The following is a 140,873-nucleotide window of genomic DNA, read 5'->3' on the forward strand; positions in this document are numbered from 1 at the left end:
CGTCCGAAGGCTTTGATGTTTGCTGCGGTTTTGGCTTTGAACTGCCGGGCGGGAGGGAAGGGGAAAAGTCATCGAGCGCACGGCAAAAATACGGCCATAGAAACGAAACCGCTCCTAGATCTTTATTACATTCCAGAAGACGTCAATATTCTTTTTTGTCCAACCCTCCCTTTGTGGTTTTGAGAGTTAAAATGGTGTTTTCTGAATTTGCACGTACACGAAAACTAGTTTACCTTCCTTGCCTTCCGTGGAACTTACGTCATTTTCAACCCCGTTCTTTTGCACCACCGTATCGATGGCTTTCCATCATCAGGGAAGCACATTTGCACTCGTTACACTCCAGCCGATTCTCGTCAGGACAGCTTCTGCCGGAACGAAACCCCAAAAGATGATTTTCTCTTTATTGCCGTTGCTACCGGAAAGTGTAATAAACTGCTGTCGCTTAAATACACAGCCGAACCAACTCACCCACCCCAGGAAGCCGTAACCTGGGAGCGGGAAAACCCGGGCATTAAAAAGCTCGTTTAGCTGTATCGCAGCGCTTCATCTTGGAAACGGTTCAACTCGAGTTGGACCGCGGCTAGACGGAGGCTAGATATAAACCATGACTTAATGCTGGCGTATGCTCCGATGGAAAGGATTCCGATGGGGTTTTTCCAACCCACTTCCCACCCCCAGAGTTTGATGAGACACTCTCGGCGCGGGGATGATCAAAACGGGCGCCAATGGTCGTCGTTCATTAAAAACCGTCGCTTACATTTAACAGCTGCGCGTGTTCTAACTCAAAACCCCTTTTTACCTTTCGCTTTATCTTCCTCTTTCTCTCTCTCTTTCTCGTTCGCAGGATCAAACTCAACGTTTTCAGAATGGCCTCGGGCCATTTCTTTTGTGCCATATTTTATTTCGCTTGCCTGTGCAGTGCGTCACTGTAAGTATCGCTCGGTGGGCCGATTAAATTCCCTTCTTCCCGGGCGCACACGATCATTGCGCCGATTAAAGCAAACGATGTGCTCAAGATGTGCTTCCGGCCGCAAGCGGTCGCACTCCATTGTGCGCCGGCTGTCAATTAACGCACAATGACGAGCCGGCCACGAGTCGTAAAGCTGGCGTTGACAGACGAGCCAACTTGCGGCCGAAAGCATTTCGCGAGTTCCGTTCGCACGAACCATTGCTCATCCGGTCGCACCCGTTACCTTTTTTTTCCCTTTGTTCTGGTTTTCCTCACCCCTACCACGATAGCGCCAACAATCCGAAAGTGAACTTCCGCGAGAAGGAGAAGAAAATCCTCGACCAGATCCTCGGCGCCGGCAAGTACGACGCCCGCATCCGACCGTCCGGCATCAACGGAACCGGTAAGGCAAGCTTAGTGTTCGGTACCGCGTACTTTTACTCTTCCGTTCTGGCTTGATTATACACTCTTTCGTTCGGTATCGGTTCGTTTTTTCGGTCGTGTTTTCCGTTGTCTTTACCCAAAAACCCTTTTAGTTTTTGGCTAATTTTCGGGGCTTTTCTTCACCCGGTAGCTTTTACGGTAGGCGCATTCTTTTGTACCAGTATTCGAAACACAGGCATCCAAACAAAATTCTCCGTTCGTAGTGTTGAAAGTTATATGCTGCCAGTATCTTTATACGTTCCCTTATTTTCACTGCAAAGCTAGTAATTTTTCTAATTTATTTTTTCAAGATTATTCCACTTTGTATTCAAACAGGTGATCTTCCACTAATATCCAACCACAATGGACGTGGTTGCTATTGTTTATTATTTTCCTTAGCACGAATTTAAAAATATTTCTACCATGATACCAACATTTCAAGGGGATACATTTTACAGATATTGGTGAAATGTTGTTTTGTCTTTAATCATTATCTATCAAACCAATGGAGTCGATTCAACTGGTGATCTTCAGCACGATCGTCAAGTGATTGAATAAACCAAAATAGGAGTTTTAGCTCGTTGATGACTGAAAACCCTATGTCGGTCCAAACGGCTACTCGTCGAAGGATGTTCGTCTTAAAGGTTTTGGGCATCTGATGAAGGTTCCTAAGCAATGGCAGCGATTTGTAGGTTTATGTAAAACCTCGAGAGAGAAAGGAAATGGGAGACGAAAAAAGGAAAACTCTGATTTGCTGCGTGGAATAATTCGCAACAAAAACGGAAGAATCGAAATACCGAAGCGCGTCTTTCGGTACTTTTTACCCAACCCCAGCTCGGATGACACAAAGTTTCTTTATCAAAATGCGAAATCACCACATTTGAAACCGAGGCGACCGAAACCTGCCGGCAACCTTTGGCTGGATCGTGGAACGAAACCTCATTAAAATAAAATAGACCAAAAACAACAACAAAAAAACACACCGTGCGCAGTCAATTTGGGAAAGTTTTCAATGGTTTTGTTTTTTTCTTTTGTAAGGCCAGATTCACCCTGACCTTTCGTTTCTTTCCATTTCCCCCCTTTTTCGCTGGCAGTTTAGTGATGCGCATTTTAATCGCATGCAAATGAGATGCCAAAATGAAGCAACTGGCAATGGAAAGCCACGGGAGGAAAACAATCCCCCTACCACAACAACAAACACACACACACAAATACCCTCTCGAGAGGAATGGCAGGACAAAATTTGCCTCAAAGGTTGGCCGGAAAATCCCGTCGAAAGGGTGCAGCACCAAATACACCGACACATTCCCAACGCTCAACGGGACAAATTGCTCGCTTGAGCTTCAAAATAGCGACTAAAAGGTGCTTTTCCTTTGCCTCCCTTTTGCTTCCGTTCGAGGTTCGGGGTGGAAAGTAAAAAGCATACAACAAGACGGGTTTTGAACGCCCGCCATGTCGATGATTCGTGCTGGGAAATTTTAAAACGTCCAAAGCAGCTTTCGCTTCCAAGCAGGTAATGGAGGAAAATCTTACGGCTCATATCGTTCGATCTACCCTTTTTTTCCGGGCCCAAAGGAATATTGAACTAGGCCGCCACCGCCACGGAAAGGTACCAGTTTTCGTAAGCCTCCGGAAAGCCTCGCCCATCCTTCAATCATACAAATTGCCAAATTAGGCACACATGCACAAAAAACAGCCCCCCAGCCAAGTGGAAAGAAACGCTCCGACCGAGGCTCAACGGAATCTAGACGATGGTTGAAGACTTTCCGACGGTATGGAAAGTCCTCTCCGCGAGCTCAGGGATTGACCGAACGGTTACTTTTGAGCCAGGTGCGTCCAAAATGGGCCCAAATTCTCTCAAAACGCTTTCCCGTCCTTCCGAGTTTGCTTGTGTTAGTGTATCTCCAGGTAATCGAGACATTTTGTTTTCCTTCCCCTTTGCGCTTTCCGCGCGGGCGACTTTTGTGCTCGCTGATCCGATACTGCCCGCTTCGGGATCGCAATAGGCCATGTAAATCATGAATTTGAATTTCTCTGCGACAAATCGATCCCCACTCGAGAACGGTTTGACATTTTCCACTGAAAACTTTCATCGCCTCCCCGTAGAAGTTCCACCTTGTTGTTGAAAAGGGGGTATGTAGCGGCGAGGTTGGAGGAGTGGGGTTGTAAAACTTTTCCCCATCTATCATCGAACCGTTCGCTCTGTCGCTTACTTTCGGGCTACCAGTTTGTCATCCGACGAACTCCACTTTTTCGACCGAGGCCATCAATGACCTTAAGCTCATCTTTGACTCGATTCTGAGGGGATGCCACTGCCAGCGCCCCCTCGCACCCTTGGTAGGAGTTACTGAAAGAATTTCTCGGACGCCTCGGAAGGGAAAACGGATGCAAAAGAACCAGCCATCGAATTTGGGTCGCTTCGGTGTGCTTCGCCGTCGCCTTCAGGGCGATGATGTGGTTGATTTGTTTTCACGGTATCATGCTCGCTTTGTTTTTTTCTTCTTGGTTGATTTTTCCAAGTATTCATTCCACTTTTTTTTTCCTCCCCTAAACTCGCAACACAAATTGTTCGACGAGCAGAACCAGCAACGGGAAAAAAGAGATTGGGTTGATTGTTGCGATGTTCGTGCCAGCGAAGGGACTGGCGGGGTCCCATTAGGGTTTAGCCGTGAACCGCACAAACGGGGCAAAGAGTTTCTTACAGAGTGCCCAGTTTTTGGCAGTTAGCGAAAAGTAAAACTTTGCTTCTGAATTAGTGAGTTAGGCAAATTGTCTGACCCGCCCGTGGTGGCCGGTGCGCGTTGGACACTTTGTTTGCCTTTGGCAACGCTTTTTCCCCCTTCTTTCCAACTTACACAAACCGGTTTCTTTGTGGACGCAAGTGGACATAAGCTTGTGTTTTTTTTCTTGGTCAAAAGTAGAACACTGCTCTACTGAACGAAATGGTTCAGGGTCTTCGAGGTGGAAAGGGAAAAACTTTCTACTCGGTTTCAAAATTTGTTCAGCAAATTTTTGACTAAAATTTGGAGAATTTGGAGGGGTGAACTGCTAGCACACTGTTGTCCAACCAAAAAGAACACCTTTCTCACGCTCGCTTGTCCTGTAGTAATGAATTTTCCCAAGCTCCCCCCACCCCGGCAACCATTTGCCCCATGACCCGCGCACCCGTAATCGACATGGATGGCCGGGCATTAATCTTTAAACGGTTCGTGCCAGCTGGAAATGCTCGCAACCGAACGCCGAAACGTTCGTCCGCACCATAAAGGATGATATTATTGCACTCTCAGACGAACATTTGCCTTAAATCGCTCCCATCAAGACAAGAAATACAAATCGTCCGCAATATACGAGTGAGTGAGTGTGTGTGTGTGTGTGTGTGCCCTACCACCACCACCGGAGGAGCCTGGCTGGGCAGCTCGTAAAACTTTCTTTTCTCAACCTCGTGCCGGGTTTTTGCTGTCCAATTGGATAGTTTTACTATGGAGACTATCGTAAAACACGAGCAAACCGTTCTCCACATCCTTGGTGGGATCCTCATGGTAGACGGGGGCTCACTCAACCCCCCATTCCACCTGTGCTGGTAAATTTTAGTGTCTGAACGACATAAAGTATCCATGAGCGCGGTTCAGTTCACTTCTCGTCTCCCGAGACGAAGGCACGAACTGGAAGGCACGTTTTAAAATAACGACAAAAACAAAAAACGAAGGCAATGTTTAACATGAAACTGACTTCATGCAAACACAGGCACACGAAGATACACTAGCAAAGGCAAAAGCTCACAAACAGTAAAATCCCGTTGAGGATTGCCGATGGATGCTGCCATTCAAGAATGTACATAGACAGCGATGAAGATAAACTTGGCGGCGAAATAAGCTGACCGAGGCTGACGGTTCACATTTACAGCCTTCGAAACACACCACGTCTTCGATTGTACAGTTTCTCGAGCGCTTGCTTTCGTTGTAAATAAGCTTTCCAATTAGTTTCTCGTTCGGAGTGGATGCGCATTCCCGAACGTAACACACCAAACACTGCCGTACGCAGTATTTGTCTTCTGTAAATAGTTCTTTCTGCAACACTCTGCTGCTAGAAGTAGATCAATCGGAACGCCTTTACGCCACAGTGTCAACTTGCGAGTGCAGCGACACTTAAAAGACACGCTTTGTCGCGCCCAATTGGACTCACTTTTAGGACAAATCGCGCAATCCAAACGTCACATCTGACCACGGATGTCGAGCGGTAAAGCAGCCAAACCGGACACCCGCTTACACCTAAATTTTGAACACATTTCCATCGTTGACACGCAAACTACACACTAAGCTGCCAAACTTTCAGCACACACGAGCACAATCGCTTCGCGGTGTCGATGTAGCCGCCCGCTTGCTAGGATCTTTTACATTTTTCTTTCACTCCCTTTAACAAATATAATCATATGTTTTCAAATGTACTGCTTTTCAAAAACTCCACCTTTTTCAGAGAAACATTTTTAAAAAATTACACCCATTTCACCGAGAGATGGAAAAACGGGGCAGACTGGTGTACGAAAGAAAATAATGCAAAAGCAGCTTTGGTCGAGCGCTACTTTCAAACCGGATGCGGTTATCATTTACTGCAGCTTCCAAAGATGCCATTTTGTGGCTTGCAGGTCATCGTTGCCCGTGCCCGATGTACCGATAAACTCAAGATCGATAACTGCCTGCTCGCTAGTGTGGAGGCTTCAAAACTCGATCGTACGATCGCGGATACGAACATCGGTGGGGTGGATCGTCGTCGACGCCGGCGGTTGCCTATTAATCTCGCCTTGAACAACCATGATTTTCCAATTTCAGCCGTGTCTAGACTATTGACTGTTTCTCTTTTTCAACTTTCTTTTTTTTTGATTCTCTTACGGTGTGGTACAACACAAAAAAAAAAAAAACAAACGAACACAAACACATTCCGCCGGCGCATTGCAAATTCGTGTGTTACATTCAATGCAATATCGCACCTGTTCGTTCGCAACCGCTAACGAATTCATCGAATCACGCTCGATACCGATAACAACGGGACAACCGAACAAACAAACAAACAAACAAACAAACGAACGAAAAAAAAAAACAATAATCGAAAATTACGGAAAACGAACAATTCATTGAAAACAAAAAACCTCCCCACATACACACACACACACATAACCATCCTTCACAATGCTATCACTCATTCAATACCACACAAAATCGTGTAAAAAATATCGAATCACAAACCCCTATTACACATCAGATGGTCCGGCGGTTGTTCGTATCAATCTGTTCGTTCGAAGCATTATGACCATCAGTGATATTAAGATGGTAAGTTACAGTTTGTCTTCTGTCAGTCTCACACACAAAAAAAATACACATGATTTCTTATACATCTCGCCAAGTCAGAATAGAATTAAAAAAAAAACAAAACAATCAACCGAATAGATCCACAAACACACACATACTCCACCGCCATCACCACCCAACGCAACCTTAGCTTTCACAATCGCTAGTGTTTCGCCAATGCTACTACTCCGCCACCAAGACTGCTGCAGAAAAATTAAACAAAACCAACAGTTACTGTAGCCGTAGAGTTGATTTGGGATTTTGCTCCTGCGACCATTTTCGTTTTTCGGTATCATTCAGTTTGTTTTCTCCTTTCACGTTCACTTTGGCGTTCGGTAGCTTTTCTTTAGCGCCCTTCATTGTACAAGTCCTTTTTCGCTTGCGCGTAGTTCCAGCGTACTATTGCATTACGACTGTGTGCAACCGTACGGACCGTGTGTGTGTGTGTGTGTGTGTCAGTGAGTGAGATCACCTACTAGAACTACCAGCGCCATTTGTTGGGTGGAGCGAATTCGCTACCGAATCAAAAATTGACCATGTTTCTATGGATTCGTCTGCTTATCTTCGCCCCATTGGGATGCGATGAAGATTCGACCAATTGGCTTCCCCCGATCTCACCGCTACCTCACACGCTGCGCCCGGCGTTTTGTTATCTTTCATTTTGTTTCTGAGTATATCTGAAATAAAACTAGTTTGCTAACAGTTCTTGCAACCCTATTTTCTGCAACCCGCATTCGGAGAAAACTCTGCAGACCTTAGGCGCTCGTGTTGGGTCTTTTCTCCCCAAGGTTAACATACGAATTTCAAACCAAAATTTTAGCTTTTCCCGTTTTTCACTACGATTTTCTTGATTTTTGTCTCGAACCTTGCCAGTTCTTCTAACACCGGTTAAATGCTTGGGCAAACCAGTTTTTCCTTCATTCCTCGTTTCGAGTGCGTGTTTAAACTAGTTTTATTAATTATTACTTTCTGTTAGGAATGTAACTCGAACTCAGCCTCAAACTTCTAAACTTCATACAGAGCAAAACGTACTTGCTCTCGTCACAATTCCGCTGGCAATCTCGAAATGGCAAGTGGAAGAAATGAAGATTAAACTCCCAGAAATTAAATAATCATAAAAATATCATAATTATCTTCACAATGAAAGATGCTTTAAAATGGGCGAAAAAAATCTCTACTTGCTATCTCGGGTGAGAAACAATTTTCTACCACCCTCGCCAACTCGTGACGTTGCCAAGAAAACCTCCGCTAGTTGGAATGACTGCTTCTGAGTTTGCTTAGGTTTGTTTTCGTAATTGTTTCGATCGGTTGGTTGAATTTCATTTCCTACTCTTTTGTTTCGGTTTGTGTAGTTCTGTTCCTGTTGCTGGTTAAGTTTTGGCTTTTCGCTAGCAGCATCCGCAGGCACTATTTGCGTTTTGCGTAGAACTGGATCTTTCTTTTGTTTGTTGCGTGGTTTGTTCAAACATTTGATTGATAATATTACGATTAAAATTTGTTCGTCTAAGCGAAGAAAATGTTCACAATGCAGAGAGGAAACTGAAGGAATGTTGCCATAGGTAGTTCCTTTTTCAAGATAGGAAAGAAATGAGATGTCCTATACTGTTAAACAAAACAACATTCAGTACAGCTACTTCAAAAATGTATTGTCTTGTGGACATTTTTAAGACGTTGCATAGAAAAACCAAGTATGAAAAACGAAAATCTTTTAAACATCTGCTTTCGAAGAAACATTAGCATCGAAGCGGTATGTCTGCAACACCATGGTCAAAGCTGAACACCAACAACCATCCGTATTCGCTAAACAAACGCCACCGTATCCGCACTGCAGATTACTGTACGTTCCCCCTCTTTCCTACCTGCGGGTTGCAGATTCGCTTCCCCAGAGGACCTGCATCGATTTAAGCCATCGTGTTATTAAAAGCACGCCTTCGCCGGCTTATGACACCAGCCTTCATCATCTTCACCACCCAAAATACCCACCCATCGACGCCCGAAGCAGCACTCAGTGGGATTAGCTGTGGGGCTCTTTTTGTGTTTTTGTTTGTTTGCGTTTTTTTTTGCCTTCAGCCCCTTTATGCTGCTCCAAAGCTCCAATCCTGCAGGTGTTGCCTTTTCCACCGCTATTCCAATTAGGCTCGCCCGTACCGACGGGAAAGCCAAGGCCCCGGCCCCGACAGAAGTCAAGCCGCACGGTCCGGGTCGACGCTTCAACCGCAGGATGCAATCTCCTGTTGAAAAGCGCCTCCTGCCGGGCGCTTCATTTATTCATTGCATTTCAGCCCGATGTGCCCTTAAATTTGTGCGGCCAAAGCCGGGGCTTCAATTTGGGCGGGCGGGTCCATCGCTGCAGTCGAATCCTATAAATAAATAAGGCCACGCTTCCCCGCACGGTTCTGGGGTCATCAGACCCGGACCCCTTGCGTCGAGCCGCCGGAACTCCCTTGTATGCAGAGCGCAAACAAACCCGTTAGAGCCGACAATGGCGCTTCCTTAATCCTCCGGGATTCTCACGGGATTGAGAGGCACGGGAATCTAGGGAGATTCGTTTTTTTTTGTTATTATTTTTCATCCCACTTTTCTCCCCCATTTTCCCAACGGTGGCTCCATAGTCGAGCGTGACGAAAGTCCTTGAATATTAAACAACATCCCCAGACCGCACGCCCCGCACTTTCCGTGTGGTCTACCGGGGCTCCAAATTGGATGCTTCATTTCGGTGAAGCTCATTTCGGTACATCTGTGTGTGATGTTGTGTGTGCACTGATGGCACCCATGCTGGGTAACCTAGGATGGGAAGAACGGTACACGCCGGGGGTTTGCCAAATTGACATCTTTCAGCAGTCGGGAACCGCAAAATAATGCTCCGCTTATTACGATCATCATCCACCTCGTCAGTGCAAAGTGAAAAAAAAAACAAAACAAAATGGCAACAGAGAAAGCGTTTCACCAGCACTCCTCTTCGCAATCCCTTGCGTTTTAATGAAACATCTGTCCTTCCGACGTCCGTTCAATGGTGGACGGGGGGGACAGTTGTCATAACCAACACATGTGGCAAACCGGTAGCTGGTTGACCAAGGAGGTTTTGTTCCGGGAATCATTCCCTTTTTTTAAATTCCTTTTCTCTTCACGGGAAATTCGTTTGCTGTGACTGACAAGTGTCATAATTTTAATTTCATCCTCCTTCTTTAATTTTGAGTCTCATTCTTTTCACGGGCCACAAATATAATCCCGTCACATTGAAGAATGGTTTTACGTTAGTCTGGTATAATGGTTGTACTGTCCAGTTGTGTATTGACATGGTGTTTAAAATTTTGAATTTAAGGTGCATTCAAGATACACTTTAAACCACGGCTTGCAAATCTTCCATCCTCAATTATTTTTTTCGTAAACGTTGTGTCAAACACTACCATCCGTCGAGTGGGATCGTTTCATGTATAACTATGTTGGTTATGTCACCATTAAAACGAGGGAAAGAAAAAACACCCCAGCGTGTCCTTTTCGGTGCCCGTGTTAGTACAACGGGTAAGCATGTTCGCGAGTGCAAATCCTAGGAGCAAATAAACAAATCACGCAAACACATGTTGTGCCGGTTTCGTGCTCCACCTGTGTTAGCCCCGGTAAAAATACGTACCGGTTGTTAAGAAAATCCCAAACTCCGTACATTTGTTTTACCTTAACCTACCCCTATTCCCCCCTCCCCCTGGCCACACGCTAGTGTACCACATTCTTTCCTTTTTCAACACAATTTTCATTAAAAGTCCAGCACCAGCTTGGCACACGAGTTATGCGCGTGAACGTGCAACAGCTTGAAGTTTGCAGTCCTTGTCGTTAAGCTTTTCTATTCAGACCGCTTTACTGGATCTGAAGTTTTTGCTGCCATTTTAACAATTTAATACATTTTTGTCGTTTTATAACTCACCCGCTTCCAAGCGAAGGAAACAAAATCGACCAACTGGATTACTAACGGCTGCTCGTTTCCGCCACGTTGTTTGTAGTAGCGAGTGGGTTGGGGTTTTTTTCTTTCCTTACGCTCAGCAGTGGTACCCGCATTGGCCAGGAAATGTTCTGCTATGGTAAACGGAAAACGCAATTAGACGGTTACAACTAACAACATGCGGCTTTGCTCAAAAATGAAAACACGCATTGACCATGGTGTTCAGTCATACTTAACGCATATTTCCTTGCATAATCAATGTTTTTTTTAAAAAAAGGATCCCTCTTACATAAATTCACACAAACCATCTCATTTGTGGTGGTGAAGCCAACAGGTTCCAGTTTACAGTTTATATTCCACCGTACTTTCTTATCGCTTATGCTAATGTTTTTAAAACACGCACTTTTCCAATTACCAACATGCTGCCCGCCGTTTCTGGTTCTTGCGTAATGGTTTGAGCTGTTGACTAGTTCTTTTGCTTTTCTTCTATTTTCGATGGTAGTCTTTTTGAAACCTGTTTTTTAGAAATATTTTAACTCATAAGCTTTGCCTGTTGCAAACATTCATGCCTACGGGGTGCATAAAATTAATATAGTCATCAAATCATGACCATAGCATGATTTTAATTTAATCGCAACTTCTTGATATGTTTTATCATTCTTCGAACTGAAACAGAAAGTCATTTTTAAAGGCATAACAGAAGCCGATGATCATCCTTCTTGAATTTCAATTGAAAAGTTTACAACTTACACTTTATTGTAAATGATATTTTGACACATTGTTTTGCAGTCTATTATATGAGGATACTTTCATATATTTAAATGTTTTACAAACAAAATTTTTAAAAAAATTAACATTAACACTAATTTACTATGAAATGAATCTAAGAAAGTACGATTTCAATGAAAATACACAGTCTTTCATTAATGCAGAACTAAAACTACAATCAATCCATTCTGAATTAAATTAATATCATACTATACGGTTTTGAAACTATTGTACCAGATTTGATAAATACGAAACGAAAAGAAAAAGCATCATCTTCTCTCATGGTTTAGTTTTTCATCCCAACTAATTTTTGCTTTTACCCTTTAGCGCCAAAAGCAATATATTGCGGGTCAACCAACTAGCTTCCATTTATTCTCGATTACCTGGTGTTTCAAGCTCGTTGCAAATAGGTTTGTTTATGATGAGCATTTATTAAATGCCTGTGTTCTGCATGTCGCCCTTTCCATACGACACGTTTTCAGAGTTTGATGCATCCATAACAAGTTAACCAAGATTTCTACCCTCTACTTTCTTTTCTCTTTCAATAACGTGTTGAAGCAATGAAAACACTTATAAAAACGGTTTTGCGCTATCGATATGCTTCCCCATTGTTTATCCGCTTCCGTTCGAGTTCCGTTTGCCAAACTTTCCACACGTTTCAGGCTAAATATATTTCAATGTCGTTCCATTTCGATTGCTAGCAATTACGAGAAGGCGGCCTTAATGGCATGTAGACTTTGTCTCATTATGGTAAGTGACAGTGCGGAAAAACTTTTCGGCTACACCCAAATCGAGAACGCCCCATCCCGCCTGAGTGGTCATTCGTCCAATGGAAATCCACTGGCCGAGTGTTTATGCTATGTTAAGATGTTCAATGGAACAACTGTTCTCGGTGGATATGGCCCTCGGGTGCGTCCCGTCAGAAGACAACGGTTGTTATCTTTCCTTTTTACCACCCGGACGCCCACGATTGTACTGCGTGGTGTTAATTGTCCTCTGCCAGAATCCGAACCGGACCATGGACCGGAGAGACTGCGCGAAAGACAAACTCCCCCCAGAACCCTACTACACACATGCACAAACAAATGCACGAGTTCTGAATGTCCTCGAAAGTCCCCTGGCACGCCCAAGGGAGCCTGTGTCGTGATTCTTTGCCGCTCGGCGGAAAGTTTGCCGATCGCCGTCAGCTGTCGAAAATGGATTCGGACTATTTTCGTGTCGTCGTTACCCTGTGGACGGGAACGCTTTTCACCAGCGGTCTAGGACGTGGAAAATGGATAGGACGAGCGTTGGTTCCCTTCCACCGGGGAAACGGGGAAAGAAAACCTTTCGATCTAATGCGCCCTCCTTGACATGCCGGGCCGTTTCGGCTGTCGGTAGAGAAAATTTTCACATCTTGTCGTCCGCTCGGACGCATCCCCGGGGAGACCATATGGCACCAGGCCGGAAAGAGCTCGCCCTGGATGAAGTGCAAATGGTAGCGTGGAAGGCATGTTCTCCCAAGGTCGCTCGGCTATGCACCGGCACGTACGGGACGTTTTCCCCGAAACAAAAAACTTAAACACGTGATGGTGCATTCAGCTGACGATGGTTTGGCGCTTGACAATCTTCGGGACGTGCGAGAAATAAGGTTGTCTAGAATTGGAATGTTTTGGAATGTTCACGTGAAACAATATGCTATATTTATGCACCCATTATTTAGGTCACCATCTCAATTGGATGGTGACAGTTCGATTAACATGAACAGGAAATATATGATCGGAATATTCACAAGCAGAATTACCTCAAATGCGGTTTTTTGGACATTTTCTAGACCAAGAATAATAATCAAATACATACGAAATGAACTAAGCACAACGAATCAGGCTTCCTGGACATAATAAAAAGAAACAAAACCCATCTCATATGCCACTTCCATCCGGTGCGTATCAATTACATTCTTGAAATTGCTACAACACCTCTTGGCTTAGGACAATCCTTACTCCATCCCCCCGACGGAAGGAAAGCTAATTTGGGGTATCTTCCACGGGTGCAAGAGAGTGAGAAAAGGAAACAATACCATGTCTGCCAAGATGGGTTTTCATAGAGCGAAAGACAAAAAGAAAACAACATCGGGTACAATTTCCCGCTCGGAGCCAAATTATTTCCGAAGATTTTGGTCGCCATCAAATCTGAAAGACAATCCCGATGGGCGCCTAACGAGAGCCTCCGGGCTATATCGTGGTCCTTCAAGAGAACGCAATAAGAACAACCGGAGCTAGCGATAAAAATAACACGATAAACGTTGAATATCTCCCCGAAAAATGTCGTCGGTTGGAGGACAACTGTTTTGTTCTAGGATAAAAAAAACCTACGTCGGTCACTTGAGGTTTAATATATTGCATATGTTTGAAGTGGTTGGTAACAGATGCCCGCAAATGGAAGAGTGGAACTGTAGCGTTTCAGCTATGTGGTGCAAAGATACATTTTTGTGCCAAATTTGCCAAACGATTGCATGAAGGAAAATATATTATTCTTTTGCAATATGTTCATTATTCCAACTGGTTAAAAACGTTATAGATACACATGATCTTAACAAACTAATTTTGATATCCAGTTTTTAAGGGGATGAGGAAATAGTCATAAAGTTTCCTGCACTGTCACTTATCACGCGATTAGAATTTAGCATGAAGTCTTTGATTCCAAAACATGAACCCCTCATTGCAGCCATCTGTTCGCATGGTGCAGGTAGCGAAATATTTCCTTCCAATCGTCTCGAACGGACAACTATTGCGTCTACGAAAATACGCCCCGCGCGGCGCTTTGTGCTTTTTAGTGATGGCGTAATTGACGTGCCCTTACATTCATTCCACTGTGCGTCACCATGTTTTTGTTTTGTTCTGTTCTAGAATAATAGCAACATATGCACCAACTATCTTGCCACCTTGAACGATGCATACTAATGCTACCCCTTTCGATACATCCGAAAACTTCTAGCGTAAAGGATCGAAAGCCGTGCAGCGTCGAAAGCGACATTGTTCCACTCATCGTCTCTGCGTGCGTGTGTGTGTGTGTGCTGCTAAGAATAATTGTCCTTCCCTATCCAGCCCCGGAAAGTGTTCAAACTTTCGACGAGGCGACAGCCTTTCATCACACCCGCACACATACACCAAATACGAAACCTTTACGATCACTGTAGGTAACACCATACACAAACACATTCACAATCAAATATCACCTAATCAGACGGTGCGAAAGCAAAATAAAGTTTAAGTAATGTAATACCAACAGACCACAACCAAACACTAAGAGATTTGTAAACGAATTATAGTCGAGCTGTCAAAAATGTTGACAGTTGCATTCCGCCATCGATCGCCTCCATTACTTGTGAGCCGTGAGTCGTTCAATGTGCAAGCAAGCGTATCATTTTTTCTCTGCCCTTCACACAGTCCATTCATCATCAGCAAGCTGTTTCCTGAGAATGGAAATATGTCGATTGTTTTGACGATTCTTTCTAATCCGCCAACAGCAGCAAATTGAATTTTGTAGCGCAACAAAGACGTTCTTTTCGTTCCTTCTTTCCTTCTTAAGTTTTAATTCGTGCGCTTATGTTTCAGAGCTCAACCGAGAACGAAGCCTAACATCCTTTCGAACCCAGCACCAAAAGCGTTATGTTACTTACTCAACTCAACTGCCAACATCTCTTCTCTCTTTTCATTGTGGGCATCGTCGTCATCCGTTTGCAACTGTTTGCCTCGCGAATTTTGTCACATACCGCAATGATACTCGCAAAAAAAAAACAATAATCCTGCACGATATTTTACGCGCCAAATACCTGTAATATACGTGATTGCGTAAATCGGATCACCGAATACGGCTGCCATTTCCGATATATTCCGTTCGTTGCGACTCGATCGATGCATCGGTAACGGGACGACCGAAAAACGTCAAAAAAAAAAAAACAAAAACGTCGACTGCAACCGACTGTAAACTGACGACCTGATTCTAAACAAACAAATCGAATCCAAACCGCCAAAACCAAACTCTACTCAAACCATGCAAAAACGCGCCAATTAACTCACTCCGTGCACAGACGGGCCGGCCGTTGTTCGCGTCAACATTTTTGTAAGAAGTATATCAAAAATCGATGACGTGACTATGGTAAGTGTAGAAGTGCAGCGGTATATGGCTCTAGCAAAGCGTTAAACCGCCCTTGCACACACAGTATCGTTAAACAAATACCCAAATGCAACCGTTGGAATGAATTATTTAAACAAAAAAAAACAAAGCAAAGGAAACAACTACTCCCCACCCATATATAAAACAGCATACCAACCATCACAATCACGGTACAATCCCCCACCACTCCCGTTTCTCGTTTGACTGCAAGAAATCTAACCGAAGTTTTTGTTTTTCTTCTCAACAACAACACCCCACCTTTTTGATAACTGATGAAGTATAAGTAAATTTTTGCATTACCCACCCCAAAACCGCCCCGCCCAGAACAGAACCAACCAGTACAGGGACCAGAAGTGAATGCAACCGAAATCTTTTGCCCACGTTTTTCCGCTCACTATTGGTTTTGTCGCCATGTTAAGTCTCCTTTGATTTACCTTGGTTTGCGTCTTCACTCACGTACGATCACTCCAGTGATTTTGTGTTGTTTTTGTTTTCCTTTTTTGGCGTACCGTAGGAAAAGTAACCCTCCTCCATACGGCTTGAGAAACATTTTCACACTGTTTAATTTTTGTGATCCACTGTATTTGCTCACAGTCTTAACGAATCCTCGAACTGTTTACTACGTGTACTGATATTCACTTTTATTTCACACCGAATCGAGATTTTAATATTTGTTTTTTTCCGTGTCGATTTGGCTTACATAATTGGTTTCCTCTTTCTTGCCTTTCCCCCGTGGATCGTCTACCTCCACCGAGTGGCCTATTCTAATGGCAGCTCAATGCTCGGTGTGATTAATTGACTTCTCCTTCCCACAACTTTCTTGTTTGTTAGTAAAACTAATGTTAAACGGCCTGTGTATATTGTTTTACTTATTTTTATATGAGCCATAGTTTGGAACCTTTTGTTTGGTTTGGTTGTTTTGGTCATTTTCACGGTACACAGTTTTGTTTTATTTTTATAAAATCGGTACATCTCTTCGGTGTGTTTCGGAGATACTCATCCCCTTTGTTTTTTGTTCCTAGCACGAACGAATGGTTAGAAATATATGAACAACTAATGCCTACTCCGTCATCCTCTAACTCGACCGTTCCGAACGAGTGTGACTTGTCCGCATTCTTTTTCTACTGTTGTACACTGTACTCCGGCTGGTTTGAAAGGTGCAAACTAAAAAAGAAAGGCACAATAGTGGTCCAAGGATAATGCGACAAAATTCGTGCAGAATGCAATGATTTTTCAAATATTACTTTAAGGCCTGTTACTTACCAAGTCAACGATTAGCTCTAGCTGAAAAGAAAAAAAAACAGAATGATTCACGCATCGGCTATGACGCAACATGTAAATCGTCCCTCTTTCTATCTTATTACTTGCTTTTCTTACGACTTTCTTACAGTACTATTTTTGTAGTAAATTAATTTTACTGTCGAATTGCTGCATTTGTACGATATTATTTTCACTATTTTGATTAACTTTAAATCATTCCTGTGTACTTTTGCCAGGCTTTATCGTGTGTTGCTTTATTAATAAATTATGTTTTGCTCTATCCGTAAGCTTTCATTTGGGTTTTCATTATATTATAAAACACTGATCTAATAATTATAGTTAATTATAATTACTTCTCACATATCTAACAGCTTCTCTGCAGCTTTTGAAAATGAGTAAAAAATAACTCTCCCGGAACTCACAGTTCACATTGCACTCACAAGCGCACAAACATGTGAGGAACATTCAGTGAACTAATCGTTGGCTTTCCTCTCGGAATGATCTTGCTTGACGAGCCGCATTTCGGTTCATATATTTTTCGCTGCTTGGAAAGCAAAACACGACTGTGCTGGATATATGCTAACTTTTCCTTTTACTCTATCTAACCTAACCAACCCTTTAACACTACAGATTCACTACCTTTGACAATTGCCCTGTAGTTATTATCCACTTTTAGTTCGTTCGTACGTTCATCGCAGAACAGTTCTTGCGTAGCAGTCACATTGACTTTCAAACTGTTACACTGTTTGTTTTGTCCCTTTTTGTTTTCAACCTTGTTAATATATTCCCGTCTTAGGTTTGGATTTCTTTCGGTTCTTGGCAGCTTTAAGTTAACTTTGCTTTACCCAAGGATTCGTGATTTGGTTTTGGTTGATCCAAGGTGTGTATTGTTGGTGTTCTGTACTCGCATTACTTCATTCTTCTACCACTGTATACCTTGTGCTCATCTACTATAGACTGTGTCTGTATTTTTTGTGTTACTTTCTCACGTTTTGATGATTTTTCCCATGTATCTGTGCTGTTCAGTTCAATTGGTGGTGATTAACGTTTCACTCTTCCTCTTTTTCTATACCATATGACTCGATTGTGAATGTGTTTGTCGTTATGGTATACTATTATGTTGATGACTAAATATATATTATCTTTCGTATCTATTATCTTTCGTATTCCGTATTTGGCATTTCAACCGAAAAAATACAGCTGCAGTTTATTTCCTAAATCGAAACTCGAAATGTATCATCATTATTGTTCGATATCGTATCCAAGGCACTTTTTTTAACGCCAATACTCGAATTAAACAGAATTAAATCAAGCTAAGCTGATTATCTCGACCCACTTCACAGTCAAGACGACACAAACACATATCACACACACAAAAATGTACACATACCCACAGTGACGAACAAAACATTTCTTGTAACATGCTCTAACTACTCACTTGCCAGTAGAAAGGTAGACACGCGTGAAACGATCGTTGTTTATATGTGTTGTGTATAGCAATAGATTCTGGACATTTCCTTTCGTGTAATAATTATCATCTTCAGTCAGTCATACTTTAGATCCTCTTCATCGACGAACTTTCAAAGTGTCTTTAGATGTTGTAGATTATACATTTCCTACCATTTTAACTACCATCCTTAACAGCTCTTGAATGTATACAGTCATCGTCGGTGTAGATTCATTCTTCTGTCTTTAATCTGTTGTCATACTTGTGGGTTATAACACTTTTATCAATTTGACATAAATTTTTCTTAATTATTAACATCATTTCAATGGTTTTGGAGTTTATAAAATGACGATTGTCTTTCTACACCCTACTGAAAATGACCAAAAAGTATGTAAAAATAATATCAATGCCAGTGAAAATGATTTTCCACTAATGCTAACGCATTTTCTCAAACAACACTTCAACTGTGTGCTACTAAAACAAAAATAGCCGTCAACTCAATACAAAACCAATCGCAGTTAACTCACTTTGCTAAACTGTTGTATTTTCTCACTCTATGGAATGACAATGGCGAACATCGAACGTAGTTCTCTAGCATGAGATTTGTTTCGCCATTTGAAAACACGAAGAAATTAAAAAAAGATCAATTCCGAAGTAATTTTAAAACAAAGAGAGTAAAACACTTGCTTAGTTCACTGAATGTCAATATATTTGCTGCTGTCTCTTTCTACATCGAATGCCTCATTTACTCTAAACATCAGTTCCGTTTCACATTTATGATTTGGATCCGGCTTGTATTTTGCTCTTCTCAATCTTTAAGCTAATTTGCATTCTTCCATCTTTTCATCCTTATAACTCTTTCTCACTTACTTTTGCCTTTGTGTTTATTTGCAACTACTTACTACTAGCTGTTGTGGCACCACTGAGCTGAAATTTTTCCATGGTTGAATATTTAAATTTTGTAAAACTAGAACAAATTTCTAAATTTCTACATGTTTGATAACTCTACTACCATCTGTAGCGTGAAGTAAATGAACAATCCTACGCTGTAGGTTGTCCATGCGACAATCATACTCTTCCCGATGCATTCTTCTGCTTACCTATTCAAATGTGTGCCTTCAAATCAATACCTTTCTATTCTTCAGCATAGTTTTAGCGCTTTACTTGGTCGTAATAGTTTCTGGGAGGGTGCACATGTACTAGATTGAGTTTTGGTGTGCAATACAAACAAAAAATACAATAACATAGTGGAACGATTTTGTTGCTGAAGTAGTGAAGATCGGAAATATCGGATAAACCTGGCGTTTGGGCTAAACGAACGTGTCGATGTTTCTTCGAACATTAAGCTGTGGGAAGACGGGCATCCGATCGGGGTACAGTAGATTGGCCAACACCCTAGGACCATGCGTACTTGCCTGCTATCCTCTTCTTCATCTCACCATACATTATGTAGTTACAGAGCTAGAGCACTTGAAACGCTGCTAAACGAGTGTCTGCCCTATTTCTAGAACACCGGAACACTGTTCCTTCGAGATTCGAAAGAATCATAAACGTAGAAACAATGCAGCAGCAGCCAAAGCAGTAGCAAACGTGTTCGGTTGTTGTGCAGATATGGGGCACCACGGTTGGTGCAATCAAGGTGGTTTGGATCGCTCTATCGCTTTAACTCGTATTCTAGTTTCGATGCATCCCGGCATACATTTGCAGATTGTTTTGGTTGAGTTTTATCACTACTTTCGTTCGACGATGGTCAAGAAAATTACGTCGTTATTATTCCTTTCTTTCTCTTACTCGATATTAGTTAGTAAGTGTATTTCAAAGCTAAACCATCCAGCCCACTATCTACATCTGTACCAATCAATCGACATGCAGTGCTAATTAATTTTCTCTCTTTTTTTACCACCTCGTACCGTTTGCATTCCGCTTTTCCCATTCGATCACACCAAACGAAAACCAAATACAAACCCGGGTAAACCCACGTGAAACGATCGGTGTGCGAATGAATCATCGTGAAACACGTGAACGAACCGCTCGCGAACGATTGACTCGCGCCCAATCGTACCGCCCGTTGTGGTCCCCCGTCCCCGAACCCAACATCGCCAAAAACCAAACACCGTCGCCCGAAACGATCGATGCCACAAACACTCTGAATCGAAAAACCCACCCGATCGGTCACCACAACTCAACAATCCATCCATAACGTACGCAAAATCTGTCCCGAAACTGTACCCCGCCACTGGTATTACCCGAAACACCCTGTCGGAACCAAAATGAAATGAAAACAAACCAAAACCAAAACTCTGTCCGATCCCGTAGACGATAAGGCCACACAAGTGTTCGTCAACATGTTCCTAAGATCGATCTCGAAAATCGACGATTACAAAATGGTGAGTTAGTGTGCTTTTGTTACTGTCCTCTGGGGGGTGTCGTTAAAGTTAAACCTTGTCCCAAGCCACTGTACAGTATGTCTCGTTCATGTTCCCAAAACCCACTTACGATCGCCACCCAGGACAACGGAAGTAATTGTGTTTACCAACTACCACCGCAAGCCGATCGTTTACCATGCGCGCGCTCGGGACGTCAGCTCCAGCTGTACAAATAGGGACGAATTTGGAGCTGCGTTCCACATCTGCCTTACAGATCATTGTCTCTGCCGTTGTTCCGTTTTCCCCCCATTTACGGTGTTACCAAAAGAATCCGAATTTCTCTCTCTCTCCCTCTCTCTGTTTCTAAAACACTCTTCGTCCGATGAACCTAATAGAGTTATGCTAGCGCAAAGTTGAGTTTTCAAAACGAACATCAAAATAATTACAGATCTATCATGCGAAACAGATTCCCCAACTGCATCCAACCGGTTTCATCTACATTTCCCCTCCCGCTCTTACACTGACGTACCCTGGTAACAGTTTTCCATGTTCATACTTCCTAGTTTTCCCTCAATCGACAAATCATTTCCTTGTGTCATTTCGTTTCTCTACCACAACATAGCCATACTGACTTTGCTAGAGCTCCAGCCGATTGGTTATGTTTATTTACCTTCGTTAATGCCCATTTAATATGCTCTTTTGTTAGTTGACGTATTGTTTTGTTTCTAATAAGTACCGTTAAACGTCAATGATGTTTGAAAATGTTGAACAAGTGTGTAAAAGTGTGTGTACTTTACTCATTCAAATGATACACGGAAACGGTGAAAGTTAAGCCTTCCGACACAATAATTCCGAACAAGTTTATTACCATTCAACATCGAAATACTGCTACAATTACAAATACTTTAAACATCGAACTACGCAGCACCGTATAATTTCAATCGAATTTGTGACCTACGGTGTTTTCCGAGCTTTCAGAAGTCATTAGAACCAAAGGTGGACCCTTTTTTAAAACAGCTCACCAAACACACTTCAAAGACTAATTTTCTCTCTCGATCAACTTTATCCAACACCGTGGTGAACACACGGTTGTAACAACACACGACACTCAAGACAGCAGATCGAATTAGACCGTGCTTTGCTCACAATTTGCTTCGTTCAGAGTTTGTGTATAAATTTCTTGCCACCAACCGACTTTACCTTCATACTTGCTAGACCACTATTTGTTGTACGATACCGCGCTTCGTGCTTCCACAAACCGGCCCGAACGCATACATGCGGAACCGTGCGACAAACCAACAGCATCGTGATGACATGTTGAAAAGCACCCAGTCGGTTCTACGCTCTCTCCCCGTGAAAACGAAACACCCGTTAATAAGAAAACACTTCAGCATAACACACTGCAATGCACCAAAAGCTAGACTTATTTTGGAGCAAATGTGCCGGAAACGAGTCCTACCATTTGTTTGAACTTCATTTTACTTGTTTTAACATCTTTACTTTATCTGCCTTTTTGTTACATGCTTTCGTACATCTTTTTTAATTGCCTTTTAATTTATCTACAATTTAAGCCGTTGATGATTCTTAACAATCCGTTTAATGGTTATGTTTGCAACACATTACTCACCTCATTTTAATACATATCTAGCTTGTATGTACTGATATTTCTAATTTTACCTTTTTGTGTTTTTATTTTATTTCCGTTTTCTCCCGGCCCATTCATACATCATATATCCAACCGTTTCCCCGCAATTTGCTGTCGTTAGTGAACCCACCATTTCCACTTATTTTACGCTTCATATACAGATCCATTTGGTACCCGCCCGCCTACACGAACATTCTCGTTCACTATTGAGTATAACACACAGTTAAAGTAATTCCATTTATGTATATTTATCTATATCGTCTAACTATAATCCCATGTGTATTACGTACAACGCGTGATCAGTCGTTTTAAAGCATTTATTCTAACCGTTTGTCGTCGTCCACGTCTTCGTCGTCTTCGTCGTCGCCTTCGTCTGAGTTACGATCGTCATCGCTCTGATTGCGCAAATAATCACAGTTCATTGCAGTATTCGATTGATGTACGTATGTAAATTCGTTCTTGCCGTGCTGTTTCGTTTCAACGTGTTTCCATTGCCTCTCCATGTCACCCTCGTGTGTACACTCTAGTGTTCTCTTATCTCTCTCTCTGTCTCTCCCTCGCTATCTCACACACACACGAACATACTTTCTCCGTCCCATATTGGGATGTCTATCTCTATCCTTTTCGCTCCCACACTCTACTGAGTAAGTATTTTATGATTCGTAACATTTTTGCGTTTAACATTTTTGTTTGAATACTCTTTGTTTTATTTATTAGTTGGATAGAATTAGCATTGTTGCATTATATTTTTACATAATTTCATAAAGTGAAAATGTGCACTTTCCATTTATTAAATGGCCCTGAAAATGTTCACCTCACGCAATCACACACAAACGTTACCAGCAGATGGGTCGAAATTAAATACTCGTGCTGTTTGCGATATTTTATCTGCAGAGTAATCGAATCAAAACGTGCGGCAGGTAGAAAGCATTTCGTATGCAAAATTGCGAGCACAATTAACTATCGTCAAACTCAGGCGTCAAATTGGAACAGCAGCATGGAGCGAAATGGCCTCGGGGCACCAACGGTGACACTGCCACCGTCCAACGCGCTCGGAATGGACGAAATAATGCTAATCAAATCCAAGGTTGTGATTTGATGAGCACATTTCCATTTTTGTCTATGCCGTAGACCGACTGTGTGGCGACGGTTTTTCCCTGCCCCCGCACGAAAACCCGCCTCGCGAAGGCAAAGTAATTCAAAAGCATTCCCATCAGCTTCATCAACCGCCATCCTGTGGCGTCGCACATGGCACGCATACAGTACTCCCCACTTTTCCAGTGAACGCGCCGCCTACCAGGGTTTCCCTCATCCTCGTCATCGTCATAGGGATCAACTACGTCGTCTGGCAGACGAAATGAAGGCACAGTGTACGTTGGTGTGCGTGTGTGTGTCGGTGAGAGTTTCGAGCACTCATACGAAACCGGTGCGCTACCAACTCCGGCCACTTGACACGATTGTCAAGCACTGCTGTTGGACGCTTCCGCCTACGAATGCCATCATTAGCTCACCCGAAACGATGATTTCTCCTGACCTTCGCTGTTAGAGGATGACCTCGTGCGATCTCGTGCGGCGAACAAAGACACACAGGAAAAAAAAAGCACACACACACACACACCACGGTGGTGTTAAAGGATGAAACCCTTCACAGCAAATGGATGAGGATTTACATTTCATTAAGACAATACCGTTCGACGGTCGTGTGTAGGACGTTACGTTCACATTCTTAGCCCATTTACAAAACACCGGGCGTCTCCATTGCGAGGAAAATAGTTTTGCTGAAAACGGAAAACCAGCGGGTCGGCAAGAGCTGATTATTATTGCAGACAGAGAGCTGAAGCAAACAAAGACAGCCTGCGTAAAAATTCCAGCAAGGGCGAATCAAAGCTAATGTTGAGCTTTATTGGTGATTGATCTACAAAACACCGGGCGCCTCCATTAACCGTACAATTTGTGTAACTTGCTTGAAACAAAAGGTTTTATCGGCGAATAAAATGTATGAAAACATCATCATCACGCTGCAAGCGGTACCCTGAAGGTAATCGAGGTTGAAAAGATGAAATTTTAAACAACTCACAGCCTCGTGTCCGCGCCAACTTCCCTGAACATCCATTGCCAAAGCGATGGAAATGTTCTTGAAAAACAACATCACAGACACACAGACAGCCACCATTACGTCCTACCGGCCAGTGGTGCCAATGCTTTCAGCTGAATTATCTCACACAGCAGCACACCCAAGCCCATTCAACTGACTTAAGCTCTGTGCCGTAAAATTAATAAGCTATTAAATTTGCACCGACCGCACGGGCCATGACGGTGGAACTTTTCCTACAACTCATGCCAGTAAAGCGACGGATGCTGCCAGCGCCAGAAACCGGGTGTGGCCTCCGGACGGGCTCGAGAGGCGGCGGGCCGTCCGTTCACATTTATTGGCCCCGGAAAGTTCCATAGTAAAGTGCATTTTACGGTTATCGGCTGCCATAAGTCAGCCTACCTTTGGGTGGCTAGCCGTGCCTTCCGTTTTGGAGTTTTCGGGGCAAGCGGACCGAGTCACCGCTGGCCGGCTCGATTGGTCGAAGGCTGGTTCGGAAGCCGCGGACCAAGTGTCCGCTACGAGCGTACGAACGTACCCGAAAAACTTTTCCAATTAACTTTAAACCCGTCCCGGCAACGCTGCCTTCCTGCATCTTTCTTGCCCTCTGTTCTTATTTCTTACTCTTTCTTTACCACGCCATCTCTCACTCTCTCTCCTATGTTTGGTTTAAATATAAAATGCACATTTGAGAGGATCATATCTCTTGCTCCACCAGAACGATGCCGGAACAAGCTGCAGCTAAAACAAGACTTTGGTTCGTTATTTTATTGATACTCCACTTTACGATTGCGATTCAGTTCGATTGCATTTTGTAGAATGATGCTCTTCCCTACTCGCTCGGCACGCTACTCAAAGGGCGGCTTCCGTGAGGCAAATATTGATTTTATAGATAAAACCAATCCGATAATTTCAATCGGTAAACCACCGCATAAATGGAGGCGAACCATGTTTCATCCTATGTTTCGGTAAGCCAGTAATACAATTCTACCTGGACTCCTGGTTGGCAATGTGGTCAGAATGAACGAGCGAAGCCTGGAAAAACCACCCGTTACCATCGTTGCCACGATTGCTGAGTTCTGTAAACATTAAGATGGTAGTTTGTTTGTTTTTTATCTTGCAATTTCTACGCATACATTACCATAAAATATTCCAACGAACGCTGCTCGCTCGTGTTGCTTACCAGCTTCCTTCGTCCGAACCAAACCCATGGCCAGCTGCATCAGCATCGGATGGGAAAATAAAGTATGGCAAAAGAAAGATGCCTGATGCAGCTTCCGGCTGCCTCCGATAGCAAGCTTCAGTGCCTGCGTTCAAGCTTGTCCGTGTTGAATTATGCAGCAACTGTGCAGTGTTTCGCGCCTGTCGCGGCGGAATGAGAAAACACACAAGAAAACAGCAAGCGAATGCAAATAAATCCCTCCCCTCCAGGACCAACCGGGTTATGGTGCTTCCGGTGCATGGGCACCTTGTGTTTTGATTTCTTTTTGCCTGCCGACCACCGCCCGACAGCTCCTACTTGAGGAGTCTGACCACTGTGCAAGTAGTTGGCCTAAATGGAGACACATAAATTATGGTGTCTGCATCTCCGGCCGACGTCGGCGTAATCGTTATCATCATCAGGGATGTTAAAGAGTGCCCTAAGACAAATGTTGTACTCGGTTTTTCCCCCGGCGTTGATTGTTTCACAAGGGTAAAACAGTGAAACAGGTTGTAGTATCACCATTGGTTTTCATTTTTGGAAAAAATCTCCATTGAAAGCGTGGCTTTGTTTAAATAATGAAAAATAATCAATCACAGCAAGTTGAATCGAACAACAAAAAATCAATTATTACTTTTCAATAGTTTATAATAATCCATCAAGAAAAAGAATATCAAAGTACAATCTTGTACAATCTTGTACAAAAAGTACAATAAAAATCTCCTGGCATTGGAATCATCAAGATTGGCGTGATCAACAACAGTCGTTACAGTGCAGATGTTGAGACTTATTAGAAAGTAAGACAGGGACATTATTGAAAATTTCGTTTGATGTTATAAAATCATAAATGATTTATAATTTTAATTTAAATCATTTTAATGAATCTTTTATTTTGTTATTTCTTAAAATTTGTTTTATGAAACGCTTATCATACAATAGTTTGACATTATTATCATAAATCCTTCTTGAACAATCACTTGCATCCCCTTCCCACCCACCTGTCATGGCGTCTGTACATTGGAAAAGCGTTTTCACCGTCGACCCACATACGACTGCAAAAAAGATACCTTCAAACAACCGGTGCGCACCGTCTGCTCCATCATCTTAATTTTACCACGCGCTGCACTCTGCAACTGCTCGATGTTGTACGTTCACGATCAAAACACCTTCGACAAGCGAGTTCCAGTTCAGAGAGAACACACACACACAAACGGAAACAAAAAACTTTCCTATTTTACTGGCCATTTTTGCGCAAACGGTTGCGAAGCCAGCGTCACCCCATCTATTGCTCACACGAAGTTAGCACGCCTCCGACAACCACATCTGCACCTGACACCGTTCGTGGGGAACTGTTGTGTTGTGTGTCCACCAGCACGATAAGTCCAACAACAAAAAGAGAGAGAAAATTTACACTTGAAGGCATTTGGGCACAATGGCTGTCATGGAAGCGAACTGATCGCGTGCGGCCCTGCAAGCGTTCATTCGACTTTTCTAGTATTCAATTTAAGGCATATTTTTGTTCCGTTAGTTTCCTTTTCGTTTTCGTTCATTTCATCTGAATGTGTGAAAGACAGTATGCACGCGTCTTTCATGTGTGTGTGTGATTGTGTGTGAGTGTGTAGAACTACTTAACAATGCTCATCCTGGGTGGGTTAAGCTATCGCCGATAGAACACACAAACAACGTACCTCTACGTACACAAAGTCTTTCAGACGAATTATTTCCAGATAACTTCACAAGAAAAAAAGTGACATTTAATAGTTGTGCTCGGTAAGAGAAACACTATGCATCGTAGTTATCCAGATGGTACGAACCATCTGACATTGTGCAACCGTCGTGTGCTGGCCAATGACAGCTGTCAGATTATGAGACCGCATCTTCAGCAACTTGGATAAACAATGCAGTGATGTACATCAGTGTACCGTGTACGAGTCGATCTTCAAGCATTACGAAGTGAAGTGCAAGAGTGGCCAAGCGATCGTGTTTGAAGCAAAATGAACTACAACGAGATGTTTACAAACTCGTGTGATACTACTGTCAATTGTGACTCTTTACTTATACTTTCACCACTACTACAACTGTTACTGAACTACTACTACGTCTACCACTATAAAAACTGATACGTTTCTACTAACACTAATACGGCGACTACTGTTACTATCAGTTGCACACAACACTTACTACTTTTCTTTCCTCTGCTACTGATTCCTTCTTCAACACGACACTACCACCAGCGACGCCGGTAGCGAGCCTTAGTGCCATTAGGAGGGTTGCTTTATTTTTCTAGGGAAACCACTCGAACTCCACCGTACCGCCATCGCTAGCTGCTCGACAAACTGCTCGACCCGCGGAGCTCCGGGCTCACGGCTCGGGACGAGCTAGCTGGACGAGATGGTTCTCCCAGTTTCTTCATCTACTTCCTGGTCTTCTGTTTTAGGAGTTCTTCTTCCCGAGCATCTGCTTGGATTCTGCGGCTAGTGAAATACCCCTGAGAAGAAAACAAAAACAAACCCGCACACGAATGCACGCTCGTGGGTGGCCCGACCTTTGAAACCTTAAGTTTAGCGGCATGCGCATCCCGTCTCATCGCTCATCTATGTCCCATCTGTTCACCGCATGGCATGACCGCACGCACGCACACACACATCACATACACTCACACATTTCATGCATGCGATGCCTGAGTGCATGTGCAACCTTCCACCGTCGCAGCATCGCATGATGAGAAGCATGAAAAGCAAGTAGTCGTTGATGATGATGATGATGATGATGATGCATTGTTAGCCGTTGTTCGTGGCATGATGACTGTGTGTTGCATGTTGGTAGTAGTGTTGCATGTCGCCATCACCTCCGCCCGCACCGCATGTGCCCGATGTGCATTTGACATGGTTCTCGAGCATGCCGATCTATATCTCCACCTTTCCTGCCTGCTACCGCCTGCTCGTGCTCCACTTCGCTTGCGGAATGCACGAAAGTTTGTCGCATGTGTGTTTCGCTAAAAGCATCAGCATGGCATGACACATTTTTATGTTCCACCTTATCTATATTTATTTTAATTGTTTAGTTACCGTTCCCGAACTGCATGTGTCTCGAAGCACGCTGCCCGCATGGCATGGCGAACCTTTGCATGTGCATGATAACGGCATGGCATGAACCCATTCCCTCTCAACTCCTTCCCGCCCGTAAAATGTTGCATGTGCATAAGAAAAACACTAGTCCTTCGGTTGCATCCATCTGCACGTTAACCATTCTTCCCAGCGAGAAACAAAACCCTCCGATTCGCAGAAAAGATAGACATACAACGAGCATTATTTATCGAAACACAACTCAAAGAAAATTTAAATTTTCCCCCACTCGGTTCGCTGTTCATCACGAAAAGCACGCCGAAGGGCACAAGGAAAAAGAAAAGAGCTGATAATAATGCTTGCCGAGTTACTTACTGCATGGCCACCCTTCTCTCAACCGCCCCCCCTGGCACGAAAGGCACACGGAACGGACGGAAACGCGACCACCCGGGAGCAATCGAGGCCACGTCTTTTCCAAGGTCATCGCCATTGCCCGGCTCCCGTGTTTCCACCGTTCCATTTGTCCTTCGGTTTAGTTTTGGGATGAGTTTCGGTTTTTCGTTTTTGCTTTACACCTTCTTCTTGCTGCCTTCTGCTCGGTTTGGACAAGGACTGTACGATCTTCCATGCCGTGCAGAACGTTCTCCACCTTCCGTTCACGGTTTTTTATCCGCTATGATTTCCATATCTCTTCTTATTGCTTATCCTTCCTATCAACACCCCCAGCCCCCCCACGTACACACTCACACATGTCCAGCCCCAAACCGTGCTCGTGTGGCTCGCAGACCGCCATTCCAGCAGGCACCGAGCAACCAACTCCTTCCTGGGTTCCCTAGTCAATTTTAGTCTGTCGGCTTCCCAACCCCCCCTTCGTCCGGTCCTTTTTAGACGTAGGACTTACTCCTCCATTTATTGCCGTTTTCGATTAACATTCTTCCAATTCTTCCATCCATAACCGTAACTCGTTCGAAGCTAGAACTTTTATTTTCCGGTTCCGTTAATTTCAATTTTTATACATCACTTCTTTTCTGGTCCTTTCTCCCTTCTTTAACGATTCTTACTCTTGTTTGGAGCTCCCTATTCTAGTTTTTAAATTTATTGATCATTCTGCTCTTGTGATCTCTGTCTCTCTCTCTCTCTCTTTATCTCTTCTTCCTTATTTTTCAATCTTTTTATCAACACACTCTTAAAAACGTTTGAAACCATTTCCTTAACCGCTCTCGTTCACTAGGACTGTCGAACTACTTTCCAAACTAACAGTTACGTTTTACCGACTGCCAACATCGCAGCATACCACCCCGGTGGTGTCCTGTGTGACCCAACGATGTTACACAAGTTTTTCTCGACCCGCCTCCAATCTTTCCATTCCCAACATCGACCATCCTATCGGTCGGTAGCAAACTTTCTATGAACCTCTCCCAAAATAATCCTCCCCGCCCGGGACTGTTTAAATTATCTTTTGTAACATAATAAATTTCCATTGTTTGTTTTTCCCGGAGTTTACCGCTACCCATCCGCGCACCCTGAGCGAAAAGGGTCTAGCTCGCTAGCGCAAAACCAAAAACCTAGCCAGCGAGGGCACCCAAGTGTTTCCCAGGGAAAGTTCGTTTCGATTTGACCAAAATAAAAGAAAATAGAACGTAGTTTCAGTAGCATTCAAAACTCGGTTATATCCACACTCTTCCCGTTTGATTGGAAAAAAATGTTTGAAATCATTAGGCAAACATCCTGTTTCTCTTCAATTCCTCCCCGCAATCCCCGTTCCTGAAGTGTGCAGGACTAACGAGTAGCACGATTGAGTTATTCTTTTCCCCCCTCCCCCCATACCCAAACAAGAGCATAGTCCAAAGAGTAGAAAGAACAAAAAACCAATTCGCAAACCACTCCCACTTCGTTCGAATTCGATTAAGTAACCCTGCGGCAACCGTTTCCAAATCCCTATCGTCCATTTGCTGGCCTGTAGAAATTATGAACCAACATTACAAAACGATCCAAACAGTAAAATCCATCAAGTTCACATCTCTTGCTCCCTGACCATTGCTCTCGTTTCTATAAAAAAAAACAAAACCTATAAGCATCTAGAGTAATAATATTCAGTCAACATATATATACCACTCAAAAACTACCCGCCACTCTCTGGCAAGAGGTCACTAATATTTGTTTTCGTTTTCCAACGCTGCTGCCGCCGCCGCCGTCGCCACCGTCAACTACATCGGTCCGCCATCGTCACCATCCAACATCATAACGAATGTCGTTGAAAAAACAAAAACAATAAAAAAATAAACACACATAAAACCAACGAACGGACGTTATGAAACGAAAATTTATCATATGCACACCCGCTATGACGAACCCGTAGGAGTACAGTGTGCAGCTCACGTTCCGAGAACAGTGGCTGGACGAACGATTAAAATTTGATGACATCGGAGGTGAGTAGAAGCCGGGGAAGGTGGAATGTGTAATTACCTTTTTAAATTAACGTTTATTTCGCACACTTACTTACTTATCCACGAGCAGGTACTTATTCCATGGTGGTAGCTAAACGATCGTCGGGAAAATGGGGGACCGTTCCGTTGATTAGATAAATGATGCAATTTTTTGTGCAGTATAATGCTAGCGCGGGTGGAAATGATTAATTTTTGACAGAAGTGCCTCTAAACGATATATTTACGGTCGATAGAGGACAAGTGTTCCAATACAAATAACCTGATTTTTAATAAATCCTAATTCTGCTGAGCTCATTAAAAAACACTTACAAACTTAATCCAATCTTGTTTGAAGGTTGAACCTATGAAAATTAAAGTTCACTAATCAAACAATCAATAAACATAAAAATTTCAAAATGGGCTGAAGCCAAATAAAAAATTTTAAAATCCAACATTATATCATCATAAATGATTCGTTAACTAAATGTTAAATACTAACGTTTGTGCTATGTTGGAAACGTACCGTGTATAAGACACAGACAAATAGAAACACGTTTTCGGGTCTATCATTTCAATTCCCGATAAAAATCGATTAATCTATGGAAGGTTGCGTTTTTCCGCACCGTGTTGGAACACTTTCCCCTACACTTTTACTAATGTGTTATGTTGGCCAAAACCCCACATGGCCCCGCGCTAACTCTCTCTCTCTCTCTCTCTCTTTGACGAGCAAGCTCGAAAAAATCATTTGCTTCGCCCTACTGATCGTCAACTCGATATGTTACACTCCGCTAGCTACATCTCGCTAACACCGTGGTGAAGGTAAAATGATTTTTCCCATCCGTCGGCGTGCGTTTGTGAGAAGCCAACCAAATTCCAATCATCGCCTTCCTTCTTCGCACCAAAAATTTCGATCTCTTCCCGTTCGGGATCGCGATCGCAAACGTCGCACACATGATGCTCATAACGCTCCGGAACCATCGAGCCACCAATCGATTACCACCACCGTGCGCCCTTGGGCCAGTTCTCTCACCATCCCGACCTCGCCCGGCGACTACGACGACGACGACAGCAAGGAAGACGGCAGTGATTGCTAGCGAAATTCGATTATCCCTCTTGCCGACGGCTGGCCCGGAACCGGAAGTGTGGTGCGTGTCCCGCGCAAACTTTAGAGCACGCCAATCAAACGAACGATTCTTGCCATCCACTCGGTTTTCTTCCCCGCCGTTCGCTTCCGGTCGGGTGTTCGAGGCTGACGTTCAACAAATTATGTCATCGTTTCCCCCCACCGGCCGGTCCCGGGGAGCGGTGCGCTCGCCGGTGACATCTTCGGCATCTTATCCCATTACTTCCGAGTCCCGTAACGAGCAATCGTCATAAAAGAAATATCGGTACGAAATCACCCCCAAATCTGGCGAAATATTGATCGCCTGGGGGGCAGAAACCATGATTTCGCGCCCGTGGTAGGCTTTTTCGGTTGCGATTCGTCAAAAAATTGCGCTCCAAGGCCACACGTACACACGTGAGGCTGGTGGAGCTTAACTGATCATCCTGTCTTAGCACAGTGGTTCAAGCCATACAGTTGTAGTTTGATTTTTGACAATTTTGATAGTATTCATGCTTTTTTAAAGAGTAATAGGAAATGTGTATGTGTATGAGCAGCTTGAAAAATTTGTTTTATGTTGACAAAATTGACGAGTAGATGACAATTTTAGGTAAATATTATGATTTGTTTTTTGTTAAAATTATATGATGATAAAAAAACAAAAATATGCTTATAAAATACAAACAGATATAGCATTAAAAAGTCTGGACGGCCAACTAATGCCCTCGATTCAACCACTGTGCACCCCCGGGGGATTGTAGAAAACGTAATAATGTAGATAAAATGAGTCCCCAGATACGGAGGCGCAAACAGTAAACACATGCTCCCGGTCCGTTTCCTGGCACCGGAAGTGTGATGGCCTATCCATCTTCTGTTTCTTCGTCCTGCTTCCATCGTCGTCCTCAAGGGTGTGGCTTTTTAAAGCGTCCCACCCAGCATTCCTTCCCCGCCGAAATGTGAAGGACAAATCATACTCCCAGGAAACCAATCGAGCGGGGGCTTGGAAAACGGATGAAATCCATTTTTCGTCCCCCCTTCCCACCACCCGCTTCGGTTGTAAGCGAACACTCTCAGTGTACTCCCGAGCCTTCCCATTCCTCCTCCTGGTATCTCTTCGGTGTCCCAAAGACTTCGGCACCCAAAGAAAACCAATAAAACCGCGTCTTTGGCGCGCGGATTCCATCTTTACTTCTGTTTTCCCAATAAATAAAAAAAACCTCCCCTCCACCGTGCGATGGGTTTTGCAAACTGAAAACTCTGGCGTAGCCTCTAAAACACACACACAACAACAAAAAAAACAAACATTTGGCGGACGGTTCGGTCGACGGACAGCGCGCGAACAGCACAGAGAGCAAACAACGGTACAACGGAAAGGAGCAGACTGGGCTTCGGTCTACGGGGGTCGTGAAACACGGATCTATCATCGACTCGAGTCTATCGGTCTTACTGCTCGTTCGGTCTTCGGTCAGTGTATGTCTAACAAGGGCTGTAAAGTTTACATATCAATCATAATTTTACCAACTCTACTTACTCTACACCACCTACCCCACCACCATCAACCAACTCTCCGTACGATAGGCTTTTTATGTTCTTATATGGGCTGGGCGGGTGTTAATGGGGACGGGAGGGCTTCTTACAGGGCACCACATCGGGAAAACTCCCGTTTTGAGAGGCCTATCAAAAAACCGTTGGAAAGCCCAAACCCCGTTTTACGTAACGGACGTCATAAGGAGGTTCGCGGAGTGCGTGATAAAAGTGGATCAACATTGATGCTTCCTAATCCTAACGACCCCGACGCCGCCCACTAAAGTCCTAATGGGGTGGGCGGGGTAGGAGAGGGTGAAATCCTTGGTGAGATGGAAAACACAAATGGAAAAGTTTTCCAAAGGATGTCCTAAACAAACTTGATCACCGCGTGACAGCGGAACCTTCCATCGGGCCATTCGGGCCAAGAAGAGCATCGCCTTCTAGTGTCTCTAATGGAATGTTCGATTTTATAGTGTGTTTAATTTTTCCAAATCACTCCCCAATGACCCATAACGGGCAAGCGTGGGGGGAGGGATGATTTATTGTTTCGCTGAACTTCACACTGCACCTTTCGAATGGGGCAGGGTTTTCCCCCGTGCACAACTCTACGGGCAATCTTATTAGGAGGAGTAATTAGGATACCTTAGGGACTCTGGGAGGGAAATCTGGAGGCCTGAAAGTTTTCTGTTATCTCATTGATGTCTTGCTGTAGGGAAGTCCTATTAGAGTATCATGGTTTCTTTGAGCTGTAGAAAAAAGGACTGGTAGGACTTCACGCTAGCGTTACAGGCGTTACGTTCTGGAGTGTATCAGCGTTAGCCCATGGAACAAGAAACCCGCTCGCTCGACAGTGTTCCCGATGAACACTGCTTACAGTATCATTTTCGATTAAGAAAACCGTCCTGATTCTCTTGAAAAACAACAAACAACCTCTTTCAAACTCACTACACCACCGTCACCTTCACTCTTCTTCCACGCAGGCCGCTTAAAGTACCTTACACTGACCGAAGCAAACCGTGTGTGGATGCCTGACTTGTTCTTCTCGAACGAGAAGGAAGGTCACTTCCATAACATCATTATGCCGAACGTCTACATCCGTATCTTCCCGTACGGATCGGTACTATATAGCATACGTATTTCACTCACGTTGGCCTGCCCGATGAATCTCAAGCTGTACCCACTGGATCGTCAGGTGTGCTCGCTGCGTATGGCAAGTTGTAAGTACCGTTCCACCGCCGCGAACCGATCAGAACCACTCCAACCACGTTTGGCCCACACGCGCCTCCTTTACTTTCCCCATGTACGTATGTTCCTCCCGAGAACCCCCTTCCCCCGCCCCACCCTCCCACCGACGCGTACTTGCCGTTCTCACTCACTCACACTCCTCCCCCCCACCACCGGGATACCGGCAGTGCGGTCTGACTGTATATCTCTGTCGCGGGCTTTCTCTTCCACTGCCGGCTGCGTGTTACCGGTTTGCCGGAGTTCGCCTCGGAGTTCGCCTCGGAGTTCGGAATTCGTAGACTGCCACCGCGGCGGCAGGGGCAGGGACGTCCCCTGGCAAGTGACCGTGGGCGTACGGGTTTGTGTGTGTGTGCGTGTGTGCGTGCGTGCGTGTGTATGTGTGTGCGTGTCTGTGCGAGGGTGCGTATGTGCGTTGTGGACGGGGAAGGGTCCTGCGGGAAGTGAGGAAAGAAAAGGGTTTGGGTTTGGAGCGGGCTGGAGCCAAACCCGACTAACCCGGGGGTTCTTCACGCAGATGGTTGGACGACGGCCGATCTGGTGTTCCTCTGGAAGGAGGGCGATCCCGTACAGGTGGTGAAGAACCTACACCTGCCCCGGTTCACGCTGGAGAAGTTCTTGACCGATTACTGCAACAGTAAAACGAACACCGGTAAGCAGCCAAACGAACGTCAACGCGGGTTTTGTCTGACTACTGTTTGTTTTTCTCCCGCAGGTGAATACAGTTGCCTCAAGGTGGACCTGCTGTTCAAGCGCGAGTTCTCGTACTACCTGATCCAGATCTACATTCCCTGCTGCATGCTGGTCATCGTCTCGTGGGTATCGTTCTGGCTCGACCAGGGCGCCGTCCCGGCACGGGTTTCGCTCGGCGTCACCACCCTGCTCACGATGGCCACCCAAACGTCCGGCATCAACGCGTCGCTGCCGCCCGTTTCCTACACCAAAGCCATCGACGTGTGGACCGGCGTCTGCCTGACGTTTGTGTTCGGTGCCCTGCTCGAGTTCGCCCTCGTCAACTACGCGTCCCGTTCAGGTTTGCTAATTTTATTGTTCGTGTTTGACCGTCACCAGCGAGCCCCTCGGCCTCAGTTTTACCACCCGTCCCCACTTTCCCCACCCATTACTCCATCCTTGCCGTCATTCCACCAAAGGATCCCTACGATTTCTCGGCACCATCAGCAGATCGCATCTAATCCAATCAAGATCGACGAAAAAAAAACAACTAGCTGCCGACGCAACTGACAGCGCATATCTACGAGCTGTCAAGTGTCACAGTAGGCCAACAAAGGATTTGCGTGTGAATGGCAGATGTGATTCGTGGAACCGATGGGGCATCCTGTTTCTCAAGGACTCGACTTGACCGCAGTAGGCTTCCTACTACAAAGTAATGCCTGTAACGGTACATGTCGCCTACATCTCGTTACCCGTTTTCGTGTAACACTACCACTATCCCTCTTCCGCTCTCTTTCTCTCTTTCTCTCTCTTGCTTTCTATCCTTTCCACAACGTCCGTTACTGTTTTGTTTTGTCACTACCGTGGCCCCACCTTTCCGTAGACTCGTACACTCTTGGGCTCGTATAAACCGTAAATGATGAGAACCGTAGTTCGAACCGATTATAATGATGTCCCCCGCATCTCTTTTTTCGTTTCTTTTTTCCTCTCCTCCTGCTGCTCACGTCACTCACGTTACGTTCGGTTGCGTTACGCGTCGCTACGTCGATTGTTTTTCGGTTGCGAAATGAACAAACAAAACTAAATTCACACATCCACAAACACACACACACACATACGCTCTTTCGTTTTCGTCAATCTTTCGTTGCAAACGCATTTCTCTGCGGCATCACTTTTTTTTACGTTCGCATTCGTTCGCTCATCTCGCTCTCTACCCCCTCTGTGTCTGTCGCTCATCCAACCATCCGGTTACACGTCACACGTACTTCCGGTCACCAAACTTCCTTTTCGCAATTCAACCTCCTGTCATGCCATCTGTCAAAACATTCCCACAACAATGATCCGACCGTATCTTGTCTGGGAAATTTCATTTGTTATTTTTACTGTGTCCTTCTCATAATTTTTAATCCAAACCACGAAAAATAAAATCCTTTCCATTCCTCACTCAACCGTTACTCGATGTGTCGGATTAACGTTACCACTTATTACCCATCTGGCACGATAACATTAATCACCTCTCGCCAACCAACCTACAACTTTAAAAAAAAACAATCCTCCATCTTCCTCCTCCTCCTCCTGCTCCTCGTTCCTTTTCATCGTGTTTCATATCGCACACCTCACCTGTCATCATCGTCACCTGTTCAACAAACACCCTTCATGCTCCCATTTTTGGAACACATAAATTCTTTTGCGCTTCTATATCAATCCATTCATGCTCACCAAGCGGATAGGGCAGCAGACATGCACCGAGAGAATATGAAGAAAAAGCGCCGCGAAATGGAGCAGGCGAGCCTGGATGCGGCCTCGGACCTGCTGGACACCGACAGTAACGCCACCTTTGCGATGGTTCGTATCGTGAGGGGGTGGGGATTTGCGGGACTATGCACAGAGCAATGGGGGCACTACTAACTCATCGCCAACCACCCGGCTGGAAGGAGCGCCTGTCGGCACCGAGTGGTGCCCGGGCAATGGCCACCACCGAGCAGCAGTTTTTTCACCCCGCCAGTTGCAACGAATGCCCGTCTAATGACCGACGCTTCCTCGCACCTAACTTGATGCTGCATTAGATTACTCGACGGTGTTTTAGAAAGCTAGCTACATGTTGACGTTGCATTTTTAAATCAAATTAGTCTTGCATTGCGCGCTGCATACTGGCAGGCGCGCGTTCTCAATTGAATTGTCAATATCCTGTTCCGTTCAACTTAGTCACGTGTTAAACACTTTAATTCACACATGAATGTTTGCTGCTTGCATTGAATTGCCTCCAATAATTGACTTTTACTTAAAGGTTTAAAAATGTTGCGCTGGAACATATTTTACGTACGAAAATTTTTGAACGAAAAATCAAAGATTAACACGGGAAGCCATAATCCAAAGCAAAACACAAACTGACCCAAACAAAACCATCATAAGACTAACACAATTTGTTAAAAATTTTCCAGAAACCACTTGTGCGCCACCCGGGTGATCCGCTGGCGCTGGAAAAGCTCCGCCAGTGCGAGGTGCACATGCAGGCCCCGAAGCGGCCAAACTGCTGCCGCAGCTGGCTTTCGAAGTTCCCCACCAGGTAAGCCGGGCTCGTACCGAGCTCCTCCCACCCACTCGTTCACAGCCCCCATTCCACCAATTCGGATCGAGAATCTTGTGCCATCAGCAATGTATCAAACAATTCGTTCGATCTTCAAACGGATCCTTTTTAGTTCTGTTCCCATTATACGTTTCCGTTTCCGTTCCGTTTCCGTTCCGGCGTGTGTCAACTTTCTGTCCGTTTTCGAATTCAGTTTTGAATATTTTAGTTTCCACAGACACTAACAAATAACATTCACGGTATAAAAAAAATGTCTATAACAAGTGTTCACAAAAAAAACTACACGTTGCTACACTTACGGTCAGTAATTCCCAACTCTCCACACAGGTCACCGTTGTTTGTTTCTAGTCGATGTTTCCTTCTCCTCCATCGTTAATGTTTCTTCTTCGCTCTATACACCACTTGCTTACCTCACATTTATATTTTAACTAAAACAAACGATTCGGCTGCGGCAAGCTTCCTCTCTAGACCGTGTCTACCAAGTACAATCTATTTGCCCAGCGTTTGGATAACAATTTTCCCCACCGACGCAAACCTAATCGAGCAGCGCAACGTACCGAATTATGTATTTTCCATTTATGTATCTTTTCCATGTAACGTTTGCCAATTCGGACACCGTGCCGAAAATACCACAAAACAAAACCGTCAATTACAAAACCAAACCAATAATTGCCAATACTTCATCCCAACAACCCAACTTCTAAAGCCCCTTCAAAAAGGTGCCGTGTCTGGGACGAGGGTAATTACTTTTAACTATTACCACTACTAATGCTATCTACCACCTACCACTACTATTTGCTACTTAATGTTACTTTTCCTTTCGTTTGTGCTATCCTGTTTTCATTACTGCCCATTGTTACACTGTTTCTGAATTCATGCTCCTTTCGATCTATCGTTTCTTGTTCCTATTTCCTTGTTCCTATACTTTACGCAATCTGATTTTCCGGTACGCCGACACCTTATCCAGCGTTCATTAGAATGTTTTGCGAAACAAAGCTCCATTCTTTGCATATTAAAATAGATCGCATAACGCTAGCTGGTGCAAGTGTAGGCAAAGTTCGTAGCTAACAAATCGAACTGATAAATACACCCATTTTTCTTCAAGCACTACCAAGCGAGTTGTTTGCATTTGTCCGTTCTATTATTTTTCACCTGATTCATTTCAACATGTAGCTTTAAATCACCTCCCGCCATCTCCTGTGCTCCGCTCCTGGGAGGATTGTTTACCATGAGATGTTTATTAGAGGTGTGAAAATGATCCTTGCACTCGACTTCCAGCGAGCATACAATCACTATCTGATTGTCAGTCCTCAAATAATATACCATTGGTTGCAACTAGTCAATTTGTTTTCTTCTGGAAGTTGGAATTGGCTGTGTGTACCCTTCCCAGGATAATTTAGTACAAGCTCCCATCTTTCAAGCACGCATACTACTTCCATCAGCATTGCTTACAGAGCGTTCTTTCTCTGCTGTAAATAGAGCATTCTATTCATACCCTTCATCAATGTTTGATCGGCCAATAGCGGGTCCTTGGATTTAAGTATTTCTGTTTGCCATTTCGTACTCATCATAAGAAGAAAATTTGAACTCATCAATCCAGGAAGACGCTGATCAGCATAATATAAAGCTGTGTCTAACTACTCAACCATCACTGTGCATTGTAATATTTCTAGACTATCTCATCAACTCAAACCGCCCAATTCAACACTGTACGATGCCTCACAAGGAGTGTAAAATTAACCACACAACTCACATATACCATAGTACTCCCCATCGAAACTAACAACACCACTACCACCACACAAAGTTACTCGATCGTTGATTTGATGCGCTTATTTCAATCTTGTATTTAGTTTAGTATCCTACTTTTCCCATCATCCAGCTCGGATCATTTCATTCGTTCTTATCGATCAGTTTTTCTTCCGATACTTTGCCGTTTTCTCGGAATCGAATTCGTTTGCGACCATACCGTTCGCCTTACGTTCCATCTCTTTACCGCCATCCGTATGCTGTTATCATCAGTTTGTTTTTTCTGCTCTGTTTGGAATGCCGTCGAATGGAGTTTTATCATTGTTCATCCTTTTCTAGTTCAGACATAGTACTTATCTCCTGTCTGCGTACGTTCGAAGTGACGGATGATCTAATCTATTAGCCAAGCGTAGCTCGTGATCGTTGCGGCGATTGCGATGTAGTTGGAATGCTCGCCGCCCTACCCCCCTGAAGTTCCCTCCTTCCTTCGTGGATCGTTCTAATCCGTATCCTTTTTTCTCGGCTTTCCCTTTCTTCTCGTCCCGCGCGGTACGGTACGCGTAACACCTTCATGGTTCCGGTCCATTGACGCCTGCACGTAGGCAATGCTCACGCTCGAAGCGCATCGACGTTATCTCCCGGATAACGTTCCCGCTGGTGTTCGCCCTGTTCAACCTGGTCTACTGGAGCACCTATCTGTTCCGCGAGGAGGAAGAGGACTAGACGACGCTGGTCGCACTCGCCGGCGGATGCGTGAGACGCCATCGACAGCATCCACTATGGCTACTGAACATAATTATGAATAGTACTAGCGTTAGCAATAGAGGTAGGAAGCAGATCCAGGCCCCTTTATGCCGGCAGCAAACCCCTTTCGACGGCCCGAGGGCAGCGAGCAGTGTTCCCAGCCTCCCGGTGGACGAGTCCTCGGGGGAAACGGGAGCAGGGAGCCCGGGACCCAGGAGCTGCCCGGAGGTCCAGCGAGCCAGCGCCAACGCCGTGCTGGTGCATGAGAGGGGCGAATGAGTGTGAGCAAGTTAATGTTGAGAGTTGAGCAATCAGTGCACACACCATTTTGCAAGTTATACATACTACCTAGTGTTGAAAACACAGTTATTCTTCCACCATGCATCGCCTAGCACCCATTTTGAGGCCCAGTTTCTTAGTACGCAGTAGAAGTAGCACATGCACAAGCGGGGACAGAATCGTGCATACCATCAACGCAACCAAATTCCCCCAGAGAAATACAATTGGCCAAACCGAATCGCCAGTAGCTCCAGCACGTTTTATAACAGTTCTAAGCACTTCCGCAAACCACATCATAAACCGAGAAAACAGCAACAAAGTATATGCCTGTTGATAGTAGCACCTAGTTCAGTTACAATATGCAACAGCGATTAGCAACAAGAGAGCAGATTAAGTAGATTTACAGCGAGGTGTACAGAGTAAAATACAGAGAAGAATAAATAGCCACACCCAACACGATCACAAATTTTCCCCTCGTTAGCAAGTGAACCTTCTTAACAGCACACTCGGACTGATTGAGATAGACGACTTGCTACTTAAACTTGAGTGCATATTTCCACCGCGAATTTACCGTTAAGCAGGGGGTTTGTTTACAGTCCAGCATTACTGTCAGTGCATTTTATGGGAGTGATAACAACATGATCGGATCTCTAAGCTCAACGATTCGATATGGTACTGAAAATGTTTTATAAGCATGACCTTTAAAGCACAGTTGATCTAATTTGAGCAAGTAAAAGCGCTTATGGTTCATTTTTATGCCACGATTTATCCAAGCCCACATTCGCGCCGGTTTCCTCAAAGCATCAAGAAATCGCATTTATTTCTTCACTGTCTCGTCGTACTAAACTAGTGCCATAGTTGTAAACATTCGTGGTTGTGAATGCGAACTGGGACATGTTTAGGCAAACCGTTTCATCCCCTCACCTTCCCCCTATCACAATGAGTCCAGTGTATTTGTGGTTTCCCTAGCTAGTTGTTGAACAATTTTCCTATGCTATTAGTTCCACTCGTAAAGAGCAGATCAAAATGGACGCTTCAGGACAAAAGCCGTGCAAAACGAGTGAAACACACTTTTTGTTCTCCAATTGTTTCACAAGACTCAGTCATGCATGGTGCAAGCATTTAGACGAAGATCTGGACGGAAGGAAAAAAAAACCAATAACCCCTTTTCTGCACATGCTAGCCGACTAAATGTTAATAGTTTTATAATGAAAAAATAAGAAAATAAAATCCCAAAAAGAAAACTCTATGTGCGACGCAAACAAGATCTTTCATAAGCTATCCGACACTGTTAATGCACACTGCGTAACTGCAGTCATTCTTAACACAACAAGTCACTACTCACATACACATAAACACCTTTATAATCGTAAAAAGAAGGAAAAACTAACTCCTGCAAGGAATATAAGTAGTCCGAAGTTTTCTTATGCACTAGGTAAAACCGAATGTAGAGCGAATATGGGCGATGGTAGGGAAAAAGGTGGAAAAGAAAAATTCTCAAAATACAGGGTCAAAGCTATGTTGACGTAAAAACTGAACTCTTTCAACACAGCGCACGAGCAACTAGCCGATTTAAGAGACGATCGAGTAGAATATTACGAGATGTTTAAATAACTGAACTCTATCAAAGATCCCACTCTACTGTAACAAGCATAAACTTAAGTACGTTGAACAGAAGACAAATGCATGAAAACCGTGCGCTGGTCTAGATGTTATCAATGGTAGTAAACATTATTGTGCTGTGTGCGGGTGCGTGTTAGGAAGGATGTGAAAACTGTTTAGGTTTTTTTTCTTTTGTTTCCTACGAACAAGATGCGATCTAGAAATCGAAACTATAGTTAAGGTGAGAAACATTTCAGGAGTAGGACATTCATTCATGTAGTGTTTTGCAGCAAGTATAAAAGAAACGTGTGGAAAAATTACTAGTTGAGTGACGAGCAGCCCAATTGAGGCCGAGCTAATCTAAACATACACACACTCTCGGTTGAGCCTGTCTAATGTTACACGTTTTTATATGACATTTTAACGTATTTTCTAGAACAACTCTAAGGGATGCAAAAAGATTTACCCAGTAAACCACTTTATCTAAACGACAAAGTACCGGCATTACAAACAAAAGAAAACGACAAGCTTAGAAGATTCAGACATTTGGTTTTCGTTCGATTATATGTACGTTTTGTAGTTTTAATTGCGTTGGGAATAATCGCCAAACTCAAATATCTTAATGTTTGATTTACTAGCACGAACCGGTCGAACCGGGAACGAACCGGGAAATTTGACATTTTAATTTTACCGGAGTCTGTTGGACAGAGGTCATTGAAACGGTTCCCGAAATATGTCCAAAACCGGTGAAATGTTGCAAAATATTTCAAATTTGAATTTTCAATTAAATTTTTTCCGTTTTTTACGGTAGTTCTGTAAAGGATTTCGGCATCCTTTAATTTAAACCGGATCACTTTCATGTGGAGTACCGTTGACTAAGTGTATCAATTTTAATTTTTGTTTTCAGATGATGTCCCAGGGGCTTTTATGTTGTACAAAATGGAGTAGTTTGAAAATTGAAAAAAAATTTGGTTAAATTTAAATAATATTTCATAACCTGTGGACTTTATTGATTTCTCACAACTATTCACTGAGCTAGAAGAAAGCATATTGAGTGCTTAAGTTCATGTAAACATCAAACGAAAGCCAGTTCGGAGCAAACTTGCATCCTTACGAGTCTATGTGCCAGAGCAGTAGAAGAATGTATCTTTCATATAGAAACGTTGCTGTAATCAGAGAACGTCGATAGTGTAAGAAGCTTATTGAACAAATATGAACAGAATAGCTGAGCTGTAAATCGATCTGTCGTTGAGACATAAAACAACAGAAGAACAGGTTTTCTCTCGCGCGGATGGCGTTATAAACCTGAAAACATGGTGCTGTGCATTAACAAAGATTTTAACAGGCATGTTATCAAATGAGTCAACCGACACAAATCACAACAATCAACGCAGCGGTTGATTTGCAGAAGATAGCAAACGGCAGTAGTCGGTCGGTCGGATCAAGGTGCGACAAATCTACTCAATTGTCTTCTTCCACAGTTTCACATTGCCAGTCACAAACTTTACGACACTAGAAACAGAACAAACTGAAATACCATCAGACAAGATGTTGTCCATCTAGAAGAAATAAATTTACAGAACCCAAAAAGTGGCAACTACAAGCAGTTAGTTTTGGTCCAGGTGCGACCCACTGCAGAGGACACAAACTGGTGGTTCTAAGCTAAATCCAATCACTGCTGCATAAAGCAACGCGCACGATCGCCAAAAACAAGGCCCTACCGAGCGTAAAAGAATATCAGACGGAGGAAAAAGCATACTCACATACTTTACTGTAAAATAGTGTCGAACTTTGAACGTTTCGTGTTAAACTAAAATCAATCAAGATACCGGAAGGAAATATTTGAAAATAACAGTTACACACACTCACACACCCACACACTCTCTTACACATACAGCAAATTGAAGAGGAGAACAAAAAACATGCCATTCACGTATAATACGCTCACCTTGTTGTAACAAGCGTGGTTGGCTCTGATTATGTCTATTTATAAGTAGAAACAAAAGCTACTAAAAGAAACAAAAACGCATGTTTCTCTGCGTGAAGATAAAATAAATAAAATAAAAGTAATTTTCGGATAATTTATACGATGGAACTAAAAACATACACAAGAAAAACTCAAACAGGAAATGTTGCGGAAGATAAATTACTTATAAAGAAAAGAGATGGTAGAGAGAGAGAGGAAAAGGTGGAGATTTAGAAAGAATAAAGTGAACGGTTGAGCATGGTGAAAAACATGTATAAAAAAAGGTATAGAGAACAAGTAGCAAGTTGTTTAATGTTTTGCCTGTTTTCGTCCATTTATGAGGTGTAAAGAATCGATCCTTCCAGGTCCGCTCTACAAATCTACGTTATCTCCTGTTTCGTGTTTTGTCTTGGCGTTGGGTTGAAATTACATTGGGGACATTTTTACCGTTTTCTTACCGTTACCGCAACGATTTTTCGAACACTCGTTCTATGATTGCCCGTTGTCCATCATCGTTATCAATTAGACGTGAATCAAGAAGGCTCTCCAGCGGTGCATAATCTTGTATAAGTTAGTTTATAAATTAGGATAATGCTAACACTAATTGATTACCGGAGAAATGTGTAAGACGGATAGGGGGCAGGATAAAGTGGAAATAAATTATATACAAAAACCGAAACAGCACGTCTCCTTCGTTCCGTTTCGCTCCCTCCGGGAACTCCGAAACACGCATCGGGTGTTGGAGTCGTAAAGCCCACCCTGTCCGCCCGGCGAATGCTGACTCTATCACACTATCGATACTATGGCCGTTGGGTCCGGTGTGTAGGAGCTAGCACGCTTACTTCTTCATGTTCTCCCGTATCCAGTCCATGTACTCGCTGATGCGCGTGTACACGCCCGGGTAGCCCGGTTCACCGCACTTGTTGCCGAACGACACCACGCCGACCTGCGTCCAGCGGGCCTCGACCAGCATCATCAACGGGCCGCCCGAATCGCCTTGACAAGCGTCGACGCCTCCCTCGGAAAACCCGGCGCACACAAAGTTGTCCGTGATCGGTTGGAAGTACGCCCGGTTGCAGTCCTCGTTACGCCAGACCGGCAGGGTGGCCTGTTGCTGCTTGGTTGATTCCTTTCCACCGTAGTAGGTCGTACCCCAGCCAACGACTGTTGCCCGACGTCCTGCGAGGTGATTTAGAAATATACAATCGTAAGTTATCGAACCCTCCGAGATACTGAGTAGTCTGTGCGTACTGACCTGCTAGGCGCTCCTTCGAAGGTAGATTCGGACCCGGTAGGCACACCGGTATGACGTACTTCGACTTACGAACCGGTTTGTCCAGCACCATCAGCGCAACGTCGTTGTAGAAGCCGACCCGCGAGAACCGCGGATGGGCACGCACCTCCGTCACCTTGTAGGTGACCGGAGCCGAGGGTTCCCCGTCGGTGGACAGATCGATATCGCCGAGCCGCACGGTGAACTGTCGGGCGGCGAACGGTCGCTGGCGCGAGTCGCGCGTACAATGGGCCGCCGTCAGGATGTACTTGGTGCCGATCAGGGACCCACCGCACCAGAACTCCGTCCGCTTGGCACCGTGCAGGAAGATGGCCGCCATCCAGGGCCACTGCCCGGTCGGCGCCTCGATGCCACCGACAATCCGGCCCGAGGAGTACTCCTGCTGCCCGCAGTCCGCCGGATCGACGATGTTGTCGATCGGTTTGAGGGTGGCCGACAGCAGCGCTCCATCCGATCCGGATGGTGCGACCGTGAACACCGGTACCAGCGGACGCTTGGTGGTGGTCGTCGTGGTAGGCTTGGCCACCGGGGCTAGGACTAAGCTCGGCGCAACCGTTCCTACCGCCGCCGGTGGAGGTCGTGGTCTGGGAGTCGTTAGCTGCGTGCTGCTACTGCTGATGGGACAGCAAACGCCCGGTACGAAGAGACTCTTGAAGCAGAGCGACTCCCGGAGATGACTCAAGTCCAGCAGCAGGCCCGGGCAGGTGCTCAAGTCCTCGCAACGTCCCGGACGTCCGTCCGGCGTCCGGCAGCGATTCTCCGCGTCCTTCGTAGTCTCGATCTTGTCTGGGGATGGAGAACCCGGGGAAAAGAATTAGGATCTGGAATGTGTGCAATATCCGCCGAAATACTTACTACTTGCCGCTGGTTCCGGCCGGCGGGTAGTGGTGGTGGTGCTCGGGCGTACCTCCTGGTGGGCCGGGTCCTTCCGCTTCACCTTGTTCTTCTTCTTCTTCTTCTTTTTCTTCTTCTGCTCCGACACCACCCCGGCCGTCGGGGGAGCAACCGCCGGCGCCGTACTGACCGCCGCGCCCAAACTCAGCTCGTTATCTTCCTTCCGCTGCGCCACAGCCAACGACTCCAACGTCGTCACGGCGGAAGCGGGGGTACTCGAACCCACGACCAATGGTGCCGAAGTAACATCCCCGCTTGCCGTCTCCTGCTCGCCCGTTCCACTGCCAACCCGCTTGATCAGTGGTTCGATCGTCTTCGTCAGGTTCTTGCCGAGCATCGTTTTGGTGAGCGTCAACAGCGCCTCCGGGACCGTTTCCTTCGTGTCCGGGTCGACCTGCGTGATGGCGCTCGCCTCCCCGCCCTTGGTAATGTTCACGATGTACCGCCCGACCGTGTTCAGTGCACCGAGCGTTTCGGACAGCTTGTTGAACGCCGCATCGGAGAGGAGCCGAGCCCGTACCGTGCTCGTTTCCACCGGCCTGCTAGTCACCGGTGCCACTTCCTCCTCGTCCTCCTCGTCCTCCTCCTCATCGTCATCGTCATCGTCGTCGTCATCGTCGAGACCGAAGTCGAAGTAATCCTCATCGTCGTCATCGTCATCGTCGTCATCGTCGTCATCCTCTTCGGCGGGTCGTTGTTTCCCGACGGGGCGTAGCTTCGTCACCTGGGAACCCGTCGCAGACACCACCGGAAGTCGTGGCCCTGTCACTGGAAAGAAAGCACCGATAAAAAAAAAACGAACCCAAAACGGAACACTTTATTGCTACGCTCGACGCTAGGCATAATCTGTGCCAGTTACAAACTTCTAACCTACCTCTGACACCGGCATCAATAACGGTTGGAGATCGCCTGCTTCCTCCTCCAGAATCTCCGCTGACCAGGGCGTGCGAAAGCAGCAATGTCGTCACCAGCAGTACTGAAGAGGAAAAAAAAAAACAAACAAGAAGCGTGGCTCGCGGTGAGAAAACATGCATTAAGTAATCGGTTTCCCCCGCCCACGGAACCGGTTCACGAATTTAGGCCACTACACTTTCCAACAGGCGTCCATCCTCTTCATCTCAAGCTCGGCAATTCATCTCCCACCTCCCGACGAATCAAACGATTCCCTTTGTTGTGTTTGGTTTTTTTATTTACCACACTGTCCATTTGCAGCAATTCCCTCCCTAAGACATGGACCTAAAGAAACATACCATAAACAGACAGTAGACTTATGTAGTGTTCAAAATATACGCCATTTAGTTGCGGAACTAAGGTCCACCTAGAGGGTCCACGCCTGGTTCGTAAAAAACAGTACGGTTAACGCTTGTCAACACATGGTGTGACAATTGTGTATTATGCAACGACGCACAGCGCCGAGTTCGTAGCGTTATCACGTAATATCGTCAACCCGAACGGACCATGCGGACGATCAGCTGTCAAGGCAATGGACATTCCGAGTTAGTGACGCGTAAATCCCGGACGAGAAGGCTAGAGCTCTGTGGTACGTGTAACCCACATCCGTCTAGTTGGTATGCATGGTGGACGTTTCGAAGGACTTAGCCAAACAAATCCGCGATCGAAAGAAACGTAACCAACGGCACTAGAAGAAGCACCTGTTGCAGATAGTGTGATAGTATTTACACTCTATTATTAGGGTTTTGTGTTTCAACCTTTGAGGATCTATGGTAGGTAATCTTTATCTGGCGAAATTTGATTGAATTCCTAAATGTGACAAATATAGCAGTTAATTCTGAGCAATTGAAATGATTTGCTTTCATCAAGTTTTAAAAATAATGTTTCCTTTGAAAGCATCATTTAGCTGATTGACTGAAGGTGAAAGATGTTTTTCCCAAATGTTTAGGCGCAGATTGCGTTCCATGTGTTAAAACATAATTACTACGAACGAACTCAGAAATTACCCACTCGGGCGCCGTTTGTTGAACGCCCCAGACAGCAAAACACGGTGTAAATAGATGTTCGCTTTAAAATTAACAAGTTTTCTTTCTTTATGAAACACAAATTTTAATTGTACAATTAAACAGCCTCAACAAGGCAACACCTTTGCCCTCAAACGCCAAAACACGCGGAAGCCAGCGCATCATGTTGCCGACTTTCCTTTTCACTTTGCTGGCTTGCCAGTGCCCATTCCCCAGTTCCAACAATGAGCAATTGGTACGAGCAATAACTAAATCCGTCCGTCTTATCGCCACGGTAAAATATGTTCCGAAAGCCTAAAGCCTTGTTACATATTTTAATGTGCATTTCACCTCTACACGCTTCTCATGCACGTGTTTGGCAGTGTAAGGAAGTGGAAACATGCATATTAAACAGGTTATGGTAAGCACACAACATACAAACTAATCAGATACATCTCCTTCCCACTTTCATCCCTTAGCAACAGACGCGCCTTCTAGATTAGTTTGTCTTTGCGATTTCCAACCTACACGTGGTAGTTGCGCAAATAAAGTAAAATCAAGCGCGTAGGAGTTTGCGCGACCCGAGGCAGGAGAAAGCAGAAAAACTAACCCCTTGCCCGTTGGGGCTGAGGTGAACCTTATGGAATTATGTTTATATATTTCCACCATCACCACCCTCCCCGAACCAATCGGCGCGAATCCGTTCGGGTGAAACATTAAATTGTAAAGAAACGGTGGAATTTGTTTACAAACAGCCATCCAAATCGGTACAGAGCGGAACAATACTAACCACTCCGTGCTTCCGCTTCGAAAGCGGGAAAATGGTGCCGTACGGATTGGTTTGTTCGCATTTCTTAACACCAACCTCGGTGCAAATCCGAAGGCAACGGACCGAGGTCGACCCGCAGCCGTAGACTTCGACGTACTTTGTGTCCCCGGTGACGCTGGTGGTGGAAAACAAGATGCTTATTCAAGCAACATCCACACAGCTGCATAGGACCGGGGCGAGTCTTTTGGGCAAGTTTGCAAAACAATGAGTAACGAATCAACGAAAGAAAAATCCATGGATCACCGATGACAAACACGTTGGCGCGAGAAAGAAATGGGGGGAGGAGGAGGAGGAACAAACTCCCCGAGACTTACCCAAGGCAAATGACGCCCCAATGCCATGCGTCCCGAACGCAACCGAGTGAAAGTGAATTATGAATCATTTGGTGTTTGAGTTCGGTTCCATTCCATCGTAACGAGTTCGTTCCGCTGCGGTTTTGGTGTTTGGTGTTTTAATTTGATTTTTTGTTTTCTTTGTTTCACGTCCCTTGTCCGATTTACTTTGTTTCAATAATGTACCTCAATTCATCCTTAATTTACAATTTCTTACGGTTGGTCTGCGAGCAGATGCTGGAAGTGTACGGGACACCTTCATGCGCATCAAAAAGATGCAGTAAAGCTTGATTACGCTCTGCTATCGTTCTTTTCTACAGAATTATGTATGGCTCTTCATAAGGTACAACTAATTTACGGTAATCAACGTTATTTTCTACCACACAGTTGTAATGAGGTACTTTGGATAGCATGACTGCTGATTTGTCATTCTACTTTTAAGGAAAGCCACTCTGAAAACCCCACCATTAGAAATCGAAAAATCTAATATGCTCCATTACCACATTCCACGCGTTCCTGAACCCAACGCTACGCAAGCGGAAGGTCAAACCAAATCATCGAAATGTCCGTTAATACGACTAACGAACCCAGAGCCGAGCACCAGCCTGAAAGCCTTTACGAAGCGCTGATGCGTCTGGACGCTACTGAGACTGCCGGGCAGTCGTTCATCAAATCTTCCGTTAGGTCATGAAAGCCGCAAACCGGTTTTCGTTCAGATGACACCGAAATGCGACTCAAACCCAAATGCCGTCCAGCTTCCGTCGAGTCCAAGCAGAACGAAGAGGAAACCGGCCGATCACCTTTCCTCGCAAAGGAGATGCAACGGGAGTGAAAGTAATGGATGACGGCATGATCGATTACAGCGAGATCGTTAGTACGATCGTGCCCAGAAGCGACAACCAAATGTCAACATATTGAACTTTGCAGAAAATCATACTTATCGTATTCGATCGTTGGACAACGAACACCTAAGAAGGTTTTTCTCAGAACCTCGGAAGTAGGGCAACAAATATTGTAACTTTACTAAATAATTACAACGATCATGTTCCCAAAATACCTCGTGAAAATTACATAAAATTGTGTGAAGTATTCATAACCAGCTCAACACCGGACAATCGCACAACGCTGGAGAGAAAAAGTCTGTTTAAGTTCGACAAATGACAAAAAGTGAACCATCAAGTAGGCTGTGATACCGATATTGGAGATTGTGTGAAATTGTTTAAGGAGGCCCCCTCAAGTAAAGGAACAAAAATCACGTTAAACCATGGCTGATGGGGAAAAAACAAAGGACCGATCAAGCCAAAGGTAAAACTCCGATCAAAAAAGTGGTAAAAAGCGCACGGCTTCATCAACCCCGCGAGTTTGTCGGCGAAGAGGAAATGGCGACCGGTTGCCGAAGCGTCAAATCGCTGTTCCCAAATAGCTTTCCGATGTTGGGGATCATCCAATTCGCTCAGCTTTAGTCGAACGAGGCAGGGTGGGCATCGCAGGAGAAAGAAAGCAAAAGTAAAGTTCCGTGTCAAGGTAACGTAAAAGGTCTTCCCTCACGCCGGTCCGCCAGACTAGAGGTACCAATACAAGGCAACGAGGAAATTGATCGTAAAATCGTCTACCACCTCACGCTTCCTAACGGTGCGAGTGATCAGAAAGGTTTTTTTGTGCTTTTGCCTCACGTTATTCTCGTAATGTGTTTACTGATCTTCCATTCTTGTTTGCTTTTAATATGATGGTGATATGCTGTTTTATTGAGGTTACATTAAAAGCCAAGAGAAAACGTCAATTGCGTCCATCCATTGCCTTTTTCGATTTTTGCATTTAAGCAGCTTGACACACAAAGATCGGGTTTAACTTAAAGGTTTTACACAACAAATAGAAAGTATGGTTAAAGGAGTTCTGATTTTAATAGGTGATTTTGGAAATTGTGTGAATTACTTTAAATAACCTTACCGTTGGTACGTGGTATTTTTAATGCCCCAAATGCAAACCACGAGCAAAAGGAAAACAGCAGTTGAATCGCGTCATAAAACCATCAACATCTCATTATTACGTTGTGCGCAACCATGAAGGACTTACACCATCCGGCACGCGACACGCAACGACACCAGGCAATCTACTCTCCTGGGTTTTTCCAGCTACCAGCCAACCAGACAAATGGCGACCACTTTTCCCGCCCATGAATCACTTCCCACCGTTACACACGTTTCGCTTTCGTTTGTTTGTGTAACATTTGCGCCGGGGCTGATTACAATTCACCCGATCCTCATCAGCTCTCTGGAGACACTGTGGCCACCGTTTCATTCCATTGCCATTATCCTTCACCCAACCCCTCCCGAGGTCCATGTCAGGCAACATCTTTTTGGGCAATTTTGCAATTGTTACTGTTTCGTTTCGTTTCGTTTCCCGCACTGTTTGCCTTTCCTCGATTTGCATATTTGCACTGCATGCAAGGCACTCACTTTTACTCTTACCCTTACTCCATTCCAACCGTTGGTGCCTTGTTACACTTACCCTCCCTTGGCAAACACTCTTTGTCGATCTTTTGTGCATCCCAACTCCTCGACAGTAACGAAAAGACAACATCTGATCGCATTGTTTTCGTTTGCCGTTTATCATTTCGCCGATTTGCAGCGATAGGATTCGGCTCTACGATGCCTCCGGATGCTCGTCGATCCACCTCTTACGTCATGCACCGCCCTTATAGAGAGTTTTGGCCATTAGTCCCCGTCAAAACCACACCACTCCATAATGAGTGCTATCCTCCCCTCCCCCGCCATCCTGCTTGGAAAAGTGTGCGCCCCGGTTTTCTACCTCGTTTTCGGGCCGCATCAATTCAAGGCGAATAACCCATCCAGTACCAGCATTTCCCTTTCGCATACATATGCTCGCCTTCTGCCAGTTCGGAAACCAAACAAAAACGGAGAGAAAAAAACGGAGGCAACAATAACCGAGATTGCACAACCGAGCCCGATAATGATACGGTACGGAATTATGTAGCATGAAGCGCCCAACGAAAGCGATAGTGATTCGTCCGAAATAAAAGCATGAAGACTCCTCTCCTCCTCCTTCCAGCCCGACAGCAACGGAGGGGGCAACGTGCCGGAACAGCGCCGGTAGCTTCTCCGCCCGGAATTACCGGACGATCGTTTCCCTTGCGCTGGTTGTGGCCAGATAACGGCCGATCAGGTTGTTGTACCGATCGGCATCGAACCAGGTATGCTGTTTCGGCGTTTTCTGCTAGAAGAACAAGTTTTTGCAGCGATAAATGAATTGTAGAAGTTTAAAGAGGAACATGTTGAATGTAATTTGTACACGTTCAACGAAGTTCCACGAGGTCACGATCATTGTGTCTACGAATACGTCGAATAGCTTTTAATCTGTTTGGGGTTACAAGAACACACCTTAATCAAATAAGTAAACACATTTTGACTATTAACCTTTTAATGTTCACTTATTGTTTATGCAATTTAAGATGTGTTAAATTGGTTTTGGTTTGTTCCAAAAAGACACTCAAGTAGACAATGTCTTCTTAGGTTTTGGGTCTTACATCCAAGAATTAGATTTCCGTTTATCAAGAGATTGTCTACTTCTATCCCAAAAACGCCGAAAATATATTTTGATTCCTATGAGGCCGGAAATACCCATGTTCAACAGACGATAATTAAGTTTAAAGTTTTATGATAGAATCGTTTTTATCGGATTAGCTTTTTCTTAAGTAAGTAAACTAGCTCAACATGTTTCGTAAATGCCATTTGCTGTGATAATATCTCAAAAAATGACTCCATTATAGGAACATGCATATAGCACTGCTATTAAATGAAACGAAAAGTTGTTTTATGACTTGACAAGCATCGCATCCCATACGAGAGGCATCAGCGATTTCCAATCACTTACGCTGGCGACCACTTGACGATAAGCCTTTTCAGTTTTATCCGATCACTTCCTTATTACTTCCACGATCACTTCCGAATCGCCACTACCCTCCGCGAGGGTAGACGATTAAAAGGTCTTCTTTCGGTCCCGGAACGGACAACGGGCACTTGCCAACCTTAAAGGCCCCTTTTATCGTCCCATCGAAGCCCATGAAAGCGACCGATTGGACGCAAATCTCACGCGGAAAATCATGGCGGAGGCTGGACGGCATCATAAGCATAGCTTGCCGGCTTGCCGGTCGGAGGGTAGAGCGGGCGGGGAAAACAATCAGCCTCACCGTAGGCGAAAGGTGTAAAAACACACCAATGGCTAGTGCCAACCCGTTTGGAGGAGAAGGAAAGTAAAACCTTCCCGATTAGACGGATTGCGATCGAGAGCTCCCGAGCACGTGTTTCCGGTGCGTTCGGTGGCGCCATCTACCCGGCCCCGGTCCGGCCCCAAACCGCGCCGATCGTCAATTACTGTCACTTTTAGCCGGCTGTCAATTTTTATTACACCATTTCGCCGCAATTATGCACCTGCCAGGGTGAGCGCCGGTGGGGGAGGAACCGGGAAAAGAAACGATGGGGAAATAAGCAGCGCTTCCTATGCATGGGCGACCGTCAGGGTGGCAATCCGCGTCGTAACGCCACCGTTCGGTTCAAAATTGGCCATGAAAGCGCACCTCCGTAATGACCGTCCGGTTGGATGGCGCCTCGGGTTCGGAAGCCAACGGGTTCACACCCCACACAGGAGGCAGGCCCGATAGGCGGCGAACGAAAGTGAAAACCAACTTCGCCGTTATGTTTTTTTTCCTTCCTCCCTCCCCTGAGAGTATTTTTTCTTTATTATTATTCAATCGCGTCTTGGCCGCAAAGAAAACCCGCATCACCTTGCGGGCACACGAAAAAAAAACAACAACGCAAACAAGTGGCGAGAAAGAAAAGCCATCCTGCCGAGCTTCTTCTTGCCGGGTCCAGCCGGGCGAGCCGGGCCCTCCTTAATCGATCGATCAACCGCTCCGTCGATCGAAACCGCGCCTCGTTTGGAAGTGGATTGAAAACGCGAGAAAACGCAAAGGAAAACAAACAAACAGACCAAACAAGATTAGAGGTCTGTTGGATGGAAGGAGATGCCAAGAAGGGCAGGCAAAAAGGGAAAATATGCTCGCAAAAACACAAGGTGGACCAAAAACCCCGGCCAACCTTGCCGCTAGAGGACCCCCCCGGTTTATCTAATCGATTAATCAGCGCAAAATCTTCTCCATCACCGACTACGGTCCACCCGGGGAAGTTGTTCCGGGGGTCTTCGGGGGTTCCGGAAACCGGACGCCAGACGCGTACCGGATGCGTGGCTAGGTGCCTTTGGTATTCAAAACGTCCGGCGCATCCGTTGGGGTTGAGAGTGAAAATGACGAAAATTTTAAAACAAAAACCACCAAAAATAATGTATCAAATCAAAGATCCAAAAATAATTTGTAAATACGAACTAAAATGATGAGCATAACGAAGTCATATCAAATTCATTTTAAACTGATAAGTTCAGTAAAAAAGTGTTTATTTTCAGTTCTTTGGAAAATAGTATTCTAACAACTAGTCTTAAGTAAAACCGACTACCCGTAATAAGAAGAAAATAAACTAACAATAATAGTTTGAAGGAGCTAAGAAAATAATTCTTCACTGCAAAGTCAAATATGAAAATACTGTTTCGTATTTTTATGTATAATTGGTCGATTATTATCATGCACTTTGCGAAGACTTTCATCCATCAACCTGCGGCACGCTCGGAAACATCTGAGAAAAAAACATGTGTTCACGGTTAATGTAATGTCATTAGCACGGTGGGTTGATTATGCGCAAGCATACAGCAGTAAAAGATCACTCATGATGCGCGCACGTGGTTGCTACGAAGAAAAATATCGTTGGTTTCCACATTAGCGATCCACTACGGTCTTTCCACCGTCCCGAGGGTAAGGAAGGGGAAAAAAACTCCTTGAAGCAGAAGGGGGAACCCGGCACGTCCGTCCGGGGGCCGGTTATGCGATCATGCTCGACGGAATGGGGTCAACCGGGGTTCCACATAGGTCGTCACACCGTGCGCAAGCAACGGGCTGCCAGGTTTGTTTAGCACTTCTGCTTTATTTTAGTTTTTACCTTTCTTCTCACGCGCCCGATACAAACCCAGCTGCCGGGAGGCTGGCAGGGCTTTCCTTCCTCGTGGGGGCCCCACGGAAAAAAAACATCATTCCGGTCCGAAGACCCTTATGAATATTCCATGAGCGGTCGCTGACAAACTGACTGTTTGCGCGAACGCTGCACTTCCCAGCAGCTTTGAAGCCGATGGCCAGTGTGGAGCTTTCGTTTTCCGGCAGTTACAGTTTTATCGCTTTATTAGCCACCGATAACGGCGGTTGCCGATTGACCGTGATAGATTAGATGGCCCGAACAGTCGCAGTTCGTCGAGTGTGGCGCTAGAGGCATAAAAGAAGATCAAAGGATGCGACGTGTAACTCTTGATAAAAAATTTGACTGGTGGTTGTTGACAAATAGATCACAAAACGGTTTGCTTATGGCAGTTTATTATAATGTTTTGTACAAATTGATTATTGTTCTCGAATTTTCAGAAAGAACATTGTCAAAAATAACAATGGAATAATATGTTGGAATAAATTATGAATTTGAGAGGTCCGCGGTTTTTAACTAAACGCATTACGGATCTATATTACCATCATTGAGGACCAACCAATCTTAGAATTTAAAAATAAAAAACAAATATCACTTTACTCTTCTTCTCATCTTTAATATCTCCAGACAAACCTAACACCAGAACAAGATAACTAATCTGGCTCAAAACTATAAAGAATCACGACGTGTATTCCATGTAAAACTTAAATGAACAGTTAAACGAGTGATCTATTGGCACCCGTGATGGGTGGGCTGTTCTCGTGTCTATAATGCCACATAGTTTTATATGATTTCCCAACATTTTGTGCCCGTTTAGCGGCGAAGAACCGGTTGGCGATGATGTCCCTAAAATTTGCCAAATTTCCAAGCTTTATAAGCCACGGTGGTTTTTTTTCTCACGGTCCTGCCCAACCATTGACCATACCGTTCCAATTTTTCCATTTTATTACCTCACTGGCACAATATGAGAACAACTTTTTCCACCGCCTCTGACAACCGTGGTTTGGAATAAGGCAACAAGCATGTCGACGAAAAAAAAAAACACACTTCAACATGGACAAAAGCTCGACCATCCGACACATCGAGGCTAAAGAGATTCATCGCCCTGGGGACGCCGGGATTGGCATCGGTTTAGAAAATTATGACAATGTTATGACCCGCATTCTCGAGAGTGTGGAAAATCTTTCGTGGCGTTCGTGGCCGCAAAATTAGGCCACGCCGAGCCGATGTAGTCGCGCATAAAAGCAGTCGTATTGGGTCCGGGCTCAGTTGGTCGGTAAAGTTTTTTGTGCATGTAAATGTAGGTGTGTTTTGTTTGTCCTCCCCATTCTTTTGTCGATGACCTTCCGGGAGAAGAAATTTAGGACACCTGCATTCATAGCTGAAGTAATTCCATTGCGAGTGAACAGCGGTTCAAATTGATAAATATCCTGTTTCATCGACAATGTGGCTTTAATAATTGTGTTGGGCAATATATACAAATATTTTTAACAAAAGTGAAAAATTAAAACTTTAAACTTGTTCGCCGATTTGCGCCATAATATTCACCGAACCGATGTCAACACTAAATAAATGGTAATAAATTAATACATTAATAACATTAAAAACTTTCTTATATTTTAAGTTTTCATTTTCAAATTTGCTTCCTAATCTTTTCGAATGCTTCCGGTAGCTCGCTTATTAAATTAATCGCTCGAACATTTGCATTCCAACACCAGCAGCCCCTGGGAAAGATAAATTTATGAATATTCACTAACTCTCGCTAATTAATAATGTTGCCCTAAAAAATATTCAGGAAAAATAAAAGTCTACCCTTTCCCGGTCCAGAGGGCATCTTATTCAACCATTGTAAAGTCTGGCTCAAGATCGGTAAAACGAGAGGTCGATGCAAACCTATTTTCTGCCCCGCCATTGTTTTGACAGTTAGTTTGATAAGTGTACACACATTCATGCATTATGTAGGAGATCTTCGCAAGAATCTCTTACACGAAATAAGTAACTGGAAATTCTAGATCAGCTTTGCTCACGTCCAACCTTCCACCCAACGCATCAATAACATGTTCATGTAGTAAAATATACTAAATTTTCTTGTTTAAACAAACATTTTGAGTCGCTCAGGTTTTTATCTCTTTACATGGGATGCTTCGACCTCTTTTCCACCGATCTTGCTACAGATGGCTCTGCCGAAGATCGCAAACAACCGATGAGTTTTGGGAGGAGTTTTTAAGAAAATGTGGCAATTTTCTTACGAGCCGTATGCATAATTCCTGTGTCCTTTTACGGTTCTCGGAAATCCCCACACTATTGGGGTCAATAAAATCTCACCCCAAGACTGTCTGCGTGATGCAATGATGCGCGTACTTTTGTGACCCTCGGGCCAACGATGATGAGCGTAAATTTAGCCGCGCACATGCAAACCCGGACACGACAGGCTCCTGGTAAAGGCCCGAAGGTGAGCGGGCAGCTCGCGCAAACACACCCGAGGGTGAAGCACGTATGCAGCAGTCAGTTCGGATGACCCACTTCCAGTGTCGTCGGGGGACGTTTCTTCTTCCGACTCGGCTCCAGCCACCCGTCCGAAAGTTAACCCGCGTAACAGAAAACGCAACAGCCAGCACGACGAGCTAAAGTTTATTTCCTTACGCAACCACAAACTGCACACACTCACTTAAGCCCCGAGCAGTTTAGCACCCCGGGTGGAAGTTGTGGCATCGTGGGGGCGCTGGGAGGGGGAAAAAGGAAGGACACCGAAGCTAATCAAACATGCAACACTTTACTCCCATTTCTCTGCCGCGTGGATGAATCATGCGAGCTCCGGTTTTGGCCAAAAACCGACGGCGATTCCCACCACCAGCTGCGCTTCCACCGGAGCAGAAAGCTTTGTGTCGAAATACGACGGTGGACGGGGAAAGGACGGAACTGGAACCGAGGCCACCATCCGGAGGAGAGATGGATGGGGGTGATTACATGGGAGTTTCGCTTGCCATTTTTAACCCCGCCCGCTTCTTCTCCGCCGACCGTCACGTGACGGATCGGAACCGAGCAACCAGGACGTCGTAACCGTTCGACGACAGTTTCGAACCGTATGCGCCCGTTTAGTATGACTTATTTTTCTTTCTCACCATCTTTTCTACCAGCAAAGGTCCGTGCGAACTTGAGGGTGCCGTGGCGATTTTGTAACAGCGCAGTGTTGGCAAAACGCGGCGAAAGTGAAGGAGGAAAGTGATAAACTGGCGTTTAAAGTATTGCCTAACCCTTCGCGGGCGAAGGTGATGCGTTTTATGCATAGCAATATTTTCAAACTTTGTTCTTTAAGACAGGAGGCCACAAATAATAGGAGCTTTTCTGTAGGCAATTTCCTGATAATTTAATGAATGAAAATTCATGATCTAAACCAAACTCTGTTCGAATTATTGTGTCACAATACCACACTAAACGAATACCGTATCGGCTAAAGCGACATTTTCCCAATTAAATTGGGACTAAATCCCTTTCTTTTAAACATACAATGTTCTATCGCTATCTTATTACTTAATATGGTTTTTAACAAAAAACAGCAAAGTATTCCCTTTTAACATAAAAAAATTCAAATCAAATATTATCATTAGCTTTGAACAAAGAATATTGATCGATAAACCAATGGACGATTTTAATTTCAATTTTTAATGTTAGCTTCGATGGCTTTCGAGCCTTTCTGGCACGGATGGGTTAGAATACGACATGCAAAAGCATTGCACCCAAGCAAAGCGAGAAACCCGGTGTGGGAGAGATTCATCGTTGGAATTAAAAGGCAAATTAAAAGCCGGTTGTGGGTGCATTTAAAGCTCATAAAGTTTGCGCACTATACCAGAGATCTCGTGGCGCTTTCTTTGCCTTTACCTGCCCGTCAACAAACTATTGTTGCAGTTGTACTGTCGGCCCCAATGTACAACCTGCTGCCGGTACCCGCGCACAATGCACAATGGGGAAAAGGTTCATGCATTTTCGTAGATCACCCTCACCTTTTCCTCCCCGATCCCTTCACGGATGCAAAACAACAACCAAGCAAAAACCCCTACGACGCGGGATGAGGATGTGAATTTAAATGTTTTAATGTGCAATCAAAACTGCCGGTCCCTTCACGCACACTTCACGCACAAGTATCCACACGCTGGCCGGGGCGACTTTACTTTTACTCTCGTTGAACTACTTGCACGCTGACGGCCGATCATCCACCGGTTTCATTTACGATGCACAATTTTGTTTTCGAATCAATGTGTCTTTCACTAGCGCCCTATGTCGCTTCCTGGTGTGTATCATTTCGCCATTGGCCGGAAATCGGATAAGCCCGGAAGACGGCTTTTCATAATAAATACTGCTTCCCCGCGTGGCCCGACACGCACAGGTTTTGTGCACGAGCCGTGTCTCATCTGCCGGAAGAATGGCACCGGATCTGACTGCATCCAACCGATGCGTTGGCGTTTAATTGCGTGCTCGTGTATTTGGAGTTTTCTTTTCGAACGAAACAGTATGCTACCATTTTATGTCGAGACAGACTAGAAATTATTGGGAAGCGAATGAAAGTTGTATATTGACTATCATGATAACGAATTGAAATGATAATTTCCGTTGGTATAATTTATTGGATTAATCGGCTTTACTGTAACATAAAACTGAATTCGGAAAAAATGCATTGCTTCCTTTGACATATCATAAAATCATTTAAGTTATAAGAATTAACGGTAAAACCTAATCGTATTAAGAACAAGTAAGATAAACCGCCCAGAGCTTAATGCTTTTTGGCTCCATACTTCAATAGTACCCGGCTTAAGCAGATAAGCTTTCCACCAGCCCCACCAAACCTTAGCCTGCTTAAGGTTGATTTATTTTTCAAAAATTATCTGCCACCAAAAAAAAGGATGATGAGGGGGGAAATTACCTGCACACGCAGCATGCGTTCCGTTCGGTCTCATTGCGTTTCCCAAGTCCGGCAAAAGTCACCACCACTCGAGACTTGTTTTCTTTATTTCGCCCGATTGACAAACAGGATACAGTTACGAGTGTCGGATGAGGTTTGGTTCCGCGACTCCGGTTGCTTTCGGTTTGGTGCACCCGGGCTGTGTTTTGTACCGTGTTTTTTAATTTTATTTTTGGTTTACTGCCTTTTATTTCTCCTTCACTTGCACGGTTTATTACCCGACGATAGTTTTACGCTCCTTGGTGGGTTATTTATTTTCACTTGCCACCCCGACGGACAACCGAGGCTAGCAGCATTCCGGAAGTACTACGCGCACGGATGTGCCGGATGCGGTATTTGCGCGCGGCGGTTCACCTAACGAGTGCGCCTGCTTACGTAAGAAGCGGTTGCGTTCTGCGGCACGAACGACCCTCTTCCCGCTGGCCGTGCCGTGCAGTGACACACATACGTCGCGCGATTCACACCGATCGGGCACACACTCACGTAACTGCACTCCGGAAGGCACGCGGAGCGGGGCACGCACCAGGACTTCCTATTCTGTCGTCGGTTGTGTTTGCTTTTCTTCTACACGACCGCAACAACTCGTCAACATTCCCGCGCAGCTGGCCGAGCGGTCGGATGGGAAAGACAGTTTCCCGGTTTTTTTTTCTTTTGGTTAAAACGATTCTTTCAACCCGCGCGACAGTGCACTCTTTTTGACGCGATGGCCAACAACGACGAACCTCTGCTATCTTAAATTTGCAACAACCAACCACCAAAAAAAACCGTACCAAATTGAATATAAATTTATTTTCCCACCACACAAACCCCGCACTGTCGGGGTGAAGGGGTGTGAGGAGGAGGTAAAATATTTATTCACTTCCGGTTCAGACCTCCACTTCGGGATAATCAAGACGGACCGGCCGGGTATGGGACGGGACTTTCGTTTTCACCCCGTCAAGATGTGGGACATGGGAAAAGGCTTGCTTCTCCTCGCCTCCTGCTGATCGTCGTATTGCACCTCGCGCACACGCCAAGTTGGACCGCTACCATGTAACTGATGCCGCAAAAGTACTGGATGATCTTGGTACGTTTCTTGTCTTGTTTTTCTCCCGCCTTGTATTTTATGTTACCGTCACTTCACTCGGGCCACAACGCCGTATGCCACTCTGGCAACAATCGACACTAACGAGCCCGAACGAAAAGCCCGGCTGATGATGCTCACCGTCATACGTGCGTTACACAATGTTATAATCTCTCCTGCATCGCCACTTTTCGTCACCCGTTCCTCCTCTTGCCAGGAGCCCGGCTTAAGATGCTTTTTTTTGGGCTAGAAATTTTCGGTTTGGTAAATGAACCGTACGCAATCGCAAACCAGCATCCAGTCGACGAAGCAGCTTAATATCCACCAATTAACTGATAGAGCTGGAGTTGAGAAGGAAGTTATTGAACACTCGATGACCCCGTCGACGACGACGACGACGCGATTCACAAAGATTCGACCGTCCGCTAAGACAGAGAAAGGGGTGGCTTCGGGGAGCCCAAAAAGCCAACGAACCGTCCCGGACCGCGGGGCGGGGGGAAGAAGAAAACCAGCGCGAGCGCACTACGAAAAGACGCGTCCGATGCGCGTCACGTTTCGATTGGATCTGAGCGGGTTTGCTGCGCGCGAATCGTCTCGACGTACCCGGACCCATTTCTCCATTTCTTCGCACCGAACGTGGATCGTCAAGGCGGGCGGGGAGAAGGGCGGGAACACGCGCGCTGGTGGCCGTGCTTTTGCTTTCGATTGCGCGACACGCGACCACCAGATTCCGTCGCCTTTACAAAGCGTTGTGGTTGTATGTGTGTCGCGGATGGGGCGTCGCGGGGGGGGAGGTTGCATTTCGTATGGTCGCGTTCCACCCCCCCTCGGGGCGCCCACCGGCGCGACGTGGAAGATCGGAGCTTTTATGCGAAGACCGCTTGCTGGCGAAAGCTTATGTGAAGGTTTTCCTAAAGTTTCCCTAAAGCTTACGATCAGGCGGGAGGCGAAAAGCTTACATTCTACAATGCATGAGACCACGTGCATGGAAGGATGCTGTATGTGGCACGTGCTTAATAAAGGTGGATTTTAAACCGTAGTAGCCTTTAAGCGAAAAACTTTTATTTCTTACAGCCCATTCAAGAAAAATACCCCCTAAGTCAACATGTCAATTGTTTACCTTTTATCTCTTCTACTACAAAAATTAATCAAACGAAACTAAAACTCACTGATTGTAATCAAAGTGAAGATTTTTTAGAGCAGTCTTTTCCACGTGGGGCGAAACGCACCCTGTGAATAACTATTGAATTAACTTTTTTTTATCGAGACTTGATTGATATACAATCCCAACACAAGGTAGACTTTATCAAGCAATTTAGTTAAATATGGTTCCAACTACAAATAAACATATTTTACCCGGAACGGTAAAACGACCCCTGGTTATAGAAACTATTACTTGCCACGTTTTCCCCTCATAATTTCAATAACCTCTATTGAAGATGCAATCAGCAGTTAGCAACCAAGTTGGATAGAAACAATTATCTACTTTGTGATATTTATCAATTATGCTTACGCGCAGAAGAAAGTGCAGATTTATGCTGCGGCGTTTTCTTTTTGTATCCGCGCAATGCCGTTTACGCTTTATTTCATAGCTTAGTTTCGAAAAGTGTTATGAAACTGTTCCATACGTATTCTGTTACTAAGAAAAAATATTCAACTACATCTATATGGTTTCAGCATAAATATGTACACGTACTACTCCAACCGGAATCCTTCGTCACATGCGACCGAACCGGAGACCATTTAAATCTATTTTAAAAACACTTAGAGATAAAATCTTCTTACGAGCGTAACATCGACCCATATCGCATACTAACACACACGCACTGGTTGATTAGTTGGCATCGTTTGGAACTGGTCGTACATTGTCATACGGTTGACCGGTTGACTATCGATAAAATTGCTAGCTGAGCATTCGTTCCAAAAATCTCTCCTCGACCTTCCAGCCATTTCCCATTGCATTCCCATGTTCGCTTGTTGTATACATGTGCGTTACATTTTATCATTTAGCTAGATATTTACATCTATTCCGCAACGAGAACAGAGAGAAGATCCACCGTCACCGTTTGCGTTGACCCCCGTTACGAGGTGTGGGTTCGTTAAACCGATCCCATTTTCTTTTCCTATCCTGACATTTTTACGCGAGTTAGGAATATTTTCTCAGTTCACATTCGCACAGTTATACATTTAGAGCTATTACACAAAAAAATGGTCTCTTCTTTCGTTGGCGCAATTGCTATGAACGACTATAATCTCTACCAATGCAAAAATAGTTCGAGAAGAGTGGAAGGAAGTACTGGGACTGCGTTCAGGGTTGTGTCTCTGGTATGGTTGTTTTCTTTTCCATCATTCGATGCTGAGTCGCTCAAGGTTTAAGTAACTAAATCACGTGGCAAAAGGGGTAATCCTTTCAGAATGGTTTGATATGCTAAAACTATCCCCTCTGTTTGCTCTTTTTCTCTCTCTCTCTTAACCACATACGTCTGCCAACTACGAATCACAACAGCATTGGCGTCCCGTCAGGCCAATAGAGCACCAATCAGAGATGGGAGGAGGGCCGCACTTCAATTTCATCTATCTAACTTCCCTTCTTCAGTTCTTCACTAATTTTCTCGGCTCTTACATTCGATTTGTTATGAGTAAATTAAAACAAAACAAAACAAAAAGTCTGGCACAGGTACGTTACGCGTTTCCGTTTTCTTCACGACTGAACGGGATGTTTCATTTCCGAAAAGAATTGAGACAGGGGACGATTCTTAAAATACGTATTGTGTCGAGTGAGACACCTGACACCGGAAGTCCTGACTCTAACCACTGCCTACGACACCGGCTGTCGCTCCACTGGCTGGTAAGATCTCGCCTGGTTCGCTCACTGCCCGATCGGCCTTGTTGCGAATATCCTTGTGACGACGTAGCGTACGGGCTGCGGGCAGTGGGATACCCTGCCTCCGCAGGATCTCGTAGTCGCGCGTGCCAATCTCGTTCTTGATGTCCAAAGCCGAATTGATCATCTCCTGCGTCCACCGCTTCGGGTTCTCGGGCAGTGTGTTGAGAAACTCGACATGTGCCGGCGACAGCTTGCTCATATCGAACGTAGGTGAGTCCTTGTCGAAGATCGAATGGTTCTCGAAGATGCCGAGCGACGAGTCGTCTCCGGCGGTTCCGTTCAGATCGTACGACGAATGAATGCCGGCAGCGGCCGCCGCCATTGCCACTGCCATTGCGGCCGCTGTAGCCGCCTGGTCGGAACCATCGCCTGGCGAGGAATCACCGGCGATGCTATCAAACAGCGGGTGACGGGTAAGATCGGCCTGTGTTAAACGGTTATACAGTTCCAGCTGCTGCTGTTGCTCTTGCTGTTGCTGCTCACGAGCACGCTGCTCCTCTTCGAGCTGCTCCTCCTGCTGTCGCTTTTGTTGTAGCAACTCCAGGTTGTGCTCCTCGTCATCCACCATGTTCCGTTGACCAACTTTGTTTACCAACTCCCCCGATCCCGCGTCACCCCGACCATCCGGCTCGTCGTCGTCGTCCACGGCCACCGTCGCTCCGGCCATGCGCGACAAGTCCTCCAGCCCGTTATCCTGCTCGTAGCGCGTCAGCATCACCAGGGTGGGAATGTTCAGAAATTCCTGCTTCCGCAGAGTTTCATAGTTTTTGCTGCCAAGCTCGTTCTTCAACTCTAACGATCGCTGCAACTCGTAGTCGGAGAAACCTTTGGTGTTCAACGTGAGCGTCTGCAGGAAGCTGATCTGCGCCATCGTCAACACACCGACGTCAAAGTGTCCGTCCTCCGAGTCATGTTCGGCCTTCATCATTGCTTTCTCCGCATCGTTACCGAAGAGGAACAGACGACCCGCACCGTACGCTTCTGCCGCCTTATGCTGTCCACCAGCACCCGGCACCGGTGGGACACCACCGCCAACACCGCCACCAGCACCCGCACTACCGCTCTCTTCCGCCAGCATCTCGTGGTGTTTACGCTTCCGGCCGACCACCTCCACCTCCTCCGGCACCGGTTCGGCATTCCGATACTTGCGCAGCGTTTTGACGCTCGGCAATGGCATACCGTCGTTCTTGCGCAGCGAATCGTACTCCCGGCTGCCGATGATGTGGCGGATTTCGTTGCACGTACGCAGCTCGTACGGAGTCCATTTCTTCCGGAAGCCTACCATCGACTTGAGGAACTCAATCTGGGCCTGCGACAGGGTCTGCTGCTGGTTGGGCTGCTGCGCGGCGTACTGTTGCTGGTGATGGTAGCCGGCATCGTCGCCGTTCATCCGTATTCCACCGTCGCCATCGTAGCGGCTCTGCTCGAGCAGCGAGGTCGGATCCTGGTAGCCATCCTCATCGTCGTCCTCGTCATCGTTCGCGTTGTGCTGGTAGTAATTGATATCCGGAGACGCTAAAAGAATAAGAAGCAGAAGAATAGCAACGTTAGAAATTGGTTAACATATTCACTAACTATCAACGTCCGAGTTAGTTGTGTTTTACAGTTTTAGCTTAAGCTCATTTGAAAAAGAATTCCCATGTGAACTGAAATTCTACTACTCAAATATCTATTGCTTCATTATACACAAGCCAAAATCAAAGTACTTTTGTACTTTGAAGTTATTCTAACATACAAGCTCGCACAAATTATGGTAGCTTATGTCTTTGATAAGCGCCTCGTAGTTAAGAGCCTCGTGGCTCTTTAAAACTTTTCAGCCCCCGCAGACTGGTTTCCCTCCGTCAGTCATATGCATCCAGCCGAATAAATATAAGCCACCCTGGGAGGATTTGCATACGAGAAGGTTGTCGGGTGCCGGTGGTTTCTTGTCTCTTTTCTTTCGGAGACATCGACTACACCACCATGCCGATTATTTCAAGAGGACACAAGCCACACCGAAGACGCGAACGAACGTTCGTCCGACCACCCTCACTCTTCTGTCTGTGTTCTTGTTCTCGTTCGTTCTGTTTGTTTCGATTTTCACTAATGTTTTCGAACAATTTGCCACCGTTCCTATAGACGGTTCCTTTTCGCAGCCTCTTTTATACTCAAACATGCTCATAGATTGCTCCTGAAAGTTGGCTAAATCAAAAGATGAAGGTATCGCATAACGGATGGATCAACTCGTATCCCCACAGCGTTGATGGGGGGCCTACAAGGCCCATCAAGCCACGAACGAAAATCGAGAATACAACCGCCATAACGCACAAACTCTACCCTATCCTGGTAATCACTCACAAAAGCCACCCTTTGATCCCTGCCATTACCACCTGATGAATCTCGTAGTGTCTTGGCACAAACAAAAAAACGGTTGGAGAAGGAAGTGATTGGGACGCATGGCATCGCCACCGACTCGCCCCACGGCCCGCCCGGTCCCATGCTCGAATTTGTTCGCCCAACGAATAACCGGTGGTGCACGCCGTCATAGTCGTCGTGGCAGTCATCGTCGCCATCGTCTTCGTGGTTGTTGTGGACGTCGTCGTGGCCAACATCGTCGTCGTCGTCATCGGGGTCGCACAGGGTTGGTGGACGACTGCGCGCTGATGTGGTCGCCTCGAGTTCGACCGAATCGAGTGAAGGGCGTCTCGACGGGCCGCGGTCACACCAATGGCGCATGGCGATGGTGGTGGTGATGATGGTGCTGATGTAATCACGCCAAACGGACGGTCACTCGGTCGGTGCAAACGTTCGGCCGGGCCGCGATAAGAAATCGACCACGCGCGCGGGTCCGTGCGGTCGCGCCTCACCCCAGTGTGGCCATCACTCCGCAACACTCTCTCCATTCTCCTCATACCTAATACCTATTTCTCCACGGGAGTTTTACCACAAGTAGATCAAGAATTATCCAAGGAATTAATCCGAATATTCCTTCCAATAAAGCACCACGACATTTGGTTAGAATCATCACAAATCTGACGAAACCGAGCGAGTCAACAATGCTAGAAACCTAATTCCAGGCTTTTTCGCCTCAACCCCTCCCGAGGCAGACAACCACAATGGTCACCACAAGTCAGATAAGCATCTGCAGCGTACAAGAATTGGGAGCCTCAACTTGTGATAACATCGGCGGTACGCAACTCCAGTCGTGTTGCTAGCCAAGTCAGCGAATCGAAATTGATGATAATAAATAATTAGCTAGTAACGCATTCACTTTGTTCTCCACATTCAGATCAGATTCGTTTCTAGTCAAATTGTCGAGAAAAAAAACGGTCGTGGACTCAGTTGCGTGAGAAATGTGCTCTTCCAAGACCTTGCCAATGATCCGGTTCCACAGCCATCGCACCATTCCCCCGAAAAACGGGTCATCGTCGGTGGAGGACGATCAGAGACACCTCTGCTCAGTGGCGATCCTCGGCTCAGGGTTATCTCTGCGTGTGGTTTCCCTGCTGGCGGTTAGTAGGATGATGGTGACATTTTGGACTCGCAACCAGCAAGCGACGAATGGACGTCCCATGGCCATCGGCTTCACCACCGCACGGTCTAGAGTTTAGATAGATCTTGCGGGAACTTTAAGCTTTAGAATACTCCACCCAGCGGACGAAAAGGTGAAGTATGTTACGGTCGCTGGCAAAGTGTCCACTCCCGAAAGCCACTAGCAGCGCGCCGCAGCGGGTAGGGTTATAAATAAATTTGAAAAAGGTTCCTCCACGAACCGGTAGGTTTCTTGGTGGTTGTCTCCAAGGCAGTGCCCCGTACGGCTCGTCCAAAAGGCTTCAAGGCGACAAAAAAGGAGGCTGTGCCGTACGCCACATTCGCCCCCCGGTTCGAAAACGGGTTTACCAGCAAGCAAGCTGTGCCCTGTGTGTGATGCGCGGCCCAAAAATTCAACCGGCCGCGTTTCGCCATTTGCCCAATGCACAAAAGTGACAGGTGCCACTAAAAATAACCACGGTGACGTGAGCCGCCCCAAGACACTGTGGTGGAGGAAGGAGGCGACCCCAGAATTCTTCGCGTCGTGGCGTGGCTACGCCGCGCTCGGTTGGTAGCTGGTGGCCATTTTTTGCTGTGTTAACAATGGTACGCACGTGAAGGCAAGTGCCTCCGAGCGCGCTCCTCCGCTAACCTTCGGGTCAGTCGGTTTCAAAGGCGGGAGGGGAGGAGGGGTTAAAGAAAACAACAGTAAGCCAAAACGCCACCGAGCCCATAATCCCAAGCCCGATTCGCATGATTCGATTCGAAACCAGCGCGCGCGGACGCGCACACACGGCCATGTACATACGACGCACACGGCTTCACGGTGCGAAAGCTTTGGATTTGTGCGGCAGGGCATGGCCGCCTGTATTGCGCGCCGTGTGGTGCGGCCAACGCGGGGACACACGCACACCTACTCAGGATGGCGCAACAGCCCCTGCTGCCCCGGTGCCCCTGCGGTCACGGGGAACGATGACGGAGGCACAGGGTGCTGGTGGGCCGACGCCGATGGCGATGATGGCGGGCTAGTGTGGCCGATGACACAGTGATACGAACCGTCCCCCCTGAGGGCCGCACATACGCACACCACACAGCGTGATCGATTAGACGGTGACGTCCGATGGTGGACTTCCCTTAGCGCCAACATTCACACTCAACCTCTTGATCCCTTCCCAAGGCTTAAGTGGCTTATCTTGAATTCCGTTCCTGGAACTGTTCGTCCATCATTGAAGACGAAAAGGATCCATGGCATCGAATATGGCATAGAAAAAGGTTCTTTGGGGATATCCCCGTTTTCTGTTGAAGAATAACTGGGCAATACCTACCGTATACAATAACGAAACTTAAACAAGGTCCATCTGATTTATTTATTGCAGTGCAAAACTTGAAAAAGAAATGGATTTTGTCCCTACATTGAAGTCACTGTTTATCCTTCATCAGTTATATAGTATCCCTGAGCAGCGATAAGAGGATATACTGAGTAAGCAAAACGGAGAATGAATTACTATTTCGAAATAATAACATCCTTGATTGGTCCTATACCTCCAAATGTATAAGTGGAAATATAACTGCTCGCTCGGGCAACTAAAGGATCAAAGGACCTCTAAGGTATGAGAGTTCGACACATTTGGCCCCGGAAAATTAACCATTGCACCACTCGATTTATAGCCGATTTGAAGCGACGTATTTCGCCAGCGGTTGGTGGTTTTTGGGGGGGGGGAAACAGGATTTTTTATCCCAACCTTTCGGTAATGTATTAGCGGTCAGGTAGGTAACGCGAGCCGTCCGATCGTCAGAATGGAGGCGCACTCGCGAACCGTGGCGCGAAGGACGACCGGAAAAAGGTGGCAAGAATGCGAGTGACGCGCCGAGAGTGGAAGAAATATGGCGCTGATACAAAAAGGCACCACACCCCCTCCGTCCGGTCCGCTCCTTCCCTTGCGGACCGTGCCGAAGCGGACGGTCGTAAAAAGAAAAAAAAAAACGCGACAAGCGCGACCGACCCAAAAACCAGTCAGGTGCTGGAAGTGCGGGCATTCTGTCCACCGGCAACACTACCACACCTCCGCAGCATCTCTCGACGTGCGCCATCCGTGTGTTGATGTGCCGCACCGCCTTGTTGCCTCCGGACGACGGAGGGCACTGGCAAAGGCCACTAGCACAGCCCACCAACCACACATCGTACTCCTGACCCTGACAGACCCCTACCGATGATGGTACCGGATGCGCGCACCGTAGGGAACGAAGATTCTTCGACTCGCGACACGCGGAGGCTCTCGCTTGAGTGTGACCGAGAGCCCGAGCCACACGGGATCCGACTCGTCGAACGGGGCAGCAGCGTAGGAGCGGCGGAGTGGAGAATGAAAAAAAAACACACACACACACCGCACAACACGCAGCAGCTGCGTCAGCTACTCCACTCGGCGGTGCCGATGGTGAGAGAACACACGGCGCGGGATGCGGGAGACGAATGGATTATTGCCAGTCGCGGGACACGCTGTGTTGCTGCCGGACGATCTGAACGATCGCTGACGCAGAGACGGGGACGCGAGTGCCCGAGCGTGCAGGCGAGAGCGGGACAGCGAGCGAGTGACCGACAGAGCGTTGTGGGACGCGGCCACAAAAGTGCGACACCGCATCGCGAACGTCGCCCGGCTCGGGATCGGAAGGAGGGAGCCGCCGCAGTGGCTATAATGGCGCAGTAGCACAAGCACTGAGCTGAGGCGGGCGACGCACAGGGAACTCCAGCTCCTACCACCATCACCAACCACCGGCGATGGCCGATCGCGGGCTCGAATCGAATAACAAAACTAAGAACACAAAAAAAAAACACCAACTCACCCTGACCAGTGCACGACAACACCAAGGGAAGAGCCGTTTCGAGGGCCGGCCCAGGTGCGGTACCGCGAGCGACGGAGGTGCGCCATTTGTAATCGAAGCGCACCATGACCGCGGGCCGATGGCGAGACTGACGACGATGACGCGCCGTTCAATGCCTCGCGCTAAACCGAACCGGAGTGTGGTGATCGAAAGTGAGACGGCAAGGGGGAGCACACAGAAGAAAAAAAAACACACACGGGCTCGGGTCAAACCCACGTCCCGACTGATAGGGTCGATAATGATTGGGCACCAGGCAAGTGTACAACGAACGACGATGACGCGGAGAGGACTGATGCCACTTTGGGCTCAGATGGTGTGACAATGCAGTTGGCAAACGCCATTTCACATTTAACAAACCATTTCATCCAAAGGAGTCCCCAAGTGCCAGGCAAGGGGAAGGCGATATCAGATCCAGTCACAAGCCAGAATTTCGCCGGTATGTTACTGACTGGCCATCGGCACGACGGCTGCGCGGCTCTCCATCCGAGGTCCGACATCTGGAAACAGTCGAATCCAGCGGCAGCAGCTGACAACCATACACCATCGGTTTTCAACACGCACACGAACGAATCCGGCGTGCGTGGCCACGCGGCGGATGTGCTCTCGTCTCCACCGAAACCTACCCTTGCGCTGTCCCCACGGTCGTGGTGCGTGGACTAGAGATCAGGGCCACAGCTCCGATACGCCGGCTCCATATGTGAGAGAGCTCGGTAGTTTTTTTTTGTTTTCCTTTCAGCTTTCGGCCGGTGATGCTAGGGAAGGAGCATCCCGACTAACTGGACACAACTCATCTGTTCTCAAGACGCGGCGCAGCAACAAGATGAGGGCAAACGAACAAAAACAACAACACCCCGAGACTCGTTGAGAACTTCGGCAAACAACGGTGGACGCGAGACGAAACGAAAACAACACAAAAATAAACCAAAATTTTTGGATCGGAAGCGACCACACAACGGGGTCGTCTGATGATGCCGTGCCGGTACTCTCCTGCCTGCATATGCGTGTGTTTCTGTTGCCAACTTTCCAGCTCGCCGATCCGTAAACGATCGGTTGAAATGATAATTAAAATCAAACGCCTTGCGACCTCCAGTCTGCGTAGTCAGCAGGCGGCGTCGGCGCCGGATTAAAAACTTCACGGACCTTCCCTGGGCCTTCCTCAACAAAACCCAATACCAAGCTGTACACACCACACGATCAGATCTTTCAAAGCTCTGATTGGTGTGGTGGGCAATAGAAGTGATGCACACGGAAAAGAACGATACATAATAAACATAAGTGGCCGTCAAATCAGACGCTCACGAGTCGCACGTTTTCGTGAGCAGCAGCGTCGAAGTCGCGGGAAGGCCGACCGATCGACGACTCACTGCTAGAAGAAAATCGTGAACATATTAGATCGACGCAGATGTCCCGTGCGGAGACCGTATTCTACGTCACTACGAAGGTGGTTTATAGCCACGTAAGTAAGCTTTAACCGACAAACGATACCATCCGTAGCGTCAACCGGCGACGAAGATAAAGGAGTAGGAAACGTGTTGGAACCCAGTTGTACAAGACACCACCGATGTGGGATTGAAACTCCAACGTTTGTTCGGATTGAATTTAAAAATATTACATAGACAAATGTTTCGCATAAACAAAGTACAAATGATTTTTTGAATGATGTAGCCATCGAAAGAGAAGCTATTAAATAGCGGCTTGATCTACTACGTACAGTTGTGCTTGCAGCCTAAGATCCTTATTTTCCATCGTTAGGTAAGGTTCCCTTTGCATGCAGTGTGTATTCTACACGGTAAATTTCCAATTCTTCCGTGCATTTTTCCAACATCCAAATCATGAATGATGGGCGGACCTGTCCGGACTAAAATTAATTGCAATGGCGCGGGCACACACACATACACATGTACCATCAAATCAGCCTAAAATAAAAACCGCGAGAAAATGATTATATCCTGGTCCAGGACACAGCCACATCCAATGTGATCGTAAACGCAGAGGCAAAGAGTGAAGGGTTAAATAATGTATGAATGTATGTGCGAAAATATTGTTGTGAACAATATCGATAACCCCAACCAGGAACGTACTCTGTGGCTGTGGAACCGGGTAGAAGCCCCAACTCCAGAAAAATAACCCATCACTATGTTCTCGCGCTATCATCATTCCCTTTCTACGGTTGCATTTCATTCGCTCACGTACCATGCATGCGTGTGCTAACACACCTGCGAATTCTAACGATACAAATAAACAATCAAATTTCAAATTCCACCATTTTCAATCTATATTTACAGCACAGCATCCCATCCTCCAGGGAGGCTGCAGCAAACCCGAGCCACGGGCGATTTATATATATCTATATAAATGTACAGCTTTGTACACACACACACACACACATTTAAGGTCCGTGACCGTGCATTCAACGGTGTGGGTCGTTTGGGTGGACCGGTGGGAGTTTTGGTGGTTAACACCAACCACCACCACCACCCCCGATCCCAATCATTTCAACAGGAGAAGCGGGGTCTCCTCCGGCTACCTTAGTGTCCTGTCTATGCCATATCCTGCCGCCTGCAATTTAACGCCTAAAGGTGGCAAGTTAGTGGTGGTAGTAATATCACGCTCACCATCATCATCAACATCATCATCATTATGCACCACCATCATCATCATCATCGTCATCATCGCCGTCATGATCGATATATTCGCGATAATCATTATTCACCTTTCCGCCAGCGGGGCTCGCGAATGAATTTTCCCTTGATGAATGCATGAAAATCATTGACCGCAACATCCGCAATGTGCCCGAGTGAAGGGGGGATGGTACGGCAAACGGTAATAAACCTCCCCCCGTGGGGGGTGTTCCGTGGGCGACGAAACAGGACATCATCCCACCAACAAATCGACACCGTTCGCACAAATACACCCACTAAAGGCGTGAGAAAACGCCCGATTCCCAACCGAATTTCGCGTTCTTAACCCCGAATTAGCCCACTGCTCATCCGCACGCCAAATGCACCAGGAATGTTAAGGTGATCCCATTCCGTCGACCGTCTTTACCATGGCATCCCCCTTTTCCCTTTAGCGGCAGGTTTGATATTGCTCAGTCACGCATTCATCACTTCTTCCGCTGGACTGATTGCGGAAACAATTGCAACCACATATCCGCGAGACGACGACCACGATGGGACGACTAGTTAGCATTTAATTTTAAAGGGACACACTCGCATACCTTCTAAACCTTTAAGCAGGTAATCAATGACTCGAATGATAGAGGAACAACATTTAGCAGCATATTTTAGGAGTCCGAATTTCAATACAAATATTTGAGCTTGCAGTTTTATAAACTCTTATCTGCAAGCAAAGGAAAAATAGAAAAGAAGTGGATATAGAACATTCGAAAGTTCTGGAAGGTCCTGGATTTGTCGGGGAAAACTACCGACCAGGAACCATGTGGCCCAAAATAATTTCAGTGCAGTGAACGCGAATCGACCCTCGAACTGAGCTGCAGCAAAAAAAATCCTCCATCAACCCATTAATGACCCAAAAGGTTCGACCGAGAAGTACCCCCAAGTACTGCCCCTCCGAGCTTGGCACCCCGAAAAGAGTTTTCTCACGACTTGTGGCCCGGGGTACTTGGCCAGCAAGCGCACGAACGAAAGAGAGCACACCCGTACGAGGGACAGTGAGAGAGAAGGGCGGCAGTGCGACCGGACGGGAAGCTAAAGGAGCATGCGGGGCCATCTGCAACGGATGGATGGCGACCCGGACGCGGCGGGGCCAACGTCGAGCGAACGCGCAGCCCATGAAGGCCTTTGTGAGCCCAAGCGACACGCAGCGGCTCGTGCTGGTCTTGGTGGTGGTGATGGTGCGGCAACTGTGTGTGGGATTCCCCGTGCTGTGCGCCATCCCTTCCACGAGTTTCTGTCCACCGCACAGCAGCGCAAGATGGCCGCCAAAGTGCAAAGCCCCCAAAGGCCAGTCAGACAAGGGAAGGCAGCTGGCGCGGAAATCCCGTCATCCTGCGACCGTTCTGACGCGTTCTGTCGGTAAGGGAGCAGTTGACTACCTGGCACTCACAGCCGCGCAGCGACAGATGGCAATGGCCGCGGCGTAACTTTGCCAACCCCGAACCGACGCGGGTGGAACCCTGGCGAGGTTTGCGAACGTGCTCTATGTAGAAAAGCATGGAAGCAAATGAACGAATGGCACAAACATTTTCATAAAAAAAATCATAAAGGTTTCTGTGTGTAGACGTAGAAGTTTTGGACATAATTTACTTTTGGAGTGGATACTTCGTAGTTACTACAACTGAATTGAATAAATGTACTTTGCTTCTGGAAATCTGAAAATAAAAATGACAAAACAATATAGAAAATGAACGCTCAAATTACCGGAACTTCATCAAGCACATCAAGCGATAACCAAAAAGGCCCCGGCTAGAGTCCTGACAGAGTTCTGGCATGGATCAAAAGGTGACCAAACCCTCTATGGTATCCTTTGTCTCCATCTTTCACTTTAAGAAAAAGAAAGGATTGACAAAAAGGATCCTCCTGTAGTCGGGAGGACACAAGCGCTGGCACACAAAGCAACCTTTTCTGGGTACTTCCCCAAGTAACCGTAAGGTTGCTGCCCTAATCCTACGAACCAGTTGAAGGAATCGAGCTGCGTGAGTGCTGAGATTGTGGTGGTTACTCTCCGTGCAACGTCGCCATCAACTTCCGACGGAATGAAGACTCCTTCGGGGGTTCGGATAGGATGCCGTTGTGCACAGCTAAGGTGTACCGAGCACACTTACACCGCGCGCCATCAGGAGTCGGGCTGGCGATGGAGAGTTTCCTTTTATGGCCTCGCTTTGGCCAGCTGGTTGTAAGCCACAGAACGGCGCAACCAGCGGAGTACGCATTTCCGAAGGCACGACAGCCTCACGTCGACCCTCGAAAAAGGTATTTCCTTGCCAGCGAGCATGGCCTGTTGGTAAAGTTTTGCCTGCTTACCTCGACTCCCAGCTTCCACCACATCGACCCTTCTCTGCGGTCGTCCCCGTTCCATAAAACCATCCCGAACCAGCAACACCGAAGGGAGCGCACGGTCGATGGCCTGGAAGGCGCACCAGGGAATGATAGGAAGGGGCAGTGTAGCCAGCGTTTCGGTGCGGACATGGCAGAAAAAAGTTGGCCATGATAACGGCGGGTAGCAGGGGGGGTTGGGACGCAAAAGAAGGGAAAAAATATATCCCTCGCCGTGCCAAGGCAGTCCCCTCCCTCGGGTTGGGTGTTCGCAAAACTCGGGACGCGCCCCATGGGTTGCGCCTCAAAGGCATCGCTCCGCTCGTCCGCAAGGGGCTCGGAAAAGAAAGAAGCTGCGCGTGGGGACAAGCACACATACACACTCACACACCGACGCACATAGGGCAGAGGAAACAGGGAACGGATCGACCGAAGGGTGGAAAAGGAAAGAAAAAAATGGTACAACGTCTCAAGAAAGGACCGAAAAAATGGATCGATATTGCCACCGGTGGCCCCGGGACCAGGTACGGAGGGCAGCGGCCGCAAAGGCAGCAGTAACCAAAATGGCCGCCCCTTTTTGGGTTTTGTTTTTAAATGAATTTTATCGGCCCTGAAGCTTGATCCTGGCCACCTCGGGCAACCATCATCAGTCCATGTTCCCGAGCACCGAGTAAAGCAGGTCGTCCCGGATGCAACAATTGGAAAAGTTGGAAAATCAAAATACACACAAAGATTGATTGGTGTTTGCAACATGGAATTTCGTCATTATCCGCCTCAGTGGGAGTATATCCTATATCTTAACGGGCTTTACCAGTTCATCGTCGGTGGTTCTTAATATGAATTAATGCGAACTATTTAACAGCATAATTAAAGCGATTTGTAAATTAACCAGAAGTACATCAAGAGACCTTCTGTCGGGATTCTGATTTCTGGCCTGATTCCACCAAACCCCCAGGTCCCCTTCGGACGAAAACTCCCTGATCCTTCACCTCGTGGAATTAAAAATAACATAAAACACCTCAGGACCTCTCAACAAAGAACGCGTCGGAGCAGCGCTCCACCCCCGGGCCAATTCGATATCGAGCGGGCCCGGCCGGGGCGAGTTTTCCCTGCCAACTGATGCTGTATTTTCCTCTCCTGTCGATGGTATTTTATCGATTTTCCGCCATGGCTTTTCCTCTGTGTCCCACTTGGGCGGACGGTAGCCGAGTCGCTCCCTTTCTCGCTCGATCGCCCTGGCCCTGGCACACGCCACCAACCAACCTTTCAAGCTGCCATATCCCAGCAGCCTCCACCGCCGGCTCTTCATCCACCTCTCCCCCCCACCGGGGACATGCCACCCCTAATTCCAAATTCAACGAAGGGACCGAAATCCGGGGAATTCGCTCGGCATGGCGCACACCATCACACGGCGGCTGGGGTAACCCTGTACCGGGGGCAGGTTTCCCTGGCAACGGTCCCTGGGTGGGAGGGGCCAGGAGTAAGGGGTGGGTGCGAAGCGGGGGCGGATGGTATATGCGTGTTTCGAGAAGGGGAGCAAAATGCGAATGGGGAGCGCAACGTTTAGGGGGGGTCTAGATGCTACAAGGGCCGAGAACAGTCGGATGGGGGAGGAGGAGGGATGAGGCCAGAGGACTAACTTCATCGTCCCGTTTCCATCATATCCACCACCACCCCCAATCATCTTCTTCATCCCTACCCACGCCACGACAGCAACCCACAACCGATCGAACCGCAGCACACATACAAAACCCGCCCGGGCGCTTGGTACACATTTGCACCGGAGGAGGAGGAGGGGGGGATGGCCACCAATGCCACCCGTTGTTGGGGCCGTTCCTCGCCACCGCCCTATACCCACTTCCCGGGCTTCCACTTTCCAAAATCGCGCGCTTCCAAAGCGTGACGCCCAAAGTGTGCTTCCTGCTGCCGCCCGCCGTGCACACGGACACGGACACACATCCACACACACACACACACGCACGGTGTAAACGGCCCCGGTAACACTCATCGCTATGGCCATCGACAAAATGGCGCACTGGTATCCCCGCATACTCCCACACAAAATGGCGAAACCAGCGCCCCCTTTTTTTTTGCACCAGCCCATCAAAATGAAAAGCGAGGAACCCCAACGAATCCACCCTGCGATAGTTCCCACGGACCCCCCGCAAACCAACACACACACACACACATACACCGGGGTGCACATGATTTAGTCCCATTACGCACATACACGCAAACAAGCGCAACGGATTCAAATTTAATTCCACGCCTCCCCCCCCCCCCCCCCCCTCTCCCCACTCCTTTTCTAGGAGGATAACACTTTTTAATTAACAAAATTCGAATGCGTACAAACCAACAACAAAGAGAACTGGAGGGCTCCAGGATTGAAAGTGCTACCATATATTTTACCAGAGGAATAAAAACACCCGTATAACAGAACCTCCAAACATACCGCCAATAATAAAAGTAATAGTGAAAAATAATACCAACATTAACAGGTTTGAGGACAACAACAACAACAAAAAATCAGGTCAACGCATTTTTGTTTTTAATTGCCACTGAACTGAACTCTCCGCTTTATTGGGAGAAAATGGAAAACAGGTGTGTGTTGGCGGGATCGGTACACTCGCAACACCACCCACCGATGCCCAAAATCCCTTTTCCGGCTGCATTTCCACTATGCTTTCCACACTCATACTCGCATGCATACAGTTCGCTCCACTCCTGGGTTTCGTTAAAAGCGAATGATTTTATATTGCGAATAAAAAAAAGACGAACAAACCCCCCCCCCCCCCCCCCCTCACAAAGCTGCCGGAAAATGTGCCTTTGATGGTTTGGAAAAATAAAAAAGATTAAATCGCGAACCACCCACAAGCGAGTAGTTATTTTCCATTAATTTGTACGGGGGTTTACTTCTTTTTTTCTCCTTCTCAACGCAGTTCATTACGATGCGTTGTCCCAAAGCTTATTTTCCAAGCGCTTTTTTCTCGCACACAGCCTCCCTTTTCACCTCCCCGCGGGTGCAGTATTGATCCACCACCCACCCCCGTTCTTCGGTGCGGAATGTTCCCGCATGTTTTCTGCGAACTATTGACCCCGACCGAGCGAAAACTGGAGTTTGGTGGAGTGTCAGAGAATTTGCTCGTTCATTCGAAGCTCAGCGCCATGCAAAATATGCAAGCAAAACGATTCGATTTTCCGGGCCACAATCGGAACCCAGTGGTGTCCTTCAACGCCTAATGTACGTTCGGACACGCATAGATCTTCCAGAAGTTATTGGAACAAATCTACGCGATGAACGCAACCATCCAGGTGTAGGATGCAGGTAGATAAAGAATATAATTATTTTCCAAAATTTAATTATATCCTTAATATTCCATCCTGAAGCTGATTTGACCACCAAACAATCGTCGGACGACAAGAAAATTATTATCCTGTTCCTTCATCCCGAACAAGCCTATAACTGAACACAACATCCTCAAAGAACGGATCTCTGTTGGCCCATAGTTTATGGTGAATTTTATAACAAGATATTTCCTGGGAACACATTCCCTGTTTCAAGCGAATAGCGCAGTAACGCGAGCGTCATTTGGGATGTATAGCCCACGCGAGCCATTTTCAACAATTCGCGTTTGTTGTGACCGATTTCGCCACTCCACGAGGTCTCCTTCAGCCTCTCAATCCTCAGAGTCCGGGAGCGAACGCACTAAAAATCCCCGGGCAAAATTGAAAGCGAATGGTAATAGATCACAAAATGGCACCAGCGTTTGCCCGGGAAAATGGAAGCTTATCCGGGGACAATATTTACACACACCATTCGCGGGACCCACGGGTGGAGGATGTATGGCCGGAGGTTGTATATATCGCAATATAATGAAGCACCATCGTGCACCGTGGGTTCAGGGAGGAAGGAAATCACCGCAAATTTCAAATTAAAACACAGTGCGACTAGTGTATGGACCCCGCTGCTTCCCATTCGCTCGATTTTCTGCTCATTATTTGCGCAATTTAGTCCTGAATAACTCACCCTACAAAGAAACATGTCAACTAATGCACGCTTCATCGCTGGAAACAAAATAACTTGTTTGCAGAGTGTTGACCGATGGCTTTCGTTGCTTCAAAATACATGCAGAACTCCCAATGATACAAATTATAATCTTTCAAAATGTATCATCTGACCGAGACGCAGCAAAAGCCTGTGGCTACCTGATCTTGCCAAAATCTTAAACAAAGCCCCCGCCACTGGACATTCCTTTCTAAATTCGGCACAGGTCGCGACATTGTTAGGGCTTCTTGCCCCACTGGGCAAGATGATGATGCTGGGCTTCGTGGCACCACAAACACAAGCACACAACAAAACGACAAGCAGCTAAATTTGGCATCTTATTTCCATTGTAAACTTAGCTGCCCCTGCCGCCCTGCACCACGCAGCGGGTTGGGCATCCGCTGGCCCTTCACAAAAGTCGAACCTACGAGTGTGGGGGGGGGGGATGCGACATTTAAAAATATCATCAACAACCTATGCACGAGGGGATCACCGGTTTGGGTAGCATCATTTGAATATTATTAAAATATGGCCTCTCTCCCAAGGCGGCAACGACCTGATATCTATAAGGAGGGCACAGATGAAGAGCAACTGCTGAGAAGCGGATGTCCTTGAAAGTTGCCAAAGTTTGCATGTTTGAAACCTTTCTTTTTCAGATTTGCTAACTAAGGATAGTTTATGGAGGAAAACGAGCACGGAACGAAAACATGCACATCCTGCTGGTTGGCCATATGTCTACGTTTGATGACACTCAAGTTCAAGATCGCACTTTGATTCTTAAGTACCTTATCTATAATTCATTTGTTTTTACCAAACTGACGTTAAAACAGCTAACAAGTAAATCAGGATCACTGAAACTTTTGTTTCCTTTGTACGCTGGTCATGTACGCTGGGCGCCCTTTAATGTATGATCAAACATCCTGTTCTAAAACCGAATCCGACCGAGCAAACCAATACGGAAGGACGATCGCATGATTGAGCCTAGATCGTTATTTTAGAAACACTTGTTTGAGAAAATTTTCCGACAAGTTTGTTGCGAGTGGTAAGTCCTTCTGCTAAAAAAAGCCCGACACGGTTGGCAGAAGTATCGATTGCAGTTCAAACCTTGCAAAAAAATGAGACAACCCTCCGAAGAAAGAGCTTTGGAGGTTTGGAAAGAGAGCGTTAGGACATTAGTGAAAGGAACGGAGGTAATCAGAACCGACAAGGGATCGCATGGATCCAAAGCAAATAGCAACGCTGGGTGAGCAGCGAGACTGATGGAAAAGTTTGGCAAAGTTCTAAGAAGGAGCAACATACGGCAGGGAGATGAGGCAGGGGGATTAGGAATGGAGGACAAAAGGAGAAGGAGGAGATCCATCCCAGGATTTCTTTTTTTTCCCCCCTATCTTTCAAACATCCCTGGCCCGGACTGACCGCTTTTGCTTATGCGGCTAATGTCCGACCCGGGTTGAAGTATTAGGATCTCTTCTGCCTCGCACAAACCCCCCTTCGCAACATCTAACCGGATCCAATCCCTCCCCTCATCTCCCAATTATCCTGCCATCAACCCGGTCGGTTGGTCGAATATTCACTCTTTAACTTGGTCTTCTTTTCGCCGGTCCAAACCCTCCCCAAACCTACCCGGGTGGGGATCAACGGTCGGCTATCCGTGCCAGCCTAAATAATGCGAATAAATTGGGGACAAGCATTCGCACCGAAAGTAGCCATCATGCGGTAGGAAAAGAGGCACCTCTGGGGATGCCTTGATGTTAGGTTGACGCATCTTCGGGGTTCGGCAAGATTGGAGCAACTGTTTTACAACATTTTTCACCACACGCTAACAGATGATTTGGTGGAGTTGTAACCGCGGATTATATTCCTCAAAAATTGCCATAGGACACATCATTACGAACAGCGACGAGCTGTCCCATCAGTTTTGCTCGCGAAAGCAGTCGTCTTTACTCGAAGCTGAAGCGAGAAAAACACTCCCAAACAAGCAAATACCGAACGAATCTGCCGCTGGGTAAGGTTGTTCTTTAGCGAACCTAAGGCACCTGAAGAAAACAACCGAACCTGCGATTCCTTATTCTCTCTCCGGTACCTTCCCCTGCTTCTGCCACCACGAGTCTTGAAGGCGAAACATCGAAGAGGTCGAGCAAAATCGAGCTGTGCCATTTGGCCAACATCGTCCCAGCCTCACACAAGAGGGCGGACAACGACCGGGCCCCGACAACGGGCCGCGAGGTAAAGGTTTTTCGACCCACGCTTCAGCTACCTTTGACCGAGCCCGAGCCGGGCATGGACGATGGAACGGGACAAACAAAAAAAAACACACACACACACAGACGATCCCCGTGGCCAAAGTAAATTCGAGCCACAGCAGAAATTGGAAGCCAAGATAAAACCGAAACGATGCGGCCTGCGCGGAGGGAAAAGGTAAGCGAAGTGGCAGTGAAACAACTCGCACAACACGGGCTTCCAAGCGCAAGCGACAAGGGACAGGGACGGCGGAATATTACCGGACGGCTGCTGCCGCCCTTCATCTACCGTGAAAATCCTCTCCGATGAAACGCCATCCCTCTCCGGCCCCCGGCATGTCGTAACACGCCGAACGCACGGACGGAGGAAGGACGGCAACGGTCCAGCAGACCGAAGGATGTTGAGTCCCTTTTCAGCCCAAAATCCAATTTCCTTCCCCGTGCCGGGAAGTCGGGACCGAGAAACCTGCGGCGGCCGCAAAGGGAGCGAGACTCTCCTGCACCTTTTTCTGTGTGTGTATGTGTGTGTGTGTGTGTGGTGCAGGTTGGCGCAGGAGGTGAGGTTCTTCGGGGCCGACGAAGGAAGGCAACCGGGACCATCGATTATTGCTGCCACCAGTCAGCATCATCAGCACGAGGAAGAGGAAAAGAACGAGAACGAGAGAAGGAAAAAGTGCAGAGGACGGCAAGGGCGCGGCAAGGCAGCACACCATGGTCCATGGCGCAGAATGGGATCGATGGCCACGGGCAAACACGAACACACGAAGGAAACGACAGCGTCCCTCCTAGCAGCCGGGGCCAAACACAGCATAAGGCGTTCGTTGCCGCGACGTTGTCTGCCCTGCTCTGTGGTGCTGCTCCCGGAGGTTCGGTGCCGTCGAGCGGGACGACAATAAACACACACACACATACACGCATGTGGATGGGCAAGTGAGGACGAGACAGAGAAGAAAAGAACGGCCCGAACCGAAAGGAAGACGTGATGCGGGTGCCGCGGCCTGCGAAAGCGCACGTAGGAAGTAACGTCCCAACGTAGGGATAACTCGCAGCGAAGGAACTGGCAGACCTTTCTCCGTCCGTAGCCCTGCCTCGCATTGGCGTTGGCCACGCAAAAAAAAAACGGCCGAAGAAAAGGAGACGACGCTGCCAGAACGGCCATTAAACGCCATCCAAAACCTAGCGGAATTCGCTTTTGCCTCATCAGGTCAACGGCTTCAAATGCTGCAGAAACTACGGAAGCAACCAAGAAACGCGCCTAACCAAAGTTCCCGATGCGAGTCAAACGAGTTAAAAAACTCTCAAACGGACTTCGTCCCTGAGGAGGTGTTTACTAAAATGATTCTCAAATCAAACACAAGAAGCTCGATATTAAATACCGTTTGATCCAATAAATCCCGTCCACTTACAAGCACCTCTGAGAGGCTCCAGAAAGATCTCCGGAAACGTGGGTTTATTGTGTTCCTCTTTCCCAGTTCCGGATAAGCAAGAAGCTAGTTTGGCCAGATCAAACGCGAGTAGCTGTAATACGGAGCGGAAAACCAAAAGGAAAAACACCACTCAAGACCTGCCAATCCCTGGAGGAGCATCCTTGTTTTGCCTACATCGGGGGTTCCTACTTATAAATACTTGGAGCTGAAAAACTCCAAACGGCAGGGACATGCCGAAGATGTGGTCCCGGACCAGGACCATTCGACGTACGATCCCTACCGGCGATGGGGATACATGAAAAGGCATGGACAAAAAGGAAGACCGACCAATAAAAGGGATATTGCCATCCCGAAACTGGGTTGGACCGATTTAATAATAAAAGAAAAGAAAAAACTCCCCCAAGATATATAAAAGCCCCCGGAACCGAATGGAAACGGGACCAAGTAGGAACGCGAATGGTTGGGGGAAAAAGGTCCGACCAGTCAAAGGGACACTCGGGACATCTGAAGCCGTCCTGCCTCCCCGAAACGGGTCGGGATGCTTGTGACGCACGAACCACACAACTACAGGCACAAGAGGACGGTACGCTTCCCCGTAGAAACCCGCCACGCCAAAGGTTTGTTTGGAGTGCGTCCCAGGCCGCTTGCCTGCTGGGATCCTTTTTTTTAGTTTTTGCCCTGGGTAACAAAGCGGGAAGCCATCGGGACGAACTGGGCGACCCGACCCGACACCGGCCGCACTTCTTCTCCACCCACTATAGCTCCCTCCGTTTCATTCTACCCGACCGGCTGCGGACAAGTTTTCTACGAAACTCCGGCGTTCCTACTCGTAAAAACCAACACGAACCAAACCCAACCCCGACCGTGCTTCCACGCACACACGCTCACAGCTCCACTCACCGGAACCGGAGACGCACGATGTGGCATGGACGTTGCGGAGATGTCAGTTGGTCGATGGCCCGGTCGGTCCTGGGTCTTCTCGATCCCGGCCTCTTTCCCTCTCACCATTCGTGCTTTCCTTTTTTCGTCCCTTTTTTTGTGTACGCTTGCTTACCGGCGCAGCGTCATGACCGCGTCTCGTCCCCGTTTGATCCTGTTTCCCCCTCCGGTGCACCGTGAAGCGACGGAAGCGCCTTTCTCACAACGGGGAGTGTCATGGCGAACGGCACAAGGGGAACGGTCCCGGGCAAAAGAAGGGAATGGCGCACAGGCACGCGCACTCTTGCCAATGTTCTTGCCGGGCGACACAGCCAACCCCAGGGCGTTCGCTCAGAGAAGGGTAGCCCGGTCGTGGGATGGAAAGACCTTCCCTGGAGGAGGGAAGCCTTACCTCCAGCCATAAGCTCCCAACCCTTGTGGAGTTTGCAAACAACCTCCCGGCGACACCCTTGGGAACGCAGGAGCGCGTTTGAGAAGGAAACCGGACCGTTGGGAAACTGGTCGATAACGCCAACACGTTTGCCACTCCGGAACCGGAGCAGGCTATGATTGCCATCATGCCCGAACGCGAAGGGTGAGAAAGAGAGAAGAATAGAGGACATCCACAAAGGCTGGTACCTTCCGTTTTCACATTGGCCATACTGTTCGTAGAGTAGAGACCAACACGGACCTGGCGTCCACGACAGTTCCGGGCGTGGCAACTATCCTTGAAACCCCCGAGCACCACCTCTGGTGACCCAGATCGGTCCTCTCCTGAGGAATTGTACACACCGCCAAAAGGGAGCCAAGCCAGCATGGCCATCGTGAGTCCATGGTTGGCTTCACAGTGGCCCCTTCAAGCCACCACAGCCGGGTCGATCACATTCCTCCCTACGACAATCCGGTCCGAACCCACGCACACCAACAGCAGCGTCCCCTCGGTCGGTAGATACCTTGCGTGGCCTGCAGACTAAGAAAATCAATAATTTACACGTTGGCGTACAACCCGGCCGCTGGCAGAGATGACGACGACGCCATACCGTTGGCGAGGGGTACACTCGCCTCGTTGCTCCCAAAACCACCCTTGGTCGCCGGAAGGCTTCGCGGGCGACGGGAAACGGCTTCACTTCAACGTCCTTTCCATTAGCAGCCCCGCACCCGTCGTTCATTTACTTTCGAAGAAAACTCCCCCAGCAATGACGGACCGAAGGTGGTGGTGGTGGCTGATGGACCACTCTCGGTGGCATCTGTGAAGCCGGCGACGTAGATGGTGTAGAAAGAAGCAAAAAAACCCAAGTTGCCTTCTGTAATCTAAAGCCACCGCAGCGCAGGCAGTTTGCTCGGGTTCAAAGTTCATCTGAGGTGGCGCACACACCGGCACTCACACACATAAATTAAATCCGAAGCCGAAGGTCTCCAAAGGGTGAAGGGAACGAAGCAAGCATCCTATCGCCCACGTAGGACATAACGGGGCAGGATCTCAAACGCTGCCAAAAGGACGACGTAGCGTTAAGATTTTATTCCCTCCTCTCCAAGCATCTTCCTAGACCAAGCGTTAATATTGCAAAATGTTGCCAAAATCTTTCTCGTAAATCCTCACACCCTTCCGCATGGTTTCTTCCTAAGCAGTACGGCTTGTCTCGCCATGGTTCGGTTTTCCTTTTTACAGTCGTCTTAGCAAGCCTCGAAATAAATAGAAGAAATAAAGTATATCTACATGCTCAAAACCTCATAGGAAATGTGACATCCATGACATTTCCTGAATGATCTGTATTATAAAATACCTGGAAAGGTGAGTCGGACACCATGGACTAATAAATGATAGGCACTAGAAAGTTATGTTCTGTGAGACTTTAAAAACCTTCCTAATAATCTGTCCATCTGCCTCGTGAACAGGGTAACCCCACAGTACTAAAGCTCCTTCACACACTTACCGGTAAAGCTAACGGGATCCTGTTCGGTCTTGATGTCCTGTAGGTGCACTTCCGGCGTATGGTGTTGAGACGGGCGGTACTGACCGGAGGAATTTCGCATGGCGACACCACCATGGCCGTGCCGTTGCTGCTGCTCGTTTCGATTGTGGTCCACCGTCCGGCGCACGCCCTCTCCCCCGGCTTTGGCTGCATGTTTCTTCCTAGCGTGTCCCGACCGGTCGAACAACTCTGCCGCCGGTGCCGGTGCCACCATCACATCGTCCTCCTCTTCGTCCTCTTCCTCCTCTTCGTCGACTTCCATCGCACTCTGGTTGGTGGTCTTTCCAGCGCCACCCGGAACTGCACCGACCATTGCACCGGCGATCGCTGCCGCTACACCGTTTGCTCCGCCAGCCTTCCGGAGCGACTCTAGGTAGCGTGTGATGGTCCGCAAGCTGGGCAACAGCAGCTCCCCGTCCTTGATGAGCGACTTGTACGCCTGGATGCCCATCGCGGCCTTAATCTTCATCGCCGACAGTATCATCGGCTCGCGCCACTTCCGATTGCGATCCTCTTCGGCGGGCGCGGGGGCGATGGCGATGGCGGGGACGTGCGGCGAGTTCGCACCGGAACCGACGGTGGACGCGTTAGCCGCCATCCCGTTCAATCGGACCGTCATTCGTTTCAGCTTGCGCTTCGTCGCGTGCAGCTCCTTGCGCGTCACGTCGTACTTCGAGCGGACCTCGGCCAGCTGTCGCTTGCAGCTCTGCAGGTCGGCCGTTAGCCGTGCGCTGTCCGGTTTCTCCACCACCACCGGCACGACCGTCGCACTTCCCTTCGCCAGCTTCACCTCCGGTACTTTCGCGCCTCTAGCCACCGCGGCTGCGGTTGGTTCCTTCTCTTTCGTCGGCGTCGACTGGGCGGAGGAAGACGCCAAGGACGGAGAGCACGCCCGAGAGGAGACCACCGAGGAGGATGATGGTGCGGGCGGTGCAAGCGAAGGCGTTCCACTTTGTTCACCCTTTTCACCCGTCACGACGCCCCGCGGTTCCTCTTCTGCCAAGTCACCGACAGTACGGGACGATACCGAACCCTCGCTGTTCAGTGACGACCGTAGCGACGATTGTTCACCTGATGGTGGCGTCTGGGAAGGAGGTTTCGCCGCTGCGGGACGTTCCGCCGTTTGTTGCTGCTTCATCCTCGACTTTAAGATCGACGGTTCTCCACTGGACGAGCCGTCTGGATCGCGAAGCTTCTCGATCCGCTCGTTCCGCTCCTCGTTCGCTTCGTTTTCCTCTTCGCGCCGCTGCTCCACTGGTTCCAGTTTCACTTTTTTCGGCAAACTACCCCCGTCACCGGCACTGTCCACGTTACTGCTGCGGTGGCCGCTTCCCGCACTGGAACTATCACTGCTGCTGCTACTTTTGCTGCTGCCACTCGAGCTACTGCTGTTCGAGCGATTGTTTCGGCTACGTCTACTTTGCTCCTGCGCTGCCGGTGAATGGCTGGGCTCGTCGATCACGACAGCTGCTACCTTCTGTTCGCCGTCATCAGCCTTACCGGCAGCACACGACTCAGTAGACTCTGCCGCCGCCAACGTCACATCATCGACGTCTTTTTTCGTACCACTCGTTGCCTTGGTTACCTCTTCCGCTGGCTCCGTTGTTGACGGTGCTGCCGATGGCGATCGTGCTGGCAGCGGTGTTGCTGCCGGCGATGCAACTTGCCTCGCTTCGTCCGCCTCGTCTCGCAACGATGCCGGTTTATTTAATTCTTCTTCTTCTTCTTCTTCTACTGCTTCTTCCTTTTCCTTAACCTCTGGCTCCAACGAGTCGGCTAACGTTGGTGCGTCCGCAGCATCCGACATCGTTTCCCTCGGCGACTTCACCTCACCAGTCTCACCGTCTTCCACACTCGGTGCCTCCTCTTCCGGCAGTTTCTCAGTGGAACTCCGTCGGCTGCCAACCGCTTCCCGCTCCTCGGAGGCCCTATCGTTTGGCGCGGGCGATGACTGTTGGGTCAGCGGTGACGAGCGGTCGTCTGTGGGCGCGGGTGGTGAACTCGCACCATCCTTCCTGTCCGCTTGCGGTGATGACTCGCGCGTAGATTCTTCGTCGTTTGTGCGCTCCTGCGGTTCCTGCGACTCCGTTTGCTGTGCAGGAGATAGGGAACGTTCGCGTTCCTGCTTGACGTCGCCGTCGGACGGCGAAGGAGAACGTTTTGTACTTTCTTCCTCCATCGTATCGTTTGTTTAGTTTAGCTTAGAATGTATCCCGCAGGAAGTTACGGTACACGCCCAACGGGGCTACAGTTCCGACAATGTTTGCACAGGGTGTGTAATGCTCGCAGGTGAAACACGCATTCAAGATCTGTCCTCCCGCGACGCTCTCTTTTACGCAACCGTTTTTCACTTTCACTATCACCACACATCGACCGTTTTTTTTTTTTGGTAGGACACGCACGCCGTACGCGGTACACACAATTGGGCCACCTTTCTGGTGGCGTCTACAACATCCCAACCGGCTCCGCCACGGAAAGGCTGTCGGACTCAGCGATGGCTCGACGATAAATAATTCGCCCGTTCGAACGGTGCTGTGCCGTAGCCGTGGTCGCCGCCGTCGTCGCCGTTTGCGTGGATTGTCATCGTCGCCACCCCCGGGCCGTCGTTGCGATTGGCCACCGCAGCCGCCACGGCCTGGCCGTCGCCGGAGAGCGGTCGGAAAGAGAGCAGCGCAAAGCGGGCAAAAAGAAAAAAGGTAAAAAAAATAACAAACCCGCCGACCCGCGCGCGGCGCAAGCGATAAACGCGGGGCGCCCGTGCACGCACACAGCAGCAGGTCAGTGTCGGGGCGCTCTTTCGCTGTACCGCTGTACCTTCTTGGCGCTGCTTCAACCCGTTGGTCGAGTCGGGTCGGGCTGCGAGGGATGGTTGGGCGGGCCCGGACACACGCGGAAGAGGACGCTCGGGGCACCGAAGCGCGAGGGGGAATCACGGAGCACCCGTGTACCACCGCCGCCCGTCTCTCGCACGCTCACTCGACGATGGATGGTTGGATGATGGCCTCGACGAACGGCGAGCGAACGTAAGCGAGAGAACCGAAGGCCACAGCAGGCCACTGCGTCTGCCACCCCGTTCCAACAACACCCTGTGTCCCACACGTACACACAGCTCGGGCTCGCTCTGTCGGACGCTCCTTCCTTCTCGGGCACACGCGGTCGCCGTCGCCGTCGTCGTCGTCGTCGTCGACCGCGGAGGCACCCTGGCGCTGCCGGTCGCGCTTGCTGCTGCTTTGCCGTGCCTTCTACCCTGTGCTTCTTACGCCAAGCACACCCTAACTGAACCGGCGGCAATGCGGCGCGTTCGTGGCCGTTCTCCTCCTCACCGCTTCCCTTCCTGACTCCCTAAAAGCACTGTTTTGATTGTATGGGTGCGTGTTTGTTGCCGTTGTGGCCACGGGCACGGAACGGAATTACGCCGCGACAGCAGGCAGGCCCTCGCAAGGGGGACAACCCGGGGTACCGGAGAAAGAAACAACGGGCACAAGAAGCCACAGCGTACGGGCAACCGTTTCGTTCGCTTCGGTTTCCGCGGTTACCAGCATCGTCGGGGGGCCGCCATCACGACGACGATGGATGAATGTCGTATGGCCACACTGACTAATACCAAGGAAGGGGCGGTTTCGGTTGGTCGCGCGGTCGGTTCGTTCCGTCCGTGCACGAACTGGCCTCCCTATATGTCGTTCCTACAAAGTAGACGCTTTTGCACGTCGTCTGGTCAACGTTGACCGCTTTTTGGTTCACAGATTTTCTTATCAACCACCGGCCACCATAAGGACACACCGACAATTACACACGCCACTGCCGTTCCGTGCGGCCACCGTAGGGCGTTCTTTACCCTCGACTTTTCTTCCCTATCCTATCCTTGGTCACCTTCACATGTCACCGTGTCGGCACGCTTGTTGCTCCCGCCACGGCAACCGTTGCTGTGTTGTTTTCTTTTATTTTACGGTGCGACAATGCTCACGCACTGAAATGCATTTGAACTGCAACTTTCACCCGAATTTGACTCACACGATGCACAAGCAACTACACTTTCGACGGGCAGGGTGTCCTGCACCGTATTCACACTGGACACTGCACAATCCGATGTCTGTTTCCGGTGTGTCGGTGGGTAGATTTTGTAAGGAACCGATTTTGAAACCTGGTACAAGGTATGATCACGCTGACTTCCACCACCTATGACACACTTTTTCGTTAATTTACGTACTCACAACCGGGAGGAACGGTCCATTTCGCAGACTTGCATTCTTGTCACCCTGCAAACAATACGGATGTTGTGTTAAATCACACGGCACAATTTTCCCCACGGTCCGTGCCGTTTGACAGTATTTACTGGAATGAAATGCATGGAAAGTATCCGCGGTATTCGGCAAGATGTTGGTTTTGCATCTCACTTGCACTGCAACAGTTGCCTCTCTTTCGCTTGCTTTGCTGTCAAAATAGACAAGTGTCAATTTTTGACGTTTTCGGATATTAAAACTAGGAAAAGAAATTTAAATCACCAATTTAAACATTTATCGACCCTTTTTACTACCTTCGCGAATCAGTTTCAATAGGAATGATCTAAAAAAAATTTTTTAAATTAAAAATAAATCGTCAAACACCAACTGTCATTCGTTCCGAATCTCAGGGATTGTTTCACGCACATGCGAAGCGAACAAAAACTTGTGTTAATTGGTCAGTTCCTATTAATTTAACATGCCTCAAAACTCCTACTAATAGAACAATTTCCGTTTTTGGTAATGTCGTAAGATATTATTAAAATAAATGCAGTTATTTTATCAAAAAGCTACCTCGGAAATCGATCCTTTGATGGTTTGTCAAAGTAATTCATCATTGTTGTTGTTTTTCCTCTCTGCTTCTCGCTCTCACTCGGTTCAACCGACGACGGAGTGACCGAGAAAGCTGATTTTCCATCATTAGACAGCTCGAAAACGAAGTCACGCAAACAGAATTCGTCAACGTTCCCAACCAACAGCAGCTTCATTCGCAGTCTGATTGCTCCGGAAGAGAAGCGTATCAATTTTTCATCGTTGCTGCGAATGGGCAAAGTGCGCCGCCAAGTGTCGTGACCGCGAGGAATAGACATGTTTCTGAACAGTAAATCCCTTTCGTTGGGTCCTCTAATGGTGTACGGGTGACTTTTTTCTTTGCGTGATACCCCGTCCCGTGTGTTGCTACGTTTTTTCTACGCGTTTAGCTGTGTTCAGGAAAACGAAGGCCAAACGCGTAGCAGTTGTTCCAGCTTTGGAACCAGCCGATTGAGCTGCCGTCTCGAAAAAAGTCGAGTCGAATGGTGATTTCTCCGAAACGTGCATTTTACCCACATTTGTTCGTTGTCCAGCACAATAATTTAGTCGCGAGTGTTCCCTACGCCCCATGCAAAGGGCAAATGGCTGGCTGTAGTGGTGCAGAGTAAAGATATTGCAATGTTTTCATCACTCAGCAGCGCTGCGCCGAGACAATGATGGCGACGGATTGCTAGTGATTACGTTCGTTAGCTCGAAATTGTGTATGCTTTTCGTTCGTGTTCCAACTTTTAATTCCTGCTATTTGCCTACGAAGCACCAACCTCACCAAAGGGCTGATGTAATGTTCTACAAGTGAATCATTCCATGCACGGAAGCGAGCAGAAGAAAAAATAATTTCGTCTTATGAATGAAAAAAATGAAACAGTAGTGTGAGTACGCGAAAAAGGTTAGCTGCTTTTGTTTTGACTCCTGTTGTCACCCGCCGTGCGGATGAGTGTGTATGTGTGTGGTAAAATCGTGTGCTGGGAAAAGCAAAACACAATAATTTCAGTGATCTGTTCCTTCCAATTTTCGACAAAAATCATCCACGAGGTAAGAGTAAAACTGAGGAAAAATGTATTTGTATGACAGGTATTCTCTTCCCGGATGGCTCATCGCTGTTAGCGGGTCGGCATGGGGGATGTGGAGCTATTTTAAAGGAAGCTCCCGTATTATACGAATCACAAACTGTCTGTAAATAGTTGTATGCGACTATTTGTTTGCTGTTGATTCGTTAGGTCTGCGGCCCTTTGAAGGCGAGAAGTTGCGTGTTGCCGAAGTATTTACTCCCGTTGGTCTCAGTATAGAAAATCCTCACCTGAACAAACAAATAATCCCCAAGGTCAACGGAACCATTGCGAGTACTATCGTCTGGAGCAGAACTTTTCGGATAAGGGCAAGCGGAGATAGGGGAGAAGACGGCGATTGCGAACTAACAGGATTACTGCAATTGCATCTGTTGCAGCGCACTATGGCTGTATGGAAGCACACCGTGTGGTACATCATTGAAAAAGTAAACAGAAAAAAGAAAATCGGGAAGAAAGCGTGTATGTATGTACGTGCCCGTAGGATGACTCAGAACGTGATGATAACGGAGGTACTGAAAGCAATAGACAGTGGCCATAAAGGCCATCACTGCAAAGTTATGTCTTTCCTCCAAGCACGACGGAGTGCTGTTCTTAAAATAGCATTAATGGATTTCCAGCGCGATGGCCGATATTACTAGTCTTGCGATTGCAAAAAGAGCTACTTATGGCATCTTAATTTTCATACACAGATTAATGGAACTGAAATGAGGAATTTGAACAAATGTGTTCATAAATTCGGTTCTATTGTTCAAACAATTATGATGGCATCTCGTTCGAACTCCGCAAAATTCTTAACATAACGTAAGCACCCTTAAGACGTCTAAGACATCGATTAATGTAGTTAATCAGGGGACGCTGATATGTATGTTGCGCATGGCATTCTGTGTTTTCTTCGCTAGATCATTCGAAGTGGCTTATCGGAAACAGAAACAGAAAACAGACAACGGGAACGCAAAAGCAATCGCACTCGCGGTTCTGAAGACTAGTCGGTTGTGTGGTGGTTGTGTTGAAGCATTCAATTTCTAGAACGTCGCTCCCCGAAGTCGTCTCCATCAGCGAGGAATCTGTCATCGCGTCGTGCCCGAGGGTGCCATGACGCACTCTTGGGGAATATAAAATATATGTGGCCCACTCCCCCTTCCAGCCACACCACCAATCTCAGCTAATCGCTGTGAAGTTTATCCCAAGAACGATCTTCCATACGCAGTGGTAAGAAAAACACTGGGAAGGAAACTGTGTGTGTTGCTTGTGCCTTGCTAGTGTGCTGGGCCGTGGTAGCCGTTGCGGCACAACACATGATTGAAGTTAATTGACAGAACTTTAATCACAAAACCCTCGATGGCCGTACGATGGTGTAACAGTGCGAGATTGCCAGCGGAGGGCAGCAGCCGCCGGTCAGCTTGGTAACGTGTGTTAGTGGCATTACCTATTGGCTACGTAAGCCATCTGATTATTTGCAGGCCTGAGTACTCTTGTTCCACTTGACCATGCTTACATACACCATCGGCTACAATCCTATCTCTTGCGCGCTCGCCCTACAACAAAACGGCATCCATGGAATGGGGATGTTTTTACATTTAACGCGGAAATTTGATCGGCAAAACGAAGGCGGCGAACAAAGCAATCCGCTAGCAAAGCGCTAGGAACCTTATGTTCCGTTTCCATCCTACTCATCAGCATGACGAAACCAATCGTAGGCAACTTTGCTCGCAGAGAATCACAGTCGGCATCCCTCAATTTCCACTATTGCTGAAAATATTCAACTGTGCGCTGCTACACCGTTCTATCTATCACCGGTTACTTAGCCCGCACATTTGACTGACCCTCAGAATCCTAGCCTCCATTCACCTCGTCGGCTGCTGGGACCGGAAAAAAATATGTTTATTCGTAAAGTTAGTTTGAAAGCACCGTGTCAAAAAACAAGCCACACATCCTTGAACTCGTTACAGCTGAACCGGCGGTGCCGTCGAACGTGAACTCTCGCGGGGTTAATCAACTACTGTCGGCTCTGGAGGCCACCTTGGGAGGAGATACAAAATTGCCATATATCGATCGGAGGTGTTGTGCTGTATGTTAAATTCGTTACATCCCTCTACCATTTGCTTCCCGGATGAAGAATGCCTGTTAATTTTAGTTTACCCTCTTCCAATTGCAATCAGTTTACTCTCTGGTTACTAATTTTATCCATTGTTAATAGTCATATTTTTGTTTGTGTCATTTCAGATTTTTATCACAATAACAAAGTAGATCGACCCCAGTGTTCAATCTCCAATATAACCGATCAGCAATAGCAGTGTGATTCACCATTCCAGCGGAACCGTTTTTGAATTTCCGCACACTGAGGATCATCCCATCGTCTGTTGGTTTAGCTTCATCCAGATCATCTTCTTCGTACCTGAAATCGTCAACTGGAAATATTAGAAGCCCCTGGTCACAAAAAACAACGTGTGTTTCGATGAGCTCTTACAGCGTCCCCGGACAATCAGACAACGCAGAACTCACTCGATGGTACCGGAAATGTTAGCCACTCCTCTAGAGCCGGACAGAGGCACTAGATAATTGTGGATTCTCCACTTTCCACCAGCCCCAAGAGCGGGCGCCAGAGCAAGAAGAGGAAAAGCAGTAAACAAACACGACCGAAGGGACCGCTCGTATCCTGTCCAACCCCCGTGTTGGGAGGGCAATCAGCTGGGGGGTGCAAGCCTATATATAGCAAGTGAAGATTCTTGCAAAAGGGCCGTGTACCCACGTCTACACGGAGAGAAGACAAATATAGTTCCGAGAGTACAGAACCTACCGCTCGCTTGTGATAATGACGGGACAACGGTTACCGCCGCGTTCTGGGTTCGTCCACTATCAGGCGTTCGTGCTGCTTGCGACGATAATGCTGATGCTGCATCATGCACCCGCCGCCCGCGCGGACATTCTCGTCTATCAGATGCTCAACGATCAGGTAAAGTTCAGCCACCGTTGGCCCCAAAAGGAACAGGGACGTACGCTCTCGTTTGTCCTTGAATCGCCACAAAGCTACAGACCGTCTGACATTTCCACTCAGCACTTGGGGGTGTTAAATTTCACCTTGGTTTAAGACGATGGAACTTCTTGTTGTAGAGAAGGCTTTTCGTACCATTGGAGTACTTCCTGTGAGATAACAAGTTTGTTTCATAGCTGCAATTTAGGCCGAACGGCAAGTGCTACCTCGGCGGAAGAAGTACTAACATACTCTCACTTGGTAATCTGATCCTGGAAGCGCTGCTGACGTTTCTTATCGGTATGAGTTTTTATCAGTAGCTTCATCATCATCGGGAACACTCGGTTCTGCCCCTCTATCGGTCACGGCAAAGCCGCGGAGTCCCTGTTTTTGCTAACGATCGCAAATATAGCAATGGACCACCCTTTTTTTATCTGTTTTTTCTCCTCTTTTCCTGAAAACTAAAAACGTTTGATTTTTCTGCATTTCATCGTCACAAGCGTGTGTTGCTAAAAGCATGTTCAAACTGCCGCGGTATGTTAGCAAAAATCTCTCCATGCCTTCCGTTTTTTAACGATTCAGCAAAACATCGACAAAACAGCCGGCAACGCAATGGTTCGAGTGCCGTTTCTCGATGCGATTCTATGTTTATATTTGCCACCATCATATTTGCCCCCCATGTTCGTGACGCCCCACTTACGACGGTGGAAGCTGTTTTGTTTATTTCAGTGAATGATATTTCTTGCTCAAAAGGCGGTACATCGTATAGTGATGTTTATTTTGCAAATTTTTTGGCTCTCTGGCGAACTGCAGCGATATTGAGACAAAAGTTAACATTTGGAAGCGAATTTGTGTTACAGATTTTAAATTCAAATGGCAATACTTATATTTGTCATTCATGCTAGGTCCCGACCGCGATCATTTCGATGATTAAGTCAAGCAGATGCCAAGTATGCTGAAGACGAATTTCTGCTCTTTGTTAAACACAACTGTAGATCTTCTTCATATTATCTATTTGTTTTAGTCTTTTCCCTACAAAAGCCTTACAACGGCACAATCTAATGCAATCAAATTGGTTATCTCGTATCCTGCGTCCCATCGAGCCTTCAAGTGTGGTCCTCTTTCCTGCTCATGCCGCGTGTTGTATTTGGATGGACTGGAAGGAAAACAGTGATCCGACGGTTGACCAGCTGGCCCAAATATGTCCAAAGCCACTCGCGGATGACTAAGGTCATCAGACGGCCCGCGTACGCCTTTCCGTGTGCCTGTGCCGCTCATTTAAGAAAGCCGGCACACGTTGCCACCACCATTCCAGTACGATGGTGATAATGATGTCGATGTTTGGGTTGTTTTTTTTCTGCTTCTTTTCTCGCTACATGTTGACATTCGTAATCTCCTCCTCGGTTGGTGGAGGCTGCCAATCTCTGTGTGTCGTTGATACAACAGCGTAGCCCCGTGCGCATTGCAACGTTTGCGACGGCCTTTGGCGCATATCAGCAGCAAATGTGGTTTTACTTTTAATAACCGTCTTTTTGATAGTAACGCATGGTGTGTGCCGGTGGAACTTGCCATGGGTCAGATGCTGATGCGTGATCCTCGCGGGGGGGTGGTGGAGAGCACTCCATTTTCAATGTGATACGGGTGGCCTCCGTCCATGTTCGACCTTCTTTCTTACCCGCCCGTGCTAAAAGCACCATTCAAGGCTCGATTACCTAATGTTACATTTCGGGTTTTTGTTTTGCCAGATAATCGAGGAGTTCCGCGACCTACCGGGAACGTTTGGGGGAGAAATTCCCGACACTGGCATGAAGGTCCTTGCAGACTGGGCCGATCCACCTGACGGATGTACCGAATTTCATCGGAAGCCACCAAACAACAGCAGCAAATATGCGGTGGTTATTGCCAGGTGGGTAACTCAAGCGGATGGCTTTATTAATCTGAATTTTCATGTATTGATGTTTTGATATTTCGCAACTGTTTCCCAGGTACAACTGCTCATTTGAGGTGAAAGTGCGGAATGCCCAGCAGGCAGGTTACGCTTTGGCCATCATACACAACGTTGGAAGTAATGATTTGGGTAGGTATTTGATGCATCCACAGTGTCCCATCAAACACACACAGGTTTTGTACCCTGATTGAAGAAAGCATAGTGCGGCTATATTTATTTGTTGTATTTCAATCTATACTATTCTTCTAAAGAATACAAACCAGTATGTAGTCAATGTTCATCAGCGCATTAAAAAATGATTTCGGTAACCATACTCTTGGTTTCACATTTTCCACATCATATTGAAAACATAACTTCCGCTGAGATACTGAACGTTTTTAAACAACTAATTTACATACCCTCCGTAGAGCACATGTCCGCCAGCCACCCGCAGGATCTGATCATCCCGTCGGTGTTCGTAGGCGAAAGTAGCGGCCGGAGCATCATCGAGGCGTACACGTACGACCATGACTTCGCCCTGGTCATTACCGACGACATTCCGTTCAACATCAGCAACAATCTGATCATCCCTTTTGCGATCGTTGTCGGGCTCTGTTTCATCATCATGGTAGGTAGCCCGGTTCGGCCGGGATAGTTGTTTAGTTTCCGGGTGTAGTGGGAGAAGGTTTTTAGTTGTTGATCTTTGTTTTTCGAATGCCCGCCCAAATGTACTGATTCTTGCTAGCGCGCGTTACAGGTGCTGTTCATGATCATTCGCTGCATTCGGGAGCGTCGCCGTACGCTACGGAATCGTCTTCCGGCACGCATGCTGAAGCGCATCGGCATCGTAAAGTTCGCCAAGGGCATGCAGTACGATACGTGCGCCATCTGTTTGGATGATTTTGTTGAGAATGAACGGCTGAGGGTGCTACCGTGCCGCCACGGTGAGTTTTGTGATACGTTTTTTTTTTTTTTGTTGGTTACGGACCCGCTAAAACTTCTTGTTGATTTCCTCCTTCTTCGTTTCACAGCCTACCACGCGCAGTGCATTGATCCGTGGCTCACCAAAAACCGGCGCGTCTGTCCGATCTGCAAGCGAAAGGTGATTGTGCGCGGTGAACGTCTGCAGCCACGGCGCCGTTGGCCCAGCGACAGTATGTCCTCGTCGGATCCAGATGAAACGACCCCACTTCTGAACTCTACGAACGAAAGCAATCAGCAGGCGGCCGGGGTTACTCCACCCGCCACATCGTCTTCCAGCCAGGCGCAGAACGGCCCGACCAACGCGGACAACTCCTCATCGGCCGGTGTCATTCAGACTTCTCCTCGCCGTACCGCACACGATCAACTGCCGCAGCATCAGCAACAGTTGCAGCAAAATTCTACACCAACCAGCCACGTGGTCAACGTTCTACCGTCGGACGACGACGATGAACTGTTGGACGATCGGAACGTACCGAACGCACGCTGGCTCGGTCGTGGACGACCCGGACCAGAGCAACAGCAAGAGCCGATGAATGAGTCACCGTACAGCCCGATCGGTGACGAGGCTACCTTATCCCGTTGGCAGCGATTCAAAAGGTACAGCAAATGTTATTTAGTTCAAAATGCTATGAAAAAGACATTATACCATTGCTTTACTTTGGACTTTACAGTTCAAAGTACATTACTTCGACAAAATGTTGTTACAGTGAAAACGTTCTGGCGAAAATGTTCCGAGAACCAAATTCCCATTGAAAATCAAAATATTAATCCCAACGTACGGTGTTTCATTCTTTCGCTTACAGATTGTTCACACGTACAACCGTGGAAAACGATGCCGATGAGGATATTGATCCCGAACCACCGTCAAACCAACCACAAACAACACCTGCATCGGCGACAACCGCAGCCACCGGTCCCGCCCTCATCGGCAACAGCAACAATATTCTCAACGTACATCTGGCCGGTTCATTCCACGGCTCGGAGGATACCACCGACGACGAGCTGCTCGGTGCGATGAGTCGCGATGTGGCAAAGCGTCGTCAGTTCCGGTCGGCTCCGGACATGCCCTCGACCAGTACCGTCGCGTCCAGTGCTGGTGCCCCCCGGGTCGGTGTGGCCGCGCTACCGAATGAAAATTTCAATCCCACTGTACAGATTCCCGACTATTTGCATCGGATTACGCTTCCCGCTGGGCCCGGAAATGGTGGACCTGCACGTACCGGCGGCAGCAGCCGTGGCCAACCGAGGCGGAGCCGCAATCGGGGGCGTCCACATAACGGCGGTGGCGGCGATGGTAGTCACATCGTTTAAACGGCAAACGACGGCTAGTTGGTGGGTCGTTTTTACGGTGTAAGTGGATCTCCTACGAGGATGTGCAAAAGTTCCCAGCAACCGGCGGCGGAACACAAACCAAAGCAACGGACGGTGATCCGTTTGTTGCGCAAACAAAGCAACGGGCGGATTTTTGTGCGTGCTGTACTTGAGATGGCAAGAAGGGTAGAAAGCAAAAAGGAAGGGAAATTTAAAACGATTGTACCAGAAGTAAAAGGCGACCATATTGCTGTCGCTGTAACACGTGATATAAAATATGCATAAGAGTCATATTTGGAGCCGACCAGCAAAAGATTATGCAAAAACAGCGCGGCCGTAAAGCGATCACTCGAATTTTAAGCAAACATTGTTGTGCCGCGTTTGTGTGCTGTGTTTTTTTCTGGCTTGCGGCGGGCACACGAGCAGGTTGCAGAGTTCTCCGCGGGTTCCTCATTTGATGCACCTTATTACCTTTAAAAGTATAGTCATTCGTATATTATCATCATTATTACTTTTTTGTTTTGTTCGTTTGTTCATTTTACTAACCGGAACTGATGAGCCACGGCAGGAGATGAAATGAGAGAGTTTGAAAGGTGGAACTGGAATTAAGTTGTTCAGCGTAGCGTTACGTGCATTTTGTTCCCCTCATTGGCATTGGTGCAAATTCAAAGCGATCAAATATCTATAACACGCACGGTAGGACGTAACACAGCGCTTTTCTGCTGTTATGAATGTGATTGGCGGAGATTGTTTTATGTTGAAGGCAAACAAACGAGGCAAACACGTTGCGCGCGCGTATGCGTCAGTTTCAATGGGAAAGAGAATGTGTACGTGTTCAGTTTTCCTGAGTTTCGTTTTGCTACAAAATTATTACAATCTTTCCTGAATGGTCCTTTAAATATTTTAGCTTTCCTTATTTTACCACAATGGTGAATACATATTAGTAGCAAATAATCATAGCATAGTTCTACGTAGGTAAAACCAAGGACAACACAGGAACAGAATGAAACAAAAACAAGAAATGGGGTTATATTTGTTGCTAGAACCAGAGTCCACACTTTCAACCACCCGCCTGCTGTATCCATCCACAGATGTGTTTTACGCGGAGACCAGAATTGGTAGAATAAAAAGTAGAAGTGAATCGTAGCAACCCCCTTAAAAAAACGACTCGAGAAGGCGACGATAACAGAAAATGCAAACGCACGTGTTCTAGCTATCATCGGTTTACTCTAGGGGGTGGTGGGAGAGAGGTACCCCCAAACGGTGCGCAGTGTTAGTCGATGGAAGCGTAGCGAAGGAAGATTTCTTTAGCTTCCTTCGATAACTGTTGATTTTACTAAACCAACGTAGTGCGATGAGGATATTGTTCAATGTACGTTACTATCGACGTTAGCTAGCGATGAATATACTTTTTCTTACGCTTTAGTACTAATATATAGCAAGGGAAAGAAAATCATTGCATGGTGTGTCCTTACACTGCGTTCACATACGGGAGAGTTCGACTCGATCGATCCAATCGTGAATGGATGTTAACAGTGTGTACAGTACTATCGCACCGACTGGATTTGTCCAAAGCGCCCATGGAATGCGTCGCAAGTTGCAAGCTTCATCCTCCCCTCTAGTTGTACATGAAACGTTGCCATAAATGACGATGGAAGAGCATCACAACCATAGGAAAGGGAATCGAACTGTCTTACCGCGAAGCATGAAAAATGGATTAATAATAAAACGAATAGTTGAGTAAAACTTGGTGGTTATATTATGCTTTCTAAAGAAAGAAACAAGTGTATAATAAACTAAGTTTTCTAATTTCTTTACACACACAGCCCAAGAGCATAGAGTTTTGGTCGGTAAGTTAGACAATACGAAGCGCTTGGGAAGTTTCGATACAAAAAAAATTGAAACAAGATATCATTGTACATTTCGCCACATTTTCGCACTGTGATTGTTTTTTTTTCCTATTTTACTATATGTAACACATATGGAAAATATAACAGAAATTCGTACACTGGTTCCTAATTACCGAATAACTTTATTGTACACCCATCCCCCGAGCCAACTGTATCAGCTGATGTTCCTCCTTTTGTTCGACGTACTCCAAAAAGCGGCCTATTCGTTCTGTTCGCTTCCCGCTCGTATCGGCCCCGTCCGGGCATCGGGCGTACGGTTCGCTGGTGAACTGGTCCAGCGCCTTCCGCACGTCCTGCATCCTCCAACGCACCCTTTGATAGTAGAACACCGCTCCGAGCAGATGCCAAATGGTAAGCTCGGGCCACAGCGTTTCGGTGAAGTACATCACCGTCGACGTCGACTGCCAGAGCAGGAAATCACTTAGCCTTACTTCGCCCGACGTGCGCACCAGCAGATCCGGTTCGGCGGAATACTTCGTGTACAGGCAGCGGGTCAGCAACTCCTCGCTAACGTCCTCCGGCTCGAGCTTCCCATCGCCGACGGCTTCCGCGATGGTGCGTATGGAATGTGTGATTTCGTCCCGCGACGTGTAGGCGAAGGCCACGTTCAGTGTGGCCTTACGGTTGTGGCGGGTCAGTAAGACCGCCTCGGCAATGTTACGCTGTATGTCCGGTGCCAACAGGTCCCAGTTGCCGATGATGCGAATGCAGATGCCTCGCTCGTGCAGCTTGTCCCTCTCCGCCAGCAGCCGTTGGAATTTTTCCCGCGCCAGATTCATGAGTGTGTCAACCTCCTCCTGGGTGCGCTTGAAATTCTCTATGCTGAATGCGTAGACCGTCACCTCGCTGATGCCGACCTCTAGGCACCACTGGAGCGTTTCCGAGAGCTTTTCGAACCCCGCCGAATGGCCTTCGGCTTTGGCAATGTTGGCTTTCTTGGCGTACCGCCTGTTGCCGTCCATGATGAAGGCGACGTGCGCTGGTATGGGGCCGGCTTGAAGTACGCGAATAACCCATCGGTGGTACCACTGCAGATTGCTCTCGCGAACCCATGTCGACCCCGTTGAAGAGTACGCCGAAGTCAACGAGGACGAGGAGGGGGATGCACAGCTTGAGGTGGATGGACCTTCCACAGGAGCCATCGCCTACAATGAAATTGCGAACATGTTATAACAGGGCGTGGGTCGAAGGAAACCTCAGCCGGTAGCTTACGTTATACGAACTAAAATTGCACTACTTCATTGGATGGAAAACCTGCTAGGAAATCGAAAGAAAAGCTGTGAGCTGTTCTTTGCCGATTTGGAACTCACATGACAGCAAATTGTTTTGAAAAAGCCCGGTGAAAATGCTACACAGTGCAGTAGCATTTCAATATTAATTGTCAAACGTACGCTGAAATATTTCACGCCCCTGGGATGACATTTTTCCTCAACGGAAATCTTCGTTATAAAATTATTTTTTCTTCTATACTATAGTTAGATAACTTTAATTATGTATTTTAAATAGTCAACGAGACAAATGGAAAGAATTGGCATCGTATAATTATGTTGATTAATTTGTATTCCATTTCGTCAAAAAAATGTTAACCTGTAAATTGAGTGACGTGAGTTACGCGCACCCGTAACTCAGCAAAAATCGGGTTGCCTAGCCAGTTGCTCGAACAAGCTCGTCGAGTCAGACGCGAACTAGGCAGTGCTCCGCGTAAAAAGTGTTTTTCTTCTACAAAATTCTACATATTGTACTACAATTTGCTTTTGTGGCATCTACCGTACATCGTTGAACGTAGCAATAGTGGTTTTCTGTTGGTTACGTGCCGGAAAACAACGTGAATAAACGTTTGGAAACTTGCATATACCTTCTTTCCTCATACGCGAAGGAATCGATGAGTTGAAGAAGTGTGCGTGTGTGTGTGCGCGTTTGTGTGTATGCGTGCTCGACTCGGGCAAGAATGTGTGAGTGTATATTACCGTTCGCGAACAACGAGATCCGTTCTTCGAGTTCAGAAGTTAAGTAATGGCGGATGTGTTCCGCAGTTGGTTCCCGAAAAATGCACTTTTCTACTAGCTTTGACTGACTGTGGTGAATAAAAGTGTGCGAAAATGGAAAACCGAAGCTTAATGCAAGAAAACAGCCTAGTACCAGGTAAGCTGACCATACCGAAGGGCAAGAAAAAGGCGAACCAAATAGCCTCGCCTCGGACACGCTTGCAGCCGTGACTCGAGCAGCTTTCGTACCGAGGTCGATCCAGCTCGCGCGCGCATGTGTGCGGGTAGCAAAACGGAGCTAAAGAAAGAAAGGAAAAAACATAGCTCGGAAGGAAAAATCCCGTTCAAAACACATTTCGTTTCTGCATGCGGGGGAATAATTTTATAACTTACATGATTTTTAACTACCACCTCTCGTTCGCAGAACTTTACTTCCTCATCTCCAAATTCCTGGCCAATGGACCACTGCGGGAAACGGCTAAGGTAAGTGCGCGCCGTAGTCAATGTTTTTCCGTAACCATACTCGAACTAATCAACACAATTCGTTCGTTTTGACGTTTCGGTTGTGTTTTGGTCTGTTTTTTTCTTTCCCACCCGACAGGTTTTGGTGCAAGAGTTGGAGCAGCTAGACGTAAGTTTTTCGAGACGCCGTTTTGTTGTCATTTTCTCGATATCCCTCCTCGCTTGTCCTCCGTCCCCCTCTGACCAAAGCAGCGACGCCTGCTACGAACAAAGATACCCTACACTGTGTGCTTGCGAGAGTGTGTGCGAGTTTTGGTATGCTTCTGTGGAACACGGTACGATTCGATTAACGATCCAAAACATTTCGATTCATGGAAATTGTTCAAATTTTTAACCATTCAAATGTTTTTACTTACAACAAAATTTCCATTTTTAGTTCCTAAGGCTCGATCGACACCTTTCGAGGTCCCCGTTCAAGATCGCTCCTTCTTAGAGCTAATGTATGGCAGTACAGATTTTGTTTCTTTTTACTCTGACGTAGTAATCATCGAGCACGTGTAGTCTCTCGATTGCCGCCGTTCCCTTCCTTTCCCCTCCCCGGTCGCCCGGCGGCGGCTATGTTTACCGGCTAGCGTCAGGTCAATGCCTCGACAGTGCACCCGGGCATCGTCTTCTAGCGGGGAACTCCCGGCGACGAGTAGCAGCCCTAGTTTGTAGGTAGATGGACACGTCAGACGAAGACGACATTTTTGAAACGCGCGGGAATCCCGTCGTCATATCGACCTTGACCTTGTCCTAGTTTAGAGACGAGCCCCCTCTTTCCTCTCTGCTCAGGGTTGAGCCAGGGTAGACGAGTTGTGTGTGTGTGTATATGGATGTGATTATGGTTTTGAGGATTCCTATTATGCAATACCCTGTTGCATATGGACAATACCCCTACCCGCTCCTACACCTTCCCCTCCCCCTAGGGTCATCCTTTCCCACAACCTTCCTTACCTCCCTATCTATCAGCTGCCGTGATTCATTCGACCGCTTCCGTATCTTTCTTCCTCTCCCTTCCCATCCTGTTGGTTGATTGGCATCTCTGTTGTTTACATTCGTTTTTGTTTTGATTCTGATCCATCGACTCCCTCGCCGCACCTCCTGCTGGATGGACACCTACCCCGCCAACAACCCCGTCGCAACGCCATACAGATATTACCACGCCGACTCGATTGGACTGGACAGGAGCATCGGCAGTCGCTGGAGGAGTTGGTAAGTTGAAACTTAGAAAAATTGGCAAATTAATTGTTGTGAGTCATCGACACGTCGCAGACCCCCCGTCATATCCCCGTTTCCCCTGGCACACGGTGTGGCCACTTACGCACACTATCAGACGCGAGTGCGCGATACGACAGTGTATCGTTAGCGCGGAGAGTGGTGGTGTTGGTGCGCTCGCTGTCGAGCACTTTTCGCCCTCGGTAAAGAAGGTCGCTGCCACCCGAGATGGTTCGGCACTTCCGGGCAATCCGGATTGCCGGATTCCGGATGTTCGTTGAATATTCCGAAATCTGGACAGTGAAACAAGGAAGAAAAGAAAGGTCCGTTTTTCAACTCCTCGAGTTTTTTTTTTGTAAAGGACACAATCAAGTAGCCACATGTTACGGTTCAAGATCAGCACACCCGGTAAATCGGAACATCCGGAACCGGGTTGGCCCCGGACGGATTCCACCACCACCCTCTGTTCTAGGACCGTCATTGTTCCCAGCCGACTGTCCGCCATGTTGGATTTCTTTGTGCTATGCGCGGCCATTCCGCCTCACTTTTCACAACTCGGTTTGCCAGAGGGGGGCTCCAATGTCCACAGCAGACACGGTGCGGACATTTGATCCGTCCGACGGAAGTACGTACCTCTCCACCCTTCCCCTTTGGTCCACCGACAGCTGCGACCGTCGCGTATCTCGCATCGCAGCGATGTCGAAGCGTACGGGGAATAAGCGCTAGCACGCACACAAGCACACCTAGAGCTACTTCGCATTTGTCATTTCATCTCCTCGTCGAAGAAGATGATGTTGGAAGTATTTTGAACAGTGAAACACTGTTTATTTACATAAATTGCGTGAATTGATTGCATTACTCGCATTCAATGCAATCCGAAAGGTACGGTAAGAATCAGCAAACTATCAGTATAGTCTTGACGCCATCGAAGAAGATGGAATATAAAGCAGTTTAATGAATATTAGGGTTTGAAAACTCTTTTAAAATAATTGTTGTCATTTTTAACAACATTCTCACAATGAATTTCTTTTCCCCGCTCTATGCTGCACTTCCCTGCTAACGACCGTGTATGGTTGCGGAAAAGGTTATTTTTACGAAACAAGTATTGCATACGCGCCTGTGTGAGTGACCTGTTACCCACACAAACATGGTCGACCGTCGTGGGTTTTTTTTATGTGTCGTCTGACGGCTCCGGGGAGGTTTTTGAAAATGTTTTACTATTTCTACCGACGTTATGCTGATCAATCCAGGTCCCCCGGGCAGAAGGTGCTAGTCGTCGTCATGTACACAAGTTAAACCTTGCCATGAGATACGGCTAAAGAGGGTATCGGACAGCAGGTGAGCTTGGTCCCCGAGATATTGCATCAAAACAAATGCGTGCTACTTCGGTCCACCCTTCGACGACGTGAAGAAGCTCACGATGTTCAGAAGCAGTGGATTTGTTTACAACAAGACACCGTAGGAAGATCGAAAAAATAATGAATGAAACATGATCGGGGCCAACATTTACCCGACGCAAAAAGTATTGCCCGGATGTTGCCGTTCCACCCGAGCCTTCGCTGTGAACCGATGTTGGGTTGGAAATGTGAAAATTCGATGATTTTTCCAACCACATTTTGCTGTGGTGCACTGTTTTTCAACCCCGTATTCCTCGAGCGAACAAATTTCATCATTCCGTCGATTTACGGCGCACGCAGCGATAGGCACTAACACACACATAGCCGTACGCTTCACGGACGTTGCGATTTCTCGAGCACTTATACGACGTACAGCATATTTTGTGTGTCGTACGAGATTTCAAATTGAGTGACCGTCGATGTGTTAGTAAAACTGCTCGACTAGCTGGTGTGGGTATATCGCTTGACGAACTAGAATGGGGATGTTAGAAAACTTATAAATTTGATGATATTTTAATTTTTACTTCAAGTCTTAAGTATAATTTGTTTTATTATTCTCAAGAAATGAGTTCTGGAAATGATTTATGAAATTTACAAACCGTTGAAGATATATGTCCTCTAGATGATATAATGTTTAAGCCAGTTTTGGAACCACTCAAATTTGTTTGTTTTTGTATTAACGACTTGTTTAACTTGAGCTTAATATTGGGATTTAAATTTAATATTCTGTCTTTATATATTGAAAATTTTCAATACTGTTTTAGAAAACAGTAAAACATAATCGAACGTAACTTTACTTCAAAATAGTATGTTTAAATAACCGCTTTTTTTTGCTTTATTTTAGGAGCGAAAATATCCTCACATTGGACCGCAACACTTGCTGGAAGTATGTACGCGCATCGGACCACTGCTGGACAAAGAGTTACCGCCTGCCGTCTCCGGTGTGCTCTCGGCGCTCGGTGCAGGCCGGCAGAGTCTGCTGCGTACGAAGGAAAGCGTTTCCTGCCCACGCCAGCTGGTCGACTACTATACGCGCCTTCACGATCGTCCCCTCAGCGATGTGCTCAACCGGAATAACACCCACAACCTGGTGAAGGTGCTGTATGGGCGGGAGAGTGCGGGTCCGCTGACGCGTCGCCAAGCGGTGCCCACGAATTTCTACACCAAGCAAACGCTGCAACGCCGCACGCTTGGCCACCTGTCCGCCGTCTACTGCGTGCTGTTCGATCGCACCGGAAAGTACATCATCACCGGGGCGGATGATTTCCTCGTCAAGCTGTGGTCCGCCATCGATGGGCGGCTGCTGGCCACGTTCCGCGGCGCATCGGCCGAAATCACCGACATCGCTATCAATCTCGACAACACGATGCTGGCGGCCGGCTCACTCGATCGCATACTGCGCGTGTGGGATCTGCAATACGGTGGCCCGATTGCGGTGTTGTCCGGGCACACCGGCATGATAACGTCGGTGAACTTTTGCCCATCGCCCAAAACCGACCTGCGCTACCTGGTTACGACGAGCACGGACGGGTCGGTGGCGTTTTGGGAGTACAGTACGCGCGCCGGCAAGACGACATTCTGCTCGAAGCCAACCTCGTACCACGAGAAGCTGCGGCCGGGCCAGGCACAGATGATTTGTGGATCGTTCTCACCCGGTGGCATCTTTCTGGCGGCCGGGTCGGCCGATCATCACGTGCGCGTGTACCTGATGTCGGAGGACGGGCCGAAGCGTATCCTCGAGACGGAATCGCACGCTGACACGGTCGACTCGATCCAGTGGGCCCACGCCGGGCTGCGGTTCATCTCGGGTAGCAAGGACGGGACGGCACTGGTGTGGCACTTTGAGTCGCAGCAGTGGAAATCGATCCGGCTGGCCATGGGTGACCGGCTACCGACCTGCCCACCGCCCAACCCGGACGATAACATCAAGCTCAAGGTGACGATGGTCTCGTGGGACAACACGGACAACTGGGTCATCACGGCCGTGAACGATCACACGATCAAGGTGTGGAACGCACACACGGGCAAGCTGCACCGCGTGCTGCGCGGTCACACGAACGAAATCTACGTGCTGGAGTCGAACCAGAAGGACTCGGGCGTACTGCTGTCGGCAGGGCACGACGGTCACCTGTTCATTTGGGACATCGTGCAGGGCGTTTCGATTGCCAGCTTTGTCAACCGCATCGACGACCATGGCGATGGAGGCATTTATGACGCGAAATGGTCGCCGGATGGTACGATGATCGCTGCCACCGATTCGCACGGACACATCCTCATGTTCGGGTACGGTTCGGGGCACGAGAAGCTGAAGCAGCTACCGCAGGAGCTGTTTTTCCACACCGACTATCGTCCACTGATCCGCGACTCGGCCCTCCACGTGATGGACGAGCAGACGCAAACGATGCCCCATCTGATGCCACCACCGTTCCTAGTCGATATCGACGGCAATCCGTACCCGCCGGCGTTGCAACGGTTAGTGCCGGGTCGTGAAAATTGTCCTACGGATCAGTTGATTCCGAATATAAGCGTTGGCAACGAAGGAGAACCGCAACAGCAGCAACAGCCGCAGCCACCACAACCGGTTCAGCAGCAGGCACAACCACAGCGTGTCCGGGGCGCGGATGGAGCTTACTCGAACATTGACCGAATGATCGAGGCGCTGGCAAATAGACGCCAGGGGGGACCAGCAGACCCTGGCGACGAACAGCAACCAGATTCGAACAACGATCACGATCGTCCTCAATGGAACGGTGCGCCCGCTCGGCCTAATAATGCTGCCCAGGCAGGGGCCGTCGCTGGTCCTGCTGCTGCTGCTGCTGCTGGAGGAGGAGGCCCTCGTAACGCACCGGGCGTGCAGCAGCAGCAACGGTTTGGTTCGGCGGCAGGTAACTGGCACCGTACCGAGGAAGGTTTCAAGTTCCACCGGCGCCAGTACGTTCGTCCGATGAGTCACTCAAGTATGGTGAATCTGAAGCAGCGCGTGTATGCCGCCGGGCTGCAGGAGCAGGAAGTGTACCGGCGGGAAATGTGTCGCCGACCGGTCATGATCAACACTGCCAACAACGGAGGAATTGGTGGAAGACAATCGCTGAGCGGTGCAAACAGAAGGGCCGGTGGTGGGGCACGTGCGGGAGGCGGTAGTAGAACTGTAAGACGTGCCAACGGTGGCGGTGGTGGTGGAGGTGGTGGTGGAGGCGGCGGCGGTGGTGCCGGTGGCGGTGAAGTTGCAGCAGCGAATGCAGCAGGTCGGCCGCCTCCAGCGTACCGCACTCGGGCTGTACGGGAGCACGAACCAGCGCATGATGCGGAAGACGATCCCGCCGAGGACGACCACAACGACGACGATTCGTCATCGTCCGAGTCGAGCAACAGCGACTATTCCACTGCCATCGAGGAGAAGCTCGACCTGTCCGGAAGCAGCTCGAGCGACACGCAAAGCTCGGACTACTCGGACTGGGTTTCGCACGAGCCGGGACGAAACCTGGAGCCACCGAAGCGATCGAAGCGAAAGCACGTGCAGCGGCGCGCATACTCTCCACCCGATCCGGACCAACCCGGTCCGAGTAATGCGGCCCAGCCGGGAACTAGCGGTCTGAATGGCACCGGAGCAGCCAGCAGTAGTAGACGCCGGTCGACGAAGGTACGCAAGATTCCGCTGACGCGCGATGGCGAAATACCGGAGCAGTTCCGACCACCCGAGTGGCTCTCGGAGGTCATCCCCCGGAAGGCCCCGTACTACCCGCAGATGGGCGACGAGGTGGTATACTTCCGGCAGGGCCACCAGCGCTACCTGGAGGCGGTGCGGGCCAAGTCCGTGTACAATCTCGGCAACCGGTGCGAACCGTGGGCCACGATGGAGATCGAAGCGCACGAGCGGTGCAAGGTGATCGGCATCAAGTACGAGATCCGGCCGCCCCGCCTGTGCTGTCTCAAGCTGGCCATCATCAGTGAGGAGGGCGAGCTGACGGGGCGCTCGTTTGCCATCAAGTACCACGACATGCCGGACGTGCTGGACTTCCTGGTGCTGAAGCAAACGTTCGACACGTCGGTCGGGCGCAACTGGGGCCCGGGCGATCGCTTCCGGTGCATGATCGAGGACGTGTGGTGGACGGGTCAGATCGAATCTCACAACCAGCTGTCGGCCGACTTCCCCGACTCGCTGTTCATGTGCTTTCGCGTGCGCTGGGACAACGGCGAGTACGAGCTGATGAGTCCGTGGGATCTCGAGCCGATCGACGAAGCGCGCCAGCCGGACGAGGTGGGCGGTGCCTTTCCGGTGCTGCCCGAGGAGCTGCAGGCCACGCTCTATCAGCCGAAACCGGAGGAGTGGCCGCGGGGCGATCGGGACGCTTCCTGCCGGCGCATCATCGCCGGACTGGAGCAGGTGATGGGACTCGCCATCGCCGACCTCTTTCTGGCCCCGGTCGACCTGAACATCTACCCGGAGTACGCCTTCGTCGTGGAGTATCCGATCGATCTGAACACCATCAAGTCGCGGTTCGAGAACCACTTCTACCGGCGCATCACCTCCGCACAGTTTGACGTACGTTACCTCGCTACGAATGCGGAAAAGTTCAACGTCTCGCACAGTACGATCGTACGGAATGCACGCATCATTACCGACCTGTGCTTGCGTATTTTGAGGTTGGTACACATTGGACGAAATATTAGACGTTGATGTCTTTTAACAAACGGTTCTCAACTGCATCTTCCCTTTTCCAGTGATCTCAATGAAATCGACGTACCGGCAGTTTACCATCAGCTGGTCGACACTTACCTTTCGTCGGACTCGGAAACCGAACGGCACCGACCAGGAGGCCCATCGACCAGTGGAACCGCTGGAGCTGGAGCTGGCCCATCCGGGAGCGGTACTTCCAGCGGCCGACGTCCACCAGCCGGTTCGCGAAGGTAATATAACACCGACTAATACCACAAAACGACGATCTTTTTAATTTACTCTCTCTCTTTCTTTTCTACAGATCTCGTCGGTTAGTGCCGGAAGGCGATTGGCGTGTGGACTGCCGAGAGTTGCTGGAGATGATCTGGCAGTGCGACGATTCGGAACCGTTCCGGGAACCGGTCGATACGATCGAGCATCCGGACTACCTGCAGATCATTGACGCACCGATGGACCTGCGTACGATCAAGGAGGATCTGCTCGGTGGCAACTACGAGTCACCGTACGACTTCTGCAAGGACATGAAGCTCATTTTCCAGAACTCGCGCAGCTACAACACAAACAAGCGATCGAGGGTAAGAAAAGGGTCTAATCTCGACAAGAGTTTTGAGTTTAGGGCACAGAATTACCCCTTCTTTAAACCGTAATGTTCATGATTCTAGATATACTCGATGACCCTCCGGCTAAGCACTCTTTTCGAGGCACACATTAAACCTATCATCTACAACTGGAAGCTGGCCCGAAGGCGAGGAAAGGCAAGCAGCAGACGAAGTGGAACCAATGGCCTGGTCGCATCTGCCGGCAGCAACGGAATGGCTTCGTCTGCGTCCAAACGACGGCGTGACGATCATCGGCGTGACGGTGGTGGTGGTGGTCCCGGTCCGAGCAGCAGTCGACGGGCGGCGGCCGCGTTGAACAGTAGCTCCAGCAGTGGAATGAACACAAGCCGTCAGGTCGACGATGATGATGACGATGATGAAGACGACGACGAGGATGAGGACGAACGGCGGCCGGCCAACAGTCGGACGGCGGGAAGCTCCAAGCGCACCCGCAACGGTGGCATGGGGTCGACGCCGGTCCGGCGCGGTGGCCAATCGAACGGTGTATCGTCGTCGTCGTCAAGCCACCGAGACAACAACAATGTGATAGACCCGCTGGCCATACCGGGTCCGAGTAGTAGCCGCAGTAGTCGCGGTGCTGCAGCAGCAGCCGCCGCCGCCGGATCCGGTGGAAACGGTGGTGGTGGTGGTGGTGGCAGTGGGACGCCACGGATGCTTACACGCCGCGGCCGTCGCTCGCAGGATGAGGAGGACGAAGAGGACGAGGAGGAAGAGGAAGCGTCAGCAGCGAGCAGCGGTAGTTCGAGCGACGACAACTCAACGACCGACGATTCCGACAGCGACGACGATGATGACGACGACGATGACGACAGCACCGGGGTGCCGGTGTCGCACCGGGCGGACTACGATTCGGGGGAAATGTACGATCCATACAAGCGCCGCAGCAGCAAGGCACGGCCGAAGCAGAAGAAGAAGAAAAAGGTCCGCCGAAAATCGCACGCCGTCAGCTCGACGACGAAGCGGAAGCGGCGCCCAGGAGTGGTCGGCGATTCGCCCGCGACTGCGGCGGCGGCGGCCAGTGGTAGTAGCTCGCGACGAGCGGCGCCACCATCGGTACGTTCCGTGCGGCAGGATCTGTTCGGCATCGCCCCAGGGCCATCGACACAAGGTGGCGAGCATAGCAGTTCCGCGATCGCGGGAAGCTCACGATCGTTGCGCAACGGTGGTGGTGGCGGTGGTGGTACGTCGGTGGTGGGTGATAGTAAGCCAAAGACAGCGGCTGGGAGTAAGCGACCGCGAAGAAGTGTACGGAATCGGATGGATACGAGCAACGACGAAGACGACGACGACGCTGATGATGACGCTGAGGGAGATGCTGACCGCGATGTGAATGGAACGGATGGGGAAGAGGAGGATGAGGATGAGCGGAGGCAGTATCGTGGACCACCGGCGAAACGCAACCGTGGTCGGTACGAATCGGATCACAGCTACCACAAGGAGCGCCCGAAAACGGCTCGCATCGTCTCCGACACGGACGCTGAAGAGGACGAACCGCCTCGCTCGACCCGTGGCAGTGTGAAGAAGGCGCAGGCGGAGTGGGGCAAGAGTGAGGACAGTCTCGAGGAGCCAAACAACAACGACGACGATGACGACGACGACGATGATGATGAGGATGATGAAAGTGGTCGAGGAGCAACGGCGCCGGACGCGAACGGTGGACCTAGTACGCGTCAAACGGCCGCATCTTCATCGTCCGCCGCCAATAATAACTCTTCGGCTTCACCTGCACCGCGTCGAATGCGCGTCCGAAAGCTGGTGTCCGATCTCGAGCAGAGTCCGGAGGAAACGAGCAACATTAGCAAACGTGGCTCAACACAACGCGCTCAGCGAGCAGTTGCGGCACGGAATCGTACAACCGCGACGACAGCAGCCAGCAGCAGTAGCACATCTGCGGCCCGTAACAATTGGTACGCCAGTGAAAGTGACAATGAGGAATCGACCGCCACCCAACCGCCGGTGGTGGCTTCGACAAGCAGTAGCTACTTATCGTCACGCTCCTCAACGCGACGTTCGGTTGTGGAAACAACATCGACGAATGGTGCCGGTGGTCCGTCGACGGTGGTGGTACGTAAAACCGTGACCAGCACAACGACGGTGGCAAGTTCTTCGTCCAGTGGGCGAAGGATGCTTCGGGGCGACATCAACGTAGCGGCGGTGACCGCCGCTTCAAGCAGTACGCCTCCTCCGCACACGGTCGACCATAACTACGGTGAGCCGGGTCCATCGTCGTCGTCCACCTCGTCAGCCGCTGTGTTGGTCGTACCAGGTACCGGTGGGACGACATCCTCCTCCTCCTCCACGGTTGCCCCCGCTGCCCTTGGAAGGACCCGAAACCGCAGCACGATGCTATCGCGCCACCAACGTAACGCGGACGAGCTCGATCAAGGTGTGCCGTTGGCAGCGGTCCCCGAATTAAACGACGAACAGCAGCAGCACGGTCGACGCGTCAACGAGCGTCGTGTTGCTGCCGTCGAAGATGAAGATGATGGCAGCGAGGACGATGATCTCCCACTGCGCGCCCGAACTACTTCGTCCCGTGCTGCCGTGGGAGGTCCATCGGCAAGACAACTGCGCTCCCGTACCGGTGGCACCAAGCGGAAGGCGCGCCTCTCTTCGTCCCACGATGAAGATGAGGCCGACGATGATCGGGGGGAAGATGTTGAGCAGCAGGAGGAAGAGGAGGAGGAAGAAGAAGCGCCGATGGCGGATGCCGACAGTGATTCCGACGATGACGACACACCGCTCGGTCACATGATGGCGGGCAGCTCCTCCACCACCTCCACGTCGAGAACGCGCACCGGAAGCCGCGCGCAAACGGCGGCAGCGACGGGGGCGGTAAGAGGAACTCCGAAAAAATCCGGTGACACTGCGCCGCCACCAGGATCGTCTTCGTCGTTCGGCACAAGACGTTCGTCGGCATCGTCCGCGTTGGCCAACACGGCGCATCGGACGCGGCGGAAAGAACGTTACACATCGGACGAGGATTATGAGGTGAGTTGGTACGGTGGAATTGTGTTTCATCCTTTCGGCCAAGATCGGTTCGGTTAATAGTTTACACATTGTTTAAAAACACACTTGGATTATGTGACAGATTTTAGCTACAAATAAGTGCTTCTCGGTGCGAAATATTGTGTCAACGAGGGAACCTGTTGCTCACTGTGATATGGTAATGGACGAAATTACGTCCGATGGTGGGTCCGAACCTTCTACTAGGATATGCGCTGAACCTCAATTGCTTACTCATTAGATGAAATATAAGGCAACGGAGGGGCATTTGGCCCAACATATCATTTTGTTCCAAGGACATAAATTATCAAACTGGTTTCAAATAACGACGTACCCTAACCTGATGTAGCGCATAGAAAATCACTCTACAATATCATACCAAGTTTATCAATATATGATTGATACAATGTGTTGAACGAATCTTTTTGTGCTGATAATGTGACCAAAAATGCTAATTTTACCATAGAAAGTGTGCAAATATGCCCAACTTTGCTGGCAGCTCATGGAAGTAAACAAAATTAATTTAACTGTCAAAATTATTCCGGCTATTATTGCATGGTATGCTGGGATGGCTTTTTACCGAGCTTGCTTTCGAATCGGAATAAGCTCTTCTAGCAAGCGAGATCACTGTTAAAACACTATAATATTCATGTACCATGCTTTCGCGGATATCACAGCTCCTTGAACGGATGGTGTAAGGCAGCATATCTAATTTATCTTTTCTTTACCATTTCAGGTTCCCGGTACGTCGAGTGGAAGGTCAACGCGCAAGTTAAAGCGACCCCGGTACAACGAGGAATCCGAAGACGACGATGATGATGAAGACGTCGATAGTCGTCGGCGCCGTGAGCGAGGCTCGAACAACCATCGAACGCCGCTACGCCACAATGCCGCCCGCCACCAGCCCTCACGCCGCTACAATCAGGCGGAGGAAGATGACGACGACGACGAGGAAGGGGACGACGATATTGCGCGCGTGCTCGCGAATATGCGGCAACGTTCGCGTCGCGCGGTGGGCGCGTCCACCGACCACGGTAGTACCAATAGTAATAGTAGCCTTAGTCAAAGGGTTGTGGTGGGTTCGCACCACCATCAGCACCCTGCTGATGCAAGCACACAGCAACCGCAACAGCAACAACATCATCATCATCAACCTCCGTATCATCCTTCTCGCCATCAGTCGGCAGCCAGCGGCAGCAATCATCATCATCATCATCGGCACGGTACCACCGACGAAACTGAGGTCAACCACACCGACGATGGGGGCGGTAGCAGTCTCCGAGCGCATCGGTCGAATGGTCGTCTGCAGCGGACACACAGTAGCAACTACTTGGTGGAGGAAAGCGGTGGTGGTAGTGTGGAAGTGGCGGGTCCATCATCGGCGCGGTCCTCGAGAACGCGTGATCTCCGGCAGCAGCAACAACAACAGCAACCCGACGACGATGATGATGAAGATGACGAGGAGGGCCACGAAGATGAAGCCGCATTGACCAGCGTAAGCAGCCGAGGTCGTGTGCGCCGCATGAATCCGCACGTACGCCGGATATTCCGTGAATAGTACAACGCCCCGGAAGCCTGCCGTTTCGTCGTCGAGGAAAGCGAAAACGAAGACGATGACGTGGGCGGGCAGGAGGAGGAAGACAGTGATTTATCCACATGTCTCAGCAGCAGCAGCACGGACAACGACGATGCAAGCCGATCACTGTACTACCCACCGGCGAGGAACGAAACCAACAACGGGTTGGGGGAAGAGCGGACCTTGGAGGAGGAAGATGAGCTGGTGGTGCTACAGGAAGCCAACAGCACGGCAAGCAGCCTCGACGTCCAGGTGGATGACATCATCTACGACATCGAGGACGTGATGATGCTTTCGGTGGCCCCTCCGGTGGCCACCAACCGGGACCGAGTCGAGGGGGAAGGAGGAGCGGATCTGGAAATCATTCTCGGAACTTAGTAAACCCGCACAAAACATTCGGGGGCAAAGTGAAGAAAACATCGAGAATCGCGGAAAACAAATAAAACTACATTTTTGTAAGACTGATTACTAAAAACAAATGCTGCGCCAGCTGAGTTTGTGGACGAACCTCTGTGCGTGTGCGAACACACATAAACACATACGCCGTGTGGGTCGTCGTTCCAGGGGGAAGGAATCGTCAAGAGAAATTGCGAACCGGAAAACCAAACACTTTTACAGAAGACACGTAAGATACCCTTTCACCGTCGCGTCGCCAGGCGGGGAATGGGCTTACAGCGTATTTTTCCATCGGTCAGCTCGAGGAAAGACCATTGTATAAATGTAAAGCAGAAATAAGCAGAGCGTACCCTCTGCATAACGGATAATGTGTGCGAAAAGTAGCGCTGGTGGTGGACGCTGGACGGTGGTGTGGCCATCACGAGCGTATCGACGGCACTCCTTATACCCCCTCCCCTTCATTAGCAGATAGGAATTTAGATTCGTAAGGAACAGCTTGTCGCATATTATGATAAACAATTAGCAACCGATTTGACTATGCGTATAAGTGGTACAGTAAATAAAATTAGATTTGAAAACTAAATTAACTATAACAAGATAGCACGGTGTGTTGTGTTTTGGGGGAGGATTTAATATTGAGAAACAGTTTGACGACGGCCGCAGGATTCACGTTGGTTCTAACGCCCTGAGCGGGCAGCTCACTACGCCTATTGTTTTGCTTGTGTTTGAGATCCTTATCAAACTTGTTGTACTCGTATATTTGTTTTCTAACAACTAGGTATAACGGCCCGGTTACACGGGCCCATGTTGATGAAAGGGGAATTTGCATTAGAATCTACTAAAGTTGTGGTAAAGCCTCAGTCCAGTTAAAAGATTGAACCTGTATCAAACTGAGAGAGGCAAAATCCAAATCCCGGTATGAGAAAGATAATCTGCAGGCCATTGCATATTTAAAAACCGTGTCTAATTTTGTTTGAAAAAAAATGTATGTACAGTATTTTCAAGGAAAAATATGCTCAACTTTAAAATCACGTGAGAATGATGATTTTCTGAATCCCGTTGTTAACAAAATGGTACTTACCAAACCATAGGTACTTAATGGTTGTCCCACTGTCCCATAACAAACCAAATCAATTTAAAAATATATTTGCTTCAAAGTGTCTACTCAATACCTTCATTCTTTCGTTCGTTCGTGTGAAGTTCTAGGCCACTGTGAACGCCTGTTCAATTGATCGCGATTAAAAATTCCACTTCTGTCATATGTACTTGTTTTTAAGTATTTTTCTACTTTTTTGTGACATTTCGAACTTGTTTAAACCTTTCGAAGAATTGTTCGTGCATTACCAGTATTAGAAAAGATACAGCAAAGTGATTCAATTGAGCTTGCCCGTGCATGTTGAACACGGATTTGATGCACATTTTTTGGAACCATGTTGAAAGATTCATCCGGTATTTCCTTTATATATCTGATCAATCGAACGCATAATGCCCGGAAACGGCGTCATTATTCTTTTCATTTTACAAAATTTAGAAACATTTTGAAAAACCAGTTTTCCATTTCTCCAATCGAGCACGTTTCCCCAGGTCAACTGTGGTTGCTATAGCGATCCTTTCATTTTCCCCAAGCAAACTGATTGCTATGGCGATCAATGCAATGCAATGGGATGAGCGTTTAGAGAATTTCCATACAAAGATGTGGTTTTGCATCGATTTTAGTGCGTCACTTTATCCAAGTAGGAGCAGCGTTAGGATTTGCAGCGTGACGTTAAGGATTTTTTATAATAAGATTTCACAACGTAAAAACGATGAAAAAAGAGGGAACAAAAAACAAAAAAGCTTTTCTCCCCGACGGGGAATCGAACCCCGGTCTCCCGCGTGACAGGCGGGGATACTGACCACTATACTATCGAGGACTTGTTATTTCGATGCGTCAGAGCACAATATAAACTAATGGCTCGACACGGCCAGGGACATAAAATAAATGTTTAAACCACTTTCATCATTTTGGCACTATATATTTTCCTAACATCCACTAAACGCTAATGAAGTTCTATGAATTATGCTGTCGTTTAATGCTGCATGGTTCACACATAAAACAAATACACACATACACACAACGCGCGTCCTTCTTCAACCGGATGGGCTATTCGAACAGACTGCGCGCGAAGCGGAAGCAAAGTCGTGGGCTCTACGATCTCTCAGTCTACATTGCGGACCCATTGCTGGATAGCGAACGTCGATGCATGCACCTTAAACCGCACGGTCGCTGCACAGGCCGCACATTTGGCCCTTGTGTACGGTCGGGAGCAGCAGATTGACGATGCCGGTCGGTCCGTACTGTACCACGGCTCCGTTCAGCTGGTTCTCGACCACCAGCACGCCCTCCCGGTCGATGTACACCCGGAAGTCGTAGAACTCGTCGTCCGGCGGGTACTGGTACACGATGTTGCGCAGATCAATCAGCTGCTCGTCGTTGATGTTGACCGTTAGTGAGGGCGGGACGTCGCGGGTGCCGTTGCGTGTCGCTGCCACACCGGACCCGGCCGGCTCGTAGATCAGATAGTTCCCCCCGGTGTAGATCTGCACACCCTTGTGCTCGTCCAGCACGAAGACGGCCAGCTTGGGCGTTAGCGAGCAGTCGGCGGTCATGAGGAAGCTGTCGCGCACCCGGTACTCGTTCCGGGTTGCCTCCGTCAGCTGGATAATGCGGTCGTTGAATGTCGTTAGCTTATCGTGCACCAAGCTGCAGACACCTGCGGAGAAGCGTACATTGAAATGGGACGAATGCGTTACTGTACAATCGAATCGACACATCCTTTGGCTGCCAGTACTCACTGAGGAACCCATACTCGATCCTCGAGGTGTACGAGTGTTGCAGCTTCACGTTGTGGTAGAAGCGCGAAGGGAACCAAATGGCACCACCGTTGATCTGTATTTCCGTGTCGTTTGTAAACTGTGGCACGCGCACTTGCACATCGATATGGTCGGTCATATTTAGCGTGTGGACGCGCTCGGGTACGACGGCTGACACGGCATGATCAAGCCGATGAAGAAGCATATCGATCCAGGATGGAAGCTAAAATCCGAAGAAAATAACAAATCAGCTTGCACGTTTCACACAGCCTGTTGCTGAAAACCTGTACCTTGGTGAATTTGAAATGCGCATCGAGCCCACTCACGGTCGTCAGCGGGCTGAACCGTTCCGCCCGACAATCGCCGGAGAACGGTGGCGGCGTGAGGCGCAGGATCTCCTTCGGGCAGTTCCGGTCCCCGGTGTCGAGCGCCCGGTAGATGCGCTCCACATACTCCGGCAGATGGTACGACACGTTGAACGCAATCCGAGGCTCCTTCGGGCACTGCTTGGGGACTTTCGTCTCACCGAACACCACGTCACCGGTGAGCTCGAAGGGACGCTCTAGGAACACTAGCGGGCGATAATCGGCCGAGAAGCACATCTATCAAGCGCATAAAACGACGGGGTAAGAAATGAAAGTATTGACTTAGGACATTCCATGAGTAAAGAACAGATTCCTTTGTGGGGAAACATCAGGCGCGGTTGTGGTTTTCTTTCGTCACATTCCACAACCGACCCTGGACCGTTGCCATGGAAATGCATTTGTTTGGTTGCTTGCGTGTGCCGTTCGGGAGGTTCACCTGCAATGCATCGAGTAGAACACTTGAAAAACACTTTCCATTTTCCCATACATCCTTCAGTTAGCACAATCTAGTAGACATCGACGTCGTCTTCGTCTTCCATTCGACGTGGAACCACAGAACGAGCGGGACGCGAAAAATTCATACAAATCAAATCGATTTTGCAGTGCGTGCAGGAAAATTGAATCGTGAACAGATTGTATTTCTAAATTGTTAGTGACAGCGGCATTATCGCTTGTCGAGCACAAAGGATACGGAGCGGGACTCGTTGAAAGACATAGGAGGAAACATATTGAACTTTTCGTTCGTCGAAAGTACGATGGCTTCGGTAAGTGTTTCGATGGGGATTTCTCTTTTCTATCTGATTGTTAATTGCATGTTCCCTTCGCTTAACGGATAGCTGGAGCAGAAACGTGAGGCGTTCCGAAAGTATCTCGAATCAGCAGGTGCAATCGATTGCCTAAGTAAGGCCCTGATCCGTCTGTACCAGGAGGAGCAGAAGCCAGAAGATGCGTGTAAGTTTATTCGGCAAGTTCTGTGTGAAAGCTGTCCCACTGACGAGCAGGTGGCCGAGAACATGTCCGAGCTGGACGACGCTCGCAAGCGCATCCAGGACTTGGAGCGAGAAATCCGTGGACTGCGCCTAAACGTCCGACGAACGGCTAGCGAAGAAAATCTGCTTCTGGAGCAAGGATTCGAGACCTTGGCCGGAGATGAGAGGTGCACGTCGCTGCTCAAAAAGCATCTCACCCGGGAGGTCCTTGATGAGCTGAAAAGTCTGAAGACACAGCGATACAAATCTAGCCTGCTGGATTGCATTCAGTCGGGGCTGAAGAATTGCGACTCCAAGATTGGCGTTTACGCGGCCGACCCGGAAGCGTACCTGGTGTTTGCCGCACTCATGGATCCGCTCATCGAAGAATATCACGGTGGGTTTGGCAAGGATGCTAAGCAACCGGAACTGAGTTGGGGAGAGCCAGAGGAGTTAGAAAACCCGGACCCCGAGGGACTGTACGTTGTGTCCACGCGTGTCCGGTGTGCGCGGTCGGTGGAGAATTTCCCATTTCATCCCCGAATGCAGGAGCAGCAGTATGAGGACATCTGCACCCGGGTAAAAGCAGCCCTTGAGGATCTACCGGAGGATCTGACGGGAGAGCTACATCTGTTGGAAGCGTTGGATGAAAGCCGAAGGAGTGAGCTGATTGCGGATCACGTTCTGTTCCAGCAAGGAGACCGCTTCCTAGAAGCAGCACAGGCCGATCGGTTCCATCCGGCAGGTAGAGCTGTCTTTTTCAACGGTGCAAAAACATTCATAGTTTGGGTAAATGAAGAGGATCAGTTGAGGATAATTTCTATGCAGAAAGGTTCCGACATTGGTAAGCGAATTATTTACAATCGGCTTAAGATTTGGATAAAATCTTGTATAATTTGCATTTTTTTCGATTTTCTCCTTCAAAGCGCAAGTTTACAAACGGTTAATTACTGGAGTGGCGGCGATTGGCAAACACATCACCTTCCAGCATGATGAACGGCTTGGATTTCTTAACTTCTGCCCGACTAACATCGGCACGGCCGTGCGCGCCTCTATGCACGTCCGTCTGCCGAAACTCCAAGCCGATCGTTCACGATTGGAGACGGTTGCTGCTGAGCATCGGCTCGAGATACGCGGTGACAATGGTGAAAACACGGATTCTTCCAGCGATGTGATGAACGTATCGAACAAGCGCCGTATCGGGCTGACCGAGTTCGAAGCCGTCAAGGAAATGGTTGACGGTGTGAAGGCTCTGATTGAACTTGAAAAGCAGTTGAATGAGACGGGTGAACCGGGACCTGCTCAAGAAGCAGAGGAACCAGTGGCAACAGAGTAGGCGCTGATTAGGAAACCGAAATCTATTAGACAATCCCTGCTCCGTTGCTTTACCCTTGACAATGACCACAGTAAACAACCGAAGGTTACGTGGGACTTTCCATCTTTGCAACTAATCAATTTGTTTCTGTTACAATCATCAATACTAACCGCCTGTCGTAGAAGCGTTTGCCCTTAAACCAATCATAGAAGCGAACGAAAGATAGGCAACAGATTAGGAAGTTTTCGATGTAGAGCATAGCCATATCCGCGGCTTCAGCAACTGTTGTAAACACGAAAGAGCAATAAAACTTTACTTCCCTCGTTCAATTACCCGACATTTCTCGATGATCGACACGACTGTTTCGTTAAAATTGGAAATGAGAGCGAGCAAATGTTCACCCGGCTTGAAGGCGTTCAACAGATGTGAGATGCAGCTCAAAACGGTGTTGGATAGCGAGTTCCTTTCTTGGTGCGCAGAAATTTGACCTTTCACTGATTGAGTTTAATTTAATTGAAAACCGAACTCGCGCCTTCAAACTCCCACCGAGACGCAGATATGGGATCTTCTCTCGGTCCAAACCGAGTACCGTCCACAGCGAAGTAAAGGGTTCGTGAATGTGATTTTCTATCGACATTCTCCCCTAACCCCATTTGCCCTCCCTACGTCCGACAAGCACTGCTCTTACCTTCCAGTTGGAACTGTTCCATTCCTGTCTCGTTAGCGAGAAGAAGATCCGGGCCGCCCGGTCGCACTTGAAGTTGGTGTACTGCGACACGATGTCCCACTTGTGCAGTACCTTTACCTCGTCCCGGCTACCCTCCGGCTTCGGGATGGTGTGCGCCAGAATCAGGTTCACCCGGACCACCTCGTTCTCCGGGACGGTCGGTTGCTTCGAGTAGTTCTGGGTGTCCCACTTGAGCGTACCCTGGAGCAGCGTCTTCTGATCGTTCGCGATCAGCAGCGTCAGGTGCTTGTCCCGCCCGATGTGGATCGTGTTCAGCTGGATCAGGCTGATGATGCGCAGCACATTGTTGACCAGCGAGAACGGGCCCTTCGTGAGGACCTTCGCGTTGTCCAGGATGTCCGTCTCGAACATGAACATGACGTTGTCCAGCGTGTAGTCCTGGTGCACCCGGGCCAGCATCTGCAGCCCCAGGTCGTCCAACCGGTAGCCATACTTGGTGATGTCCTCCTCCTTCGGCTCGAGCGCTTCCGTCGTCACAGACTCGTTGGCGGGTGTGTTCCGGGTGCGGCTCTTCAGCGAGATTCCGCTGGTCATGTGCTCCGGCCGGTAGAAGCTGTAGCTGATCGACTTGCCGGCGATATCCCACACGATCTCGTTGTTGATCGGTATATACACCAGGAAGCCCTGCTCGCGGATGGTCGAGTACTCGACGTCGTCGATCGGGTTGTAGCTGCGAATCTTTACCACCGCGTACGACGAGTAGCGCACGTCCACCTGGTTGCTGCGGGCCACCTTGTCCATCAGCATCGTCTGCTGGGTGGTGTTGCCGCGGATCGTCGCCAGCACGGTGTTCTCGATCAGGATGTCGGCCGGTGTGCCGATCAGCGTCGGCAGTGCGTACTTGATCATGAACGGACGCCGTACGATCTGCATGTTTACGTGGCTGTCTCGCAGTAGGTTGATCCGGTTGATAACTACATTCGGAAGCAAATTTCGACAGAATAAAGTTAAAGTCCCGCCAGTAGGACAGAACTGATAAAATGCATCTGTTTTACTTACTATTTCCATCGGTGAGATTGTGGAACGTGGTCTGATTGAGATGGTAGCACAGTACCGCCTTTCCCTCGAACTGCACAATGAACTCAAAGTGCAACGGCGTGGGACTAATCGTGGACAGCTTCATCGCCCTCAGGATGCTACTTAACCGATCCAGCTTCAGGTGGCTTGAGTTGAACGTGGTCAGCCGGTTTATCACGGCGTCGCTCAACCCACGCGCTTTAATGTACAGCTAAACGAGGGATATATAACATACATTCCCACACGATGTTTCATCTCCAATACTTACCCCTAGCTGCCCGGTAAACCGCCCCAGAGCTTCCGTGTCGAACTTGAGCGATGCAATCATCGGTAGATCGGTTTGATGGCTACCGATCAGCATCGTTTGCAGCATCGAGCCGATGTGAAACTTACGGTCGCGGTAGTCGAAAAGGTAGTTGCCCGTAACCCAGTACTTCGGAGCCGGTGCATCTGGTAGCTGGCGGGTCATGTACGCAAGCAAGAGTTTCCTGGTGTGTGAAAAGAGAAATACCGTGACATTAATGCTTCCCAGGGACGTCAAACGATTGGTCGTCTGGCCCACGTACAAATGCTGATAGCAAGGGTAGGTCGTCTCGGAGATACTCAGCACCGTGGTGCGATAGAAGTTGATCATGTGCGGATCGTTCTCCGTGCGGATCACACTGTACAGTCCGAGCAGCCGACCGGGCGTTGGATTGGAGAAGAGAAGCATCGTGAAGGCGGCCACCCGCAGCTGCAGTGGGCTCGTGCGCGAGTGGAAGATAGGCCAGTAGGTTTCGTACACCTGGTTCGGCCGAAGGTGTGCCGTGGGCAGCATCGCCAGCATGGCCAGAAAGCGTATGTCCGTGTTCTGCGGGTAATCGGCGCGAATGATGGGATCGAGATATTCGGCCACATTTTCCAGCTGAAGGTTACCGAGACCCTCGAGGTACAGCATCTGCTGCTCGTACTCGAAGCTATCTGTTTTGGTGAAAACGGAGAGAATAAGACAAATGTTGCTGATCAAAGCAACCAATGATCGGAGCAGTTTGGTGACTCACTTAAAAACAAATCAAAGTACATCTTAACGTACTTCTCGAACGTGTCGGCCGTCAGTTTGCCCGCGACGAACGTGTTGTAGATCATCGTGGCGTAGCTGAGGACGGCCGCATGCTTAATATCCGGCCGGTCCGCACCCACCTCCAGGAACACCTCGCACTCCTTCACCAGCTCCTGCGACGGTTCGGCCATATAGAACGGCAGCGAGATGAGCAGCTGAACCGCCGTCATCGGGTTCACCTGCTTGTTCATGATCAGATCGCGCGTCAACAGGATTGTCGACGTTGTGCCGGTACGCGGTACGATCTCGAGGAAAATGTTCCGGGCCGTCTCCTGCCGGTAGGACGTGCCCAGGTCGATCTCCTCGTACAGCTGCTTGAGCGTTTCCAGATCCATCGTGCCCATCAGCCGGATGATCTCCGAGACCGTCTCGTCGTACGGTTCCTTCAGCTTGTTGTCCACCGTCTCCAGGTTGTCGGCCATCGCGTTCAGCAGGCTAGCGGTGCGCTTGATGAGCCGCTCCTTCGACTTCGGACTACGACCCCCGGTCGCCTCGAGATCGGGGCTGTCGAACAGGATCGGACTGAACAGGAGCGCCATGCCGTTCACGATGTCGACCACCGGTCCGCGGGTGGCAGACTCGTTCACCACCTCGTGCCGCTCGTAGCGCAGCACCACGCGCGAGTACAGGAACTGCGGGTAGTACGACTCGAGCGTCCGGATGTTCGTCCGCATCGTGCCATCCAGCTCGGTCAGCATGTACCGGTACGGTTCGATCTTGCGCAGCTTATAGTTCGCGATGCGGGACGTGATCGCCTGCGGCTGCTTGTTCGGGATGCAGTGGTTCTGCGGGATGTTGCTGCGCGTCAGATAGATCGCCCCGCGGTAGATCGTGCACCGATCCATGCCGTACGTTTTGGAGATCTCGAACACGTTCGACTTGTTCACGACGAAGTACTCGGTCGGGCAGATGCCGAAAATGCCCTGCTCGTCGACGACGTACGCCCCCGGTGCGTCACCGTGCGCCTGCAGGAGCGAGGCCAGGGCTCGCTTGATGTTTGCCGACCAGATCGGTTCGTTCAGCTTGAACTGCACGCTCAGGATCGTGTCGTTGGCGATCGCGATGCGGAACGGTTGGAGCAGGGCCGACACGTCCCCCTCACTCTGCGGTATGTGATGTTGGTCCAGCTCAATCTAAACCGAGGCAATCGTGAAGGATGTAAAAGAATCAAACCAAGGTACGATCAGGAGTTCGACGTTGAGACATTAAAGACATATTATAGTTGACAATTTTCATGTCAGACCTTCATGTCGATAAGAGTTTCTTTAGGACATCGGTCGATAAGAGTTCCTTTAGGACAACACCACTGCAAATGGAAACTGGCACTTACCGTAGCGGCCAAATTGTTGGCATCGTATCGATGCACCCGCAGGTAGCCGTTCAGGTACCACATGTAGTTGTCGGTCGCGTGCACATCCGGCACCAGCGTGACGTCCGTCTCGAGCCGGTACCGGATGTCGTAGTTCGGTGGAAAGATATCGAACGCATGGCAGCCGTCGCCGAACAATGCGGCACACAGGAGGACTACGGAAGTCGCACAGAAGGAATGTGGTGTGAGAGATATGATGAGAGATAAATATGCGAAGACATGATGGCCAGAAAGTAATGGCCTTTGGCGTTTGTTCCAGGAGGCTAGTTTTGTATTTCCCATTTTGAGCATTGAAGATACATTTCTACGTTTCTTTTAAAAGCTATTCTGATCATTTTCACTTTATTGGAATTGGTTTCCTGACTAATATCATAGAACGATCGGTAAGAAATTTTACAAAAAAAAAGAACCAACAAAGGTACCTACAATTTAGTTAATGGATAAGAAATCAACTTATCGAAATCGAAATCGAAATCGCAAGACGTTAATAAAGCCAAACATTATTGTAATGACATTAAAGACAGACAGTAAGACATTAAAAAGAGCACGAATCAAAAATTTCCATTCGCCGTTTAATTTACAGGTTTTTCCCAATTCCCAAAACCATTTGAACATTGGGAGGGAATGGAAAAAACTGGGATAAAGGATTTAAGAAAACTCATATCGAAACAAAAATATTTACTTTTCTTCAAAAAGCATCAAACTATTGTAACATTCAACCTTTTACTTATCTCCACTTCTTCCAGTTCGAAACATGGACATGAGAATAAATCATCCGGTGGCGCCCGTTCCTTCACAAATCCAGTTTGAACCCGATGGAAATACCCGTAGAGCGTGAACTGAGGCGCCTCAGGAGAGATAAGAAAAACCTCGGCCGACAACCGATCCTTGACCGGTAGTCGTGTCCGAATGCATGACGCATCGGGAGTATAAAAAGGCAACAGGGATTCCGGCAGTCGTTCGAACGTGAGCCACACCGGCTTGGTCCGATCGGTTCGGCGAGTGCGCTCGTGCGTAACCACCCGGCTCGGAATCCCAAACCTCCGTTGTCGGCGGGACGTGGCGGGTGCCGGGAAGGTTATCTCCCAGCTCAGCTGGAAACAAATCTTTCCCCACCGAACGTTCAACCGAGCTGATAGGCCACCGAGTTGAGCAATAAAACACTGTCAAAGGTCAACGAAAGCGACAAGCGAAGGCGTAAGGCGAGGGCGCCAGTAGGAGGATGCAACCTCGGAGGAGGAGATGGTTTGAGATGGAATGTGAGATCGGGACGACTAGAGCACGGTTTGCTTATCAGGCGGTGTGGGTGGTCTTTTTTAAATTACAGCCGTTCTCCTCCTCCTCCTGTTCCCATTTCTCGTGGGTTTGGCTGAATGGGGGAGCATTGTGGGACCGACGGATTCGGTTCCTTACGGATGAACTCGACGCCGATCGTTACGGTCCGATAAGTCCTTCCAAAAAACTGAGACACCAGATTTGTTTGTGAAGTATGTGATTATTCTGCAGGAGTTTGGGTTCTTTTGGGCCATTCCTCATACCACACGTAGAATGGATCTGGTCTGTCCATAAGATCCATAGTTTTAGAGAACACAGCTTCCATGAAAACAATTGTTGCCGCCTACTAACCAAAAACTCGCACGGAGAACCGTCGACTGATAACGACAGCCATATTGGCAATGATCACTCCCGACACTTTCACTGGCTCTTTCTTCTGGTGAGTCCACGCAAAACTTATATCACTCCTAGGACTTTCTTTTCACATAACACCACACAGAGGTCTAAATTTAAATTCTACGGAACATTTTCATCAACTTCGGTGAGCTTCGTTTTTCCAACAGCGATTGCGAAGTTCCCAACTTCAGGCACTGGCGTGAACCGAACGGTCTAGATATTGCTCCCTGGACGCTCCTAACCGGACGAGCGTCTCCATCTAACTGACGACCAGCATCGGTCGGCCGGGTTTTATCCTCTCCCGACGATCGGTGATCGGGAAGCTGGCTGGAGCTCAATTGCCTCTACGGACCGGCACCACCAGAACGCCTCACGTCACCGAACCCGGGGAGAATCGACGTGGTAGACGATCGGAACGCGATCTTCGAGCCACTTAACCACTTTGACCGCGTTGATGTGCGCCGTTCTGACCTTCGGGGTCAGCCGGCGACAAATATCGATCGACTCCCAGCGAGAGAAAGAGAGAGCGAGAGAGAGTGAAGACAAGAGATCTTCTCGATCACGTCCGTCCTATCCGACGTATTAGACGCTACTGAACCGACCGGCCCGCAGCTCTTCCGGTGATGCGTTCCCGTTGATCCCAACGACTTCGACACGGGGTGATGTTGTTTTGGTCAGTCCAAACGTCGGCGGTCGAATATTCCACGAAACGCTGATAACGGCTTCGCTCGGCGTTAGTGGCGCTAGGAGGCACCAGTTCCCTGGCCGAGTGCGGAGTACAACCGGCCGATCAGGACAGGATGAATGATGCAACCGTGTATGAATAGAACCAGAACCAGTGGAATGGGGGAGAGTATGAATGAAAGCAGTCTATGAAGCGGCCAACAATCCGGTGGACGAGCCTTCGTAGTAGGTGATAAGAAAATTCGGTAAGTCCTTCCATTCCCTCACAATCTTCTTGCTACATTGCTTTCCCATCAATGCATGGTGGTGCCGTAAGATTGTTTGGAGTTACCCTTCACCACATCTCCGCCACTTGAACCGCCTTCAGTGGAGTTTTAGAAGTTGGATGGCTTTATAATTTCTCTCACCAAATCAACCACCACTACGGCACGATGATTGATAGGACCGTTGGCGCCATTCGAAATGCAGTTTAGATCACGCTTGTCGTCCTGGCCGTCATCCATCACCATTACCGTGCCGGGGTCCTGCGCCGCCTGATTGATTGTCCGCCCCGAATGGCGCCCAAATATCGGAAGGTCACAAATGCGGTGTTTTTTTTTTCTCTCGGAAATCTCGAACTTTGTCCACCACCCCACCAGGGGTCAGTTATTTTAAGACTCGATTAAAGTATCCCCTGCGAAGGGACCGGGGGGGTGGCAGATGAAACGAATCCTCGCGGATGTCATATGACGGATGACATCATCAGCGTTATGATTTATTTATTGAAACAACTCAACACTAGCCCCCGTTCGGGGAGGCTTTTTTGGAATAAAGAAAGCTAGAGGGAGGGTAGGATGAGGTGGCTGCCGTCGGGATTGGGAATCTCGTTTGGGAATGGCAATCAAACGGCGGGTGGAGGGTGGGGTGAGGGGGTGCGTTTCGGTTCGCTTTCATCATCGATTGATCGATTGATCGCGTGCAGAAATAATTGAACGAATGCCATTCGATTCCGATTTTTCCACGTCATTCATAACGTTCAGAGCATATGGATTTTATTTTCGTGCATGTGATATCATTTGCGTATAAACAGTTATCAAAAGAAACACTCTCGACCACGGTGGTCCAAAGGAGGCCAGGCCAGTAGCACACATACACACACACACGCACATGGCGTATCCAACTTTCATCTTCGTTTCATTGCTTTGTTAATTAATACGTCCGAAGTGTACGCAAGGAAAGGTCCCTTTTTCAACCCTTCATGGACAATGGGTATGGCTGAAGATTCCCGCCATTCTTCCGTCCACCTTCCGTACTACGCGGAAACCACGTGCAGACTGGACAGTATTATGTGTATCTGTTCGATCAGTTCCCTAAAGAGGAAAAGTGGAAAATAAAACAGAATAATCAACCTCCCGATCGTAATGAAGCAAAACGGAACGATCGTCTAATTTCGACACATACCCATTGGGAGGCGTCGCTGGGTCAAGCCGAGATTCCAAAAGTCGTAACATGTTGACGAACTGATCTAAACTTTGCACGATCAACCCGGACGGGCTGAGCCACACGCGTGGCAATGTGTACACGATGGTCGACGCCTTCCCGATGGCGTCGGTCGGCAAGCAGACGCGCATCCCGTTCAGCAGGTAGCGGTTCAGCAGCGACCCGATCGCCAATTCGTTCAATGCCGAATCGGCCAGTATTCCCTGCCAGCTGGTGATGTTGCGGAACAGCTTCAGTCCGCTGCAAAACTGACGCTGGAAGAAGGACGATTTGGCCTCCTGTGCTCTGTTGTGGGGGGTAGAAGAAAAACATGATACTTCCTATTAATACAAGTCGCTTCCCGGGCGTGACCGGGTTTACTGAGTGGCGCCTTACTGCTTGGGGAAGATCGGAATAAACACATCGTTATCGATGGATTGCTTCATCTTGTCGAGAATTGCTTGAAATAGTGTCCGCAACGGTTTGCAGGTGATGCGCAACGATGGATAGTCCCGTGCGAGCCGTTTGAGTAGACGCACCAGGCGGAAGGTTTGCGTCGTGGACAGTGGATCCCAACACTGCTCGACCAGGGCCGTCAGCTTGGGCAGGAATATCTTTTCCACCAGCGTCGGTACCAGGCGCACGTCAGGATCTTCGGCCAGCTCGTCTTCGGTGGCACCCGACGACGAGAGGCTACCGAAGAGGACCGCCAGCCGGAACCACTCCTCACCCTCGAACTCACCGACGGTGTCCGAGTGAAGCGGGTTCCAGGTGATATGCTGAAGGCGTACCAGCGGGCCGAGTATCTTCGGCAGGCAGAGGCTCACGTATGCATCGCTGTACGCGGCCATATCGTGCACGCGCCACTGTTCGAACTTGCCCAGTATGGCACCGATGTCGCAGTACTCTTCGGTCGCGTCGGCAAACACGTCCCGCGTTTCCAGCTCGACCGTCTGCAGGGCCGCTTTGTAGCGAGCTGCTTCCATGTCGGGGATTTCGTCATCACTGGACATCCCGTCGAGGTGACTGTCGGCCGTTTCATTTTTCTCCCGATCCCTCCGGCGCCGCGTGCGTCGTCCTTCGCGTTCCGCTGCCCGTCGCACTCGCTCTTGATCGTCCGCAGGTCGTTTCATTGCTTCTATTTTCAACGGAGGGAAAGAATGAGCGAATAAGCAACATTCCCTAATCTACGTACAGTGTCGAACAAAACATTAAGAGCACTTCCTTACACTAGCTTTCGTTAAAAATCTAGATAGTGTGGGTCTCGTCAAATTTTTTTTCTCGAAAAATCGTTTTTTATAAAAAAAATTACTCGGTCAACCACTTTGTTGATAATCCATCCCGAAGTTGATCTTAAAGACTTTTCTTAAATTCAAAATCTCCATTGTAGAAACAAAATTATTGTTTTTCCGTTCGACCAGTTCCGAGAATCAACTTGATCCGGCCATGATTTTCTTAGAGGTCATTTTTACCGGGTTTTTCAATATTTCAAAGTAGAATGTTTTTTTTAATTGCGTTTGAAGTTTTAAAAAGGAAGTATAAATAAGTCCTTTATAGTCAACATAGTAGAGCACCCATGCTCTTACAGTTTTACTCGACACTGTAATGCGCTTTCATAGTTTTTGCAAGGATACTTACTATTGGCATCGGTCATTTCCTTCACCTGATCTCGCACATCCTGCCGACGCCGTTCGATAAGCATGGCCGAGTGTTTTCCCAACAGCTGCAGGGCACGCTGCTCCAGTGCGGTCACCAATGGGACCTTTTCGTTAAGACACTCGACCAGATCCGTCACGTAGCAGCGAAACTCTTGATAGAAACGATACTTGGCCGCAGCGATCGGCGCTTTTTGTTCGCACGCCCGATGATCCATCTGTAGCAGCTTGATCTCCTTTGTAATGTGCTCGACATCGTCATCGTGCTTCCGATTTAACTCCACCGTCGTACGGTGCCGTTCGGCTAGCTGCGTTAGAATTTGCTGCGGCATCCGAGGGCCAGTCGGTTTCGAGTCGGCCGAAGATTTCTGACCTAAACTGTGACCGATACCGGGCCGTTTACTGCTGCCCGACACTCGACTGGATAGACCGCCGCTAGACGCCGCGTACGCCTGCTCCAGCAGTGCGGCCGTCGAAAGGGCACGAACGCCGGACGTGCCCTCGTCCAGATCGTCCACCATCATACCGCCATCGGAGGGGGACGATTTATTGTGGAACGTCTGGCTGAAGCCGCTGTGGATTAGGTACTGCGAAATGACCGACTCCTGCTGGGCGGACACGAGTTGCGCCCCCGTGACACCTTTGCGAATCTGCTGATTTTCCCATTCCTTCGTTTCCACGTCGGAATCCTCCGCATCGGAGTCTATGGACAGAGACGAAAAATCGAAACTGTAGCGACCGGGGGCGAACGGGCCGGTTTTCCGTCGGCTATTACCTTCACGTTGCACCGCGTAGAACTGCTCCCGTCGCTCCTCCCGCTCTTTGGCACCGGTAATGGCGGACATGTCGATCCGATCGTCATCCTCATCCGACCCGTCACCATCACCATCTTCCTGGACGGTACGCTTTTTGCTTTTGTCCTCCTTGGGCTCTTCCACCGGAATGAATTCACCTGTGGGAGGAAAGTGAAAAAAAAATGACAAAAACAAACGAGGACAGTTAGTTTAATTGTCCCTCCATCCAACGCCCTTTTTCCCCTTCCTTCTATCATACCTTGTTCGCGTGCCTTTTGCCGACGCTTTCGGGCAGCGTGAATCATAGCGGCATCCGGTATGACACCATTTTCCAGACACATCTTAAAGTTATCCTGCGGCTTCGCAAACCGATGATGATGTCCACGCTGCTGCCCGGCTTCCTGTTCGACCGCATCGTGCGATTCCTCGTCCTCCGAAGACATGTCGTTCCGGCCGGCGCAAAGTGCCGCCCTGCCGTTCAGTATCAGATTCGCGGGGTCCGTTTTCTTGACCACCAGCTTTACCGAACGAAAATGGGGGTCGTGAATGGGGGAAAAGTAAGTAAAAAAAAGTACTATATTAGCGAAAATCTTGCAATGGCTTCTGTTTTAAGTGAAGGGAAGTTTAAGGACCAAGGCGGACGGCAAGAACAACAACAACAGACAAGGCAGTATTTGAGGCGCGGTGAAAAAAGCGGTGCAATCCTTATGGTGGCGCAGTGAAATCCATCTTTTGATCGGGGGGATTATTGTGGAATGCAGATCTAATTTTAGAAAACAAGTTGGCCATGGAAGGATTATTTCGAACGTACTGTTTGGAAAGAGTCTATGCTAGAAAACGATCGTTTATGGATAACAAAAAATCGGCTAACGTGTGGGCAATTATACTAAAATGCACGGCGCAAGACTATGACCGTAGGTTAATGGGAAGTTAGCTTAGGAGAAGGAAGGAAAGTTAGCTTAGAAGAAGGACTTGATCTTATTTCGACACCAAGCAACGCTCCATCGCTTGCCGCGATGTGGTAAATGTGGTGTATGCTTTACAGAGAATATGAATTAAACCGGAAAGGGATACACGCATACGGGAAATGCATGGGAACTAATGAAAGGAAGGCGGTGTGTACGAGAACCGGGTGATACATGGTACGAAACACATGTTGTCGAATGTATCGTTTTGTTCGATCGTACCCGATCGAGTAAAATATAGTAACAAATTAAAGAAAAAGGGTAGTAGAAAATTGAATAATAATAACCTTACCACAAAGTCGTCTGTGCGTATTTCTGTTTGGATATTAGAGCTAGAATTTTCACACTTTTCTCTTTTTATCTTATCATTACTGTCGTTGTCGTACGACAAGCTGGTGGAGGGAGGAGAAGAGGAAGGATACTGCTGCTTGCTGCTGCGCTGGTTTGCCGTGGTCGCCGCCTTGCTGCCCATTGCAGCATGCTCCGAAGGGGCGGACGAATGTTGGAAGGTGCTTGGGGCCGTACCGGTGCCATTGCTCTTCTCCATGTGCCGCTTCCTCCGTCGTTCCTTGTCGAGCGATTTCATCACCTTCTTACTGTGGGAGGACTTTTTCACTTGGAAAACTTCGCCCTCCTCTGTTTGGTTTGGACAAGATGGACATCGGCATCGGTATCGGCATCGGCAGTAGGAGTACCATGTTTACACGAGATGAAAGAGAAAAAAGAAAGAAAAAACGAACGGAAAAATGTGCCATTAAATGGGATCCGATTTTCTACGCTTAGGTCGGCCGGCTGTGGGACGATGAACGAGAACATCATGAATAGACCTAGACAGTGGCCTACTGCGGTGCGCAGACACTTTTCTTTTTTTTCGGAACACTTGATCACTGGGAAATTTTTGGTTTTTTCTTCAAACGAAACGATTCTTGTCGGCAGTGAACAAATTGATTCTTCAACACTTTTGCTTCTTCATTCCTCTTGCGTTATCTCTTCAGGCACACTATAAATTTTCAACAAAATATTCCGATTTCATTCTGTAAGATTTCTTCGCATGGTCGTAGCTATTCCGCCCCCCAGAGGGGAAACACTCCTGCAAAGAGCGTTCCCTTCCAGGAGCAGGATGGTGGTGGACTACAGAACACTTGCCCATCAACTCGCGATGGTTAGGTTTGTTTTGAAGTACTTTGTCTTAGTTCAAGAAGTAAATAGATGTTTGTTACCTTCGTCGTCGAAACTAAGTAAAGAGGGTTTGGTGATCGCATTCGATTTCGACGATCCAACACCCTTGGAGGTGTCCGGTTTAGTGTCGGTACGGTGTTCTTTCCGCTTGCGCTCGGAGGACGCAACCGCAATGGATGTACCGCCGGATGATACCATTGGTCCTTCGGGTGCCAAGCTCGGTTCGCCGGGGGAACCATTGCCATTTCCAGCGGCGTGTGCGGTATCCTTGCTCGACGGATTGTTCTCCTCATCTTCGTCGTCGTAACCGCTGAAAACGCGCCTCTGAATAGGTTTTTTCGGCTTGCGGAACAGCGACATTGTCGCGTTTTGCTGAGGTGTTTGTGTGTGGAATTGTGTGCTGCCAACGTATGATGTGTTTCACTAGTATTCCATTGACCATCGGATAGTTATAACACATAGATCACTACGGGGCGTAGGAAGCCCCGCCAGGGAAATGGGTTTTTCGCAGCTTTTTGTAGCTGGGAGTATGAAAATACGTAAAAAATAATCCAGACAACTGCGTTTCCAGTCTATGGTGGAAATTTTCCTTAGTTTGACAGATGCATTTTAGAGGTGAATGCACGAGAGTGGAGTGAGCGGTGCAGATACATCTGGTATCGGTTGGTCTAACGTGCAAAAACGAGATGCATCATAACAACCATCCGCAGTAGGGTTGCTTTCAGAGCTACTGCGTATATACCTTTGACTTGAGTGCTCATAACGCTAATTTTATAGCAAATGAAAAAAGTTAAAACCGAAAAAAACCTCAATACTCGAACACAATTTCACAATTATGTACAATATATATTTCGAAACTTTTTGCTTAAACTAATTCCTGAGAATTTCACTTTTAAGACAAATACTTGTCGGCACCCTTTCCAACGGCATCCTGCACGCTCGAGTAACCATGTTGCTCCAGCAAGGCATCAAGCTCTCGTTTAATTTTCGGCACCACCGGCGGTCCATGGAAGATGAACGATGTGTACAGTTGCACTGCACTGGCGCCGGCTTCAATCTTTTCAAATGCATCTTCACCCGTAAATATCCCACCCACACCGATGATGGGCACTTTTCCCTGCGTCATCTTGTACACCTTGGCGACCATCGCAGTGGATCGTTGTTTCAAAGGTGGCCCACTTAATCCGCCCAGCTGACCGGCATTGTTGCTTTTCAACGTTGTTGGCCGGTCGATGGTTGTGTTGGACACAATCAATCCGTCCACGGCACACGCTTTGATCCGAATCACGTCGACAATTTCCTTCAGGTCTTCGTCCGACAGGTCCGGCGCAAGCTTCAACAATATCGGCCGCCGTTCGTTTTCCGGTAAGGTAGAGCGTGCTTTCAGCACCTCCGTCAGTAACGTCTGTAGGGTACCTTTGCTTTGCATCGCACGAAGACCGACCGTATTCGGGCTGCTTACGTTAATGACCAGATAATCCGCCAGGGCACCGAAACGCTTCACACCTTGAACGTAGTCCTGTATTGCGTCCTGGGAAAGCTTGTTTTTACCTAGATTGATACCCAGGGCGGCTTTTTTTCCTGTCTCCTGTTTTTCCCGTGATTCACGCAATCGGTCGTATACCACATCGTGGCCCTCACTATTGAACCCATATCGGTTTACGATGGCCTTGTCTTCGTTCAACCGAAATATACGTGGCCGTGGGTTACCCGGTTGCGGCTCAGGCGTAACGGAACCAATCTCTACAAATCCGAATCCAATCAGTTCTAGCCCGGGGACGGCCTCGCCGTGCTTGTCAAAACCGGCCGCAATTCCCACCGGGTTGCTGAAGCTTAATCCAAGCAAGTTCGTTCGCAGCCGCTCCGGATCCTGATACTTTGGGCGAAAGAGTTTCCATTTCACTCCAAGAACCGCTAGATCATGGGCTGTTTCCGGTGGTATTAGCCTCACGAATGGCATAAACACGCCGTTGTAGAATTTTTCATCTCCACGATACACGCTGTACGCGCTGAACACAGCTGCTCCCAGGCCGGTGACTTTTATTAGTGAACGAATTTTATGCTGGAGTTGTGAGGGTGATGGAACCAAGAATAAATAACTCTTATCAGTACATTACGGCATGCTGTCCCTGAGCAAAATTCGTTTACCGGTGTTCTCACGCGGCATGCTGACATGATGGAGGCGCAGTCTGCAAAACACTGAACTCGAAGCGATCAATTCACCTGGCCACGTTGGATTGGTTGTTTCACTATGGTACAGCTGAGTTGAATATATTATCTCGAGAGATATTTCTTTTCCGGTTCCGAACTGTTTGCAAAAAAAGTGAAAGTGCGATCGGAAGGTTGTTTATATTTCCTCTTTGGAACTGATATTTCGTGTCAAAAAATGTTTCGTAATCATGTATTGAACCCTGCAATAAAGCTCGCGTTTAAACGGGCCCACTTGAAGAGTTTAATAAGCCGGGCGGCAGACATATTTGGGAGCGCTTTCAACAACCTTTTGGTTTTCTATTATTAACAGCTAATTTTTAACGAAACATATAAACTTCTAATGTTTCATATAATGGCTTACGAACTGTTAACAACTGATATTCTTCTAAAATTGTCTACCTTTGGCGCGCTTAGAGTTGTCAATTGGAATCGCCATAAATGTCAAAAACCTTTCACTTTTTTTGCTTTGCTTTCAAGGCAAAAATAGACCCGACAGTCTCCAACTGTGTGCTGCGTGTGATTGTTGCTGGTTGTGCGTGAATCAGCGGAGTAAAACAGCGAAATCAGCAAAATTCTTATCATTGTATGTTTGAAGTTTCGCGTGATTCTTTGTGTCGCACTGGCTAAGCTCCAATCGCTCGTAAATCTTTGTGAAAACCATGTTACCGTTGGCGGGAAATGGGAAAAATCGGTAGTGCCAGGCAGTGCAAGGAAAGTGGAATTATACTAAACTCCGAATTCCAACAGCGCGTCGTCTAGGTCCACTGGATGTTTTCCGATGTAAACTTTAATGATACTGCATTTCTGTGAAAATAAACCTTAGTGCCATTGTGCTACGGTACACTTTTTGGAAGTGTGTTCCCTTGTGAGGTGCACTGCTTTCATCCTCCATCGCAGCAGTACGGTGAATCGTGTGTTCTTTGTTTACGTTTGGTTCGACACAGAGCAGGTGCGTTCGAGAGCCATACGAATTCTGTAGTTCCTTCGAATTCTCGTGAACCGGAAGTGTTGTGAAGGATTTCCGTTTGAACTGTTGCGTAGTAGAAATATCAACCAACCCGTAACACACACACAGCACCCCTCTTTTTCGCTCTAACCCTCTCTGACACTCTCACACGGAGCTTCAAAACCCAGAGAAGCAGCAGCCTCTTGACCAGCCAAGGTCACGAAACGACCGTGCTGAGCAGCTTTTATGTTTACGTTCTCCAATCGCCGTACCGCGACGTCATTCGTAGGGAGGAAGGAGTAGTTCGCTTCGAGAGTGGTGGCTTTTCTGTGTGAATTTTCTGAGAAAGTTTCAATCGCAGCCTATATACTGTCGTCGTAGGTTAAATGTTCACGTAGTGGTAGGAAAATTCAAGGCCATACAGGGGAAGGGTTCCGGTGTCCGGAAAACAGGGGACACCTGGCCAGCACGAAGTCCCTAGGAAACGAAAGGCTTTGGAAGAAAGCTGACAAATTACACCAAGCTAAGCAATCAACGCCTTCCCTGGCGGAGTGAATGTTGTTGGTGCCGTTGAAGTGGAGTGAAACCGGAGCCTGCTCGGACCAGCAAACATGATGCAAGCGGAGGATAGCGACAGTCTTTCGTGGATCAGCGATAAGGTAACTAAACACAGCCCTAAACGTACCCTGACCCATATATTTGCACAGTTTTAGGCGGCAGTAATCGTTTCTAAACTACCCCAGTGGGAAAGGAATCTGTCCGTGGTTGATTCCACTGTAGCGGTTAACCGATCTAATGTCGGCATAGTTCGGCCTTCGTTGCGATGTGGCAAGCTTTTGACCGTGGTATGCCTCGTGCGATTAGGTCAAGTTTGAGGTTTTGATTCCCCTACAACTGGAGGAAAGATTGGATTGGTTCTAAAACACAATATCCACAGAACACACTAAATGAGCTATCTGAACAAACGGTAACAAAATCCATTGAATTCTAATGGCCAATATAATTTAAATCCACCGTTCGTTCATGCTGCCACCCGCTTAAGGTTCGAACCATTCATTATTCCAAACACGCATGGTAAGTTTCAAGGATTTCCTGCAGACGGAAACACGGATGGTTTGGTTGGTCGAATTAATAATTTTCTCTTAAAATAAATTCATTACGCCATATTTTTTAACGCCACCTGAAAACATCCATAGTTCAATTTCAGTCACCTTTTTCCAAATTAACTCATGATTGTCTAGAAATGCTGCTTACTTGACCTACTTTAAGCCAACCTGCAGATGTAAATAATGGAGGGATGTTGAGCGGTCCAGTTCCAACTCGAAACCAAAACATTGCACATTAAGAGAGCCAACTAGGATGGAAGATCGAATCAAAAAGCTTTATGACAAGATCATCTGTATCAGCTGGTTGAACAGCGGACCCGCCTACTCGATCTACTCGCCAAACATGGTACGGCGGAAACGGAACCTTTTTCATGACAACGACGGAAATATTTGTTTTCGGTTTCAGCTCTTTTGCCGCGCGGACGTAATTCCGTTCCGGTGCAGTTGCAGTTGCAATCGGCTACCGGACTGACGTTTTACACCGTAAATCGAATGAGGTCAAATGAAATGGCTGACTGTGTTAACTGATTAGACAGTCCGGAGAGAGGGAAAAACAGAGAGAAGGCACAGAATGAGGGAAGGTATACCATGTTCGATTTGTTGCGCCTCCAAAGGTTGTTGTTGTTGTTGGTTGTACAATTTGCCCACACAATCACGGTATCGCAATACTACGCCATACTTCGGTACAGCAAGGCACCGATGGGTGTTAGCGAAGGGAAATTAGGGATGGTGCGACGGTAGCGAACGAAGTGGCGCAATAAGGAGAGGGTAAAACACACCCCGTGCCCTCCCCGAGAGGTTAAGCCCGTGAACCTCTGGGCCAGAGGGGCAAAAGGATTATTGCATGACTATTGTACATCATTGGCGGCAATGGGAAGGCGAGGAACGGGTTTGTGATAAGCCACGGGAGCTGATATTTTTGCAAGAGAGGGCCGCCTCTGCTGACGCAAGAAACGTGGTGTCAGTCGTGATCGTGCCCCGTTGATGATCTGCGCAAGACCAATGGTGGAAAACCAAAAACAGAAGGCTCGTTCTTTGCGCTAACCGATAAGTAATTTATAATAGAATACTTTGTAGTGAAAGGGAATAAATTCTATCTGCTGTTAATGCGAAATACTGTAATCCAACATTCTCTGGGATTAATGAAAATATGTTTGGTTTGTTCCATTGCAGCATCCGACGGTCGGTAGCTCCATCGTGTCCCATCCACCGGATATCGTGTCCGGGCCGTTCACATCGCTCACGCTCGACTGCGATGACATAGACGACCGCC

General features: G+C 48.1%; 11 protein-coding genes and 1 non-coding gene across 27 annotated transcripts in view; 5 read left to right on the top strand and 7 right to left on the bottom strand.

Moving 5' to 3' along the window:
- The first annotated feature begins 866 nt into the window (after positions 1 to 866).
- LOC131261196 (glutamate-gated chloride channel) lies at positions 867 to 40,678 on the top strand. 12 transcript variants are annotated; one of them, XM_058263159.1, is made up of 11 exons: positions 867 to 928; positions 1,240 to 1,352; positions 6,629 to 6,696; positions 31,010 to 31,079; positions 34,686 to 34,922; positions 35,465 to 35,599; positions 35,663 to 35,980; positions 37,358 to 37,464; positions 38,061 to 38,185; positions 38,913 to 38,945; positions 40,558 to 40,678. In XM_058263159.1, exons 1-11 carry the CDS (start codon positions 867 to 869, stop codon positions 40,676 to 40,678), a joined length of 1,389 nt encoding a protein of 462 aa, XP_058119142.1. The 12 variants fall into 12 exon arrangements, with proteins under 12 accessions (XP_058119142.1, XP_058119135.1, XP_058119136.1 ...); XM_058263152.1 differs by lacking the exon at positions 6,629 to 6,696 and adding an exon at positions 15,489 to 15,556 and having other exon boundaries at positions 37,343 to 37,464; XM_058263153.1 differs by lacking the exon at positions 6,629 to 6,696 and adding an exon at positions 20,598 to 20,668 and having other exon boundaries at positions 37,343 to 37,464.
- Positions 36,418 to 91,154, bottom strand: LOC131261190 (uncharacterized). 2 transcript variants are annotated; one of them, XR_009178179.1, is made up of 3 exons: positions 86,801 to 91,154; positions 64,437 to 66,364; positions 36,418 to 36,429 (listed from the first exon to the last, which is right to left on the bottom strand). XR_009178179.1 is itself a non-coding variant. In XM_058263143.1 (2 exons), exons 1-2 carry the CDS (start codon positions 89,016 to 89,018, stop codon positions 64,770 to 64,772), a joined length of 3,813 nt encoding a protein of 1,270 aa, XP_058119126.1. In that variant the 5' UTR covers positions 89,019 to 91,154; the 3' UTR covers positions 63,509 to 64,769. The 2 variants fall into 2 exon arrangements, 1 of the variants encoding a protein (XP_058119126.1); XM_058263143.1 differs by lacking the exon at positions 36,418 to 36,429 and having other exon boundaries at positions 63,509 to 66,364.
- LOC131258431 (serine proteinase stubble) lies at positions 45,385 to 60,894 on the bottom strand. The gene is made up of 5 exons (XM_058259754.1): positions 60,861 to 60,894; positions 47,609 to 47,710; positions 46,696 to 47,502; positions 45,802 to 46,626; positions 45,385 to 45,725 (listed from the first exon to the last, which is right to left on the bottom strand). The coding sequence occupies exons 1-5, from the start codon at positions 60,892 to 60,894 to the stop codon at positions 45,385 to 45,387; spliced, it is 2,109 nt and encodes a 702-aa protein (XP_058115737.1).
- Positions 91,155 to 92,656: 1,502 nt separating the features above from the next.
- LOC131261195 (E3 ubiquitin-protein ligase RNF13) lies at positions 92,657 to 101,650 on the top strand. Of its 2 annotated transcripts, none has more exons than XM_058263149.1 (8): positions 92,657 to 92,682; positions 94,941 to 95,670; positions 97,434 to 97,594; positions 97,674 to 97,765; positions 98,044 to 98,243; positions 98,361 to 98,559; positions 98,647 to 99,196; positions 99,403 to 101,650. In XM_058263149.1, the coding sequence occupies exons 2-8, from the start codon at positions 95,530 to 95,532 to the stop codon at positions 99,908 to 99,910; spliced, it is 1,851 nt and encodes a 616-aa protein (XP_058119132.1). In that variant the 5' UTR covers positions 92,657 to 92,682; positions 94,941 to 95,529; the 3' UTR covers positions 99,911 to 101,650. The 2 variants fall into 2 exon arrangements, with proteins under 2 accessions (XP_058119132.1, XP_058119134.1); XM_058263151.1 differs by having other exon boundaries at positions 98,373 to 98,559.
- A 205-nt stretch (positions 101,651 to 101,855) lies between these two features.
- LOC131261200 (dehydrodolichyl diphosphate synthase complex subunit DHDDS) lies at positions 101,856 to 103,138 on the bottom strand. The gene is made up of 2 exons (XM_058263167.1): positions 103,033 to 103,138; positions 101,856 to 102,965 (listed from the first exon to the last, which is right to left on the bottom strand). The coding sequence occupies exon 2, from the start codon at positions 102,960 to 102,962 to the stop codon at positions 101,943 to 101,945; it is 1,020 nt and encodes a 339-aa protein (XP_058119150.1). The 5' UTR covers positions 102,963 to 102,965; positions 103,033 to 103,138; the 3' UTR covers positions 101,856 to 101,942.
- Positions 103,139 to 103,548: 410 nt separating this feature from the next.
- On the top strand, positions 103,549 to 116,542 carry LOC131261189 (bromodomain and WD repeat-containing protein 3). Its single transcript, XM_058263142.1, has 12 exons — positions 103,549 to 103,962; positions 104,230 to 104,288; positions 104,407 to 104,436; positions 105,462 to 105,521; positions 107,766 to 110,097; positions 110,155 to 111,565; positions 111,644 to 111,829; positions 111,901 to 112,174; positions 112,262 to 114,882; positions 114,937 to 115,210; positions 115,962 to 116,259; positions 116,406 to 116,542. The coding sequence occupies exons 1-12, from the start codon at positions 103,920 to 103,922 to the stop codon at positions 116,465 to 116,467; spliced, it is 7,650 nt and encodes a 2,549-aa protein (XP_058119125.1). The 5' UTR covers positions 103,549 to 103,919; the 3' UTR covers positions 116,468 to 116,542.
- On the top strand, positions 116,469 to 117,780 carry LOC131258441 (bromodomain and WD repeat-containing DDB_G0285837-like; the record flags this gene model as incomplete). Its single annotated transcript, XM_058259765.1, has 1 exon — positions 116,469 to 117,780. A coding segment is annotated over one exon (315 nt), but the record flags the coding sequence as incomplete, so codon positions are not given.
- Positions 117,781 to 119,038: 1,258 nt separating this feature from the next.
- On the bottom strand, positions 119,039 to 119,110 carry Trnad-guc (transfer RNA aspartic acid (anticodon GUC)). Its single transcript has one exon. It is a non-coding gene; the product is annotated as a tRNA-Asp (tRNA).
- Positions 119,111 to 119,205: 95 nt separating this feature from the next.
- LOC131258452 (uncharacterized) lies at positions 119,206 to 128,600 on the bottom strand. Its single transcript, XM_058259778.1, has 10 exons — positions 128,558 to 128,600; positions 126,893 to 127,086; positions 125,504 to 126,695; positions 125,030 to 125,423; positions 124,732 to 124,951; positions 124,446 to 124,674; positions 123,387 to 124,360; positions 120,341 to 120,652; positions 120,033 to 120,273; positions 119,206 to 119,950 (listed from the first exon to the last, which is right to left on the bottom strand). Exons 1-10 carry the CDS (start codon positions 128,598 to 128,600, stop codon positions 119,448 to 119,450), a joined length of 4,302 nt encoding a protein of 1,433 aa, XP_058115761.1. The 3' UTR covers positions 119,206 to 119,447.
- A 1,672-nt stretch (positions 128,601 to 130,272) lies between these two features.
- LOC131261192 (PAX3- and PAX7-binding protein 1) lies at positions 130,273 to 135,917 on the bottom strand. 2 transcript variants are annotated; one of them, XM_058263146.1, is made up of 8 exons: positions 135,379 to 135,917; positions 134,451 to 134,794; positions 133,453 to 133,711; positions 133,175 to 133,351; positions 132,383 to 133,102; positions 131,141 to 131,879; positions 130,727 to 131,050; positions 130,273 to 130,635 (listed from the first exon to the last, which is right to left on the bottom strand). In XM_058263146.1, the coding sequence occupies exons 1-8, from the start codon at positions 135,695 to 135,697 to the stop codon at positions 130,578 to 130,580; spliced, it is 2,940 nt and encodes a 979-aa protein (XP_058119129.1). In that variant the 5' UTR covers positions 135,698 to 135,917; the 3' UTR covers positions 130,273 to 130,577. The 2 variants fall into 2 exon arrangements, with proteins under 2 accessions (XP_058119129.1, XP_058119128.1); XM_058263145.1 differs by having other exon boundaries at positions 131,141 to 131,882.
- Positions 135,918 to 136,168: 251 nt separating this feature from the next.
- LOC131261198 (dihydroorotate dehydrogenase (quinone), mitochondrial) lies at positions 136,169 to 137,688 on the bottom strand. Its single transcript, XM_058263164.1, has 2 exons — positions 137,486 to 137,688; positions 136,169 to 137,399 (listed from the first exon to the last, which is right to left on the bottom strand). The coding sequence occupies exons 1-2, from the start codon at positions 137,510 to 137,512 to the stop codon at positions 136,230 to 136,232; spliced, it is 1,197 nt and encodes a 398-aa protein (XP_058119147.1). The 5' UTR covers positions 137,513 to 137,688; the 3' UTR covers positions 136,169 to 136,229.
- Positions 137,689 to 138,091: 403 nt separating this feature from the next.
- Positions 138,092 to 140,873, top strand: part of LOC131261194 (zinc finger FYVE domain-containing protein 1-like) — a 7,132-nt gene continuing 4,350 nt past the window's right edge. Inside the window, exons 1-3 of one of the 2 annotated variants that reach the window (XM_058263147.1) lie at positions 138,092 to 138,131; positions 138,296 to 139,153; positions 140,774 to 140,873. The exon at positions 140,774 to 140,873 is cut by the window's right edge and continues 1,180 nt beyond it. In XM_058263147.1, the coding sequence (XP_058119130.1) occupies positions 139,106 to 139,153; positions 140,774 to 140,873 (148 nt within the window). In that variant the 5' untranslated portion in view covers positions 138,092 to 138,131; positions 138,296 to 139,105. Of the gene's footprint in view, positions 139,154 to 140,773 lie in introns of both variants that reach the window. The other variant, XM_058263148.1, reaches the window with a different exon arrangement.

The sequence above is a fragment of the Anopheles coustani genome, chromosome 3, assembly GCF_943734705.1.
Source record: "Anopheles coustani chromosome 3, idAnoCousDA_361_x.2, whole genome shotgun sequence".
Taxonomy (NCBI): Eukaryota; Metazoa; Arthropoda; class Insecta; order Diptera; family Culicidae; genus Anopheles; species Anopheles coustani.

What these genes read in the sequence shown, in the direction of transcription:
- LOC131261189 (XM_058263142.1), top strand. Translation starts at nt 103,920, where the DNA reads ATGGAAAACCGAAGCTTAATGCAAGAAAACAGCCTAGTACCAG. An exon ending in CCACCAGCCGGTTCGCGAAG is followed by an intron (nt 111,830 to 111,900) that starts GTAATATAACAC and finishes TCTTTTCTACAG; the next exon opens with ATCTCGTCGGTTAGTGCCGG. An exon ending in CATCGGACGAGGATTATGAG is followed by an intron (nt 115,211 to 115,961) that starts GTGAGTTGGTAC and finishes TTACCATTTCAG; the next exon opens with GTTCCCGGTACGTCGAGTGG.
- LOC131261192 (XM_058263145.1), bottom strand. Translation starts at nt 135,697, where the DNA reads ATGTCGCTGTTCCGCAAGCCGAAAAAACCTATTCAGAGGCGCGTTTTC. An exon ending in ACTTAGTTTCGACGACGAAG is followed by an intron (nt 134,795 to 135,378) that starts GTAACAAACATC and finishes CAAACCAAACAG; the next exon opens with AGGAGGGCGAAGTTTTCCAA. An exon ending in GGAAATGACCGATGCCAATA is followed by an intron (nt 131,883 to 132,382) that starts GTAAGTATCCTT and finishes CGTTGAAAATAG; the next exon opens with AAGCAATGAAACGACCTGCG.
- LOC131261190 (XM_058263143.1), bottom strand. Translation starts at nt 89,018, where the DNA reads ATGGAGGAAGAAAGTACAAAACGTTCTCCTTCGCCGTCCGACGGCGAC. An exon ending in GGATCCCGTTAGCTTTACCG is followed by an intron (nt 66,365 to 86,800) that starts GTAAGTGTGTGA and finishes TTATTCTTTTAG; the next exon opens with CGTCTCCGGATATCAATTAC.
- LOC131261198 (XM_058263164.1), bottom strand. Translation starts at nt 137,512, where the DNA reads ATGTCAGCATGCCGCGTGAGAACACCG. An exon ending in CATGCCGCGTGAGAACACCG is followed by an intron (nt 137,400 to 137,485) that starts GTAAACGAATTT and finishes TCACAACTCCAG; the next exon opens with CATAAAATTCGTTCACTAAT.
- LOC131258452 (XM_058259778.1), bottom strand. Translation starts at nt 128,600, where the DNA reads ATGGCTGTCGTTATCAGTCGACGGTTCTCCGTGCGAGTTTTTG. An exon ending in TACCCTTGCTATCAGCATTT is followed by an intron (nt 124,952 to 125,029) that starts GTACGTGGGCCA and finishes TTCACACACCAG; the next exon opens with GAAACTCTTGCTTGCGTACA. An exon ending in GATCGAGTATGGGTTCCTCA is followed by an intron (nt 119,951 to 120,032) that starts GTGAGTACTGGC and finishes GCTTCTCCGCAG; the next exon opens with GTGTCTGCAGCTTGGTGCAC.
- LOC131261195 (XM_058263149.1), top strand. Translation starts at nt 95,530, where the DNA reads ATGACGGGACAACGGTTACCGCCGCGTTCTGGGTTCGTCCACTATCAG. An exon ending in ATCAGATGCTCAACGATCAG is followed by an intron (nt 95,671 to 97,433) that starts GTAAAGTTCAGC and finishes TTGTTTTGCCAG; the next exon opens with ATAATCGAGGAGTTCCGCGA. An exon ending in TATGCGGTGGTTATTGCCAG is followed by an intron (nt 97,595 to 97,673) that starts GTGGGTAACTCA and finishes ACTGTTTCCCAG; the next exon opens with GTACAACTGCTCATTTGAGG.
- LOC131258431 (XM_058259754.1), bottom strand. Translation starts at nt 60,894, where the DNA reads ATGAGACCGAACGGAACGCATGCTGCGTGTGCAG. An exon ending in AACGCATGCTGCGTGTGCAG is followed by an intron (nt 47,711 to 60,860) that starts GTAATTTCCCCC and finishes TTTCCTCTTCAG; the next exon opens with TACTGCTGGTGACGACATTG. An exon ending in TATTGATGCCGGTGTCAGAG is followed by an intron (nt 47,503 to 47,608) that starts GTAGGTTAGAAG and finishes CTTTCTTTCCAG; the next exon opens with TGACAGGGCCACGACTTCCG.
- LOC131261196 (XM_058263153.1), top strand. Translation starts at nt 867, where the DNA reads ATGGCCTCGGGCCATTTCTTTTGTGCCATATTTTATTTCGCTTGCCTG. An exon ending in GTAACGCCACCTTTGCGATG is followed by an intron (nt 37,465 to 38,060) that starts GTTCGTATCGTG and finishes AAAATTTTCCAG; the next exon opens with AAACCACTTGTGCGCCACCC. An exon ending in GTGCCGTGTCTGGGACGAGG is followed by an intron (nt 38,946 to 40,557) that starts GTAATTACTTTT and finishes GCCTGCACGTAG; the next exon opens with GCAATGCTCACGCTCGAAGC.
- LOC131261200 (XM_058263167.1), bottom strand. Translation starts at nt 102,962, where the DNA reads ATGGCTCCTGTGGAAGGTCCATCCACCTCAAGCTGTGCATCCCCCTCC.